Source organism: Pholcus phalangioides, unplaced genomic scaffold (genome assembly GCF_987345545.1).
Source record: "Pholcus phalangioides strain wild (caught in Gottingen) unplaced genomic scaffold, Ppha-v1.0 ptg000017l_1, whole genome shotgun sequence".
Classification (NCBI taxonomy): Eukaryota; Metazoa; Arthropoda; class Arachnida; order Araneae; family Pholcidae; genus Pholcus; species Pholcus phalangioides.
In genome coordinates this window covers 6,994,676-7,100,769 of record NW_028301610.1, presented here as the reverse complement: position 1 = coordinate 7,100,769, position 106,094 = coordinate 6,994,676, and the positions used below count along the sequence as shown (strand labels likewise).

The window sequence follows — 106,094 nt, the reverse complement described above, 5'->3', positions numbered from 1 at the left end:
AATTTAACATGACGGGGACGGGGTTTTTTCAGAAGGATTACAAAAATTGAACCCAACAGCAAAGAAACATTTTTTAATGAATTAATTATTCAAACTTTTGAATAAATCCAGTGAATTTAGGCAATACAAATACAAGGGCCACAACAGGCAATTGCCAAATGAATTAAATTGATATTTTTTCTGTCTTCACTACTTCTGAATGATGCTAGTGAGTGTGGATGTTTTCTTTCCTGAATAGCCTGGTATGATAGGCTGATAACTTTTTTTAATGAAACAGTCGAAAATGGACTGATAAGTAGCATTTTTTGTCTCCTTAGAAAAACTTTAGTAGGCCAGAGAATTCGACACATTTCTCACAAATATGAAAATTCTAGTTTCACACTCAGGAACCTCTTTTTTTCAATTAAAGTTCACATGGTATTGTCAATGTGTTGCAAAACGTTTTTCATCAGTGAGATCTGGTAAATTATGTCTGAGAATTTCTCTCAGATACATCAAATCCAAAGTATTTCATCATCAAAGGTTTCAACTATGTTATATATATATATATCTTCAATTTGCAAACCTATTTCCAGGATTAAAGTTAAGCTTCCAACCAAATTTCACAAGTTGGAATTCCTACTCCAACTTTTAACCTTTTACTGGCTGAATTGAGATTTGAATTGATTTTCTAAATTTTTTTTTCTGTTATTTCCTCTTCTGATCCTTTAGTTTAGAGATATCAACCATAAAAGTCATGAAAAAAATATTTTCTTGTATATTTTCTAGACTTGCTCATGCCCATAGAAACATTAAAATCAAAACTAAAAAAAATTGAATTTTATTCTTTAAAAATAGGTGATTTAAAAAAATTAAATTTATGGCATAAAAGTGCTGAAGTGTGAATGAAATTTTTATTTTGTAAATTAAGTTTGGAATCGCATGCATTTTCAGGAAAAAAAAATCAAGTGCTTCCATGTAAGAAAAATATTTTTTTTCTAATTAATAAAACAATGTTAAAAGACAGTTAAAAGGTTAAAAATTGTGTTATAGCAAAATCATGTTAAGTGAAAACATGTAAATTGAGGGATACTTGTACTGTATTTATTATCATTACTACTTGGCTGCTGAGTGGTAATTAGCACACAAATCTACGGTTCGACAAGTCTGGTTGGAAATCCAAATAAGAGGCACCAAAGCATTAGTGAAAACATGAAAAATTAAAATGTGTCCTTGACGTACAAATATGCTGAATGACTTCATAAAACATTTTTAGAATTTATCATACTGAAAATAAAATTGAGTGCTCATAAAATAGTTAAATTGTTTAGAATAATACAAATGTGACCCTAAGATCATTCTTAAGTAAGATGTTTGTGAAATCTATACATATAAATTGATTTTCTGTCTGTGTACGTATTTTCTCTGTACAAATCTGCAATTTTGGATATATCGTTGCCAAATTTTGTATATACACCAAACTGGGCCCGGATTGAATGATAGGCTACTTTAAAAGTTTCTCAGAGCTGGACAAATGCCCGAAATGGGTGAAAAACTGTCAGACAACAATGGTTCCTGGGCCTCAACAATCACTTTTGGAATGTTTATTTTGGTTACTGTGGTTCCCTAGCAATGTGTTTCAGACGTGCATATGCCTTTACAATGGTTCACTTTTTTAATGCTGCCAGTAATTGAAGAAAACCCGGGCAAACCGGGTATTATAGCTAGTACAAATATAAAATCAGAAGCCACAACGGGCAAATTGCCCAACAAGGTAGCTGAAAAAAGAGATGCCAATAAAAATATAGATATAACTGAGTTTCTTAAAATATGAATTTAACTGTGATTGTTTTAGAAGCAAGTTTCTGTGATATTCGTTAATTTTCAGTGATTACATAGATGCCGTAACCTGTGTGGACTCTGGCTATTTCAGCATCCCCAATATATTTTGTGACAGGATAAAGCCTTACCCCTGAAATTCATGATTATACAATGCATAACCCTCCTGTGTACACATGGGACAACTGGTAACTTTCAACCCCCCCCCCCCCATGCTTTTCCCTACGTATACATACATACAGTGTATAAAAAAGAATATAACTAATTGATATTCATTCTGAAAGCATGAACTAAATTTAGTATAAAATGTGTAGTTCATAACAAAAAATTAAATTGTGTGTGATGTTAAAGGCTCTGGTGAAAACCGATTCATCATGTTTGACTGAAAAGATGCAAAAGACATTTGCCTTTGATAGCAATTTTTCACATATTTAAAACATCGAGGACTTTATTTTATGAATTCACTAAAGGCAGGAAAATTTTACACCAAATGCAGCAAACAACATCAATACTTATTGGGGAAAAAGCTTCTACAAACAAGTTTCTTAAAAAATTCATAATAGCCATAACAGATTAATACATGTTTAGCTCACAATAAACTCAACAGGTTCACTATCTAAACACAAAAGCAAAAAAATGATAATTTAACAAAACATACAGATGATGAATTTGCACAAAAACCGGTTTTCGTGTTCTAATAAGGACATATCCAGAACACTTCATTTAATCATGATTTAACAAGTGGTCAAACTAGCCATCAAAAGTTCAAGCTTATTGACAAAGTTTCTTCCTTCCATTTTTTCCCAACAAACCTCTTTAAAATTTCCTGACAAGTTTTGCCACTTTCTGTCACGTACCAAGGTGCTCGGGTAACAATCTTGCTGTTGTGGAGAATATGAAACACTGACATGAACTCCACTCTTTGGACCACATCTCATGGATATGAGTCTGGAAAAAAAACGAAATGTGTGAAATATACATACATCCGGGCCTGGATTTAACAAAGTCGCATGGAAATATGAAAAACATTCATAATATCCAATATTTGTTATGACCGATACATGATAAATACTTGAGTTTAATGAGAGAAGTACATATGAAGCAGCGTTTCTTAACTGATAGTCCACTGACTAGAGGTGATTCTCAGATTTGTGAATTTAATTATAATCAAATTAAAATTATTCAAGTGTGCCATAAATATGAATGATATCCACATAGGTTTGAATAAATATTACACACATACACTGTAAGTCAGATGTTTTCAAAGTGTGCATCACAGCTCTTAGGAGCATCGCCAACCTATGTCAGATGCAAGCTGTTGATATTGGTGTGTGCCTGTTCAGTGCTTTGAAGTGATTCTTTATCAGACTATTAAGGGAGCCAAGAATAAACACTAACCAAAGCAAGAGAGCCATGGATGATAGAAACTTAAAGAACTACTGCTGTAAATGTAAATGGTCTGTCGAGCTGTTAGACATTTTAATGCTCCTGAGGTTTACAAAAACTGAGAAACTTTGAAATAAACAACTGTGGTTATGCTGATCCTTCTTTATTCTACCAATTCTGGGAATTAACAGAACCAGTGCTATCTGTAGCTAGAGACTTATCTAGCTATAAATGGCACTGACAGTACACCTGTAGGGTTTCTAGGAATAGTGTAGTGGTATTTTACACCACCAATTGTGGCTTGACTGCATATGAAATTTTAGGGGGGGGAGAAAAAAAAAAACACGCACATAAAGGAAAATATAGTCCAAAATCAAGTCTGCAAATATCTTTTACTACTGATCAAGAGTTCCTTAACCGTAAACACTAAGTATCCCAAAGTGGGCAATATCATCCCCTAGTGGGCGATGGAAAGGTCCAGGGGGCGCTAGAAGCTACGGATTTTTAACATAGGATCCTATGGGTTCACTTGAGTTGGGGGCAATGGGAGAAAAACAATTTTTGATGAAGGGGCAAGATGTGTGTGTGTGAAGCAGAAAGTCTGGGAAACTAGATCTAAAGTAAAGTAGATATGCCTAATCTATCAAAAATAACTGTAGTGCCCTTAGTGGAGAAATATGGAAGGTATCTAATGTAAAACTCATTAAAAAGGAAAAATGGGGGAAAAGTAAAATATCGCAGAGGCATCTCAGGGCCGTCATTTCAACTTTTTCCAGGGGTGGGCATGCACTCAATGTGTGTGTGTGTATATATATATATATATATCATTTTTAGTGTATTTTCAAAAGCCGGGGCAATGCCACCCCCCCCCCCCAAATGATGGGCCTGAGAGGCATATTGTTGAATTATGAGGAATTGACACCAAAAAGGCAAAGAAACATACCTAAAAGCTGCTAAATGTCAGTGGAAGTTGGATGTCTAACTATTCTATGGTGTAGTTTTTATTTTGCTTAATGAGTTAGATTCACTACCTTACTTATTTCTCCACTGTATTTTTTCCAATAGATTGGGCATGTCCACTTCACTACTGAACAACCAAATATAGACACTTCACCTTTAGCAATAAAAAGAGTGTATATAACTTTATAAATATTGAGTTTAATATGATTAGCATGGCTACAGAATACGTATACAAGGAAAGACATTACAACACAACCTTGATACAACCTCATCACTTTTTATTCGTTCTCGGGGAGACACGAACTGACCAAGGTCTACGATAATTTACATGCAAATAGCTTTTATAGTAAGTCAATAAATAAAAAATTACCTATCACCAACTGGGGAGGCCATAAGAACAGATGATGCATTTCCTATTGGTTCAACAGTACCAACACCGATGTGGCTTCCTGTTGATAAAACTTTCCATCCCATGATTTTTGCAAGGGCTTGTGCAGCATTTATTTGATGTTGAGATACCTGCATAAAGATATCTCAAAATTATTTTCAAGCATATTACATTCATTCATGTGGATGAAAACTACTTCTGTTTTTTTAAGAGAAAAAAAAAAATGAAATGAAACGAGAACATATATGGGCAGAGAGATACGGGGGGTGCCCATCATGCCCCCAATCCTGTATCCCCTACATCAGAGATACAGAGATTCAGTGTGAGTAACTGAAAAAATATATGTATATGTATTGACATCATGGTGTCTCTATCACACCTCCAAATCTATCTCGACTCATGGGCTAGAGTTTTACCAATATCCTGCTATAGCAAGGGTGCATAACCCTAAGCAAACAGGGTATTCCTAAAAAGCATCAATCAACAACACAACATGATAGGCATACTGGTTAATGGCCATCTTGCGTATCTGGCCTGTGAACTGAAAAAAGTTGTGCACCTTTCATTTTTTGATCCACAAGGTAACCATTGAATTTGCTAGAAAAACCTTGTTGCTGTTTCATGAACTTTCTGCCAAAAAAAATTGGAGAAGGAAATATATTTTTTGAAGTTGGTTTTTTTTTTGTAACTTTTATTTCTTATTAATATATTTTTGAAGGTTTTTAGCAGCTGTCTGATGTGAAGATATATTTAGGAAAGAGAAAAAATTCAACTGCCCTTGTGGGGAATCGAACCCACGTCCTTTCACTTTCTGGGTTACACTATACATCATAAGATAAAATCAGAAATTATTGTAATGTCGATGATATTGATCAAGAGGTTGTTTCAGTTGGGTATTTGTTGAGAAAAATATATTGAATTTAAAACATTCAATAGTATAGAAAAACGTGTCGATTTCAATAAAATATGAGAAGTGTCATTGTTAAGAAAGCCATGAAGGTTTTGAAAAGCAAGAAATATTCAGATAAATATATGAGTTGTGAAAGGTTTGATGTTTTAGTTTTGTAATGGAGACTGAGGAAGAACAGCAGTTTAAAATTAAGAGGGCAATTTTTTTTGTTTTGTATGGACTTCTAACACATCACCTGTATCAAATTTCACTGCAGCATTCTCTTGCATAGGCTTCCAAAAACTAATATTTGAATAAATAACAATAATTGTTTACATTAATACTATTGACATCATGGAGAGAATACATTATTATGGAAAAAAGAAAGGCTTATCTGTAACAAATCAACAGACCTGACACATTAGCAAATATCGCAATTCCTGAGCTTCATACGAAAGAGACATTGTTCTTCCATCTCTGCAAACTGCTTTTATGCTTTTCTCACCCACATGTATTGCCAAGGGTGTCCTTCAAAGAGAATAAAATTCTGAAAAACCATTGATTTTAGAATGAATTGAATCACAAAACAAATTAATATTTGCCTTCGCAAAATTAACTAAGCAGTTTTATTTATAAAACAATTGTAAGCCAGCCTCCCCTTTGAAAAGTTTTCTCCACAGAGAGCAGGCAGACCTGCAAAACACAAAAAATTATTATAATCTCTAAACTTCATATAGCTGCCACTTTCAGTTTGGAAGATAGGTGTTAGCACTTCAAACACGTAGCATATCCCTTAAATACTCATAAATATGTTAGAGACATACACATATATATAAATACACAGGGCTGGCTTTATGCATGGTGCACAGATAGCAATTGATATCAATCGTGTCAAACTTATAGGGGGTTTTAGTGGTGCATTCTTATCTATACTCTATATACTATATATCTATATCTCTCTTCACAGATGAGTCGAGATTCAGCCTGGACACTGATTCTTGACGTACACTCATCTGGAGAGAGCCTGATACCCGATACTATCCCTCCCACATCAGGGAAATGGACCACTATGGTGGTGGAGGTGTCATGGTCTGGGCAGGCATCATGTTGGATGGCTGCACACCTCTCCATGTGTTTGGCAGAAGGTCAGTGACTGCTAGGAGGTATAGAGAGGAGATCTTAGAGCCCTATGTTAGACTTTTCAGGGGCGCAGTTGGCCCTCGGTTCCTGTTCATGGACAACAGCGTTTGTCCACATCTGGCTCACCTGGACAACGATTATCTGGAAAGTGAGGATATTCTGCATATGGATTGGCCAGCCTGATCTCCTGACCTAAACCTTATAGAACATGTCTGGGACGCTCTTGGGAAGGGCAATTGCATCTCACCATCCCACTTAGAGAACCATCCCAGAACTGAAAACTGTGTTGCTGCAGGAGTGGGACCGATTGCCACAGGGACTCCTCAACTGCCTCGTTGAAATGAAGCACTTCTGCAAATCACAATGGATTACTATGTAATTCACAAAAAAAAAAAAAAATTCCCTAGTTTGACAAACATATGAGGTAAATATATTTGGGACTTTATATTATGTAAATCCTTGATTTCAGTAAAGAATAAAAACATGAAAAGTATTCAGAATTGTATAGGATCCCATGACCCAAAACGATACTGTACATTGGTAGCGTTATTCATGAGAACGCCAAAAAGGAAATATGAGATTTTTCCTCTAAATGATTTAAGCAGCCTGGATTAATTTCTTCAGGGGAAGGCACTTAAAATTTTTATGTATGAAACACCTGCCAATTTTGAAATGGATCTCGTTGCAAGAAATGTCTGTGCTGTTGCCTTAACACCTTTTAAATATTGGTGTTTTTGACTATGTCCACCGATCCATGGTTCATTGTATAATGTGTAATGGTGGAAACTTCTAACATCTCTTGTAACATTCTAAAATGGAATAATCTACTACGTCATTTGTAATATTTATGTACAATAAATGCTTTTTTGGCAATCTGTCTTGTGCCGTTTCATTTCTCGTACCTCTGCTACCACTTTCCCATGACATTTCCGGTCATGGGTTCTCATGAAATTCTCAATTATTTTGATGTTCTCTACTTCCCGTTAAAGTTTATACTTCTATTCATGAGACACCTTATACAAAGCTTTTTGGCACATGTGAGCTGTAGCAATATTCCATTTCTGACCCATGGACTGAAAAGGTTGTTCACCCCTGATCTAAGTTGCTGAAAACTAACATACAGAACTAAAATTACAAAAATAATTTAGTAACCAATTTATTTTGATAGAAAAATTAACATTTACATGAAAAACAACTTATGACTGAACTGGTATGAAATTAATGTATTTCAGTATGCATTTATGTTCTTAGCTTTTAGAGTCCAAAACTATCTGCTGCTAAAATATTTCTTTTCAATCCAGTTGAATTAGTCCTCTTTTATATAGTGAAGTAATAAGGTATAGTTTTACCTGCACATTGTTTCATATCCATCTGATAGGATATTTATTTTCACACTGCTGAGTGTTGGACTGGAAAGACACCCCCAGTGTGCTATTATGAGAGGATCTTTGATTTCACAAGCAAATGTGTCAATGATATACATAGTCCTATCAAGAAAGAAATGTGATATATGCATGTAAAAAATAGGAAAAACTTCAAAAATTCTCTTTCATGAGAATGTTTTTCAAATGGTTTTTCAAATTTTTGTAAATAATAATTTTACTGAGCAATAAATGTGACTAGCTGATAATGTGATATTATTAATTTCTGAAGTCACTTTCAAAGAAATTTGAAATTATAATTATAGTATATTTTTAACAAAAATTAATATCTAAAGTTATTACTTACTAATTCTCTCTGTTAATTTTTTTATTTATTGAAAACTTCAACAAGGCAATGTATAAATATAACTAATTAATGTGAATGCTAACCATTGAGATGTGGTTAGAATAAACATCTATAATTTTTTGGATAATTGAGTCCCAGTAAGAAAAACACAAAAAAAAATATTTTTGAGCTTAATGCAAACACTGCATCAGCATATACACCACCATTTTCCACAATGAATTACACATTCGTGTCATCATTTAATTTTTCATTGGATGTATAGTAAAACCTTAAGTAAGACTTAACATTATAAGAAATCTCCGAACAACAATTTCCAAACAACGGCCACTTGACATGGAGTCTGAAAAAAAATATGCATATCACAAATGGGGGAAAAAAAAAATTTCAAGCTGGTTTTTAAGGGAGTTTTCCCACTCCCTAAACTTTATGAGGGGAAAAAAAAGATTATGTATGCTTTCTTTTCCTGGGTACAAATGCTAGATGGGTATATTAAAGGCAGTGGAGTGGTAATCTGAACTAGAAACCCTTTGAATATCCACACTCCCTACCCCAAAGAATGGTTTCGTCCAAAAAGTGCTTGCAAATAGGTATAGAAATGTCCAGAGTACTAATTTTTTGAGAAGGATATGTAAATTTTTTCCCTTCATTTTCAACAGTATGTCAGCGCCTATGTCTTTAGCTATCAGACTGGACTTCGGAACACCCTGGAAAGAAGGTCTAGCTGAAGGTCCAGTGTGAACAAAGAATTATTTGGGGTTGCCGGTACACCGTCTTGGTCCATACCAGTTTTTCTCGCTAGTTGTGTTCTACTTGAGCACTGTAAGCCTGAATTTTAGGATGTCATAATAGTAGTGCAGATCAGATTAATCAATTATTATAATACAGGGTGTTTCAAAAAGAATCATCTGAATTAAAAAAATCATAACTATTCAGCTTTTAATCTGTTTTGATCGAATAATGTATAGGTAGAAAGAGTGAAATCTCGAGTTTTACGCAGTTGCCAACAGGTAGCACTAACGGTCTTTCTTTGGTCGCCACTTCAGTGTTTGTCAAGATGGCGACTGCATAACATAAATCGTTTTGTGTTCTAAGCTTCATGAAGTGCGAGTCCGTAACAACTGTTCATCGTGCTTTTTGTCGACAATACCCTGGTGTTGAATTTCCTACCGCTCAGAGCATTAGGCAATGGTATAAACAATTCCGAGACATGGGTTGTCTGTGTAAAGGGAAATCCCCTGGCCGTCCCAGCATGTCAGATGAAAATGTGGAGCGCATCCGACAGAGTTTTGCACGTGTAATCCACAGAAATCCACTTGCAGTGGATGCAAATATGCTTGCAACAGTTTGGGATGAATTTGACTACTGTATATAGACATATGCTGTGCATCCCAAGGTGGACATATTGAGCACCTTTAATTTGGTTTGTAAAAAACTATGATTAGCCATGTAATATAAAATTAATCTTAAGTGTCTATGTTCAATATTTTTCGTAATATACGAATTTCAAATTGGGTGATTCTTTTTGAAACACCCTCTATTACCAACATATAATCCTATATTTTAACCCTAGATAACTAAACTAAAATCAGTGTTACTCAGTAACTAATCATTTGACTCATAAACTACAAATTAAAAAACAAGTATATTTCTATATTTCCTTCATTTATTTTAAACAAATTAGCATAACTTATGAGAAGTATTATAATATTTGAATTTAAAATATATATATATTTAATAATAACTAGTTTTACCAGTTATAAAGGTACTGTAAGTGAGGTAGTACGAGCGCAATGAGAACATCTCCATTTGCAAAACTGGCAGGGGTCGGTCGTGTATTAGATGAATGTTTAGTTATCTAGGGTAAATATATAATCAATTATATAACTATCATAATTTGTTACAGAATGGATTGTCATTTCACATGCCATATACGTATATTGCAAATTTTAGTTTTTTTCCCAAAAATAAAACTCTCATTGCTAATAACAGCCACCTTTCAATTAGGGTACGCCTATTTAAATCTGCTTGATTTAAATCATGGTTTAAAAAAAATAAAAAATCATTGATTTAAATTTTGGTTTTTCTTTACATAACTTCAATGATATTGAAGTAAATGTAACCTAGTATGGTATGTATGTTGCTGATATGTGATAAAGTTTGTGATTAAAAGAAGTATAGAAGATCTTTTTTGCGGTACATATATAGACTTAATCCCTAGATGAAGTGCAGAAAGAAAGCTGCTCTATTTCTAGATTTTGTGCATGGAAAAATTGCAGGAAAATATAGGGAGTTGAACTTAGCTAAACTGTATCAAGTATTTTCAATGCATTACAATGTGGCATTAGGGTTTCCCCTGATTAAAAAACAGGAATAATTTTTTGTATAAAGACTTGAATTCTAGTCCTAATTGCTGATTCAAAATAATAAGAGATGTTGTACCAACATAAATATCATTGGCTTTCGACTTTACTTTATTTATAGAAATTTTGAGTTTTTGCTTGTTTTTTTACCAAAACTCATTAAATCTGTGAAAGAATAAAAATGTCATGCAAGTCGGAAACACATCCACAAATTTTGCAAGAAACAATGTTGTCAATAGAATTTGGTTTTTATTTAGTTGATGTTGAATGGCCCTTAGGTTGTACATCCAGTAAATTGAGATACCTGCACCATATGTGTGATACAGAGGTGCCACCACACATTCACTTTAATTGAGGAGGGGGGGGGGGGCTCACAAACAAAAACACTTTTCTCTACAAGAAAAATTTTAATCCATGAAGTTAATTTGGGCTCAACGACTTTTCATGTTACGTAAACACAGATTTTTTTTTGTTCAGATTTTTTGCTTGTAATTTATTCATTAATGCTTAATTAAATTTGAGGAATTAGGAAAAAAAAAGCAGTTAGGTGGTATGAAAAATATGCATTCTTAATGATTAACCAGATTTGTTTTAATTAATAAGCAGTCAGTTAATTGAAATAAAAAAATCTGATTTAAATAAAAAAAAAATCAATTTTTTTACTTTTTTTAAAAACCATGATTTTTTTCTCATACTCTGTTCCCGATAGCGGCAACATTTTTACATTAGTGGCCGTTATTGGGAGGTTTTACTGTATTCATTAAATGACTAGTATCAATTGTGCGTAAGTACTTGAAATAAAATTTGATAGATGGAGTTTCAAAACATAAAAAAAGTAATTAATATTAGGTTTTCTTTGTCAATATCCTTAAAACTACATCTTTCCGCAGAATAACTTTCTTCTCCAAGATAAAATTTATCATAAGCCATGGCGGCATGTAATCCATAGATGCAAATTTTAATAATTTGAGAAAAAAATGCCTTCGTATAATCTGCATATGCCAATCTCACTCACTAATAATGAAATTTTTAGAAAAAATATTTGGATGATCACATTTTTGTAGAAAAAATATCAGTTTTATACTACTTACATCTATAAATATTTAAAAGTAGTGTTTAGTAGTTAATGTTTATTTCATTTCCAACCTCTCAGGAAAAACAAAAGACAGAACAGTTTCAGTTAATATGCAGGGTGTATAATCAGTACTCAGAAAGTCCAAATTTGTTTTAAATGTATAATTCACAGAAATATGCAAGAAATTAGCTTACCTCAGTCTAAGCACAACATGTCTTGTTTGCTTGATGATCTGCTCTAGCAAGAATTCACTAGGGGAAAAATAAACAATATTTAACTAATGTTTCTGTCAAAAAAAAAAGACGATGAATATTATGAATTTAGATGCAGGTTTTTATTGATATTTATGATAGTTTTGAAAGAAATACTAAAAATATAATTGACTCAGAATAAGATGAAATCACAAAAAAAAAAAATCACATTTTTTTAAAAATAAAAGTTAAACAAGTCATATATCAATGGGACTTGTCTGTTACTATATCCATAAAAATGGTTTTGTGCAGTCTGGGCAGCAGCAAGGTGGTGTAAAACTAACACAATAAGATGCCGGAAGATTGTTACATTTATCAAGATCCAAGTAGGCAGCAATCCATTCAATAGCTGCTGGAAAGTGTGTGGCAGAAGATCTATAGATGAATGAATGAACAGAAGAATTGTTGGTTCAAATGTGTCATCTAAATCATCCCCTTTTAAAATCTGATGAATATCATTTTCTAACCTATGACAGTAACCACTGATACATTTTCAGAATGCTTGCATGTCATCTTATACTTATATTTGCATATACTTGTACAAATAAATACCTTGTTCAAAAAAAGTATAAATTACCTAGGACCAATTTCGAAACATTTATCGAAAATATAAATAGGTAACCATTCACAAGGCAAAATTTGAAATACCTTAAAAAAAATAAGAAGAAAATGAAATAAATCAGGGCGTGCTGTTTATTGCTGGTATTTTACTGCTGACTTTATTGTATACAGAATTTTTTTACACTCTAGGACAGACCAAGTGGGTCCCTAAGAGCAGCATAGTGTATGTATAGTTTTGTTTTTCATTTTTATTTGTATTTAATGGTGCGGTGTCCATGTTGTGTTGTTAAAATAAAATTAAAAAAAATAAATTTGCATCAATCTGGTTTGCGACTTATTGCATTACCTGCACACAAATTATGTCAAAAATAGGAGGTGGTCATAATAATGTGACTCAACTGAGTATATTCAAAGGATGCTTTACTCTATACAGGCACATCTTGTAGAGATCTTTTGTACATATAATGAGAGTTTTACTTACGTCTTTACAGATTCTGCTATTGTATATCTATCCAAAGCTTCGGGACCAGCTAATCGTCTTCGTTTACTGATACCTACAGCAGCTGTGATTGGATGAGGCATGGGATAATGGAGTGCATTATAGTGAACCTCCCTCAGAAGTTGGTGCAAGGAATGCTCAAGTACAGGCTTATGTTCATTATATTTTGCTGCAGGTAAAGGCTGATAAAAGAAAGAATACATATAAAGTGCAGAAGTAAAGTAAAATGCATCAGTTAAGTAAAATGCTTATTTTAATATTTATTTTCAAAAATTTGTTAATTTTCTTTAATTTTTCCAAATGAAGCCACGGCTTGCATGGTTTTGAAAATAAACAAACATTAAGCTGACACATTTCAGCGTCAGGAAATCAAAAAAATTCCTAAAAATGACAAAAAAATGCATCAGAATAACAATGCAAAGTTTTTGAAAACCAGTTATGTTCAAAAGTCTAAGGAAAATGTTTTAAGAAGAACAAAATCAGATTTTTTCTTTCGTTCCCCCCACTTCTCTCAATATTGCATTTCATCAAAAATTACCAGTGGAATTTTTCTAATAAAAAAATTTTAATTTGTGAATGAAGTATGTAATCTGAAGGCAAAAATATATACAAATATGTACCGTGAAAATATATTTATCCCCTTAATTAATAAAAAATAATATGTACATTCAAACTCCTCACCTTTTTAAGGGTTTAGATGTTATAGGGGCATATTAGAAAAAAACAAAACTGATTCACTCACAGTTAGTTTCCTATCAATCTCGAAATTTTCGGACTTTCCCATCAAGACAGCAGAAATTTTTCTGAGGGTAGTACGTCCACTGTTTTTTTTTTATCACTTTGTCGAATTTTACTATAACAGATGGGCTTACTTCGCCTTTGGCACACCTAAGAACGTCTCACTGACTTTATGCAGCAGAGAGCATCAATACGTTTGATGTCATCTTTCTGTAAGGACTGGATAGTGGAAACCCGAATACAAGTTTGATCTTATATACTCCAACTGTCCTTCAATATTCCCTTGGATAAACAAAGTTTGTGAAATTTTAATGCATGCAGCACTTCCTTATCGAATTCATTTAGTATGGATTTGTGACAATTTTATCTGGTTAAAATTTTAGACGGAGTAAGTATTCAAATTGGTAGGCAGGTATTCATGTGGAGGGGGGGGGGAGGAATTTAAAAAATTTGTTTTACCTAGGGCCCATGAGGCTGTTGAAACGGGTCTGGGCTTACTATGTGGAATTAGAGCAAAATCTCAATCCAAAAACTGAACATCAACTGGAGTTCTTGTTCGCAGTTAACTTATCACCCCCAGGCCTGCAACAAGAAACGAAGGTTTACTCTGTTACTTGGGAAATCTATCAATTTTGTCCCCCTCCCCATAAGTTTTTAACAGAAAAAGGGTAAACTTAGCGCCCTTCCTGGTTGAGCACGTGGGGAACCAGAGCTCCCTCCCTTAGTTGCAGCCATGGGCGGAGAGACCCAGCATCAAAGTTGAAGTTGACTGATCTAATGTATATATGCATATATGAATTGGCATCATCATTGTGCCCCCCCTAGACCTCCAAGTCAATCTCCGCCTATGGTTGCAGCCCTGGTGAACCTTTCAATATAGATCTTCAACTGTACAATCGAGTGTTTTTACAAATTTAGGATTTCTTATTGGATGGTTGATGCTGGAAAAAAATTACTATTTCGTCTTTTTTTGTGGTGCCTCTTTTCTCCCGATGCCCTAAGCACGTGCTTATTTTGCTTAATGGTTTATCCAGCCTTCTGTAAATTCCTAAAAACTTCACAGTTCTGCTCAAACAGCTCTCTTGAGTTTTTCTGTTCACAATCAATTTTTCCATTTTTTTAAAAATCTTCCATACATATGAATCTATTTCCAAAAAAAAAATTTTTGACTACATTTGTGACTGTTACATTTTTACGTATCATTTCTCAAAATAATTTTAATCTTTTTTTAATACTGATGTAATTTTCTAAATAATTAACATGTCAGAATCTGTTCCCGGCACATTGGGCTTAAAACACCAGCAAGGTAAGCCACTGAGAAGTGCAAAAAAGAGAATCATTTTGCAAGTTTTTGAAGAGATCTCAAAGAAAAATCCAACTTCATCTGTGAAAGACTTGAAGAATATGACAGCAGAACTAAAAGGTCTCGGAAGAACCAGTGTACAGAGAGTTCTAAAAGAGTTTCAGGACACCGAAACAGTTGTTACACCAGGAAAGAAAAGGAAAAAAGAAAAACCTGTGCTTTGCAAATGTGATGATTTTGTGCGAAGTGCAGTTTGGGTGATGATCCACAATTATTTAAGAAGAAATGAAATTCCAACTTTGAATAACATTCTAAAATACGTTAATGACGATCCAGGTTTGCAGAATTTGGGAAGAACGGCACTTTACAGATTAAGCGAGGAGCAAGACTCCATCAATTTAAAAGTTTCTTCAGTTCAAAAAAATTTTTTTTTTGTTAATTAAAATTTAATTTTGTCTATTTTTTTTGTATGGATATTTTTCTTCATTCCTGTATGTTTTGTAATGTTCCAGACTCTGCCACGAAGCTGGGCTGGAAGAGATCTTGGCAATGGGATAAGTCCAGTGGCAAAGTTCTGGCGTTCATTCATTCATTCCTTCCTATGTTTTGTAATAATGTATGAATATATTTGAATGCCAATTCCCTTTCCCACAGAATATATAAAATAAGGGCTGGAAGTCTGTCTACATCTGTCTATTTTAATTAGTGTTATCAACTGTTTTTATTTCAACAAAATTTAGAAAACAGTGAAAATTTTATTATCTCTGTAAAAGAATTTCCCTATCTCACATTTGAGGGAAAATCGCATGTGTTCCTTAACACGCAATGAAGGGGCTGGTAAAATTACAACCAATAGAGATAAAGTATGTGATGTGGAGTGATATCTAAAATTGGTACAGCGGTTTGTGTACATCTAGAACCAAGTTAGAAGGAACAAAGAATAAATTTGGTAGCAGCATACACATTTTTAAAAATGTATGTATGAATATTTCTTTAGAAAAAATATCTGATAACAAACCTTAGCCCTTTCTGAAGCTGTCAAGTGAACTAGACCAATAATCAGCTGGACACCAGGAAACAACTATAAATAGAAAAAAATACTTTTGACAAGTTATTTGAACATTCAATGTTTTTTTGGTCAAATACCAGAGAATAATGGTCAAATACCACATTTCAAAGATTGTACCAACATATTTAATATTGTTTATTATGCTATATTTATTATTGAAGCGAAATTTCTTTAAAAAAGTTCAAATTTTCAGGTCCACATTAGAAAAAGTGAAAAGGAGGAATAGAAATGGCATAAACCTTTCCCTTAAAAATGGTTCGGTAGACTGATTTACGTTGTTAGAAAGAATTCAAGGATTGTCTTGTGGTTGCCCAAACCATTTTGTGGTTTGTGTAGGACAAAGACAGTTTATTACTTTTCCCTACCCCTTTGATGATGCTGGAATCGTAGAATGTCCCCTGTAGAGATGGTAGGATAGGCGATGCACACAAGTTTGGAAGAAAAGAAAATTGTTTTGGTGGAGGGGGAAGGAGTGTGTGTGTGTTTGTATAGAATTATATCTTGCACTGCGAGCATGTGAGGTATTTTGTTATTTTTTTTCTCCTGCCATGAGGGCGCTGGTGTTCTCTATGTTACAGTATATACTCTCTATGTATTTTATATTTATATGTATGCAGTACAAGAAAATCCCTCATTATCGTATCCACTATATGAGTTGAAAATTTTATATGCATGTTTCACTTCTGCACTTCTGTTCATTTTTTTTTTATTATATATATTTTACACATATCTCAGCAACAAATTTTAGTATAGATGATTTCACAAATAATACTGGATTAATAAATCTTACTGAAGTAGTTATCTGATTTCCAACAACAAGGTTTGGAATATTTGATTGCAGCTGCACAGCTTCTTTAGCAAGCTGTAAGAGAAAAAGTGAAATTTTTTTTTGTAACAAACGAAAAACTTTTAATGTTCACACTAGCAAAAATTTGTGTTCTACTATTTACCTAAAAAAAACTACTCACAAAAATTAAGAAATCCAGGGATATTGTTAGAATTAGTTACAAACATACTTGTACCCAACAAGAATTTGAATTCAGACAAGCACAGTCAAAGAACAGCACACTAACCACTTTTTTCAATAAGATTTTCATTCAACAATATGTTTTATATTGAAAGTTTCTTTGACAATCGTAATGCTGGCACAATTTTATAGCTTGTTGAATATATATATTTTTTCCCTTGGAATGAAGGAAAAAATTTTTCAACAGCATGTTGCAATGACGAATCATCAATTAAACAAAAAACTAGTATTAATACAGTAGTATTTAAGCTAGTAGTAGTATTAAAACGAATATTAATAAAAACACAGATTTAAAAAACAAAATCTTAGAGGAAATCCAAAACTCTCTCTCAGCATACTATTTTTTTAGCATCAATTTATGCAAGATTCGAGTTTGTGATGTCTGAATATTTGTCAAATGATAACATTTACAATTTTTTTGTTTAACAACAATCATTTTATTTTCTACATAAAAAAGATCAACAAATAAATACAAAACTAAATAAATAAAAAACTTGTGTAAAATAAATACAAAACTAACTCACTTGTGAAAAAAGCTCTTTACAAAACAGAACATTTTGTGCTGCCTCCAGCTTTTGCTGCCAATGAGAATCTGGTGATGTCAATGATGTAGGTGAGAGAGGAGCCAAATCACAGCTCAAAATGGTTTCAGTGTCTAAGAACGACACATTTTTTCAAAAACAAAAGACTTGCAGACATTCACAGTCAAAGATTTATAGCAATAAAAGTTGATAAAATATAGTGCATGATAAAAAAACCCAATACAGTACACTCTCAGTAATCCAGCACACATCAGACCAGGAGTATGCTGGATTACCAAAAATACCAGATTACTGAAAGGGCTTCGAAAAAACAATGCACTTAAATTATTTAAACTACTCTGTATGCTAGATTTTCATTAAAGAAACACCATACAAAGCCAAAAATAAACTGAGCTTTAAATATGAGTTTAGGATATTATATACAAGGTGATTCTAAATTCATGGGACAAACTTTAGGATACCTAACATATAAGATGCCTAAACAAGCATTTTTGATCATAGAATGTGGGGTCGAATCACAATAGCAAAGGCATTAGAGGTGCTTTTAGAGAGTGCAAAATAGCACTTCACTAGTAACAAATACAATATTTTCCTGATGGATTTACAACGATATGTGTTATCAACTGTCCAACGGTGCATGTGGTAAAGAACCATAAAGAGACTTTTCACATTTTTGCCGAGAAACTCAAAACTACACAAAATTCAAAAACTAAATTTTTGCTCCAACAGATTGGATATGGCACACCTATTAAATAACACCCATATCTCACAAACTTTCTTCTTTTTCTCTCAATTTCTTTTTGTGAGTCCATCTTCTGGGCATCGTCTTCGCAACTCCTATTGAAACCTGTTGGGGGGGGGGGACCCATCGCAAAAATTAGTGTCATTAATGTGTCACCAATCTGTTTTATTACAGACTTTGCACCTCAACCTTTCATATTGAACAACACATTCCATGATGAAAAACGCTTGTTTAAGTGTGTTCTATTACCCCCTTAAAGTTTGTCTCATAAATTTAAAATCACCCTGTATTTTATAAATTTCCTCTGAAATGAGTTTGCATAATAAATTTGTGCATTTCTTTTCTGGAGGAAAAAAAAATTAATTATACTTTGTAACTGTATTATTTACACTAGAGTAAAAAAACTGGGGTTTCACAGGGAGCATATTTCTTGGCAAGGGCAACAAATTTCCAGATGTTTTTCAAGCTTTTTAATAATCTCATTTTTTTTGAACAAGAGTTAATGTTTCATGCTTTTGTTTCGATTGCAACAACATTTCACACACAAGAGAAACAACAAAGATGCAGACAAGATACTATCGCAAATGAAGGAGACTGAGAATCAAATCGAAGAAAAGACTGAACTGTAGAGACCCGATAGCTGGGTTAAAATACAGAATATTGTTTGGTATTGTTTTCCTCTAAGCAACAGACACATGTGGTGAAATTTCCTATTTCTCCACATCTGTAAAGAGCCAACACCCTCCTCATAGATAAAATCTTTATACAGGGTATATGGTATATAGTCCCTTGATGCCACGTACACAGCATATACTGTATATATTTTTTTTCATTTGTCTTCCTGTTTGTTTGTCTCTTCGTGTTTTTATCTTGCCTGCGTACTTGTGGAACATGTTTATGCGTATGATGTTTTCCTATAAAAAAGTGTTCCAGCAGGAGAACAAAAGAGGCAAGAAAATGCTGGATTACCAGATAGGCTGAATTAAGAATGAATGCACGGCCAGATTATCAAGAGTCTATTGTATTGAATTTTTTTTTGACAAAATGAGTATAACTTTTATGCCTAATTTAAACTTTTAGTGTTTTAATATCTTAAAATGGTACATTTTTCTGAATTTTTATATGGCAGAGGTTGGCACCTACACTTAACTGGTTAGCTACTCAATAACTTTTTGTTTATCAAAGATTGATGTGTAAAATGATTTCCTGTAATTTTATATTCCTATAGGCTACATTATGAAAGAGTCCACCCAATAACTACTCCAGGTTTTGTCTTTTATAAGATTGTGCCCATTTGACCACAATAAATTGTGAGTATAATTGCAAATATCTTCATGACTTATATTTTCATAAATATTTATTATAAGTATCTCTCTCTCAAAAAAAACCCCCTAAAAACACAGTCAATATGTGATAAGTCAAACTCTGATGAGTCGAATATCTGTTTGAGAGTCTGAGTTTTCATGTGGTGTAAGAACCCCCAATATTATTTTAGTTCTCTTGTAGAATATTAATTTTTTGCCTTAACTTGACATTTTCTTCCTTTCAGGCATGAGGTTTTGGGCATGAGATGAATTTTAAAAAACAGCATTTATGTTCCAGTGAATAGTTAAAGGTGTGGCGAACATAATTCCAGGAATTTCTTTCTTCTCCCCCTCAAACTTCTCCAGTTTTTTTAGATAAACATTAAGAATGACAATCAACTTGGTCACCCGTGCTTGCAAATCTTTTGTTTCACGGCTGGTCAAATCGACATCACCATTTTGCTTTTGCTCAGTTGCACGTGAATGTAAAGTTCAAAATGTCAGCACAAATCTTGATTTTGCATGATTTTTCAAACACGCTGAAGCAAAAGTTAAATGTTTTAGATTTTAGGTGAGAAATGAACACATTTTTTTAAATTGAAATGTGAACTTATCAAAATCTCCAGGGAAAAAGTTTGTAATGCCTAATATATCAATGATTAAAAACAAGGATATTACAGTAGAGCCTGAATAATTTGGGATGCAAAAGTTAGAGTTTCAATATAATCTGGGGTTGTGGAATTTTCAAAATTCCTTCTCAAAACCCTACTCTCCTTGTTTTTGCCTGGAACACAATTTGTTTCATTTTTCCCAGAAATGCCAGTAATTTTAGTTTGAAGAAGACTTTTCCTAGGACAAAGGGCATAGTGGGAAATGACTTAAGAAGCTGGGGGGGGGGCCACTTTGATAATGTTAATTCATATACAGTAGACTCTCCGTAGTCCAACCCAACCCATCCAGTAACCAGACACTTTTAGGCAGGTTTTTTTCGATCAAGAAGTGGAAAGGGAGCATGTGAAAAGTCCACTCTCATAGGTTTTCCAGCAGCTAAAGCAGTGGATAGGTGATGCAGTCTACTCAATTCCCTGATCAATCTAGTATTTAAAGGAGCCCTAGATTAGACTGTTGCACAGGTGTGGCACAAACTAGCAGCATTGCTAGTGAACATTTAGGAGATGAATTTTCAGTGTTGATAATGAAACCTTGGAGAGTTAACCTTTTATATTATGTTGATATGTGTGAAATAAATTACTTACAGCAGTTGCAGAAATGCTCTATTTTCATACCATTCATTTTTAATTACCCTTTATAATTATATTAGAATAATTCATCTGTATGCCAATTTCTTTATTTCCAGTAAAGTTTTGTACTAATACAGTATCCGTCAACAGCAGTTATTTTAATACCTATTTCCCCTCTTCTGAAATTAGAATTCTCGATTGTAGTCGAACTAATGATAACTCAATAAGTTTTTGGTCGGCCACTGCACATTCGACTAATCAACATTTGATTATAGTTTCATAATCAAAAGGTGGCTCACTGCTGCTATATGACATGGCTGTCAGTTGTAATTTCCAATAGATGAGGAAATGTACCTCATCATAAAGCTTCATTCATCTGATGTATAAAAATGTTTTTGTTTGAATATCAATGATTTCTAGCATCAATTCAACACATGAATTTTAAAAGTAAAAATTTAAATAATTTAAAAGAAATAATTTCAAACTTCCTAGCATAAAAAAATAGAATGTAAGTGAAGAGAATTATACCATTGGATTGAACACACATACATAAATACATTTTGGATACCATATTACATACCATTTTGAATTGAAACATGTATGTAACTTGTTCCTTCTAGTTCATTAGGCAGAATTACATTTGTGCCAGTAGTTCTCAGAAGCATGTGTGATGATGTAGAAGGGCCAGCTAGATTCAAATTGTTCTGCTGCTCATTTTTGACTACTTCAAAAGTACCAGGCTGGTTATACCGTGATCCAGCTATGAGGAAAAAAACAATAAAAATATTTTTATGACAGTTCCTTTGAAAGAATGAAACAAAACTTTTGAAATTAAACCACTTCTCGTACAAGGTTTTGGCAAGAAATTTGGAATATCTCTATTTGATGAATCAGCGATAAATCTGGGGTAACCTTAATTATAAGATGGATAATTATGAAATATTTGTAGAGAGTATTATCATTAATATGATAAGCTCTTCCATCATCATTTTGCGAGGATCTTGCTAATCCACATTTTAGAAAAAGAAAAAAAGGGGGAAAGAAAAAAATACATGAATAAAAAGTATAATAGATAAGGTAAATATCCTTTTTTCACCCTCACTTTACACGCTCTCTTAGTATAGAAAGAAAGAGCAACTTCTGTAAAGATAGGGTTACTATAAAACTTTGCGACGGTGAAGAGAGAGGAAAGAAAACACAGAGAACTTGTCTGAATTTATCTTACTGGTGTTTGTGGACATAATATTATACCTGTGATCGTGAAGGGGATAAAGCAAAAAATTTTGAATGTAACAACTATCATTACTTGTTCGATAGCTGAGATCTCCAACAATTGAATCCCCAACTTTTTTTAATCGCCATGCCTGCCTCATCTGTAACAAATCAATATGGTAGTCAGCAGCAGTTCTGGTTGGTGGTCTTTCTTCTTGAACTTGCCTAAGTCTTTCTGCACCTTTCAAAAGGATGTCCGCTGCCCCAGCTAAGGCCTATCAGAGTAATTATTTTATGAATGCCAGCACACCAACAAAAAGTTAATGATGAAAATAAATTAAATAGGAAACATTTCACTAAGGGAGGGCAAATACTGTAACATTAGCTGGGAAAAAAAAACTTGAGAGTGCTAAGTTTTTAAACAAATAACAAAATCTGAAGCCACAACCGGCTAATTGCCCAACAAGATGGCTGGTGAAAAAAGAAAAAAAAAAATGAAGAAAAAGATAAGAAAATATAAATATATACAGTCAAAATCCTCTATACAATGCTATTAATCTCTGGTTTTGATGCACTTTTCACACTGTTAATGTATCCTTCTATGTAATATATTCCATCTATAATAATAACTTCTTTGAAGTGATACAATTTTTCTGGTCCCTTGAGTAATGTTATATAGGTGCTTCACTGTATATATGTGTACATTAAAACTTACTTCGACAAACTTAGTACAACAATACTCGATATAATGATAAATCCTTCTACGTCAAGATTTTTTGAAGTCTTAATTGGAAATGGCTATAAGTCTAATATTAAACAATCGCCTCTCGATATAACGATAGTCTCTTTACAATGATATCAAGATTTTACTGTATATAATAAAGATATAATTATATATATATATAATTTATATATAGATATGATATTCGAGAAAAGCCTAGGAAAATATGATTGTCACAGCTTTAAAAAAAATCAATATCAGTATTACCTTTTTCTTTTGCAACATGGTAATATTTGGTTTGGGTTCTGGAATGGCTTGTGAAACACGATCCATAGCCAAATAGTGCTTTTCCTTAGCAATGTGTAAAACATCACTAAGTACGTCGATTTCAGTGAGCATAGTCCTGAAAATCAGTAACAATAGTTATCAAACCCTTGGTTCAAAACATATTTTTTCAGATAAATAATATTTTCATTTACTTAAAGTAAAAATTGTTTTTAAGTAGGGTTGGGAATCAATTAAAATTTTTATCTGGTTAATCAAACTTTTTTATGATTAATCGACTGATTAATAGCATTTTAATTAAAAGTTTTCAAATGCTAACCATTTACAACAAATGTGGTATTTATAACTATAATATTAATTGATGCTATAAAAATAGTTTTATTCATTTCTTGCACCTGTTTGCTAGACGTAAACAAATATAGGAATAAATTAAGAATTAAAGCTACCTGCACGAAGCAATTTATTATGTTGGAAAATATTTGTTAAATCCTGGAATTTCTTCATTTGGATCTTTGTCGTTTTTTACAAAATCAGCTATTTAGTTTGTCACTGCTTTCAAAAGTTTTTGCTCTTTATATTGTTACTTGTTTCCCTAGAAACTGCACCCACGTGCAAATAATGGTTTTATAGTGGGGAGGAGAAGGGAGCTGACATTCCCGAATATGAAAACTGCTATTCACAGTGGGGACAATAAGTTTTGGTCTTTTCTTCTAAAACTTCCATCAGACTCAATTTGAAAATAAAATCATCACCAGTTTTTGTTCTACATGTGTTTCCCCATATTAAAAAATTTCGTCAGAATATAAATGCAAATATTTTTAAACATTGTTACATATCTGAAATGTTATGTTATGAGCACATAATTCAATACATCTATGATCGGTTTCATCAAGTTAAATTATAAACTTTTAATAAAAATTTTGATCAGATTGAGTTAATCAACTCAATCATTCTGATTAAACTTATCTGAGATTGATAGATTAACTAACCCGATTAATTGGACCAGCCCAGTGTGATTTTATTTTTAAATACAGTAAATAAAAAAAACATCATCTGTTTTCCTGTAAATAATACATAAAAATAGAAGCAAATAATACAATAGAGAGTATTTCACTATCAAAAATATTAAACCGATACTAAATTGACTTTATGGTTTTTTGATGCCTTTGGGAGCAAATCATCTGTAATTTTATAGTTGAAAACAGACAGGAAAAAAAAAATAGACATCTGCCAAATTTCTTAGAAGCTAATCTTTTTCTTTGCGAAAAAAGTGAAAATTTTTTTTTCCTCTTTCCTGAGACTTGATAACCATTTTTCCTGTTAAATCAACATAAATTTAAAAAGAAAAAAATTTGTCCTCATGTACAAACTTAATTAACATACATAGTAAACTTTTTAGGCACCATTTCAAATTTTTTAGTTGCCATGAGGCCTGGGATTCATCAAGCTCTGGTTTAAATGTGCTTAAAGAAACACTTTCACCCAATACAGCATTATCAAATATAGAAAATATATCATGATCAACGACAATTATGAAAAAGCAATTTATACAGAGAAAAAAAACACTAATTTACTTCAGCTTGTTTCTCACTGAATCCCAGGGCCACAACGATGACTGAAATGTCACCAGTTCATCACTTGTGCTTTCTGTAACACTAGTTCCTTCCAAATTTCCAAAGTCAATTTTTTCAGCAAGTTTGGTTAAACTTTCCGACATTGATAGAGGTCTGAAATGAATGAATAAATAATGTTATTCATGGAAAAGGTGAAAATATATAGGATATGCTGTTTTATAATGTGAGGATATACACGATATAATGATGTGTAGAATTAACTCAATAAATGCCTCAAAAATCCTTAATGCCTCCATTACAACAAGAGATTGGCACATTAAATTTCCCTTCCAAACTGTATAATAGTACGGCAAAATAACCTTAGTATTTCAAGGAACAAATACCAAAGCTGTACGATTGAGAAGCTAGTATTCATCATTAAAAAAAAATCTAATTTTTTGGATAAATTTTTTGACTTTCCTTAACACCTTGACTATCGTGCAGCTTGCAAATTTTACAGATCATCACCTTTTCTATGAGGTGATGACATAAATGAAAACTATGCAAAAAAAAAAAAAAATCTAGGTCTGTCAGAAGGGTTATTTTTATGGTGACAGTAGAAGGGTTAATAAGTGGTTACTATTAATCATTACATTACATGTTAACCCTTCATAGTTTCTCACTTAGATATTCATTAGTTAATTTGTCATGATTTCTGTATGTAGTTTTTTAATTACCTAAACCACATGGCATGAATATAATACAACCAAAACATCATGGTTGACCAATTCCCCCTCTCAAAAACAAGACTTCCACCCAACTGCCTGAGTATTTTAATAGCATGCTGTTCAGCAATCCATTAAAAAATACCCCCATAGCCTTTATTTTTTAAATCAGTTTTTAACAAATTAAATCTCAATTTTGCAATTAACCTTTTCATAGCAAATCTTTCTAATTGGGAATATTGGTTTTGTTAATTAGAAAAAAATATTTTTCGTTCATGACACTATTTAATTTTGCTTTCCTGAAGGTGATATTTCAAATTTAATTTACAGAACAAAAATTTAATTCATTTTAGCACTTATGTCATAAATTTAAATTTTTTAAATCATCTGTTTTTAGGGAAGAATGAAATTTAATTTTTTTGTTTTCAATTTTAATGTTCTTTCTATGAATGTGTGAAAATCCATAAAACATACAGGAAAAAAAAAAAAAAATTAAGAAATATCAACCCAAATCTGAATTTGGCAGGTAAAAGGTTAATTAATATATTTTAATAAAACTTACAATATAAATGTAACCATAGATTGCGAAAGATAACAAGATTATGCTGAGGACTTGATGGGTCATTCTCACGAAATTGGCCTAAATTAGGTCCCTGGCAGTTTCAATTTAATATATTTAGAATAAGAATTTTTTTCCATCACTTTATATTCCTGTTTCTGAAAAATTGCCACTCTATTTATAATTTTTTCATCAATAGATTTTTTAAATTTGCTTATAATTTTTTATTTCTTAAGGAAATGTCTTTCTGGCTGTCCCCAGCCCATTTTTAAAATTTCGAAGTGATAACTTTCTATCTTAAAACTAAAATATACTCTTTTATCAATAATATATAATTTTTAGGATCGGTACACTTCAATATTTCATCTTTTTTATAATTTTAAATACATTTTTTTCAATAGTTTATAACCAAATGAAACATTTTTCCCAGCTTTTCTTTTTTCTATTTGTAACATTTGTAAAACATTGGGACAAGTCCTACAATACCAGTTACCACCTATGAAATTTTGTGTTGGAAAGGTTAAGAGTAAGAGAGAGAGAGAGAAGAATCAAGCCATCACTTGAACTTCCTTTTAAATAAATTAGAATCGCAAATTACTTCACAAATTCGATTTTTTCAGGAAAAAAAAAGGCACATAAGTGTCTGTTAAATGCCCTTCTCCTGGCTATTTTATTTATTTATTTTTTATTTTTTGTGAGAAATATATAACTGAAAGTTATTTTCAATTTACCTCATGTTAAATTTAGAGACTTCTATTATCTCTGAAGAGCACGTTTTCAACATGCATAGTTTATCATCAGTGTTGAAAAACAAGTAAATATGGTTTCTCCTGGCATTAGGTAACTAGAATGGAAGGTTTGATCATAAATTGGAGAGGGGGGGGGGCGCAAAAAAAAATTCAAATTTTTCGGTTGCAACATCAAGCTGCGGTAATACTTCATTTAAAGACTTTGCTTTGAAATGCAATTCATGCTCTAGCACAGCAGTTCTTAATCAGTGCTCCTGGAGCTCTAAGGGCTTTGTGTGAACTCCCGGGGGCTCTGCAGCTGCTTGATGAAAATTAAAAAAAACCAGTAAATTTCAAAAAAATAATTATTAATATTTTTGAACAATAAAAATAAGTCAGTAACTTTGGTGAATAAATAAAAATAGGCATATATGGGCTCCACCATAGAAATTACAGGAAAGGACTCTGTGGGGTCAAGAAAGGTTGAAAACTGCTGCTCTAGCAAAACAAAGACAAATTAAGGATCCGTCAATTTCCTATTGACAAAAAAGAACAAGAAACACAAAAAAAAAGAAATAAAAATGCAGTTGATAAAAAAACTGTTCAAAGTAGCAGTGTTTGTCCAAAATGAAAATATTCCACTTCCAGAAAAAGCCTTCTCCACTTGCTTTGAAAAGTAGATTAAATGATGGGACATTGTATATCATCTGAGAGAAGATACTTCGAAAAAGAATAAATCATTTTTCCTGTACCTAAATTTCTTGATTTTTTATGATTCTACTCCGTTCTTAATTATAAACACACCTTCACTTAAATAAAAAACTATCCTTCTCCACTATTGTTGGAAACACTTGTAAGATAAGACCTATACAAGGGCCATGTGAACAGCTTTGCTCATTTTATTCTGGAGGTGCTCAAACCCATTCTACAAAATTCTGTAGGTGCTCGAGCACCCACAGCTCCGATGCCATTGACAGACCATAAATATGATAGCACCATTTCAGCTAATAAACTATCTCTAATAACCCAATAAACACAACTAATTGATCTATTGCATTATTTCCATTAACTTAGGTGATTACAGACATATTCTTTCTGGTTAATCAAGGCTTTATTATTATTGCTATAGAATCATTTTTTAAATAAAAATCTGGATAAAACTTTTTCATAATAAAAAAAAAAGATTTTTAGTTAAATGACAACCTCAACAGTTTATATTTACCGGGATAAAAACACATTTATTGCAATCATTAGTGAAAAGACAATTATTTGTATATTTATAGTGAATCTTATTCATTGACTAAATTGTTTTCCTCTCATTTTTATTCTTTACCATTTATAAGATTTAACATTACGAATATTCAAAAATTACTAATTTATATTTTTTAAATTAGCCATGAAGTTAATGACACCCTAATATACTTACGGAATGAAAACTTCTTGTCCATCTGGACCAACCTCTTGCACTGAATATTCTTGGGTTGCTTCAACGCTCACATCTCCCGAATGTGCCATCTTTGATTAATTAATTTATCAATTAAAAATTCTGAATAGAATTTGACTCAAGAAATAATTTTTGAAGATGGATTTGTGTTCAGTTCTTGTTTTCTACACCGGACATTTTTTTGTCTCGTTATTTCAATTTGTGAATTAAAAGTCAATAGAAATGCTGAGAGGAAAATAATTCTTATGTGTGTCTCTACGGAACACAAAAATCAGTTTCGAATTCGATCGATCGCAACTTCTCTCTCTCAATTATATTATCGATCGGACCTTCTATACCGCCTCTATAGCATTGAATTGAGCGCATCACATCCCGCTATTTACCATCCGATCTGAAGCTGCCGCATCCGATCCCAGCATCACTTTATCTGCATTAAATGGAAGTGTTGCCAAACTGCAGTCTCGTAAAAATTTGACGAAATCACGCTGCTGCCATCTATCGCTCAAACTAAAAGTGATGATAGAGATATGTCCATGATATGTTCGCCATACAGTGCTTGTTATAACGATCTACCAATCGTTCCACGGAAAATGGGTGTCGCCAGCAGGGCCGTAACTAGGAGGGAGCAGGCGGGTCTGGTGCCCCGGGTTCTGGATCAGACTGGGCGCAAATTTCACCCTTTAAAATATCCTTCAACATTACAACGGAGCGCCAAAATGCGTGCTTGTGCACGGCCACCTTGATAACCTAGATGTGTAATTTAGGAGGTCATGGCTTGTGCCAGCGACCTTCGAGAGACTAAATCACGGCCTAGTTTTTATTTAGCCGTGATTCTTCCACAGTTTGTATTTAACTTTCGGATTATGCTTAAAGGTTATCTGAATATGAAGGAAACAAAGAAAGGTCATGAGTATAGCCCGGATTATATGCAAATGCATATGCACTGGCATATTTTCGCCTTTTTCAGCATTAATGCATATAAATGCATAAAATCGAAGAATTTTCAGAATAAGTGCATATTTTTGAAAGTTTATTTAAGCGTAATCATTTTTTTATAATCTTTCAAATAAATATTGCTAATAATACATTAAAACCTCTCTTTTGCGATCATCGAAGGGACAAAAAAATTCGTTCGTAAAAGAGGGGTAACCGTTAATCAGGGGTTTGAAATGCATACTTTTATTATACAAGGGGAAAATATTATTTGGCCGTAAAAGGGTGACTGCATCTGAGGGGTGTTCGTTAAAAGGGGGTTTCACTATATTTTTATAACATCGGTTTTTCTGACGGAGGGGGAATTTAATGAATTAATAGAGATGTTCGTATTTTCCAAATATCAACTGTTCTATTATTAAGGCTATTTCTAGAGATATATGAAAAGCGTTGAATTTTTTTAGAAATAGTGTCGAAATTCTTTTGTTATGGTATTTCGTTACTGAGCAGCTACAACAAACTAGAAATTAAAAATGCCTAAATAAAAAATATGTAGAAGTTTTTTCATATGCAGGTATACGCGGGGATATTTTTGTAAATGAATATGCACTAAGAAATAGAAAATATTCATTTTCAAAGCATATCTGATTTTTTTTCAGTGATTTTTTTTAAATGTATATTTTCTCATTTTTGATAATTTTTTACTTTTTCATGATTTTCTAGTGTATATTTTGGGTTTTAATGCATATTTCGGCATTTTTAAGTGCATATTTCTGCATTTTAAGTGCATATTTTGACATTTTAAGTGCATATTTTGACATTTTAAGTGCATATTTTGACATTTTTAAGTGCATTTTTGCATATTTTTAGAGCATATTTCGCCACTTTTTAGTGCATATAAACCGGGCTCTAGTAATGAGATTATGATTTTTTGATAAATTTAATCCAATGATGACTTTGCCTTTACTTTAATCCCCCTCTCTCTCTCTCTTCAGGATTCTTACGATTATTTGACAAATGACAAAAAAAGAAGAAAATTAAAAACAAATTTTTAAGATTTTCTGTGAACAATACTATTTATTGATGAAAATTCTGTGGTGTTTGGTGAGAACACGATATCTCAAAAAAATGGCTTTCTGATCTAAGTAAGATAAGTAAGATTTGATCTATAAAGTAAGCCTTACTAATTAATTAGAAGTGAGATAAATGCACAAATACGTGTATACGGCTGAACAACATGCTGATGTATGATATTTTCATTTGTATATATGCTTTATTTTTGATTTTTAAATGGCAATGAAAGTACTTATATCTCAAAAATGTGATTTGGAGTTATCATGTTTTGACCAAACACCACAGAATTGTTTGTTCGGGTTCGAAGACCGTCGTCCGTTTGAGTTTCTCAACGTTTCCTCAACACTAGTGGTTAACATCATCAGGAGAATTGATAAAACTTTATCAAAATTGGACTTTTGATCCACTTTTATAAATTCTCCTGATGATGCCAACCACTAGTGTTGGGGAAACGTTGAGAAGTAACTCAAATGGACGACGGTCTTCGAACCCGAACAAACAATTTTCATCAAATGATGGCCGCGAAAACCTATCAACCATTTAATACTGTTTATATTTACAGATTTATTTTTATTATATTTTTTTTTGGAACCGTTTCCAAAAGTAACTCGGCATATTTAATTTCTTCACAAGTTTCATTCTTTCATAGATCCAGATTTTTTTGTCGAAGTTTTCATTTTACGTTCAAGAGAGAAGGGGAGGGGGCTGTTCTTTTTTTAAGAAATTAAGAAAAGCTGATTCCCCGTAGCCAGCTTGCCAGCAAGACACAACCGAAGGAAATTCTACTGGAAATGAAAGAACGAACTCATATATTATACTTGTTTCTCACCAGCAGACCAGTTGCAAATGCTTCAGGAATAACACTGGGAAACGAAGCACCAACACAATGGAAAAAACTCGGAAGGAACATGTAGTATGCGAAGAAGAATTATGGTCTGTGCATCTAGTATAGTTGCCTTTCGACAAATGTAAACTATTTTATTTATGGCCCGCCGCGTTTCCGTATTTCTCAAAAACTTACAATAAACTATTTTAGAGCCCACTTTAAAGGGGTCATCAGCTTGCTGAATGATTATACATCCGTTTACAATCATACTAAAAATTATGGCTTTTCTGGCGATAATATTCGTAAAAATACTCATTTCAGTGACGTCTTTTGCTACCTACAAAAAAAAAATCCTATTGATAGAAATTAAATTTTTACCGAGTTTTGAGTTCCAGTTGAAATGAAAACGCAGTGTAATTGATGTGCGTCGAATAAATTAAATATTTTAACATTAATATGTATAGGAATAAACTGCGACCAAAGCCAAACGTGTATAATGAATGAGTAAATGAATAAAAGTCGTGTAAATGAGAATCGTATTAAGGAGTGTTAAACCACTGTATTGTGGTGTTATGAGTGTTTCTGTGTATACTGAACCCCACTATGTGAGTATACAATACTTGAAAAGTGATTCCGTCATTATTGAATCTCAAATGTTTGTAAAAATTAGAGAAGTGGGGGAAGGGAAGAACGGCATGGCGTCTGTCTTTGGGGATGTGTTGGTGACAGTATCTCTTTCTCTTTGTGATGAAGCTAGAAAATGGCCACTCTCAAGCGGGGCCCTGCAGTAATAACAAGCCATTAAAAAAATACTAATCAAGACCTGGGGTATCATATGTCAATGCCTTTTTAGGAGAAGCTGTATAACGTAAGATGACATTTGAGATGATTATAACAGGGAATTTCATGTTGAGAATTTATTCGCAGATGTGGACTTGTGTAAAATTACTTTCTGTTAAGATTTTTTTAAATTGAATATTTGTTTTTCATCTCTTGTTGTGTTCTTTTTGGATTATTTTCTTGTTATCGTTGAAAAAGGATCAACATCTACATTTTAACATCGGAAAAAGGTAGAATTTTTTCTTGTTTTTATTTTCCATTCTAAAGTTTTAGTGTTTGCATGTGTTTCTTTAGTGCCTGTTCACAAGCTAGAACAGTGTTGACAATTTAGTTATTTTTCAACTAGATCAAGCCTTTTTCTTGGCCATTTGGATGGAAAAAATACACATCTAGTTGCTAGTTGTTTGTCCTTTTAAAAAAATTTCCTGTGTACTGTTAGTCTATTATTAAATCACATGAAACTACAGGAATGTTCCGCGAAATACGAGACGTATGGTCATCCAAATAATGATTGAAATTAATTGTTGTTTAAGTCCAGTTTCTAGTTGTTTTCGATAAAGAGATGAATCTCTTTTTTGAAAAACGTTATACTTTTTCTGCATATGCTATAACAATGTCATCTTGCATCCTTTTGTACATGCAATAATTTTCTACCTCGCATATGTTTTTATATTGTTTTGAATCAATGCCAACACAATGTGTCATTATCCCCATAGTGCATAATTTTTGATTGCAGCTCGCTCTGTAAACTTCTGATAGATTCTTGCTATGCTTTTTTTCAAGTTTGTACATCGCCGCCCTCCCTGTTTTGCATGTTATGCATTAACAGAGAGAGAGAGAGAGAGAGAGTTATAATTAATTAATGAGTTTAATAATTTCATTAATTATCAATTTCATTAATTATTAATTTCATTAATTAATACTTTTATTGATTAATGATTAATTAATATTTTTATTAATTAACAGTTTTATTAAAATTTGAAATTTTCGCCTGCTATGTCATTTGTATGAACACACTAGAGCTTACTCTGCTTCGAGTGCCCTTTTTTTTCTAGTGCCCCACCAGATTAAATTTCTTATAAAATGGCTTGAGTTGCGGCCTGGTCACCAGTGCCGTCTAGTAACGCATGGACCCACCCTGGAGCCTCAAGAGAAGAGCGGGAGGGGGACTCACAAAAATTAGAATTGGTAAATTCTCAAGAATTTGTCAAGTAGGGCCTCAGAAAAATAACTTGGTCCGGAGCCTATGATGCTCTTAGGACGGCCCTGGGTGTCACCAGGGGCAGCATAAGCGAGGGTGCAAGGGATGCAGTGCACATGGGCGGCAGCGTAGATTTTCGACTCCGAAATTTAAAAAAAATTCCTATAAATTTACTATAGAGGGGTCTGAGGAAAATTCTGGCCTAGTAGTCTACCGAAGACCCCAATCTAGTTATCGTGACCCCTTCAAATTGAAACCACTCGAATTTGTTAAAAAAAGGAGACAAATTGATACAAAACTCGTCCTCATCGAAAAACAGCTTTGAGAGGAATTTCGAAAGTTCCATCACACCTCAGATTCTCTGGAATCTCGAACTTCCGAGACTCGAATTATCGAGACTACTGTACTTCGACCACGAAGTTGAAAAAAACTTGAGGGAACAGACAGAGGGCCTGAGACCGTAACACCAGAAATAAAAATGTTTATCAGGGGCGGCTCGAGACAAAATCTCTACCCGTTCGGCACTTATTTTTGGCTCCTCCTGCCTACCCGTTCCCTCACAATTTATCTCGAGAATTCCTATGAAAAAAAAAAATAAAACTCAAAAATATTTTTTCGCCCTTCCATCTGGGATTTAACGCTCCTCCGGAGAGAACAGAAATCATATTCTGTAACTGTCACCCATTCACCTTGGAATTAGCACCCCTCATGAGCGACGCCCGTGGACCACACGGGTCGCATGGACCAAGTGCCAACCCGTATTCTATCTCTAGGAGGTGCTGAGTAAACATGTACGCGGTGTATGCACCTTCCCTCAAAAAATTTGACTTGATAGTGAAGCAGAAAAAGTACCGTTTTGACAAGAAAGTGTTGATTTTGGGGAAAAAATTTTTTCCAATAGTTCTCGTTTGGCTAACGCTTTACAAATCTGGTGATAAATTTACCAATATGGAGGGCGAGATTATTACATAATAACACGGTTATAACATTACTAGGGCTAGGATTTTTATGCCCTAAAAACTTCTAAAAAATGCTCTATAAAAAATGCATTTATGCCCTTAAAAAACTAAATTCACTTTAAAGCGAAAAATATGTCCTAAACAATTTTTTTCATTCCCATCTCAGATGACATTAGTTTTAGCAAAATAATATGATAATGAGTAGAGCCCGGATTATATGCACTTAAAGAGTGGCAAAATATGCTCTAAAAATGTGCACTTAAAAAGGCTAAAATATGCCTTTAAAAATGCCAAAATATATACTATCTTTACAGTATATATATCATTTATGGGTATCTTTTTTTCTTCCACCTTGTTTGGCAATTTGCCTATTGTGCCCTTTGTGTTTGTATTTGAAAAATCCTGAAAAAAGTTAAAATTCGAAAATATGTACCAAAAATTAGAAAATATGCGCTAAAAAAATCGCTATGCAAAAAAAATAAGTGTTCATTTTACTAACCACTAGGAGTATTTTTCAGAGAATCAATCGCATAAAAAGGTTTGTTTTATATTTTTTAGCCATTTTTACAGCAAATTCAGAATAAACGTGCTGCCATCTCTCGGTAAAAATATCTAGCGAAGTACAGTTAACGCTCGATTTTATGAACTGCATGTTTATACGAACTAATTTTCTGGTGTGGTGTATTAAACAATATACCATTCCTTTAAACATCTTTCCCATTTATCAACTATTTTTCACGTCCGTACGGGTTCGTAAAAACAAGCCTCGACTGTAGTTAGGTTTAAGCATTGCACAAAGTTTTAAAAAAAAAATCAAATTTCAAATAATTGTTTTGTTTGATAAAACTTTCAAAATTTCCCACAAACTCTAAGAAATTTCCTACAAGGACCAATTTTAGCTAATTTTTCCCACGAATATTGAAAATGACCCAAGAAGGGCTAGGATTTTTATGCTCTAGGGCAGTGGTTCTCAACCTTTTTTTGTCCATGGCACCCTTTCAACCATTTCTCATTCCTGTGGCCCCCTTGCGAACATGAATAATTTTCCACTCCCCTTCCTTTCTCCCCCCCCCCCGTTTTCCCATTAAAAGATAATTATTCAAAAATTGTCTGAAGTGTAAATATTTTTGAATTTAGTTTGATTAATTTTTAATTTATGAAAATAACGAAAAAGCGAAATAAACATAATAGAATAAAGTAAAAATAGAATAAATCCCTTGGGGTCACAAAGTGTCTGTATCATCGTAATGTTACTTTTTGTGAAGTTCATTGTTTTGTGTTTTTCTCAGTTTGATTTACATGTTTTATGAGTAGTGTCAGTCCAATTGAAAAAAAAAAAATTTTTAATCAATGTAAACTCTGCGCTTGAAGACGGCACAATGTCATCAAGTTACAGTACTGGATGAAATTTTTATTATTTCCAGATTAATTTTTTCGTGTAAAAGATTATGGTTTCATTGAGAAATGTCAGTTGTAGCTTCCAAAATACGCATTCTTATAATGATAAAAATCGCAAAAAGTGGTAGCAAGCAGTTTTGTTAATTTTATTCTCTTCGTGCGGATAAAAGTAGTAATGAGGGAGTAGCCACACAAATGAATCACAATTGAAAAGTTCAACCTTTCACGTCATTTTTAACAATAATACATGTATCGAGGATATAGGTTCATGTTGTAGCCCTAGTATGAATTTAAAAAAATTAACTAAAATACGTGTGAAAATTTTTTAAATATTTGTTTGAACCATTCATTCCAGAGAAATCATGTACGCAGTGACAAAACTGAACATAATAATGATTCATTATCAGGATTTCAAGCCCATCGGAATATAAATAATCAGATTTTCAAATAAGAAAATTATCAGTTTGTTGACTTCAATTTTGATACGTGAAAATCTGATATTTCATTGGATGTGTGACAAGCTACCTTCAAGTGGCTTTTTGGTTCATAATGTGACCGCTCTCTCGCAGGCGAACGAAGCAACGTGCTAGTTGGCTTAAACACAGCACAATATTTCACATTACAGTCCGTACTATATTTAACATACAGGGCGCATAGGTAAAGGGGCATATGGCATTTTACTGGCGAACCATTGGTCCTAGAGGCATACTTCCAGTTGGAAAAAGTACCCGAATAATGTGTAGTACTCAGATATTTGATTCATGATGCCAGGGGTACATAGTTATTAAAATAAAAATGTTAACTTTTTATGCAGACACCCTGTGCCCCAAAACCCAATTGGAAAGTTGTTTTCCGGTCTCCCATAAAAAAATTTGACGTGTTTAAGTTCAAATTTTCACTGAGATATTCGAAGAAAGTTGAAAAAAAAACAGCATTAAATGAGGGGAAACCATTTTACCCGCATTTAATGCTGTTTTTTCCCAAATTTCCTCAATTTTTCGAATTCGCATATCTCGATGAATATAGAAACGTGAAATCATTTTAGTTGGCATCGGGAAAGACAGAGCAACAACTTCTTAATCGGGTTCTTTGGCACACTGGGACGGTATAAAAAGTTGTTTTTTTTTATTTTATAGCTATACAACCCCTTACAACATGAATGACATATCTGAGTTGGACACGTGATTTGGATACTTTTTCTAGTTGGGTATGTCTCTAAGACTAATGACTCACCAGTAAAGTGCCATACGCCCTGTTACCCATGCAGCCTCCAAATACACATAAGAAAATAGTTTGAGACGAAATACAGTCAACTCTCATTTTAACAAATACCATTATAACACAGGAAAAATATCGTTTTAACGAAAATCCCTCGGATAGGTTTACATAGGAACAATATAAAAATCTGAAATTCCTTTGTAACGAAATTTCGTTATTACAAAGTGATTTCTCGGGTCTCTTGGAGTTCCGGTCTAATGGGGTTTGACCAAAGCGTATTAATAAAGGGTCTTTAATACGCTTTGGGTTTGACTGTATTTCCCGCCAAAAAAAATCTGACATTTTTGCAGTAAAGTAATTGAACTTCGGCAATTTGATCTGAAAACAGTCCTTTTTATAATGATTATGTCCTTTTTACTTTTATAAATTTAGGAAGGAAACAAAAGGAAGAAGGGTGGGGAGAAAAAGAAAAATGGCCAAGACGGGCTCGGTTGTGCGTAAATGCCTCGAAATTCCACTTGTGCACAAGGGGATTCGTGCCTTTCTCTCAGTTTTATGACAAAATTTCACATTTATGAGACGTATGACTACGGGCACGATTAATCTCTATATATAGCTCTTTCAATATTAAAATATTTCATTTATACGAAGCACAATTTCAATTATTTGACATTTTCATTTTGATTCGAACTCCAAATCTTTGGCATTTAGACATTATTTCCAACTATCAAATCCAAGTAGCTTTTGCAGATTGTGAAAACGTGTCGCTGAATTGGTTTTGCATGCGTGTTATCAACACTAAAAACCATAAATTTTAGGTTGACAGATACAAAGAGACGCATTGAGCGGGTTATGGACATTTCAAAGTGAAGACTTACGTGAGAATTTATTGCACTTTTTTTAGAAATCAGCAGATGCAGTGTCTCTAATCAACGGATTTAAATTGCTTTAAATGTGGTCATACGCCTTTTTAGAATTTTTTTTCTAATGTCCACAACATTGTTCTTGCAGGATAGGAAAATTGCATTGAAATTATTTGGCATGCTGCAGGCCAGTAGTAGGGCAATTAAAAGAAAGTATTACAGTATCGATTAAAAAAACTTTAAAGATCTTGGAGGAAGTCCCAATACAGGAGCGGCTCGAGCTTATATGCCGCCCGGGTGCGAAGCCTCATGTACCGCCCCTACTGGCGACCCTGCCAGGAGGCTGATAGGGCTTCGGTGAAGGGCACCTGAGATAAACCTGATTTTTTTTCAGAAGAAAATCACACATCATTGTTTACAGTGCTAAAATGTGCGTGACCATACGTCCCGCTTTTGAAGTAGAAAATTTTTGTCTTTGTTTTTTGTGTTCTAGAATTATTTTACCATTCTTAATAAATGCCAGATAACTTAATCCTTGAAAAAGCACTTATTTTTGTGAGCCATCATCATGATGATATCAAGATGATATTTAACGGGGTAATTTTTATTAAGAACATTTTTTTCAAAGGTGTTTCTGGTATTCCAGGGGCCGGACAAGTGAAAAACCAAATTTTTCCCTGGCCTTCATTTGACTATTGTGGATCAAATTCTAAGTGAGGGTATGGTCCAGCCTGAAAAAGCCAAAAAATTATGAGAATTATCCCGGGCTCTTGTGGGGGCCATGGGGGAGGGAACCAAAATGCACACATGGTGCTTGTAATAGAGTACAGGGGGTGGCGCTTGGCCATGCGACCCATTGCGGCCGCACGGGGCACCGCTTAAGAGGATGCTAAATCCGGGGTGAATGGGTAAAAAAAAATCGTTGGCTCTGGAGGGGCGCAAAATCCGAAATGAAGGGCCGAAAAAATGTTTTGTTAGGAATTGTTTGGATAAATTGTGTGGGTGGGGCATGACCTTCTAAGGGTAGGGTTGACAGGGCTCCAGCTTGAGGCCCGGGATAAAATCCTTATAACTTTTCTTTTTTCACTCTATAAATTAACTGTAGAAGGGGCTTCGTGGAAAATCGGGCATGGGCCCCACGAAAGATTCCCTGAGGTAGAAGGCGCAAAAAATAAGTCCCACACTGGTACAGATTTTGTCTCGAGCCGCCCAGATAGCTTACATTCTTGTTTCTGGTATTACGATCAGATGCCTTGTCTATTTTCTCAACGTTTCCGTCTCAACGTTTCCGTTGTCGTATGACTCAAAAGCGTGATGTCGTGAATTTTTACTGTGTTAAATTTTGTTGTCTTAAGTAAAGTCTACGCTGCCGCCCCTTACAACCTGCTGCCCGGGTGTGCCGCACCCCTCGCACAAACTGCCCCTGTCCCAATACATTATCACAGCAATGTAGTTTTAAAAAATTAAATTTCACGGATATTTTTCCTCATGTATGATTTGGCCTCTTGGAGTTCGTTATAACTGAATTCGACTTTCTTTTCAGCAGAGGCAATGGATTGGCACCCCCTTTCAAAATTCATAAAAAATACCCCAGAGCAATCATTCGCTCAATTCAATTTTTATAAATATATTCCCCATCAGACCACTCAGTGCTGGCTGAAGATAGCTTTGTTCTAAACTAGATCGCTATCCGTCTGTAATTGCATGAAAACGATGGGGTTTTTTTACAATTTAGCTTTCATTTTTCACCCATCTACTTCTTGGATTACATTTACTACCAGCACTCAAAAGAATATCAATGAATGATCAATAAATCTTTGTCTGTTTTCTTTGTGGCAACCCTCTTTGAATGAAAAGTCTGAACACACAATTTTCTCTCTTTACAGTTACTCCATTTTGCTTAAACCTCTTCTATAGTTTGTGTCAGGGCCTACTATCACCCCCAAGTCGTAAAACCACCGAGATTACATGAACCACTTTTTTTTATTTCCTTCCTCATGTTAATGTTACTTGGATGGGTGAAAAGTTACGAAAAAGATATTCTATGCATTTTGTTTGAAATTAAATTTTTTTAGTCAGAGTGACTAAAAAAAATTTAATGTCACAAATTTCTTCGTGGCCCCCGTATCAGTAGCCATGGCTCCCCTTTTGCAAGATTTTCATCCGTGGCCCCCGGTTGAGAAACACTGCTCTAGGGCATGGCCCCCACAAGGGGTGGGCCGACAAGGCTCCAGCCCTGGGGCGCGGGACGATTTTCACCATTATAGCAATTTATAGCAATATTTAGCTCGAATCCTTTATCGAGATCTTAAACTAGAGATAAATTGTGATCTTCAGTTTTTTTTGTGGGATATAGCATTCTTGGGATCTTCAGTTAACGATTTTGCAGAGATTTTTAAAGTCTAAAATAGTTTATCTCGAGTTCTTAAACCTTTCATTTGCCTTTTAATTTTATCCTTAAGTATAATAATTAGGGCTCGGATTTTTCGACCTAAACATCTTGAAAATATGCAAGTATTTATGACTGGAAAAATGACCTTATAATTTTCCCGTTATTTCATCTCTTCTTTTTCAATTATTGTTTTTTATCTTATCAAATTGAGAAATAAGCAAACAAATTCATCAATTTACTTTTTTAATTAAAATTCTCTCACCAGATTCAAATGAAAACCATGCCTGCCTTATACTGAATAACTGTTCTTTGGTACGTTCTAGAATCACCCTGAATTTTATGAGATGCAGTTTCAAATGTTAAAAAAAACTGCTAGTGTTACTTAGAATAACTTTCTTATTGTTTAGTTTTTTGTCTTATTGTTATTTTCAAAGTATTTGAGGAAACTTGTATATATATATATATACTTTGCAAAGGTTTTCTTAAAAATCACCAGATGGAGCAATATGTGAAGAAGGCTTGTCATAAAGCAGACGTCTATTTTCTGCAATCTCGTTGATTGTTTCTCAAGCTGAATTGTAATGTTGCTGCATATCAAATCTGTTTCATGCTGGAACTTTAACATACAGTCGAATCCCGTTTTAACGAATACCGATATAACGAAAATCTCGTTTTAACGAATACCGATATAACGAAAATCTCGTTTTAACGAACACGTTTCTAATCGCCTAGTAAAGTTTACATAAGAACAATGCTAAAAAACTGTAATTCCTTTACAACGAAATTTCGTTATAACGAAGTGATTTCTACGGTCTCTTGGAGTTTGTTACAACGGGATTCACGCGACTGTATTTAACAAAATAAAATACAATGTAGTACCGTCGGTCCTTCTTTTAAACCGAGCACAACTGTGGCCTACCGTCATTTGGCACACTTTACTACAACTTTATCCGCTTTCATATGTACGTTGTGCCGAAAGTGTGTATATTTTCTGATACCTGTTATACCTAACCGTCTGAGTGCGAAACTAGTGTTGTGCGTGAGTTTGGGGGAAAAATTGGAAAAACGATTTTTATTTCAAAACATAACGCAAAAAACGTTTTTATAGAGCACTGGAGTTTTACAGTGATGGGGTGGGGGTCGCAAAATTGAATCTGCCCCTCCTGACAAAAATCCCTGTGTTTAGCCATGATGAAAATGCATCGAACGCAAAGATTTCAAACGTCCGAATGAATGACATCTTTCGCAAGTGCTTGGCGTGCTATTCAGAAACAGCAAAAGGATCCTCCGAGAGCAAAAAAATGGCTACTCGAAATGCAAGAGTTTTTCCCCCAAAAAAAGAAAAGAAAAGAATTCATTGAGTGCATAGTATATCTCTCTGAAAAATATGTCCACAGATGAAATTTTTCGGTATTAAAAAAATGAGCTATTGTTTAAAAATTCCTAAAATATGACCGATGGCTCGAAAATGCTTAAAATATGACCAATAGTTCGGAAATGCCCAAAATATGACTTGCCATAAAAAAATATGACATGTCATAAAAATTCGAGTCATAAGAATAATAATCACGTCTAATAGTTTGAAAAAAAAAACTACAACATCATATTCATATGACGATAGTTTCGTTTGCGTTTTAGATAATTAGAAATTATGGAGCCGCATTTCTAAGGAAAAGAATCAAGTAAGCTTTACATTTTTTTTACTCTCCCTATTTACTCTATCACTTAGCACAAACATGAACATAAAGTATCAATATGAAACCAAAATTCATTGAAGATCATCAAGAAGCATAAAACTTTTTATTCAGCAAAATTTTCACTAATATCCAACAAGATACACAGATGTTATATGTACAGTAAAATGAGCATAAAAAACGACAAATTGTTCGCATTACAGTCTTTATGTGGCAGCATTTTGCTTTTATCCGTTAGAAATAGTTGAACGGAAGCTTAGTATAAAATATATTTTACATTTATGTCTTATATTACCCTGAATTTTTCACGTTTTTTTTTTCTAAATTCTATCACAAATTTGAAATCGAAATTAATCTTGATCTGACGGGTAAGAGAAGCTCGGAATATATAATTTTTTTTAGGACTTTTACCAGTAAGAATTTATTTGTGAATAGTGCATGTGTAATAGTTAGTCCACACAATCTCTCGAAAAACAATATTTGGGCAATATTTTCCATTAAAATCTAATAATCTTTCGTACCGTAATGATGACAATTCTTTTTCAATGAGTAAAATTCTCGTTTATAAGCACCTCAAGTATCGTAGGTATACAAATCCTCGGCAGACAGATGTAATGCAATAGTATGTGTTCGAAACTAAAGCTATAAAAATTAGTTACATCCTAAAACAGGTTAAGAACAACTAATTTCATGAATCAAGAGGCTTAAAAATTATCCGAACTATATAACAACTCTCAAAATACAATAAAAACTCTCACGATCGAATATTTCGCACCTAAACTTAAACGGACCAATGTGTGTTAGTAAAAAAAAACACCACACGCAAAAGCAACTTATTTTGTTTGTTTTCTTTTGCAGAGTTTTAGTTTTAGAATATTTCGATTCTTCTTATACCTCACTAACCAAAAATTCTAAACACTGTATCATAATAGCGAAAAATGTATTAATTAAACGCGTGGCACTACCGAAGCTAAATAGAAAAGACGATGAGATTGTTAATTGAAGACATTGGCTTAAGAAATGGTCTTTTGTTGAGGTTTCATATGAGGAACACTTTTGTTAAATCCATAGGCAAACGGGGAATGACGTATTCCAAAAGTGAAGGCTGGCGTATGATTCATCACAACCTATTGAAAAAGATAAAATTCACGAAAACTTCAATACAAAAATGCAAATAACAAAACAACAATAGGTAAATTGCCCAAAAGAAAAAAATCCAAAAAGAAAATTTAGAAATGTTTTTGTTTCCACAAATAACAATCACTCCGAAACAAAATATTACCACATAGGCTAATTTTCAAAGAAAACGAATCGAAGTGAACTTACTCCAATGTCAAATCCCTGTCAGACCTGCAGAATTACAAGAAAATGAATACATTTGATTTTTTTTATAATAACCGAGCGGTCTGTCGAACCACTCGGTTGCCAGATAGCAAATGATCGACATATTTTACATGCAATGTCAACCGATGCATGCAGTTCACCACTTCATGCACACTCAGAATGAACAAGTGAAAACCTACGTATATGCTATAGCTAATAAAGGTATAAAAGAGGATATTAGTGTTAAATTTGATTGAAATGAACTAATGATCAAGTGTGATAAAATGGAAAGGTGATGAAAATTGCAATAGGAAAGAAAAAGAGAAAAACAATAGACACCAGGCATGGCATCACTCTATCGAAGAAACGAGTCCTTGATAAGAAGCAGTACGAGTAGCCAGGCCGTCTAGTAGTTCACTCGCGCAGCTTCAACTTGGCTATCATGAACCACTGCTGATTGAGTTCCTAGAACACGGAGCCAACGCCAAGAGTGAGGCGTACAGTAAGACATTGCAACATCTGCATTGTGCCATAAAGAACAAACAAATACAAATAAAAAATCAGAAGCCACAACAGGCAAATTGGAAAGTTCTGGAATGTTGAGTGCGGGTGTCGCATTTTTGTACGATGCACGCCCACTATGTGTCCGAGAAAACAACAAATCTTCTCGCAAAATTCCATTGCAAAGCCACGGAATATCCGCCCTACAGTCCGTACCCATTCCTTGTCTTCTTTTTCCCTCCTGGAAAAACAACCTGAAAGAACGAATTTTAGTCTCGGTCGCTGCGATGAAGGACATTGTGATTGTGAAGGATTAGTCGCTTTCACAGCGCAAGGCTTTCTTTAAAAAGCAATAGAATCCCTGCCTTAAGATCCTAGGGCAACTTGCTACAGGTAGAAGGTATATCTTATCGTCAGGACTTTCGTCAACTTTTCATGTCTTGCCAGGAGGACACTTTGAGCACATGCATTATAAGACGAAACTGTAAATCAATTATGTGACAATATGTAACTTGGAATGAGACAAAAAGTCGTTGTGGCCCGACGTTTATTCAATTCCAGGGGTTGGCTCATTCGAGGATGTTCATTTAGATGGTGGAAACAACTTTTTACCAGAACGACCTTTTCGCCCAGAAAACATTCCTTTGCCGGATGGTGGTCACAAAAGCCCGATTAGCTATGGAAATTTTGATTAACTAAAAAATAAACACCAATATAGTGGAACATCTCAATACTGGACACGCATGGGACCGAAAATTTTGTCTGTCCATAAATAGGTCTTGAAATATATTGATCACGAGATTTAAAAAAGGTCCGTTAACGAAAGTGTCTACTCACGGACAGTGGTCTCATGAGAGGTTCCACTGCACATTCATTTACTGACGTGTGGAAAAGCAGCGGGGAGGAGAATACCGTATTGTGCAATCATGCATAGGTCGTGCTGTATGTAAATTTTCTAGGCACAACATACCCACCCGTCCTTTTGGCGCAATAAGTGGAAGTTCTATGGGAGAAATGTATGGACTATGACGAATACCAAATGAGTAGCTAGGAGATGGAAACAGCTCCACCTGAAAACATCTTTTCATAAGCTGAGTTTATAACAAACACGTTAAATATCAGCTCAGTAGCTCGTGGCGAGAAAAGTGAAGATTTCATTCCGTGGCAATGTAGAATTCATTTTCATGCAAATTTTCTTCATTAAAAAAACCCATCCGAACAGCAATACTTCAATTTAACTGTGATAGAACCAACAATGGTTGCTATATGAAAGCACGTCACGGTCACCTGAGTGTCCACTCACGCATTAGTTTTCGTGTCAAAAAGTTTGGCTGGAATGTAATTTAAGTTTTTTACGTTCATGCATCAGCCGAAATCTCCACCCATTCGCTTGACGAGCTACTTCTATAACTGACACGTGAGAACGAAAACAAATGTCACGCAAATGTTCTTGAGTCATGACAAACAATACATCGAGTTAATTAATTCTCACCTTTTCCGGAGAATGAGCTCCTGGTCCCGGTTTTTGGGTTTTGTCTCCTATAATGGCAGTTCGAGGACTCATAGTGTAAGAAGGGGATTTCTGTTTGCTAATTTCCGATCCAGGTACATTGTAAGAGCCAGGACCAGGATTCTAAAACCGAAAAAAAGATAGTAAATTAGTTCAAATGACGTTAATTGAAGTGGGTCAAGAAAATTCAGGCTTGATGTAAAAAATAAGATGTACATTAAAGAATCAATACAAATACAACGCCACAACAGGCAAATTGCCCAACGATGTGGCTGACTTAAGAACATCATGGATCCCCGAGCCATTTTTTTGGAGGCCCTACCTACTACTGCAACACCACACATGCACCCCTCCCGCCCCCCGCGGAACCCCCAACGAATCGGTTAATATTGTATCAAAAGAATTGGAAATTTTGTTCTTGACTAACGGGAACTGTGGTTAATATTTAGCCACTACGGAATGAGGACACAAACTATCATTGAAAATAATTTTATTCTGACTGGAAATGAGCCACGTTCACAATTAATTATGCCAACCGTACTTTTTATGGTTGCCACACAATATCACTCTGTTCTAACATTATCTAGCCCGGGTAGTCTCATATCTCAGACTGATTTTCGCAAATGTGAATACGAATAGTACTCCAATATTTAGTTGAGAAGCACGCGTTTAGTCCACGAGGACGAGAAAAAACTTAGGTTAAAGCACCTTGAAAATAAGGTTATACCATATGTTCCATCTTTGAGCAATAGTGTGACGTCCGTATCATAACTATGGCCAGTGTATGTTCCCTGCCTGGCTTTTTTAAAGATTTCCGAGACAACACTCGGAGCGGCAGCACTTATTAGTGCAAAAGTGTTTGGGCGTGGTTGCCCAGGTCGATAAGATATTCGCCTAAATTACCAAAGGATTTTTAGAGGTGTCGCGGGTTTGATACCCGATTCGTCCTTGTCAGAAACTTTCCTGATGTGGAGGTACAACAGAAACAGCGACAGCATGACTACAGAAAAAGATTGTTACCGCAGGAAGACCCAGAGATCGAGGGGTTCGCACTAATCTCTCGGTGAGTAAAAAAAAAAAAAGCAAAAATCTCGATTGCTGCCGTTCGGAATCGGCAATGAAGGTCCCTGTCTATCTAATTGGCCCTCATATGCAGAAAATGACCGTGGGGCGACAAAAATGGTTGACAAGCGCACTCTGATTTATAGACGCCTTAACTTAGGTATATTACGTCACCTGACATCGGATGTGGTCCTATTCTTGTTTATTTTTTTTCACGTAACGTGGTCTTAAAACAGGTTTAGCAACCACACACCGAGTCTTCCTCTTTTGGCGTTTTCAACGGCGTTTTGGTTTCCTATGAAATTGACTTGTAACGCCAAGGCAAAACGACACGGCGGAAATAACTTGGGTGCTATACATATTGAAGCGATACGACAAGCAATACGACCGCAACATCGATACGGATTGGTTAAAAGACTCGGGTCTCATTTCAGGTCGATGTTACGGTCGTATCGCTTCAGCGTGCACCGCGCCTAAAGGCTGTAACACACTGCACTGGCGTGACGTGATTTCATTTCACGTCAGTGTAGTCTATTTCAGCCGTAGAGTCAATGAACGATTGGAACCAAGGCTAGCAACCTCAGAGAAAACTTCTCCATTTCTCCCTATAACAAAGCATACTCTCCTTCAAAAGGCTCTGAAACTATGTGGTTGCCGGAGAACTACATCTGTGCAAACATTCAAAGAGTTACAAACATTTGCATAATAGGAACATGGCCAGTGATTTGTTGTCGTATCTCGATGCATCTTACCTCTCCGTGGGTAGAACAGTAGCAACTTGCAATTAGTCTGTGTCTAAGCAAACTAAACATTTTTAAATTTATAACAATGCTGATCGAGTTTGAATTTAATTTAAAAATTACCTTGTTAGTGGCCCATAAATTTCCATCTTTATGGCCGATTGAGTAGCTTGGTGCATCTTTACTCATGCAGTCAGGTATGTTGTAAGAATTAGGAGCTGTGTTAAAAAAATAAAATGATATATATTATATACTTGTGATGCAATAACAAAAGAAAAATAACGTATTAAAACTTTTAATGTAATGAAGAATGAGTAAAAATTTTATTATATACGAAATTCTTTAAAACTACCGCACAGGTTTTGCTTACCAGGAACATCATCTGGTTTTGGATCTTTCGGTTTTCCACCAAAGGTATAACTAGGAGCCATGTTCAGAACTTTTTCACTTTTCTCTGGAGAATAGGCACCGGGAGCTAAAATAACAAAAGAAATTGTACTGTTCAGAATAATGAATTGTTCTCTGCTAAAAAATAGAATAAAATAATCGATAAAAATAAAAGTAGTGATTAGAAAGCTAGAAAAAAATGGAATAAGTACTCCAAGCTCTCTAATAATCAGCCAACACATGATATTCGTACCGCGTTTCATTTCACGTTACGGTACCGCATTACTTCGTACCACATACTAAAGCTTTTGGTATATATGAGTAATTCTCTTTCATATAACTCGATAAATACGAATTAAAGTGATAGAAATGTTATACAAAATTATGGCAAAATATTTTTAGTATTTTAAATGCTAAAAGAGAGTGACTAGAAAAAAAATTAATGTAGCATGTAATTACTATGTGATGTCCTTTGGAAGTCTGAAACTGAAAATCATCATATGAATATCCATGAAAAAACATTAATTAAATAATAGTTAAAAAGACTATAATTCATAGCTTTTTTAACTAGATTTAAATAACTCAGCTGTGCCGCATTCTACTGCAGAAAAAAAATATTTCGATAATATAAAAAGCAGGGCTAAGCTCTAAGGCTATCATTTTCAAACAATTGTTATTGTTACAATTCGCTATTGCTAAGGTTTTTGGCCGTGCAACTTGACTATAGCAGCAAGTGAGAATAAAATATGGGAAATCAACCTGGTACTTCTTCTATCTTAGCTTCCTTATGTTTGGTTCCAAAAGAATAACTTGGAGAATTATCAAAAACAGCTTTCGATCCTTTGTCTGTATCATAAGCTCCTGGAGCTGAACGGGTGAAATACATTTACACGTCATGAAAAATGCATAAAGTATTTAGCTTCAAGCAAATAGCAACACACAAACTTGATATATTTTTCGTCCGAGCAATAACTACCGAAAGCAAAGACACGAAGACATTTTTGGGTTTTGAAGGTGAGGTGGCCATTTTTTTCCAATTCGTCTGCAGCAGCTGCTGCAGAAATATCCAGTGACATCAATAAACAACAAGAGTGAATGAGAATATATTTCATCAATTTCTAAAAGAGAAAAAAAACTCCTAAAACGGTCTTCGTGTTGTCACAGTGAATCCAGCTGTGAAGATTTGCATTTGTCACTGAAACAAAGACTGTTTTATAACGGGAAAAACTCATGCGCAGATTTGTACAAATAACCAATTAGAGCTAATTTAAAACTTGACTTGTTTACTATATACAGTTGCAATATATAACCACGCAACTAAACAAATGTCACCTGTACGCAAGTGCGTTCATCCAAACATAACTTGTAAAAGCACCATATACAAAGTTGGTATTTGGCCAAAATGAGAAATAAGTAATGTGTGTTCGCTTAAATAACAAACGATTAATTTTTCTATACGACATTATAAAAACTCTCAACCTGGTATATCTTCAGGTTTTGGATCCTTTGGCTTCAGACCAAAAGTAAAACTTGGTGCCTGGTCTAAAACTGTCTTCTCACATTTTTCAGGATCGTAAGCTCCGGGTGCTGTTAAAAAGACATGAAGGGAAGAGTTTGATTACAGATAAATATGTTAAAAGGAAAGCACTTCATTCCCTAAAATCCAATGCAATATTTAAGCGAATTAATATTTTATACGCAAACGTGGATGTTAATTAGAGCATAAGCATTGGCGTAATTAGTGTGAATACACAAATTTATATCTGTTGTTTATACTGAGGTAGAAAGTTCGAAAGGGAAGAAAGAAAGTTATTGCAACAATAATTTTTCTCTAAGCAGCAGTATGCAACTGACAAGTTAAGGGTTAAACTGGCTCATTTGTTGGTGTAACTTGACAAATATTTCCTATAAAGAGCGTCATTTGTAGTTAGTTAGTTCGAGAAAAGTTATAAATATTTGTATCACAAGTTCATTTAACAGTTACGCTTGTCATGGTAGTGCAAAGATTGAAAATCTGAGGTAATAGATGATATGGAAATTCTGGAAAATATTTTTGCGATGCTTCAGAATGTTTTCCTGTTGGTAAGAAATCTGTTCAGCCCGCCTCTGTTTTTGTAATGGTGTTGAAATACAAAAAAATACCCAATAAACATTTTGACAAAATATTTTCAATTGAATAACTTCATCTGAATTAGTATGGCGGTACATATTCTCGTGTATCCGTTTTTTGTACTTTGAAAATAAGTGAAAGAAAATATGAAACACATGATTATTGAATAATTTTTATATTGAATGAACTAGAATAGCGACTTTAGGTACTATGGAGCTCATGACACTAAACAGTAGAGCTCGAATATAGGCTACTCAAGCGTAGCAGTTAAAAGAATAAAGCTGAGCTTTAAAGGTTTCTTGAATGTTTAAATGCCCAAGGTAGGATCTGAATCCCGATCGCGAGAGGTTGGTGCTTATTTAGTCTTTTTTTAAGTGCTCGGAAGGGTTCATAATTTGAATAATATGCAACAAGTTCTATTGCCTCGTTTAAAACAATCGTCAACATTTTCGCCGAGATGGTGCCACACAATGAAAGGTTTGTCCACAAGTTTTCTTAACTTTAACAAATATCTTTTATTAATTAAAATCCTTGGCAACACTGATGATGAAAAGTTTTTCCTTTTAAAATACATTTATATCAATTTATATCATGTCTCCTAGAGCTTAAAAAAGATTTCAGTTAAATAATTAACTAACTAAAAGCATGAAGATTTGAATCACAGCATGCATCCAGATGGTACTAACCTCAACTTTCATGATGTGATATGATTATACCAACCTGGAAATTCCTCTATTTTCGGAGACCTAGGCTTTAGACCAAATGAGTAACTCGGCATAGAATGCTGAAGAGCTTTTACACTTTTTTCTGGTTCGTACATGTCAGGAGCTGATTTTTGGCCACCAGAATTTCAGAATGAAATGAAATACGAAGAAAATAACAGTGGGAAAAATAAGAAAATGAAAACGGGGAAACCAATGGCAGATAGTATGTATAATATCAATTTTAAGAAGTTTCAGATAAAAGTAATTTGCTCAAAATAAAACACTGAATATACAAAAGCAAGTTTCAAGGCCTAACATGGCCTATCGTTGTATTGATTAATAAATTGCTGGTACCATTCGGAAAAGTTGCCGAACGTAACGATTGAAGACGTATCAATGAATCGGACAGCACGAATACGAACGTGAAATCTGAGAATGAGAGAGCTAAGAACTTGAGCTAAGAATGAGTTATGGGTTCAGAGTCTGCTTTTTTTCTACAGCTTTGACATATTTACCTCAGCTGAACACAGAAATTTATCATTTGATGAATAATATCGATGATTATCATCTTCATTGCATGCTTGATATGTCCCAAATTGAAGTCAAAATGTACATTTTAATAAGACAATTTGCGCGTTCCGATTATTGCACCAGAATTCGTGTCATACACAATGAATCATAATTAGAAAATTCCTAATGAGACAGTGTCGTAGGATTTATCTGACGAGAATCACGTGACCGTGTCATTCATACGATGGGCAAAATGTGCAGCTACGTAGCCTGCCAAACCTTGGTTAGTAAAGTGCCAGAAAGTCAGCTCATGCAGTTAGGAACATAGTTTTAAATACAATAAAACCTCGATATAACGATATTCTGTAGACCAGGAAAAATATCGTTGTAGAGGGATTATCGCGTTATATCGGGAGGCAACATTATCATCACGTGCCATCAAATTTATGGTACTGTTGACATTTTTTTCTAAATCGGCGTTGTTGGTACCACCAATGCGCTTTTGAGTATTTATTGACCATAAAAAAATTTTTAATTGATTGGTTGATAAACAAAATTCAGTTGGATATATTGCCCCTGTAAAGAAGCTTATCATGATACACTCTGGCATATCACACAAAAAGTAACGATACCAAAAACTAAATCAACTCTTTTAGGGATTAGGTGGTGCGAAATACCGATATTATTAGACGTCCTCGGAAGAACTAAAATATGTGGCGAATTTAAAATATATTGAAGGACATTTAGAGCGAAATATAAAAAAATATCGTTGTAGAGTGGTTTTAAAAACTCCTCAAAACTATCGTTATAGCGAGATTTATCGTAGTAAAGGATATCGGTGTATCGAGAGGTGTTTAACATTTAGACTATAGGTGATTCTTAACAAGTTTTGAAGAAATATCGTTGTGGCTAGATTTTACTATATAACCATTTGATTGGTATGCACAGAAGAATTAGAAAAGTTTGTAGACTAATTTCGATTTCGTTTTGGGGTAGCAATTATGCACACACGAAGGCAAATAGGAATCGCTTACAAAAGTCGATCCCTAAGATTGTTTGAATGTTTGTTTTGGTTTGAATGGTTGTTTATGCCCAAGCCGGGATTTAAACCTAGATCTATCGAACCAGATTTAATGTTAACAGGATGTACAGATTTCATAGGTAACAGGACGTGTGACATTTTACTGCCGAACCGTTGAATCTAGAGGCATACTTCCAATTAGAAAAAGTATTAAAGTAACGTGTAGTACTCGGATATGTCATTCATGTTGCAAGGGGTTGTATAGTTATTAAAATAAAAAAATTAGCTTTTCATACCGTCCCCGTGTGACCATAAACTCAATTAAAAAGTTTATGCCCTGTCTCTGCTGATTCCAACTAAAAAAACTACTAGTGCAAAATTTACTGAGATATTCGAACTCAAAAGACGTAGGAAAGTCGGGGAAAAAAACAGCGTTAAATATGGAAGAACCTTTTTCCCACATTTAGAGCTGTTTTTTTTCCCAACTTTCATCCGTTTTCGAATTCAAATATCTCAGTGAATATTGCACTTAGAAAAGTGGAATTTTTTTTGTTGGCATCACAGCAGAGACAGGGCAACAACTTTCTAACTGTGCTTATGGTCACACGAGGACGCTATGAAAAGCTAATTCTTTTTTATTTCAATAACTGTACAACCCCTTGCAACATTGGCATATCTGAGTACTACACGTTATTTAGAATCTTTTTCTAATTGGAAGTATGCCTCTGAGATCAACGGTTCGTTAGTAAAATGCTATAAGCCCTGTTACCTATGTGCCCTGTATATTCACTCTAGTTTTCTATTTCCTTAGTTTGAAAATCAATTCTTTTTTGATGTGACAAGGCCTGGGAAAACCCATGAAGCATATGCAGGTGCTAGACGGAGATTAACTAAAGGCAAAAATAATTTATGGATCCACCCCACAGCTGTTGACAGTCATTGCTTACCATTTACTAGATAACAACAGATTTATTTACCTGGTATATCGTCAGGTTTTGGATCTTTGGATTTTGACCCGAACGTGTAAGCAGGGGATGCATTTAGTACAGTCTTTTCACATTTTTCGGGCGTGTAATCACCAGGCGCTGGAGTTTTGTAAGGTTCGGGTTCCTTTGGGCGTCCAGATATTGTTGGAGCTGGTGCAGTTTCTTTACCTGTACGTCTTACTCCAGATACTTCATAGCTCCCTGGACCTGGAGTTAGGAATTTTAATTTCTCTTCGTGCCTAAAACATATAAGTATTAAGAACAACTATTAAGAAGGGTGAAACCAGAATGTGTGATTACTAGTTCATGGTACGAATTGGTGAATTTTTTTGTGCAAGACAAACTGGTTATAACTATTACTCACTTGCCGGCAAACGTGAAAGCGGGTGACTTGGATCTAGTACTGTCCTTCTGTTTTGGCCCTGTATATAGAAAAAAGTTTCCTAAGAGTTATCAGGTAACATAATTTTATAAAATTCGACAATATATTTGACTATTCAACTTTAAAAAAGAGGTTTTAAAGGTTTTCATTATCATCTCTACCGCTTTCAAACCCCTGCTGGATGTAATTTTTTTTTAAATTTTCCATTATCATCGGTCTGATGTTTTTGACACACTGTTAACTCCATCCAGCTATTTGGTTATCTTGTTCACGGAACACCTTCACAGATTCGATCCGAAATTTCGGGAATACTCAGACAAAGAGGCTGTTGAGCTTCTCTAGCAAAAATAAATTAAGATATAACAGAGATCGGATGATCGAGGAGGAGGGGGATTAGAAAGATGAGGAACCACCTCTCCCAATTCATGAGCTTTGAATTGCCTTAAAGTTTTATTTTCGATCATGGAGTCTATGACAAATGATTGTTTTGGCGTGTTCTACACTCCCGTTGAAGTTTGATCTTTTTTTTAAACATCCTGTGTATAATGGCATTTTTAAAGCTGAAATTTTCGTTATACTTTACTCTATATTGACGATTTCTCCATAAATAATTTTTCAATGTAAACTAGACTTGGTAATTTCAAGTATAAGAGACTCGGCTGGAATGTCATTGTCTTTACAATGTATAAATGATAAATATAGTATTGTCAAAATTATTATTTAATGCAGTTTAAAAACAATTACGATAGAGCAGGGCTTTTTAACATTTTTCGAGTCGCAAGTACTGTCCATGCCATCAGCAGCAGACAAGCGCCCATATGTTAGAAAGTTAACACGTAGCACAACTCAAATAAACACGATGCTAATCATTTTATGGATGGAAGGGGGGGGGGGGTGCCATCATGAAGTCCATAAATAACTCGTGAAGGCGAAACCAGACATAAGCATCAGGCAGTCTTGGATGCTTCAAAGAGCAGCAGGTTGAAGATACCTGCAATAGAGAGAGCTTCCAGTTTGCCCTGAAAAGCATCAAGTCAACTTCCATAGAAAAAATAAAAGTAACATCAAATTTTTTTATATGTTTGTGCTCACTATCAGCACCCTTCATGGTGTCACATGAAAAATTCTCTCTTTTAAATGATCTTTTTTTCCTTTCACATCATATGAAATTTCGATGCACGCCTGTGTTTTTCCCGACAGTATCGCATCATGTCAGCCATATAAATTTCAACACCCATTCCAACCCACCAGGCAAGTAAGTCATTCTCTTTCTCATCAAATAACTGTCTACACTAGTTATTTTATTAGGGCTTTTCCTGCCCTGAAACAGCTGATGACCTGTTGTTACCAGTTTGACCTTGCACACGCGAGACTTCTTTAGCCCCAAAAGAAAAGAAAACGAGTGGGTTTCAAGGTATATGACAAACGACCGGGTACCGAAAGGCGTGTCTCTTTGAACCAAATCACGCGTAGGTGAACGGATTCTCGAGCGAGTTTCACATCTATTCGTGGGTGGCACAAGATGTCAAGAAGCTCACGAACGCACATAGAAAAAACCTCTGGTGAATAATGTTGTGGGTCGAATGACGGTTGAGTCACTGAGTTATCTAACTCCTCCATACGGTATCAATTCTAATTCTTTTTTTTTATTTGGTTTTCTTTTATTGTTCTACACTGTCCTTCTTGGGAAATGTTTCACCAAGTCTTCAAACCATACTCATACACCGAATTTGCGCAAACATAGAACATAATACATTACATGTAAGAAATGCGCAAATATTTACTTACTTTGAGTGCCATCTCACACTTATAGGTGGCATAAAACTATTTTTAGATACCAGAAAATGAATTTTAAGTGTAGTTCGTAGCTTATTTCCACATCCTTGCTGTTTGACATTTGAAAAAATTGCTTGTCTAATATTTAAATGATTGAAATTTACATATAGAAATGTCCTCTCCACTTGTTAGTACAAGATTCATTGAAAGACTGGTTATTTGTGGAGTTGTGAAGATTATACAAGGAAGAAAATTCATTTAACAAGTAAAGAGGACATTTCTATATGCATATGGCCATTTGGTGGCTTAGGTCATTCACGAGCTATTAGTTGATTGCTGCCGCCGTCCATGTACGGAGCTTTTCAACATATATATACGCTCCAAGGTTGAAATATTCTATCTGCTTCCATAGCTTAGATGGTAGAGCACTCGTCCGGCAGGCGAGAGACCGGGGTTCTTGTAACCAGTCTTTCAATGAATCTTGTGATTCAAATTTAGTCTGCAGTCATTCGGAACCATATTCTCTCTGTGATGGCTACAGATGCCTAGAATTTGGTCCGAGACCGCATTGCGTTGGGTTACAAAAGTATTACTCGTTATGGCTTCGATCCATCTTGTCGAAGCAATTGGCGGCTTATTATTTCTGTGATGGTAGTAAAGTGTCACCGGGTGATAGACAGGAGCTATGGGTGGTTTAGAGGAAGTAAAAAAAAAGTGTCTCGAGGACTTAGTTCTTGTTTTTTTATGGCACCGTGTCATCTTTCATGGTTTCAAAACGTTGAGGCACAAATGTTAGCTGGCTTCCTAAACCCAGCATCGATAGTCTAACGACATTCCAAAACAGAAATATACAATAAAATCTCTCCAAGAGGGCCACCCTAGGTTCTTCGTGAAACTGGCCCTTCAAAGTGGACCTTGACATAGGTAACTAACTGAAAGTCTTAAAAAGCTCTTAATAGAGGTGAAAAACCAGCAAAAATGGCCATAAGGATGAGGACTTCTTTAAAATGGCGGCACTCCAGAGAAGTTTAATTCTGTATCCATTACTCACTTCTGATTTAGAAAACAGATGGCAGCAAATGCATGCATGCACAAAACACGTTTTCTAGCAACAGACACAACACTGGACTCACGTTGTGATTGGACCCGTTGGTATTTCGTTCAGAAATAGTTCTAACGATGTGGATCTCGATCTGAATCGGATCTCACGCGCATAAAACGATCGTAGTTATTTATCAAATCCAGAAAACGCTGCAACGAACGAGAGAATAGAGGGATACTACTACAGCGAAGTTTCGTTGTAGCATTAAGCCAAGATAGTTCCATGTTGAATTTATACATCGTTAATGAGGAACGCTATCCGGTTAGTTCTAATCCCTCGTAATCCGTGAAAGGCATTTCATACTGTTGCCAGTCGAACGCAAGCGTCTCGAATTTGCAGACATAGATGCTTAGTGTCCGAAACTCATCATTAATGAGAGTCAAAGTTTATTTCATGCTATGGTAGCAGAATTAGTGAGGCTTTTCTCTTGTTATGGCCGCAAGCTGAGGATTGAGTATAACTTGAAATTTAATTAAGTGATAATTAATAGGAGCTTTTGATTTGATAGATGTTACTACTTGGGCCGTGCAGAAAACCTTTTATCCAGTTGTAAATCTGAATGGTAATTCAAATATTTTCGTGGATATTCGGTATATTATCTGATAATACCGATATTCAAAGAAGCAGAAGAGAGTTTAACCGCAATGTAAACTAAACTGTAACAGACAAAGACGTTTTTTTGTGTGTCATTCAAATTGGAGTAGGAGTAGTGATTTGCGTTACAAAAGGAAACACAGGTCTTGTCGGTAGTCTATAGTTTGGTTCCTCCCAAGAATGCTCATGTTTTTTCCTTTTAATCGTCTTCAATTAAACGTCATGAGGTCAACTCACACGCAACCTTATACATGTAATTATGACAAAAGGAAAAGGAAGAAACATCAAATCTCTCGACACTAATTCTCAGATTGAGAAGAAAAATGGATGGAATACTAGCATTTTACCTTGTTTTTCGCCAAGAACTGTCACACGGAGAAACATTACTAACTGGGTATTGTAAAGAAAAGGAACCAATTTTTACAATGCAAATTCTCCTTTTGCTTCTGTATAAACATGCTAGGCACACATTTTTGGCGGGGACAACTGTCTCATTTCCAAACATTTTAATAAAATTCGTTTTAAGGTAATCCATGATTAATTTATTTATCCTGATAATAGTATTTTGGTGACCTTTGTCTTTGAAATTTTTGATATTATCCTCATTTCTGTTCGTCAAATGACGTCCAGGTCGTGGCAGATCTTCATTTTACATGTTGCGATTTCCGTAACGCCACTTCAAGCTCACTTGAAGCACCATCCTTAAAGGCTTGTTGTATCATATTAACGGTCTCAGCTGTGGTCTTTCCCGATAAAAAATAAAATTCCAGGTACGCTCTTTGTGATCACAGCATCTTACAAATTGCAGGATGCTATAACAAGCACAGCAGGCAAAGGAACATCAAGGACGAACCACCCATAGGCGGTGATAGACTTGGAAGTCTGGGGGGGGGGGAGGCATCGTCATTATTGCTGAAGGGGGCACGATGATGTTGATGTCAATTCATATATACACATTTGCATTAGATCAGTCGACTCCACCTTTGACGCTCCGGGGGCAATGCCCCTCCCCCCGTATCTTCGCCGCGCCCACGGAAACACACCACATAGGCTGACGACAGCTAATATATTATACAGTTGATATATACAGGGTGATATATCGACCGCCCAATAATTACATACGTGATTCCTTGTGAAAAACTGTAGTGAAAAAGTGTTTTTAGTTTTTGATTTGACCCATAATTAATGAACTCTAAAAATTGATGACGTCATTTCAAAATCCTGCCAAATTCACCGAACGTACACCAAACGTTATAACTTGAGATTTTTTTTTAAACTGAACTATAATATAACCCTAAAAAATAGAGAAAGCAAACCAGCTTTTTCCCGCTTTTGTTGTGCATGTGTGAGCACTTTTCAAATTTTTTACGAGGCTGTTAATTATTACGACTTTCTAGGATTGCAGTTTTTTTGAGTTCATCCGTGAGATTAAAAAAAACTATTTCCACGTCAAAAATTCTGAAATTTTGCAGAAATGTTTACTTGCCACGTGATAGTAAAATGAACCTTAGATATTTTTTTATAGAAATTAACAGATGGGAAGTATTTTTTTAAAAAATGTTGAATTCTCTCTCTCTAAGATTTTTGAAATTCAAAAACTTTTTTCAAACTTTTTAAAATTCAAAAACTTTTTTCAAACTTTTTAAAATTCAAAAAATTGTAACGAATTCAGATATTGAAGTTCGAAGTTACTGACAAATGTCGTATAAATATTTCTATAAAATTTCAGAATTTTCTCGGTGCAGTAGTTTTTTTTTCAATCTTACGGATGAGCTCAAAAACTGCAATTTGAGAAAATCGCGTTCGAAGTGCTTTTTCTTGTGTTCAGGTTTACACTATAATTCATTAATTTTTAATTTTATTTTGAAAACAAATTAATCCGATTGACACAAACTTTTTGAATTTGGTTTTCACAATTGAATGAAATATTTTTTAAAGTCATGTTTGAAAAATCTAATTCAGGGATAGTGACACCGCTTAAATGAATAAGTATCACAAATAATTTTGAAATGAGATTTTTTTCCAGTTTCAATTCAGAAGTTTTAGAAGATTTACATGTGGATGTAAGCTGGGAGCGGTAGCACAGGTTGATAAGATACTCGCCTAAAGTTCCAAAGGATGTTTAGAGGTGTCGCGAGTTCGATACCCGGTTCGTCCTTGTAAGAGACTTTCCTGGCACAGGGGTACAACAGAAACGGCGACATGAACACAGAAACAGATCACAAATGAAGGAAGTTCCACATCGAGGGGTTAGCGCACCAATCTCTCGGTGGGTATAACAAAAAAGGTGCCCCGTTCGGAACCGACAATAAGCTGTAGGTGCCGGTCTAATTAGCCCTCGTGTGCAGAAAATGACCGTGGTGTGACAAAAATGATCAAATGTGGATGTAAGCCGGATGACATGCATCATAGCTTTTGATTATAATTCTGTAACACAGTTAGTTTGATTAGCACAATAAGCATATTGAGTGAAATCGATCGCAATTGCAAATTGTCACGCGATGAAGTCTAACATTTACAGTTTAAAATTTTAACGACATCTCATTTATGTTATGAATGTGCGTATGAAATAATAGGAAATGTGACTATGAATAATCAATAGAAAAGAATAAAAAAAATCAGGAATCACTAATTATATATATTGAATATGTCAATTAATAAAATAATTAGTTTGATTAAAAGTTTCTGACTGTGAATCGTTATTATTTTTATCTTCTCACATGCCACTTTTGTCAAGCTACCATTTTTACATCCTTCATTGGAGCTTTTTACGCGTAACAGTTTCGATGAAATTTTAAAATGACTCAAAAAATGTTGCCGTTTTATTTAACAACATCAGATTTAATTCAGAAGCCAGGGTAAAAAAAAAAACAACTATCGCACAGTAAACATTATGAACTGTATGCACCTCCCCTCTAAAGTGTTTATTACACAGTGAAGGAGAGCAAATTGGCATATTTTATTAAAAAAGTGTTGATTCGGTTAAAAAAAATTTCAAATAGAGTGATAAATTTGTCAATATAGTGGACGAAGCTAACACGTCATTACACGTTATAACAAGGTTATAATATCACACTACATTGAGAAAAAAAGATTCAATAGTGAAAGAAAAAAAAAAGGCCAAACTTGGCTTTTATCGCGCGGGATTGAATATTTCAGTTCATTTTGAAGTGGCACCCCGCTGCTGACAGAACAATTTACTTTCGTTGGGTATTTGGCGCGCAACTGACCGTTAGAAAAATGACTGTCACAAAAATTGGAAACGTTATTACTCCTTTAATATTCGTCCGATAATCAAACGGAAAACATTTTCCTGCATTAGTTTTTCACAAGGAATCACGTGTGTAATTATTGGGCGGTCGATAGTTACGACCTTATATATATATATCTGATACTTAAAATCTAAAATACTCGCTAACTTAAATCCTAGGAAATGTCTTAACCGCATTTGCGCATTTGTATGAAAGTTTGACCTTAATAAAAAAAACACACACACATTATTAACGATGTTGTAGTCTTTGAGATTCACCCACCGATCTAGCTCATTTATATCCCCTGGGGGAAAAGAGCGGGGGTCACGATTGGTCTGGAGACCTATCTCATTTACATGAAGAATTTTGCCAACTTACCAAAAGTTGAAGGCAAATGAATATCAGCTGGTCCTGGTGTTTGGAATTCGGCTGCAATGGGTCCTCTCCTTTTAGTCGGGGTCCAGGGACGCTGTTGGATGCAAAAAGGTCCGTTTGTTGAGTAACCATTCTGAAAATAAGGAAACAACTGTTATAATCAAACACAATTAAACACGTTCGTTTTCAAGAAATTTCAATAATACTTTTTTAATCATTGCCAACCGCATGTAACCAGTCCACAGGGCAAAGCTTTCATCACGTTAATACATCGTTTGAACAAAAAGTTTCTGGATTCAATCATTAATAATTGAATCCAGGAACTTTTTGTTTTTTGCGCCATCTATCAAATATCCACGAAACTAAATACTACGTTATCTAATCTCCGTCTTAAATATTTGCATTCTGGGGTTCGCCTAAAGTTTCTTTCATTGCTTTTGATTTTTTTTTTGTCACCTTTTTATATATATGTGCCGAAAACTGCCATGGCATTGTGTTTCAAGAAGATAAATTTCGGATCTTATGAGTTCATCTACCATCAACTGATAAGTTTGTGATGCGAAAGTAATGACCCAGAGTTCCTTCTTTCTCTGAAATTTAAAACATTGAAAGACGAAGAACCCTCACCCAGATTCGAAATGCTATTTTGACTTTGATCGAAACGAAATAGAATGAATATTTCTTTTGGAATTCAAGAATGCAGAAATTTTCGTTTCAATTCAAAACTACGAAAAAAAAATGAAATTTCAATTGAATATTGCTTTGTTGTGAATGAAAAAATATCAAGACATGTTGCGAAATGGATCTTCAGTGAAGGATACATGAAATTTGTTTAGTCTGAATATTTTTAATTTATTGATTTTAGCACCAAAAAATAAGTAAAAGGACAAGAAAACGGTAAGTAATCCACCTGCTTGTATACAAGAAAGCCACCAAAGGAACTGGGTCAAGAGGCAAAAAGACACGTTTAATAATTTTTCTTGCAAAAGAAGATGAAACTTTTCGACGTTCCTTATATGGACACGCGGTTGCAGAGGCGTTTTGTTCGTTAGTTTGACCAACTTGACCTCGTCTATAACTACTTTTTCTCTTTTTCGCACATTATAGCAAAAAAGAAAGCGAAACAGAAACGAATTAATAAACGAGATCCGCTCACGCATTCGATTGACCACGTGATGTTCAAGAAACTGATTATTTCGAACTTTTCAAGTGGGTAGATATCTCTTTCTCTGTATGTTCACCCCTCATTATGATAACTACCATTAATTACTTTTAATGAATAGTTTCCTTCTCTTATAATAAGAGTACATCATATTTATATATATATATATCGAACTTGTTCGTATTTGTCGCTTCTAGTGCCAATGGCCGGAAAAAAAAATTGAAATCACCAAAAATTGACTTGGATTTTTGAAGGTTACTTTCAATGGTTGTGGTTTTCGAATGAACGTGTCAAGAATAAATTGATAAATTAGACGTATTCTATTATTAGTATGGATTGATAAGAAGCGATGCGTACGCATATATTAGAGATGAGATTTCCTTTCAAGTAAGTTTGATGCTTGACGTCATGCCAAATATATGCGCATATTAGTTATTAGTTATGCGCATATTAGACGTCATGCGCATATTAGTTCATCCCATAATTAATTTCGTTGCTTTTGCATGATTGGGAAATATGCACTATGTGACAAACTAACTACTCTAAGGTCACTTCATAGAATAGTCTACATATACGTACCTATGCGCGCAGTGATATTGGTCCGAAGCAAGTGTCTGAAGAATATGCACAATACTATTTTGTTTTACGAGTTCAAACAGTTACATTCAGTGACCGTAATGACACAAAACATTAGTGTTGCGTCATGAGACTTTTTATGTCCACAGATGTCGAATATGGTTCTTAAAATTATTATTTGGAAATACAGCTTGTAATGAAAAGCAAAAGTGCGTAGCAAAATATACGTAGATTGATAGGCAAGGGCGTACCCAGGATCTAAACTAAAGGGAGGGGGTTGGCAACTCACCGATACTAGATTGATACGTCTGTGCTGTGTGTCAATTACTACACCTTTAATTTCTCTTCTGCCCCTCGCTGGGTATGCCCATGTTAACAGGCCTGTCAAGCTAGGCATAGACGTTCTGAGTCAACTTTTGGAGATAATCCGCGTCATAGTGTTGAAGAATTGACAACAGTACTCTTTGTTCCGTCGAACCGTTCACCATTATCTTCAGGATCGCGGTGATGTGTGCATGCAAACTGGGGAAATAGGTAACCAATCATTTACCAACATAGCAGAATCAGCAGGATGTAAACGTTTAGAGTGTCCTAATAACCTGACAAGATTCAAGAACAAAATTATCCTCCCACTTTGGTAACAGGACCCTGCTCCTGCAGATTTCAGTCTGTTTCGCAGTCTCCTAAACCAGTATTTGGATAGTTGTGACCCTAACTTCATTTATTCCGGACCGCCCCGAGTGGTTCGCTGTTTCCTTTTTTTCCCATTCCTTTCATGTTAGTCGTGTGTATGACAGGGCCTTCCACTTACAAAAATTAATGAAACAGGGCTGTGGGCTTCCAAAGGATGAAAATCACCCTGAGCCTATCCTAAGCCAGTCTTAAACCATCCTTGACAAATTCAACAATCTTCTTATCGAGTCCGGTTTTCCTACTATGAGAATGATTAGCATACTCTTTTTGTCATGCCATGTCAAACTCATCAAATGAAACGTTAATGATGACATAAAATCCAAGCAGTATCATCAGTAAAAGTTTTGCTGATCTGTTTTGCTGTCATTTGCATAATGTGAGGCTTTTATACACAATATCCTGTACATTATGAAATGATGTATGATTTTTGATAATGTAAGGAATAAAAAGAGACGAAACTTTTTTTGCAACCTTTTTGGAACGTGTTTCTAAATATGAATAGCGAATTAATTCAGAATGAATTCCCAAATGAATTCAGAATTCTTACGACAAAAATAAATCTAAGATTTCACAAAATTTTTGAAATTTGCGGAAAATCATAGGTTAATAACACGCCCTAAGGTTGTGAATAAACTTGTTCCATGAAGTAGTGATGATAGTGCTTCAAGTTTTTTTTTTTGTTTCCTCTCGTGTTGCAAATACGAGTTTTAGTAGGCGTCGTTGAACGACCCACGCTAGCTAAGCTTGTTTTTTCTTAAAGCACCGTTTAGAAATCACAACAGGTGGCTAAATACCAAATTCTTCAACGTTAACCTAAGCCCCCCCCCCCCCCCCCCCCCCAGTTATGAAGATAACCATCGAAGACCAGTCGAGTATTGCGAACAATTCAGATTCCTTATTTTTAAATGCTTAAAATTTTTCGGAAGATTTACGATAGAAAGCAAATTCATTTTACCATTTCAAAACCCATAGATTGAATATTCAAATTTGGTCGTTTCAAAATCCAAACAGAGCAATTCGATAATCGAGACAACAGCCACGGGTGACTCAACATGGGAATTGCAACGGACGTTTCTTTGTAGAGGTTAAAAGATTATGACTGATAAGACATTCTAGTTTTACCGTTGGATAACGGCACCCACAAGTGCTGAAACTCCTTGGGTTACTTATTACTATGAAAATTTGTGAATACTGTTCTTAATTTAATTATTTAATATTTTTCATCATCTATGCACATATCAGCCAGTCCCCACTGGCTTGTTTTTTAATTGTAGCAATTTTACCCAATAGACAAACGTTTGTACCCAAATGGAAGAAAAAGTTTGTATAAACAGACTCTGTTTGGTGACACTGGTGAACAGACATTCGTTATTTGCTCTTTCATTCAATCGCCAAGTGAAACACTTCATCGTGATTTGGCACAATGGCGATGGGCAGCAGGAACTCTGGTACCGGGACAAATCGAAATTGACAAAGCGCTTCGACAGAATCTGTTCTCAACCATCTGTGTTTATCGTCGAGCTTTGGCAAAAAAGTTTCTAATAGTATGGTACTCATTCATAGCCAATTCCCGATTCAGTTGGTAGATGGCCGCAACTTAACATATACTACCCATGAAACTTGCGCAGTGGGTTCCACAAAAGAACTTTTCCGACAACCATCTCATTTGAAGCAATGCCTGTGCAGCGATAGCCCAAGTCTGTGTACGGCTCAAGAAAGGAAGTGAAGAAGTTCTGATTTGTACCGTAAATACACAAGATACAGAACAGACGTAGTAGTTAATTTATTGTTTACCTCTTATCAATTTCCAATTTAATAAAAGTCTCTTAAAAGCTGGTTTTCAAGCTATAAAGAATTGTATTTCTTTTAAATCAAGTTCATGGGTGGAACTCACGTAGATTCATGCGAGTAAAAAGCGGTAAATCGGGATACCCGCAACGCTACTGACCTCTTAGCTTCCTACCACAACAATATTTAGTAGTATAACGAATAATAAAATCTATCCTCTCGTTAAAACATTCAAAGATGGATGAATGATGGTGTTGCAACAGATGGAAGGAGTGGCTCAGCAACGAAATCATCCTTATTTAGTAAAGGGTGCCCAACTGAGAGAAGACGCTCTTTTTTCGCAAATGAATGTAATAAACTTCGCCGTAGACATCATTATTTGCTTCCTTAATCATGGACCTTTTTCTTTAATATCATTATTCTTCAAGCAACGTTAGGCCGAAAGAAAAAATAATCAAAGATTACAAATGAAGATAAAATGTTTTTTTTTGTCCTATGTTAATGATACTAAACTGATTATGTTATCGTCGAACCAAATCATAAATAATTCTTCAATTTTTTTTTTAACCATAAGATCTTCGCTCAAATTGAGCATTTTTGATGACGTCATTATACCTAAAAAACTAAATCAAGACCACTTTTGGAATCACCGAACAGTCGATCGTAAACTAAGCAAACAAACAGAAATCCTCAGAAGTACAAGAAAAATAGATGAATCATTGGTTACTTAATTACTCTGTTGATACCGCCGAAGCTCACAATTCACCACTTAGTAGCCGATGATTACAGCGCGGCTATCTTAGATTTAACAGGTCTGGATTGAAATCCTGATTGGGATAAATATATCTATTTAGTCAAATGGAATTAGCTCTAATCTTTTGCCGCTCATGACCACGGTCTTATGGCATTTAATATCAGATTGTATCAGCTTTGTATGTAGTCCGGCCTAATTAGCCCTCGAGTGTATAAAATAAATGTTGTGCAGTAAAACATGTGAGAGAGAGAGAAGCGATTTTAAGTTTAGAATGTTACACGTTTGATCCATTTGTTCGCATCTTTTTATACCTTATGAGTGAAACCATCTTAAAATTTTTATTGCTTCATTCTTCATAGTAATTTATTTATTTACACAAATACAAACACAAAGGTCACAACAGGCGAAATGCCCAACGAGGTGGCGGAAAAAAAGATTCCCATAAAAAAAAGGATGTAAAATATAACCAAAATACAGCAACCCAATATAAAAGCATATTTCACGAAAGAAAAAAAAATCAATATATATACAATCGATTTATAATACATTGCCCATAAAAAAAAGATTATTTGATACGGTTGTCTTAATCTAAGTATATGGATAGCTTCTCGATTCATCTCATGTTGATCGTCCTTCTTTTTAAACCTGTCAAGTATTAAACGACCCCCGGAGGTAATATATTCCATTTATGAACAACCCTTTGAAGCAGAGGATCTTAAACATTTTAGTTCCACGGTTCCCATCGCTGAAAACACTTTTAAACATACAGGGTGCGCAAAAAGTCCGTAGAAACTTTAAAAATGAATAAAAACCGAAATAAAAAACGGTTTGCAGGGTTAGCATCGCTAGGTCACGGGAATTTTTTAAGACGAGGGAAAAATAACTCAAAACAGCTGATAGGTGGCGCTGACGTACACAAGTCAAAGAAAAGATACGCAAATGACGAACAGAATGGCTCCAAATCGTTTACTACAGCGGTATGTGTTCCACATGACAGACCACCACAGGAGATAACACATTGCAGGCGAGTCACAAATCCAGCAACGACAGAGTGCAGCAGGTCCACATACACGGTTTACAACGGTGAACTGGTTGTGGATTAGGAGCGCAAGTTCTTATAACCGTCTCATTTGCATTTTTCCACCGAAGTCGCTCGCACCAGTGCCACCTATGGCTGTTTTGAGTTATTTTTCCCCCGAAAAAATTCCCGTGACCTAGCGATGCTAACCCTGCAAACCGTTTTTTATTTCGGTTATTTTTCCGGTTTTTATTCATTTTTAAAGTTTCTACGGACTTTTTGCCCACTCTGTATAAAATATAATAAAATGAAAACTACGAAACAGTCATGTAATCATTATATGTTTCTCCTCCGACACCTTTGAAATACACAGTAAAACTTGTTTAACCACTTTCCTGATTACCCGTGTCAGAAACGGGCATCGTAATCTTTGCCCCTAGAGGGCGCAAGTTTAGTTAGTTAGCAACATTTAACTAAATCTGCACAAACGCGATGTGGCTTCATGCAACAGCAATAAAATGATATCTAGATACAAAATCTAAGTACATAGTCACATAAACTAGTTTAGTTACATAATCTGACTAAAAAATAGATTAGTTATATTCCATACCAAAAAAACTCAAATAAGAGATTATGAAAAAAAATTTTGATTAAAAAAAAAGTAATAGTGAATCAAAATTTTCAGACTTTGAATTAAAAAATTAAGTAAAATTAAGTAACTCACATAGACATATGAATAGAATGAAAAAAAAAAAAACTGGTATTTTTTTTTTCTGTACGAAAAAAATTTGAAACCCATCAGGCAAGTTGCCTTAAAGCAGAATCGCAGGGGGACCGTTTACATTTTCAAACTTGGACATGTTCCCACATTATAAAAATTTACAATCAAAATCATATTATACTCGGTACATACATATTTATGAATGAAAATCTGTGGCAACGGTTCTTGGATTGAAATTCGTGACATCAGAAGATGTTTCCAGAAAAACAAAAAATGTGTGTGTGCGAATTTGTAATGTTCAATAAAATCGTTAATAAAACAGCGTTTGTATAACTTATGATAATTTTGAGTATAAATACAAATATTCATCTCACATTGTCAAGTTAAACTGTTTTTCCTCCATTTTTGAGCAATTTTAACTACAAATGGGGATTTTCCTAACTTATGACAACGTTTTTAAAGACAATTGGTGACGTCCCATATTTTACGGTAATCGGGTCATTTGAATGGTTTTTTTCCGTCAAAGTTTTGTTTACTGCGATTTGTAGCAATCTCTTTCATTTCCCCACCCTTCACCTCTTTTTTCCAGTATTTAGCAAATTTGTCGTAAACTGCATTTTTGGGCTGCAAATTAGTGATATCCCGCATTCAGGATCGCAATTTCCCGCATTTTCCTTATGAGGTATAATGAACCTAAGTATGAAGGTACAATTTTTATTTGTGAATTCATATAGATATTACTATAATATTAATTACAACAATTGAATAGTTTTCCATCCAGTTGGAATTGAATTATCAAGTCTGCTTGCGGACCACCTCTGGTTCGTGGATCATAGGTTGAGAAATGCTGATCTATTCGTTCTATATGTGGTTGCAAATGGAATCAAATGCTTCACTGTTGACTTTACAAGACGGGGGTACAATTGTCTTATGGTGCACTAGAACTCTGCAAGCCTTTTTGAATCGTATTCCAATCTTAGAAGAAGGTATTTGGCTCTGAGCTCGATAAGTTCCATCTTTTGACAAATCAGCATCTTCGATGCAGTTTATATCGGATAGGAAAGGATTACGAATCCATGTTTCTTCTTTAGAGCCATCAAGATGAAAATGATTTCCTAAAGAATTGTGTAGTATTTCTAAGTGTTTGCAAACATCTTTTTGAAAGCCGCTGAGAGAGGAATTTGCATCCCACACAACTCCATCTCGACATAACACTTCCTCCAACATAGGAAAGTTAGCAAAAATGTCAGCCTTTACTATATTTTTTCATGTCAACTTTTCCAAAAAAGCTTACAATATTTCAGTAGCGTCCATGATTGTAACTTCACGACCTTGAATGGAAATATTTATTTCATTCATATGGGAAAAAATATGGTAAGCCAAACCATGGATAAAATGCAGTGATTTTGAAGTAGGCCTACAAATTGATAAAGGTAAGGCTACAATTCTCATGATGTGAAACTTTATCATTCCAAGAACTTGTGATTACGCATGGACTAGTGTGATTGAACTTTTTACAAAAATATTATGAATACACTGAATTTCGCTTTCAGTGTACGAAAAAATGTATTTAGTTGAATTTTCTCTCAATCAAGTTCACGGACCCTCTGAAATGCATGGGTTTTTAAGCCACTGTTGAGAATCCATGTTCTAGAGAGAAACTCCTTACTTGTAATTGTCCCTTCCTAAACACTACTGGTGTCCCTTTGTCGAAGCAGTTGATTGACGGTGTATTCGTAAATAATTAATTTTAGTTTACATATTTTTAAAAATGCCAATACTATTTAACCAACAATAATTTTGTAGATAATTTCCTCGATAATAAGTCCCCGTAAAAATGAGAAGATCGTATCTCCTGGAGGATCCTAGGAATGAATTGGCGTTTCTTGACCACACATATCATGTGCAAGTATGTGCAAGACATTTTGGTCTGATAAACATGCTGACCAATCCAGCCATACAATTTTCTCCTGTTCGAGTTACTTTTTTTACAAAATTAACTTGATAGATGGAACATTATCATCATGTTGTTGAACAGCTCCACGTGAAAGTGTGTAAGAAACTGTCTATTCTCTGCCTGTAACCGAACGTATGTCAAAAACATAGTAATCTGAGACTGTTTAGGGCAAATCCATTCCATACAAACAAACTGTCGTGAAGTCATCACTAAACTATAGCTGTTGCCGACGGTTTCTAAATGCTATTAAGCTCATATAGCAGTCTTCAGATGTTATGGCTGATCTTGGAAGACCTTGACCACCTATCTTTCTGACGAACATCTGTTTCATAAAATAGTCTCTAGAGTCCAGAAAGAACATTTTGTGGAATTTTGAACTCCAGCTGATATCTTAATTGAAATTGTGAATATATATCTCTGGAAGAAAAAAGTTATATACTTCATCAATATTGAAATACGACCAGTCCAACGCTAAGAAAATTCTTTGACCTTTAGTCATTGAGTTTCGAATTTCCTCATCATTTCTTGCCTTGTCAGCTTTTATTCATTAAAAGTATCTGAAAATATAATAACACACTCTTTTTCTTTCAATGTTTTGATAGCCTTGATATGCGTATATGTAAATGATTCAGCTTTTTCAATGGTTGCATTCCATTCAAATATTTACGAATAAGTTCTTACTATATAATAATGAAAATGATTCATCGGTAAATGGCCTTGTCCTTGCTTCGACGATATTATAAGTAATCAAAAATTGATTTTTGCTTTTGAATCAAATTTTATGTGAGGCTGTAAGATATGCTGACCTTGATCTGATGTGTTTATCGATAATATGTATTACAAAGAACCAATTTACTATAATTGATATTTTCCATTCAGCGTACAAGAAGAGTACCTACGTCATACAAACCTGTGAAGTTCTTCTGTGTATATATTTACCTCTTACGTCATATCAACGGCATCAAATTGAATCGATGAAAGTAATTATAGACAAGATGTATTTGTGTTCTTCATTGCTTCCCGTTGCTTTGGAGTTATTAAGTCATGTTTTTATATCCATGAGATCAAGTTGTTGGAAGCATGGAACTGGAATTGTTTTCGATTGATGGATAAACTATATAGCAGCGTTTATAAACCGTTTTGTCCTTGCAGAAGCCTTGAAAAAGTTTAAATATTCTAGGGAACTCTTGAAACTCTATCCGTGTTCTAAGCAACACCTGAAACAATGTCAATGTTCTATGAAACCCAAGAATACACATGCACTCAAACCTTTGAATTGACAAATTGGAGAAGAGTTGGGAAAGAACAGCGTAAATGAGGGAAAGGAGTGTAGTTCGTTAGTTTATGTTGTTCTTTCCCAACTTTTCACCGATTTTTGAATTAAAATATATCAGCGGATTTGGAACTTTTTCTTGTTGGCCTGAGAAGAGCAAACTACTTCCTCTAATTGGACTTTTTTAGGACAGAGTGTCCGTACAAAAATTTAGATATTTTTATTTTAAGACATTGTATTTTCCCTCTCAAACCTGGTACAGGGTGATTTTTTAACACATTTTCAGCATTTTTTATTTTAATTTAAACTATTTCTGTACTACGAATGCTTGATGAGAAGGCCGAGTTAGGAATTACAACAAACCCTGTATATTGTTGCACCAACTGGAATAAATAAGTGAAGAATAATTCATTGAAACTTTTACAACATAATTACAAATTTACAAATTTTGAAAAATGTTAAAAGAGAAATAGTAACTTTTTTTAGTTTAGTTTTTGAATTTATTTTTTTAAAAAAGAAGCCGAAATGAAATAGTAACAGTAGCTGAAAAAAAGAATTTAATAATTAAAAGAGTTTATAACAATATTAATCAACATCGATAATTAAAAGAGTTTAAAATTTTTTTCACGTAGATAATTATAAGAGTTTATAAAAATTAATATGGATAATTAAAAGTTTATAAAAACTAATTAACATAGATAATTAAGTAATTGATTACAAAAAAAAGTGTAACGAAAATATGGAAAATTGATTATTAAAGGGGGCTCGGGAAGGACGCATTGAACGGGGGATGCGGGATGGAAAAAATTTTAAGAACCACTGGCTAGGAGGGTCCTTACTTTCCCTGATTTTTGATTAAGGGGTTCTCGGTAACGATTGAAAAGCACTGCTCTAGGAACCCTACAAACGACATCTACATTTTACAACACTGCTAAAGTTTTGCTATGCTACTCATCACTATTTCTCGCGGATCCCTTAGCAATGTCTCACTCAACCCAGGTACAGGAACGTTACTCTATAAAGAGCTCAGCACTCGACACTATCCTTATGATGATACTTTCGTTGGAATGGTAGAAACTCATACGGAATCGAGACTGAGAAATTACAGGGTGGTTATAAATAAACTGATACTACTGAGACGTATGTAGCGCCCATTCTGATGCAGGTATTTTGATGAAACTTGGTATATAGCATGCATGACCCATGGGGAAAAGAAAGATTCAATAAAAAAATTGTTCAATTTTTGACCACGAGGTGAAAAGTGACACCTTTTTTTTTTTATCGCAGTAATGTTTTTCCTATGGTCCAAATAACTTATATACCAAGTTTCAATGAAATACGTCCACCACAACGGGCGCTACATAGGTCGGAGTAGTGTCAGTATAACTAAAATTTTCCCTATTATTATTATTATTATTTTATTATCTATAATTATTTTCCCTAACGAACTCGAGGCGACCACCGATAGACAGCGCCTTCACTTCCAACCCATCTCACTAATGGCAGTAAATTGCAATATAGCGATATGGCCAGAGTTGGTGTTTGGTTCAGTAGTATAACTAAAATGACTCTACTCCGACCTATTTAGCACCCGTTGTGGTGGACGTATTTCATTGAAACTTGGTATATACGTTATCGGGACCATGGAAAAAGCATTACTGCGATAAAAACGCCACTTTTTACCCTGTTGGTCTAAAGTTGAACTATTTTTTTGGTATTAAATCTTTCTTTTTCCCCCCATGGTCCATATATCTTATATACCAAGTTTAATCAAAATACCTCCATCAGAATACTCCATCATAGTCACTTTATACGGTTGAGTAGTGTCAATTTATTTATAACCGCCCCGTATAACGAAATAATTTGTAAAACGGAGATAAAAAAAATGAGATCCAAAACCGACATTATATTCAAGGTTAAAAATATTGTATCGATTTTCATTTTAAAAGATAGTCTGAATATATTCCATATTTGGCGCTTTTCACCCCACCTGTCGACTCGTACAATTGATTCTCCTTTTGATCTGAACTTATATTCTTTATAAATTAGCTTTGTTGGAAACAGTGTTATGGGCCAATAAATATGCACACGCGATGCGTCAAATCTCTTTTTTTGTTTTATTAATCTATCCCAAAATAGTTTGAAACGTTCAATTCATTAGAGGCTATCACTGGTTATAAAAAGATTTTTGTGTTTGGAAACGGCTTGTTTGCTGACCATGTCTATCTGTCATAGAACAGCGTAAAATTGTTATGGTCGAGTTACGTTGAAACCAACACGATCCTTTTTGCCCACCTCCGCCATTTACCAAATTACATATTATCGATTTCTTACGCTCACTGTGAATAATTTTCACTCTGCAGCCAAATAGCCAGCCACGCATAGCCAAATTCAAAGACGTGGCCATGAAAACTTTCTGCTCACGCTATGTCTTTTTTTTGTGTGCATTAGGTAATCGTATAGTGAATTCACAAAACTAACCCATAAATTGCCGCATTGTATTCAAGTGGCTATTCATAAAATGATTTAGGGACAATCCCCACAATCAGTAAAATTTCTGGAAGCAGAACAAAACTCGTCATGTACTTCGCAGATTTTCGGATTTCAATTTGTTGCTAGTCCTTCAAAACATGTTAAAATTTCGTAGAGAAATATAAAAAAAAATCTTTTTCTTTATTTTAGCGTGTCTGGCATTATTATAATGGTTAAGCGATGGTGGTTTAGGCATCTAATGGTGTGTAGGATGTACGTGGGCGCAGAGTTCAATTGCACGAGGATTTTTCTGGACAATGCTTCTAGACAGAGGTGGGTTTAGGATAATTAACAGAAGGAATAAAATGAGGTGGAGTTTGCAATTTTTACTAATTAAGATGTGAACGTTGGAGTTTCTCGCATGAACTACGCGAATTTAATCAACTGCTGTATATAGCATGACAGATACTTCTATTTATAGCATATCCGGCCTTCTTTGTGAATTTATAACTAAACATCATGTCAAAAGGCATCATTGACATTGCCTTATAGAGTACTTAGGATTACAATAATTTCGTAACTATTTTGCTCAAAAATAAATACCTGGATGGTAAATACGTTTTACAAAAATTAATGTTAAATCTTTTTGTACTTGTGAAAATGACTAAATTTGATTTGAGAAACATACTTACTATTATTGAATCGCTTATAGTCAGGGATGTACTACTATAAATGAGAAGTGTGCGGGCGCAGAAAAAAAAAGATTTGTCTTACACTTTAATTAAACAAGCACGCACGCACGCGCACACACACAAATATCACAGAGAGCCACAAAGTTATTTTTCCCAAAAGGCCGCACAATGCCTCGGCCCGGCCTTCTCTGCTTACAGTTACAGATATAAAATATCTTTAAGTACCGTGATACAAGCAACCAATGAAATTATTGGTAACATTTGCACAAATGTTACCAATAATTTCATTGGGTGTATATGCTCAAAAGTGACATACTTTCGTGCTACTTAGTAGCATGTGTATCACGGGTCTAATGCTTTGACTATCACGTGGCTCGTATATAAGCCACATGGTTTCGTTCCACAGGCCACCGTCAAACATGTGGTATGAAGACGTGAATGAAAACTCCATAAAAAAAATGGGTTGATCTGTCGAGTTTTCGATCACAAAGTGTTTGAAGTTGAAACTTACGTGGAACAGCCTTTAGTGGTTTGCTGCATGTGTGACCATACAGGGACCCACTCTCGAAAAGTGGTGGCACTTCAACTATGAAATTGTCTATTAAAACTTAAATATAATAAAAAGAGTTTAGCAAAAGATATCCGTAAAGAGATTATTACCACACTGAGTCGCGTATCTAGTAAGGGTGGTCCTGCGTGGAGAATTTAATTATTTATACATTTTTTATTTCTTTCCAACCGTATACGGCGCAGGCTCTAGCGACAATTGTCAAAAAATTAAATCTCTTAAATGGGCAATCGAAAGTTTTTTAACCTCATCAATGTCTTGAATTATTAAAGCGAGGGTGATAGCAGAAATAAATAACAATATTAATAAAATCAACGAAATTAGTATGTCGTACAAATTCTACAAAAACAGTTTCGTTTTCCATCATGAAAGGCACGTTGACAGCTGAACATCATTACTATAGGGCTTTATACTGTTTACTAGGCTGCAGGCCCCTACAAGAACTCTGTACGTTGTAAGAGAATAAGATTATTCTTGTCCTAGAAAACAATTCAATTTACTGTCAAAAAAACGTGGCTCAATCGAGTTTTAAAGCTAAGAAATTTACTGTATTTCTAGCTTATATCTATCATCAAGAGAAATATTTGGTAAGGAAATCGGATAGAGTGACTTAACAAAAATAGATAAATAACTAATAAAATATTAGTTAACTTACCGTCGTTAACTTCATTGTTTCAAGAGAGACAGATAGCACGCGTTTCTTTGTTTTTAGGGGATGGGATACTCAACACCTACTCGACTCTCAACGTTTTTCCAACGAACTAAAACGGTTCACGCAAATGGAAGAATGATGCAAGAAGCATCAGCGGCAGCAGCGCTTTCTCTCGCTCGCTGATTGGCTAATTTTTTTTTGCTGTTTCGATGGATGATGGCCCTTATAGGTCAACGACGATATAACCAACCAAACAACAAAATAAAAACGCTCTCATTCAACTGCTGATGTATTTATTCATCGCTAAAGGGAATAAGAAATGAATTAAGCAGGAAATGCTCTCGACATCTTTGTTCTTCAAATAAGATTTTTTGCTCGCTTCTTATTCCCTTTCGATTATGCCCTTTTTAAGTAATAATGTGATGATGATCATTTGCAAAAGAGTACATGGACGTGGGCTTCGATCAAGTGGAGGTACTTGACCGCTGTAGAAACTCCACGAGGAGAAAATTCTAAAATAAGCAACTGTACGAGAGACCATGTGCGAATAATATACACATACCTCATTAAGTGTTTGACACACCTGTTGTTTGACTTGAGCAAGTTACAAATGTAATTTCTAAATATTTATTAACAGTCGTTACTTGTTAAAATAAAATGAAAATCGCTGAATTCAATAAATTAGCCATTGTCGAGTATACCTTATGTACTGTATGAATATGAAAATAAGAGTATTTTTACAAGACTATATATTGTATATATAATAATTTCTATGTACAGGGTAGTAAGGAAAGTCCCCAAGTCACATTTTACTAGTGAACCGTTGATCTAGAGACATACTTCCAACTACAAAAAAATATCCAAATAACGTGTAGAACTCAGATATGTCATTCATGTTACAAGGGGTTGTATAGGTATAAAAATACAATAAATTACCTTTTTATACAAGCACCCTGTCCTCAAACACCCGATTAGAAGGCTGTTTTCCTTCTTTCCTTGAGGAAAACAAAAAACATTCCACGTTTTTAAGTGCAATATTCGCAGAGATATTTTTTTGAACTCATAAATCGGAGGAAAGTTGGGAAGAGAAGCATAAATGAGGGAAAGAAGTTCATTAGTTTTGCTGTTCTATCCCATTTTTTCTCCAAAATGTTCGAATTCAAATATCCCAGTTAATATTGCACTTCGAAACGTGTAGCTTTTTTTGTTGGCCTCAGAAGGGACAAGGCAGAATTTTCTAATTGTGTATTTGAAGATACGGTGTCCGTATAAAAAGTTAGTTTTTGTATTTTAATAACTTTATAAACCCTTGCAATATGAATGACGTACATATCTGAGTTCTACACGTTATTTGAATACGTTTTTTAACTGGAAGTATGCTTCGAGAATCAACGGTTCGCCAGTAAAATGTGACCCAGTGACTTCCCTTTACTACCCCGCACATTACTTACTATCTTTTGTACTTTTAATTAAAGTGATTTTTACAGCACGTATTGAAAAACCGAAATGAATAAATGAAAAATATTGCAATCAAATATAAAAAGAATTAAGAATTAAAGAATTTTATTTATTTCGCTTGAAGGCGAAGCGCGTGAGCAATATAATAATATGAAAATTGTCATCACCACTTTAACGTTGGCTTTTTTTACATAAATTTGGAAAAATCGCCACAATTGGTTAATAACAATTTTTATATTTACTCTATGTATAGTTGTATTTAAATTTGAGCAAATAAGTGCTTTCTCTCAAACATTTTTGCTATAACACCGAATTTTCTTTAAATTTCTAACATCACAAAAACTTATTTCCGGAATGTTTCTATTGAATACTTTAATTTAATTGTTAAATAGAGTTTTATATATAATTTTTATTATTAAAAATCACTTATATAGATTATGTAGAATGTATTGCCAAGGAAATATTAATATTATCTATATTTAGAGCATGAATCTAATTATACTTAATGTTAGATACTAAAAAAAACAGGATGCATTTTTTTTTTTTATTTATTTTATTAAAATTTGCTCAAGTTTCCTTAAATTATTTTATTAAAATTAAAGTTGGAAAGATATTTTTGATAAATTCATCATGATAATTATAAACTATATTTTTGAAATTTGGAAAGAATCACTTAAGAACAAATATATAATTTAGCAATATATCAACCTTACAAACTGCATTTGGGAATTATGCATAATCGGTAAGAGTGATAAATGCAGTGAAAATTTTTAAATGTATTTAATTTTATTTTCCAAAATTTATCAAAAACTTATCGATCATCTCGGTAAGTGTGATAAATTTTGTTCATTATACCGTGAATTTATAGTGTTATTACATTTACCAGTGATTATGCATAATTGGCAGTTCGTGATGGTAAATATGAAAAATTGTATCGTACTGAATTAATCACATTTACTAGGAGTCTTGAATAATCGTCAGTCTCTGATGTTGGATTCGACAAATATAGGGGATTCCATATATTAAATATTTTTCTTGAAACGTTTTGTCCAAGGATCTGCGGGGGAGGTTGGTCAGTTCACGATACATGTCTCAGAGTCAGCGGTTCTCCAAGAGGTCAGATTTTACAGCCAAGGGTTTCATGAAGTTAATTAGAGTGATAAATCACAATGAAGGTGTGTCACCGAAGACCGTTTTTATGACTAGTCCTAGCGACGCCATTCCGACACCAAAAAAAATGGGTTATTTCAGAACATTATTTTTCTTTGATTTCGTTCCGAACACTTCTTACTCCAAGATATTTCTTTTGACGAGGGTCAATATAGACCGGTTTGAGCAAACATATAAAACTCATAACCAGCCAAATAACAAACACGATAAATTATAGAAGTGCAATCGTGGTAGTTAAGCAAAAATATGTGTCAACAAGTATGTCTTTATGCGTAAAGCCGCCGCAAGAACAGAAACGTATCATTCCCTACACATTTGTTTAAATAACCATTTTTTTAAAACCTTCTTAAAAAGAGTATATGAGTATATAAATACACAGTGTACACACATTAAATCTAACCAAATAGAAGAATAAGAACAGTAAGAATGAAGATATTTTATCGTTAAATCCGTAAATAAATATCTATATTGACTTAATACTAATACTACAGTGAAACCTCATCACAACGATACTCGATACAACGATAAACATCTCTACAATGATATTTTTTTCAAATCTTGTTTGGAATTGCCTATAGTCTAATGTTAATCTCCTCTCAATACAACGATGAATCCCACTATAACGATATTTTTAGAGGACGTTTTGAAACTGCTAAAGGACTAATTCTAAAATGATAATTTTTATATTTTCCTCAAAATCACCTTCAATATATTTTTAAATTTCTCACCACGACGGTGTCCGTTAGCATCGGTATTTTGCACTATCTACCCTTTGAAAGTGTTAATGAGGTTGCCGTGAGAGAAGCTACTTTCAGTGTAGTTCACCAAAGTATTCTGCGGCAAACTACTTTATAGGCTTAAATAACCAAGTGAATTTTATTTATCAACAAATCAATCACAATTTTTTGCTCAAATAAACACTAAAAAATGCATTGTGTAAATGCATTTACTCAAAAATGTATGTGGTGGTACTAACAACGCCAATTCAGATGAGATGCCAACAATAGCATAAATGTGGTGGCGCCTGATGATAATGCTACCTCTCGAAATAACGATAAAATCTCTACAACAATATATTTTTTTGTTGGTTCGCAGAGTATCAAGATTTCACAGTGATAATATTAATAATGACTAAAAATTAATAATTATTAATTATTGCATTTTTAATTTTTTTGCCGTAATTGTAAAATAATTTTATTATAATAATTTAAACACATACATTTTTATTGTAACGACCAGTACGAGACTTGAGTCCCTTTTGTTGTCTTGTTCTTGTATTTAAATTTTGTGTTTCTTTTGCAATAAACTGCCAGTTACTATTATTATCAATTAGGGATTTTAACCTGTGTACTTTATTTTCACATCGATGACTACAGACATTGATCTGATTAGCCGTCAAGTGCATGCAATGACCGTTTGATAACAAAAATGATCAAATGATCATATGACATGATTATTTTCAGAGAAAGTATGTACAACGCAATTATGAAATTTTGAAAAAAAGAGTCTTTGGTAATTATGCAGGGTGTCCTGTAAGTGCAAATGCAGCCATTATCTCGCCAACCGTCAGTCATAAAGGTGTGATTCCACTTTAAAAAATGCTCAAAAGGCGTTCCAAAATTACACTGAACGAGTTTAGAGAGTGAAAATACAGTGCGTCACAAAATAAAAAAAAATCTTAAATTTTTATACGGTCCCCTTGTCCTCTAACTTCCAATTAGAAAGTTGTTGCCTTGTATTACCCAATTCAAAAATCTGAGAAAAGAACAACAAAAACTAACCGGCACAACTCTGCTTTCCCTCATTTTTATGCTGTCCTTTCCCAACTTTTCTCCGATTTTGAATTCGAATATCTTAGCGAATATTGCACTCGGAAACTTGGAATTTTTTGGTTGGCTTCAGGAGAGACATGGCAATAACTTTCTCATTGGAAGTTAGAGTACGAGGGGACCGTATACAAATTTAGATTTTTTTTTATTTTGTGAGACTGTATTTTCACTGTCAAAACTCGTTCAGGGTAATTTTTGAACGCCTTTTGAGCATTTTTTACATTGGAATCATACTTCTAGGACAGACGCTTCCATGAGATAATGGCCGCATTAGCACTTACAGGACACCCCGTGTAATCGCACTGGTGTTTCGAAAATGGACGCAACTCAAAACAGTGTTTATTTAGTGATGTGATACTGTTTACATTTTTAACATGCGTCTCTGTTATCATCAAAAACGAAACTAGTTATGGTTGTTGTACATACAGCTTGTGTCAGAGCCGCCCTTATCAGACGCGGGGCCCGGTGCGAAAGCAATAGCGGAGCCTCCAGCTCCGATTTTGTATATTTTGTTGCGGAGGGGGAATCGACATCCGAAGATTCATTACAGATGTATAGGATTGCTAGGAAATATCCATACCAAAAAACTAAGTAAAAATACAGATACGATAAAATGTAAATCAACACAAAAATTAATGAAAATTTCAATTAGATGAACATTCAGAACTGAGGAAAATTTTAAATTGGTGAAAGAAATAATTCCAAAACCATTGCAAATTAGAACCTAACGAAAGAAATTATCACAACTAATTAAAATTTAGAATTAATGAATTAAAAATAAGAAAAATAGTTGAAATAAATGATTCCATCACCAATGAAATTCAGAATTAATGAAAGAAAAAATTCCAGAATTTTGATAAAAACAGAATTAATGAAAATAAATTCTAAAATTGTAAATAAAATTTAGAATTAATTACACAATTGATGAAAATTTAGAGACACAAAATTGCTAAAAATTCAGAATTAATGAATAAATTCCCAAATCGATAAAAATTCAGAATTAATGAAGGGATGAAAATTCAGACATTATGAAAGGTAATTCTAGAATTCCATAGTTGTGAAACTCAGATACCTTGTTTAATTTCAAAAAAATTTATTCGATAAATATAAATATATTATATATACAGTATATATATATATTTAATAATAAAAAAAATTTAATTTCTTTTACCGTAATAGCGAGGTCCTCAAAAACGCGGGGCCCAGTACCCCTAAGGGCGGCTGTAGCTTGTATCATTTTTGATTATAACAGTGATGTCCGTGTTGGAAACACATATTGTCTCAACAATATCATATTGCTCGAGGAATACAATTTTCAGTTGTGTCACTCCTGAAGCGAGGATGTGATATATATTCACGGTTCATTCATCGTTATTCCCTTAAATACCTTGAAGCAAAAAGTACTACCATCAAAGCCAAAACGTAAACTCTCAGTTATAGACGCCTCCTATATCCAACATTGTTATCGCGGAAATCCAAAACCCTAACAGAAATGATCAGCGCATTGCAGAAATGCCAATGAAATTCCCGAGAAGAGAACTACTTACCATTTTCTCTTATGTTTTCCACTTACACTGAGACTAACATCACTCAGTGCTTTTAACCCTGGAATAGCGAAGTCAGTTGTCATTGGTGCTACAAAAAAATAACGCATCATTTTTTCACGTAGTCGTCGTTCATTTTTGGCTTAGAAGCGCGTATGAAGCGCGAAGTCATACACAGTTACCTAACGGTATTTTATAGCGGTTGTAAAAATGATCGTGATAATGTCCAGAGCGTTGTCGTCTTTGAATCAATACAATCGGCGTGACTAGAAGTTATTAATGAAGAGAAGGACATTGATTTTTTTTTTCCGGTCTCGCGTATATGAGCACTAGCACTATTATGTTACCTTGACGTTTCACATGACACTCACTTAATAGTTTCGCTTCTCGAGCAGCGACGGGACGTTTAATTATAGATAAGGTGCATCGGAATCATGGTCACTCACATTCAATTCTACGAAATGATCGGAATTTCTATCTACTGGGGGACGGTGTGGCTTTCCCTGTCAATGTACAGACTGATCGCTAATTCTCTCGCGATTTCAGATTGGCTATAGGATAACGAAACAATTGTGGATAATCAGTTCAGAATATCGAGAATAGCTGATTAGAGTAGACTGCAGTACTGTAATTGTATAGAAATGTAACCTTAAATAAGCCTTTAAAGCCGTAAAGATACTTCGTTGCCAATAGTGAGATGAATATATTCCCTCACCTCACAGTTGCGGCTCGAGATAAAATTCCGACCCGTGCGAGACAATTCCTTCGGCACCCTCTTGTATATAAGCCGCACTTGTAAAATGACCTGGGGAAAACTCAGTTTTGTATACGAGGAATAAATTGATTTCAAGCTTTAGCTCTATGTACCTCACCGTAATATGAATTTTTGGCTTTATGTAACTAATATTAGAACCGCTTGCTCACCTTCACTTTTGTGGCCTTTGTGTTGTCACCATCAGACCACTTGTGCGTTTCTTTTTTGAACGTGACATGTCCACCACCGTTAGTCGAACCGGTGATCACTTTCTGCACGTAAGTAGTAGTGGTGTACGTCTTTTTCACCATGGTCACTGAAACAGCACGAAACTATCGGGGAATTCTTTGCGACAAAACTGAGAGAGAGAGAACAAGATGTTGTCTTAAAGCGAAGGTGGTTATACGGCGAGTGAAGGAACTCAAGATCATGAGAAACTTCAAGGCAAAATCGTCAATCATATGCAAGTAACACCTATCAGCGGAGGTGTTCTCATCAGCCAATCCCGACATCGTTATACACATATCTCTTTTTTTTTGTTACCCTTCTTTTTCTTTATCGTCTCACGTTAACAAATAACTAACTATAGGTGAACTAGTATCAGAAATATTAAGAAAAAAACCCGAACCAAACCGTCTGTGCTGATTTTAAATTCAGTTATCGTCGTTAGATATTCATGAATATTCAATAAGAAGCCCACACTAAACGTCCTAGTCACTGTGTTTAAAGATAGCATTGGTTTCCTTACCAGTAAATACAGTCATGTCTAAGAAACAATAAAACTGAAAACGATGCAAGATAAGGCCTTATTCGGATCAAAAAAAAGTTAGCATTATAGATTATGGTCTTGAAGATTTCTTCGTGAGTCATTCAATCTTTTATTTACAATAACCCTCTCTGCCACTCACGCAACTCTTGCCACTCACTTCGCCAATGCTCACTTTCGAACATGCTCCTTCGTGGAATTGACTACATAGACTGTTGTTATTACAGTATAATTGGAAGACATAAGAGAAGAGTATTTATCTAAAATAAGTGTCATTAGACCCCTGATTTCCAACGTGGGACCCACGTCCCACGGAGGGGAGCAATTTGATTCGTAATGGGAGAGAGAAAATCAGGATTTTTAAAAAAAAAATCATAGTTGATGATAAAAATAATTTCCGAATTAATAAAATTCATATCCAATGGAAAAATGATTCAAAAAACTAGTGAAAATTCATATTTAACAAAAAACTAATCTCAGACTTAATGAAAATTCATATTTAATGAAGTAATATTTTCTCGGAAAGTATAAATAAAATTCTCTAACAATGTAGGCAGGGCTTCCTATTTGACTCAGATCCCTGGGGCTCCGTTGGGTACAACTCCACGATGTGAATCCAGATATCACAGTATGACTTGTTGGCCATTGGGATTCATGAGATATTTTTTTGGCACCCTCACTGTTTCGAAGGTTGAAAACCTCTGCTTTAAACCGGGTAAATTATAGATATCCCTTAGACACAACGGAAGCGGACCATGCATCTATGCGTATATTTATGTTTGTATATGTCGTGTTATTACTTTCTATGTGTGTGTGTGTGTGTGTGTTATGTTAATAAATTTCAGTTTCAAATCATGCCAGGTAATCATGACCAGGTCTTTGGGATATAGTTATTATTCGAAAAGGGAACTCCTATGCCATGGAAAGGAGTACATGGACGTAAACAGGACCTACTTTTGTTGAGGGAGTACACAGGCTAATTTAAGATTTCAGAGGGATCTCTCAGAAAAGAATCACAAAAAATCTCTCCAAAGAAAAATTTTGAATTTTTAACCTTCAAAGAGCGTTTCCAAGTATTCACAGAAATTGATTGAAGCAGCATTCACATACAGGGTAGATAAAAAGTCCGTAGAAACTTTAAAAATGGATAAAAACCGGAAAAATAACCGAAATAAAAAACGGTTTGCAGGGTTAGCATCGCTAGGTTACGGGAATTTTTTTAAAACAGGAAAACCCCTAAAAACAGCCGATAGGCGGCGCTGACGTACACAAGTCAAAGAAAAGATACGCAAATAACGAACAGAATACCTCCAAATCGTTTATTACAGCTGTATGTGTTCCACATGACCACTACCACAGCGGATAACACATTGCAGATGAGTTACAAATCCATCAACGGCACAGTACAGCAGGTCCACATACACGGCTTACAACGGTGAACTGGTTGTGAATTAGGAGCGCAAGTTCTTATAACCGTCTAATTTGCATATTTCCACCGAAGTCGCTCGTACCAGCGGCACCTATCGGCTGTTTCTTGTGTTTCTTTTTTTTCTGTCTTAAAAAAATTCCCGTGATATAGCGATGCTAACCCTGCAAACCGTTTTTATTTCGGCTATTTTTCGGGTTTTTATTCATTTTTAATGTTTCTACGGACTTTTTGCCCACCCTGTATATAATTTTTTTCAATATTTCGAAGTTTTTACTATTTTTTTGAATTTTTGATCATAGGAGGGGGGGGGGGGGTCATCAGGATTTTACAACATGCTTTGGTGGGGCATGGTGGAAAAAAGAAAAAGGGTTGGGAACCATTGCGTTAGACAACGTTTTTTGAGGAATGAATATACTAACGAATTTCATTTCAAAGGTGACAATTTCTAACGGTAGAAGGAGAAATGGAATTATAGGCTCAAATCTGATCTGGGTCGAAGCCCGGGTAGACGCCAAGCCTTAACTTCAAAACCCTGTTGGTATTATGCCAGAAACAGCTAACCACGTGGTAAGGAATGAATACCGATGTTTTTCAGTTGGAAATTCCAAAGACGATAACTTTTCCAACGGTAGACGGAAATAAATCTTCTATCTCAGGCTCAACTTATACCGCCATCAAAGCCTGTGTAGGCATCTTGTCTTGTCTCACCCGGGATTGGTGAAATCCCTGTTAGCATAACGCCAGGAACAGTTAAATCGTGTGGTTAGGATTAAATATTGGTGATTTCAGTTGTAAGTTTTGAAGATGTCAATAATGAGCAACAATAGAAGGCAATAAAATCGCTATCGAGCCCAGCTTAGACCTCGACCTAAGCCTGTGTAGGGACAAGTGTAATATAACAGATGAGATGGCATGGCGGGGAGAAGGCTTCAATTGCTTTTAAAACATACCTCCATCCTAATATGTGTACATTCATCCGTCTTAACTAAACCCCGAAACTTTTCTCCAACTCCCAATCCCATCTCGTCTGTAATCACCACAAAATTTGTGAATCGCGGCAGTATCCAATTGTCCGGGAAAACATATGTCACATGTCATACAAAATAAAGTGTTTCAGACTCTGCCACGAAGCTGGGTTGGAAGAGATCTCTACAACGGGATAAGTCCAGTGGCAAAGTTCTGGCGTTCATTCATTCATTCAGCCTGCGTAGGGAATAATGAAAATCATGTTGACATAACGCCAGGAGCAGTTAAGTGGACTTAATACGTGTTTCCCCGAAAATAAGCCCTAGTTATAATCGTCAATCAGACGCATTTAGCATGTCGTTGCGACGCACAACGGGTGTAATGAACTATACAGATGACAGATTGTACTTTTAGTCCTAATTCGATCTTTATCTCATCAACCATTCGCCGTAGAAGTTAAAAAATGTTCAGAATGTGTTCAGAAATCACCCTGTAACAGTTTTGAGAATGAATACAGTGTGCCACAAAATAAAAAAAATCTAAATTTTTAATTTTTATATGGTCCCCATCCTCTTAATTCCAGTTAGAAAGTTGTTGCCCTGTCTCCTCCGCGCCAAACGAAAAAAATCCCATGTTTTCAACGGAAATATTCGCTAAGGTATTTGAATTCAAAAAACGGAAAAAGTTGAGGAAGGACAGCATAAACTTTTTTACCGACCACACTCTTTTCCCTTATTACGTATATATAATGCTGCGCTTTCCCAATTTTTCTTTGTTTTTGGAATTCAAATATATCAGCGAATATTTTAGTTAAAAACTGGAATTTTTTTTTCTTGGGCTCAGAAGAGACAGGACAACAACTTTCTAATTAGATGTTAGAGGACGGAGGACAGTATAAAAATGTAGATTTTTTTATTTAGCGACATATGGTATTTTCACTCTCAAAACTGGTACATATTAATATCTGAACACATTTTGAGCAATTTTTAAATTGGAATCATACCTCTAGTACCAACGGTTGATGAAATAGAGGCCAAAATAGGACTTACAGGAAACTCTGTATAAAATGTTAATGCGTTCATTATTATCTATTATCAAACAAAAATATAAATAAATGATATCATTGAAATTATAGTTGAAATAAATTATAATACAGGGTGTTTATAAATAAACTGACACTACTCATTCATATGTAGCGCCTATTCTGATGGAGGTATTTTGATGAAACTTGGTATATAGGATATACGGACCATGGGAAAAAGAAAGATTCAATAAAAGAAAAAGTTAAATATTTTACCACCAGGTGAAAAAGTGGCTCTGTTTCATGGCAGTTATTTTTTTCCAATCCAAATACAGTTGAATCCCGTTTTAATGAATACCGTTATAGCGAAAATCTCGCTTTAAGGAACACTTTCTAATCCCCAAATAAGTTTACATAGGAACGATGCTAGGTAACCTGTAATTCCTTTATAACGAAAATTCGTTTTAACGAAGTGATTTCTCCGGTCTCTTGGCGTTCGTTATAATGGGATTCGACTGTAACGTACATGCCAAGTTTCGATGAAATACGTCCATTACAACGGGCGCTACATAGGTCGAAGTAGTGTCAGTTCAATTATATATTGAGGCTATTTCGATCTATGTAGAGTCCGTTGTGGTAGATGTGTTTCTTTGAAACTTGGTATGTAAGTTATTTAGACCATGGGAAAAAGATAATTGCGATGAAACAGCGCCACTTTTTCACCTGGCGGTAAAAGATTTAACTTTTTTTTGAAATCTTTCTTTTCCCCATGGTCCATATATCCTATATATATACCAAGTTTCATCAAAATCCCTCCATCAGAATAGGCGCTACATATGTATGAGTAGCGTCAGTTTATTTATAACCACCCTGTATAAGCTACAATTACATTTTCATTAATACCGAACCAGCCATCCTCGGACGAGTAGTAAACGCCTACCTTAATAGGTGAATTTGAGACTGACTCTTACCAAAGCAAATGAATCGAATTATTGCTCATAGCGTTTTTGATGATAAATAAAAAAGCTACATATATGACTTATTTCGGCTACCCAATGAATACCATACCAGTATTTCCGGCCTGCATAGATAGATATATACATTACATCGCCTCGTTTGGTCCTGAAAACATGAACTGAATTTCTGGTTTACTTTAAACGACGACACATCGAAAGAAACGTTTTACGACGTTTAACGTTTGCAATTTTTTGTCGATTTTTGTGTAACCATCATTCAAAAATGTCTTTAAGAAGAAAGAGCTATTCTCTCCAAAAAAATATAAGCCTTAGCTTGATTTTTTCAGGATTCCCGTTATATAAGACCTACACCGAAATTAAACCGTAATGCATTTTTTTTTAAACAAAAATTAATATAAGACCGGGTCTTATTTATTTTCGAGGAAACACGGTACATTTAACACTGTGAGATATACTATGCTCTAATAGAAATATTATTAAAAATAGTATTAAACCATTTAGTTATTTGACATGTTTTTTATTGTCTGTGCTATCCTATGGCAGTATAAAGTTTACATATCTTGGATACTTAATTTCTTGTAAATTAAAAAAAAAACACATTAAAAACAGCTTGCGCAGGATAAAATACCACGACATCAATGTATAATTGAATAAAAATTTATTTAGAATAAAGGAAACTGTGTGTTTATATATAGTTCATGAAATGAAGCAAAAAGTTTGAAATTTCATTGACTCAATCTTATTTAAAATCAGATTTTAAAACTTAAATTTAAAATTTCAAAAATTTTTAAGTCTAAAATTCAATTTTAAATAAATCGGCGATTTCAGCAGTAAATTCTGAGAAAGATGACAATTTTGACCTCGATACAAGCCTACGCCTCGTCTTTACCAGATATAGTGAAAACCCTATTGGCATATTGCCAGGAACAGTTAAACCACGCGGTGAGGATGGAATATCGGTGTTTTCAGCAACAAATTTCAAAGAAGGTGCCAATATTTAATGGCAGAATAAAATCGAATCTCTATTGGGCTCGATTTCTATCCAAGGGTGGTTACTTTATTCCCCTTGCCCCGCATTTCACTGGCGAACCGTTGATCCTAGAGATACGCTTTCAGTTAGAAAAATTAACCAAATAGCGTGTAGAGCTCAGATACATCATTCATGTTGCAAAGGGTGGTATAGTTATAGGGAAAAAGTCACTTTTTATACGAACACCCTATCTTCAAAAACTCAGGATAGACAAGGCAAAACTTTCTAGTTGAGACCAGTGAAGAAAATTACACCTTTCTAAGTACAATATTCACTGAGATATTGGAATTCAAAAAACGGAGGAATGTTGGAAAAAAACAGGTTTAAATGCGGGTAAGCCGTTTTACCCGCATTTAACGCTGTTTCTTTCCTCAATTTTTTTCCATTTTTTGAATTCGAATGTCTCAGTGAATATTGGATTTAGAAACAGAATTTTTTGTTGGCCTCCGGAGAGACAGAGCAACTGCGTTTTAATTCAGTTTTTGATCACACGGGGACTATACATAAAAAGTTAATTTCTTCATTTTTTTATGTATACGACCCATCAAACAAATTTTGAGGTTTTAAGTAACTGCATGTCATTTGAAAACTTTCTGCAATTGAAAGTATATTTCGAAAGTCAACGGTTACAGAGATATCCGCTGTGAAAACAATTTGGGAGAACCTGTATAGCCATATAACCAGGCTTATATATGTTTCGTCGTAACCGGGATAGTGGAAACCATGGTAGTACAATACCATCAAGGCCGTAACTAGGATTTTTGCCGCCCGGGGCAAATATTATTTTTACGCCCCCACAACTTTAAAATTCGATAATTTTATAACGGTGCTCTTTGTTCCCTCCTAAAAGTGCCGCCTGGGGCAGTTGCCCTCCCTGCTCCCTCTAGTTACAGCCCTGAATACCATTAACAGTCAATCCATGTCGTAAGAAAGAAAAGTGAATTGAACGGAATATTGGGAGGGAGGGGGCTAAATTGTCATTGTTACATTTGAGAGCTGGATATACTTACAACAAAACTCCTTTTTTGCTAACGAAGATAATTCGTTCCAGAATTACGTTCGTTAAACGAAACGCGATTTCCTATAGGTTTCCATGGGAAATCGTTTAATTCGTTCCAGGTGCTGCTCAAAATTTGAAGGTATGTTTTTTCGAGACACCAAGGAGTGCTATAAAAAAAACAAAAGCTGACCAAAGGCTAAAATAAACAGTTTCGCAATTGAATAAATCAGATTATTTTACACTATGTATAAATCATCTTTGGTGTTGAAACAGTGTTGTTCAGCTGGTGTTGACACAACCCAGTCGAGTTCGTAGGTGTCCGCATCGATTTCTCCATTTTTTTCATGGAGATGGAAAAAATAAGCTCCTAAATAGAACGTCCAGGCTGTTCAGTTTGATGGGTAAGAAAGAGTCTTGCACTGAAAGAACGGGTGCTCTGAAAACATGGGCTAATTTTTTCCCCCCAATACATCTTTCATTTTACATGAAATGCTTAAAACAGTTTCAGATAGAGAAGTGGAGGTACACCTGGAAAAGGATTACGAGGTAGATATGAGTTAATCAGGTTCGAGTACCAGTAATTTTGATGTGAGGATTGGCTCAAAAATTCAGCTCACGACGATGCTGTTTTATGGTAGCGCGTGCATCCATATCAACGGAAGTATTCGTCAGCCGAATCCGTATTCGTTAGCCGAGGCGTTCGTTAGCGAAGAGAAAATTCAAATGACCTGAAGTGAATAGAGTCCAGACATATAAGAATCATATGGAGTTTGTCACTTGAATTTCTCGGCAAATACGGGTTTTCCGGCATGCTGGCTAATTAGAGTTGGCAAAATAAAAAAATTCTCGTCACAACTGCAAATTCCATAAGTTTTTATTCTTTTTAATAATTTTGAAGATACATGGCGGCATGCACATTAAAAAATAACAAGTGAAAGATTCAACACTTTTGGTGATCTTTCTGCATAGAGCGAAAACGTATTCTACCGACACCATCTATAGCAGCGGTTCTCAACCTTTTTTGACTCGCGGAGCCCTTTCAGTATATAATTTTTATGGCGGAGCCCTGTTTGACTCGAGGAGCCCTTTTTTGTACATAATTTTTATGGCAGAACCTTCTAGGCCTCTCTTATTTACTTATCTATCAAATTTACTGATTCATTTTATTTTCCTCGAGTCGCCGCGGAGCCCTTGGGGATCACCGGTTGAGAACCACTGATCTATAGAACAAGGCCTCCGCACGAAGCTTGTGACGTCAATGAAGAAGTTCATTTCTCCTATTGCCATTGGATATAAGACCGCAAAAAAGGTAAAGATATCGCATGCGTGGCCTGCTATATCCGTGGGCCCCACATCCTGGAGCAGGGCCCCAGGCTAGGACCTATATCGGGGGCCCCCAGATCAGACTTTCACGTTCCCCTTTATATTGAATTTGTGGTGTGAAGAAACAAAAAAATGATGAGAATCGTCCCGGCCCCAGGGCTAGAGCCCTGTCAGCCCCAACCTTGTGGGGGCCATGGCTATATCCATTGGAAATAGGTGAAATGGCCTTCTTCAGTGACGTCACGAGCTTCGTGCGGAGGCCTTGTTCTATAGGGGGTGTTGATTCTAGAAGTAGAGAGAGAAATGAAACAGATAATGAGTTAAAAAGTATGAAATCGGGATATGAATATGGGATTGAACTTGTATCCGGTCTATGGCTGGAGTTCACCCGATATTTGTCATCTAATCGCCATAAAACCTGTAGAAATATAAATGTTGAATTGGAGCCATCCCAATGTTTTTGATAGGCATAAAGCTACGAATATAAAATTTAGTTAATCTTCTGTTGTCTAAATCTTTGAGACTAAACAACAGAACTATTAAATCAAATTTATGAGAATTGGGCACATTATACCACTTTTTTAATCACAAAAGAATTTTTAAAGAAATTTTTTCAGTTATTTAAGCTTTATAAATTTCTTTTCTTGCCTTGAAAATGACATTAGATTCAGAAGTTTTCCTCTCACATCACGATTTCTTATTGTTTGCAGATATTTTTAAATCTTTCTTTCACATAAGAAAATCAGTGCTATATGGTGCATATTCATAAATGTGTATGATGTATTGTTTGAACATTATTTTAGATAGACGGTGGTTGAACAACACGAAACTCAATTATAGAAGAGTTCTTTTTCAGAAACAGAAACCAATATTATTTAATGGCGGCATAGAATTGAAATATTTAACGAAACATATAAGTTTTAATTCACCCAGACTTTAGAAATATTTATTTCCATTCCAATTCTAAATTTTCTCAAATTATTTTTAGCCCATACCCATATTATAAGAAGCAATTTTTTCAGCACCAATGAATCATGATAAACCTGGATAAGTTTTGAAATGAAAGTCATCATATATATCAGTAAAATGATTCGTTGATATGTGTTGAATGTTACGCCATCTCGTATCGAATGGATGTAAAACAAATTTTCGTTCTTTTTTTTACTGTCGACAGAGAGCAGCAGAGGTCTCACAGTCGTTAGCTGTTGATAGATAACAGGCTGAAAAAGAGAAGTGCGTGTGTGTGTTGTGTCATTATCCACTCAGTTAAACAGTGGCTCTATCATAGTGTTTTCTAATGCGAGGATTGTTTCTGAAAATATATACAGTAAACTGATATCCACTGATAGTCGCCTTGTGTCAACCCTTTTAAAAATGACACAACTCAAAATAATATTCTCATGGAATGATATTATATCGCCTATACAGTATAATGTGATATTGTTTATGTCTGTAAATCTGCGTTTGTTATCAAAAACGGCACTATATGTCATAGTGTCAACATAGTGTGAGACATGACTTTTAAAAATCGATTCATTGTATCATTACGAAATTTTAGTGATATTCTGCTGCTATATATTGTTGAGGATATGAACCAAAATCTCTTTTTAAGGTCCATTATATACATATTTGTCTAATTAGTGTTTTATGGACGATATGTGCAATGGAATGCGTTTGTTATCAAAAACGGCACTATATGTCATAGTGTCAACATAGTGTCAGACATGACTTTTAAAAATCGATTCATTGTATCATTACGAAATTTTAGTGATATTCTGCTGCTATATATTGTTGAGGATATGAACCAAAATCTCTTTTTAAGGTCCATTATATACATATTTGTCTAATTAGTGTTTTATGGACGATATGTGCAATGGAATGCGTTTGTTATCAAAAACGGCACTATATGTCATAGTGTCAACATAGTGTCAGACATGACTTTTAAAAATCGATTCATTGTATCATTACGAAATTTTAGTGATATTCTGCTGCTATATATTGTTGAGGATATGAACCAAAATCTCTTTTTAAGGTCCATTATATACATATTTGTCTAATTAGTGTTTTATGGACGATATGTGCAATGGAATTTCGAAAAAATTCACACGTAATGAGCATATCACATAATCCTTTAAATTTTGGTTCATAACCTGCACCATTACTGTTTAAATGTACTGTGAAAATAACAAAACATTCCATTCAAAAAAGTTTTTGGTAATCGTGTTTCGAATATTACATGAATTTTGCTTAACATTTGACATAAAAATGATTTTTTTCATAGAAAATGACATAGGCAGTCTCAAAATTTATTATTGTTTTCACCATTTTGAGACATCTATCAAAAACATGCTATTAAAGTTCCCTGGAATACCATTTTATACAGATATTAATAAAGCATTATGTACCAAAGCATTATTATACGCCATTATATAGAAGAAAAAAAGATATTTTACATCACATTGAGCTCGAACAAAACATGTCTACACATTTCCTTAATTTTTCAAACACGATTTCGTTCATTTTGTAAAGAGAAAGATGTCCAGAAGTTTTAAAAGGTAAAACACACACACACTGATCACAGAAAATTAACAAATCTCTGAACTTGACGGACAAAATTGGTGACTAATTTAAATTCATCTCGGAAAATGTCATTTGGCAGCTTCAATATTATGACTACAGATCGGAGCCACAAAAAATACAATCGTATTTATTTATTCTAGCTCCAATAGCATCTAGTATGGGAAAAATATAAATCTAATAAAAATACTTGTATACCTTGGCACGTTTGAATATTGGTTTGTTTCTGAGAGAGAATCGCCAAGTAGAAAATTCTGACCACATTTTATGCCCGGCACAGAAAAGCTTTTTTTGATTTTCTTCGTTCGATAACGGCACCCATGGTGGCCAAAACGATATAGTTAGGAAGTTATTTAACATTACTTTATACATTTCCTTGTCAACAATTTATCCTAAAAGACAAGAAAAAAGCCGGGTTGTTTGAAAAGAAACCATTGACTAACTTGGAAATCAAATTATCTTTTGAAGGGATGATTAGGACATAAAAACGCGGTTACTCTGCATAATATTTTTTCACTATGTTATATATAATTTGGAGCTTTGTTTCAACTAAAATAACTTTTACCGTCTTTTTTGTCAAAAACGGTTGATGCATATTTTCCAACAATAGCTGCCACGTGAGCTACTCTGGTGGCAAACTGTGCAACATTTAGTGACTTCACTTCCCGGTAGGACGAACATGATCACTTGGGTTTCGGTACCTAGTTTGCATGAAAATTCTACGGGGTGATTCTGAATTCATAGGGCAAACTTCAAGAGGTGATATAAGACTCCTAAACAAGCATTTTTGGTAATAGAATGTGTGACGTCGAATCGCAATAGCAAAATCGGTAGAGGGTGTTTTTAGAGAGTGCACAACAGTATTTCACCAAAAGCAAATACATTTTTCTGACGGATTTGTAAATAAGTGCAATCAACCATTCGATGGTGCAGGGTACTGTAATATAGTAGCCATTCTCATGGTGCAACTTGGGTAACGCAAATTCTACCACAAGTCATTCTACCACTTGATCATTGTTTGGCGCAGCATAACCTTGATGGTTCTTGCACCAATAAAAAACAAATTCCAATCCAATCTGAAGTGCATATGTACCTTTGAATGGTTAATAGCAAATCCGACGGAAAAATATGATATTTATTTTTCGGCAAGTGCAGTTGTGCACTCTCAAAAACAGCCTCTACCGTCTCTGCTATTACGATTTGACCGTACAATCTACCACCAAGAATGCTTGTTTGGGTGTCTTATATCACCTCTTAAAGTTTGTCCCATGAATTTAGAATCACCCTGTATATTTGGCCCGTTTTCACTATTTCTGACGAGAGGCTCATCGCCTCCGTCATAGCATGAAAAACGTGGCACAATTTGCTCTTATCCGAAGATAATGTCACTCTCCGTTATTCATACTGAGGTTTCAACAGCTTGTTGATCATGGGATACAGGGAAGCAGGGGGGCAGCTCCCCCCCATCGTCAATAGCGGAGGCGACTGATCTAATGTATATTCATATATATGAACTGACATCATCATCATCATCGAGCCCCCAAGACTTTCAAGTCTATGTGCCTGATGCGGAGATGAATTCAGGAAAGAAAATTCAACATGAGCAGTCTTTCAATCTGCTCATGGCTATTTCATTTCTGCGGTTCCCGCATTAAGGAGCATAAGCCCCTTTTTACTGATTAAATGAATTTATTGAGGTTTATTTCCTTTCATTTGGTTTTCCCATCGCCTACTTTGGATATCAGAGGACCACAAGGGTGACTATACAGGCCCAGGTATGTATGGCACATAAGTAAATTTTTAATATTGCACATATTTCTAGAAAACGCATAATTCCGGGTCTGGTTAAAACACTTTTGCCAACAGTGGCAAACATTTCCGTTCGTAACTCGAAAAGTCCTTCGGTCGAGGAGTGGCTGCACTAAGATAGTGTTGCAATCTTCTTGCGAACGTTAAAAACTCCATTCATTTTTCTTAGTTTGAGGCCATTCTGGCAAGGAAAGTTTACGGACAGTGACTTAAGTAAAGCCAAAACTGATTCAAATAAATAGAAATAAAGTTATAAGTGTAGCCCGGATTATATGCACTAAAAAAATGGCAAAATATGCTCTTATTAAAAATGCAAAAATAAGCACTTAAATTAAAAACGTGCACTTAAAATCCCAAAATGTGCACTGAAAATCACAAAATATGCACTAGAAATCTTGAAAAAGTTTGAAATATGTACAAAAAATGAGAAAATACCCATTACAAAAATCGCCATGCAAAAAAAAAATGCAGATGTGTTTTTAAAATGCATTTTTTCTATTTCTTTGTGCATATGCATTCATTTTTACAAAAAATATCCCCTCATATTCATATATTTTTTTTCTTTTTTTCACATTTATTGTTTATTGTTTTAATTTTTTACATAAATACAAGATGAAACAAAAAAATCAGCCAAGGGGTCTAGAGACCCATACTGGATGATACATTGCAAATTTATAATGAATAAGAAGGAACACAGTTGCTTACACACACAGTTTTACGAAAATGGGAAGGGGTTTCAAAAAAATAAATCAAATGTCAAAACAAAACTTTCGCATAATTTGTAGTATTTTTGGCAACAGCAAGAAGTGCAATTATATGAAATACACATTGCATGATTTTCAGATAAGTACAAATAACAAAAATCAATATAATGTTGCAATGCGCAAGATCAAATAGATTCATAATTTAACTGATTGAGGAGCATAAGGCAAATCAAAAGAAACTCTCCATGTCACTGATTGAAAAAAGATATTGCTTCATGTGTCTTTTGAAAGGTAATAAGTTAGTAATATTAATGATATCAGGTGGTAAAGAGTTGCGAAATTTTGGAATGAGGTAAGTAAAATGTTTCTTCAGAAGAGTTTTGTGGATACAAATACAAATACAAATACAACGCCACAACAGGCAAATTGCCCAACGAGGTGGCTGACTTAAGAACATCATGGATCCCCGAGCCCCTACTGCTACACCCCACATGCACCCCCCCCCGGAACCCCCCAACGAATCGGTACATGAATGTGCGTGTACGTGTAGTGCAACCTGACGTAAAGTTTGTTTCTGTGTAATGCTTGTTATGTGTAGTGCTGTCATCTGCCCCCAGTTTTACTAACTATGAGTGAAGTGTTATGCTTGAATGATTTATCGTTGTAGGACTGTTGCTCTCTGTGGCGAGACTTTTTAACGGGGAGATCGGCTCGCATTTGCGCCTAGAAGTTGGGAACCACAGAAAACCAACTTCAGCCGACCACCACTGTGGGGTTCGAACCCGGATCCTCGCATCACGAGTCCGGCACTATAACCACTCGACCACCACAGCGGCAAATAACACAGCGATAATATGGTTGTCATTCATTTAAGAAAGGATAGTTTTCCTCACTCAGAAAAATCGCCAACGAAAAAACCAAATGCAAGGAAAATACAAACTATAGGAGTTTTGTATTTTCCTTGTATTTCCTTTTTTCGTTGGTGATTTTTCTGAGTATTAATAAACAAAGTTTACCTACTGTTCCATAGTTTTTCTCAATTACATCTACCAAGCTCGCACAGTATCTCCTTTTTGATGGTGTGGGGGGAATGAAGTAATGAGTAATAAAGTGTTAACATGAACGAGTGATCTATATATGGTTTTAGGTAATAATAGTTTGTAAGTTATATAGCGAAGTTTACTTTGCAGATATTTTACATGAGTTTTCCATCTGAGGTTATGATCAATATGAATTCCTAGGTATTTAATCGTAGAAACCTGTTCGAGACTCTGGCAGTTACAAGTTGAAATATTTTGGCAATTATTATTGTGGAAATATCAGATTATGGTTGTAGTTTATATTAGCCATAAAACACAAGTACATAAACTTGGTTTTTGTTACATTTATTTGTAAGTCGTTACTGATTAACCAATTACGAATTATCAATAAATTGGTGTTTATCGAACTTGCTAGTGAATGGTCGCCATCAGTTGAATAAAGCAATACTGTGTCATCTGCAAATGTGATGATTTTGCCAGTTAATTCAATGTTACAAAGGTAATTTATGAATATATTAAATAATAATAGTCCCAGAACAGAGCCCTGTGGTACGCCTTTGATTGTTTCTAAGGGATTATTAAGATTTTCTAATATCCAACTTTAACTATGTGAGATGTATGACTAAGATAAGAAGCAATTAATTTATGTGCATTACCTCTGATACCGAAAATATGTAATTTATTGAGTAAGATATGACGGTCGACACTCTCAAATGCTTTTTTTATGTCCAGGAAAATGGCAATAGTCTTTTTAAATGTATCAATTTTTTCAACAATATACTTAGTGAATGTTAAAAGGGCAATCTCTGTGTCTCTGTTTGGAAGAAAACCATATTGATTAATAGAAAAAAAAATTTGCATGCAAGAGGAAAGAAAAACATTCTATTCTTAATGATAATTTCAAAAACTTTTGAAAGTGACGAAAAAAAATTGGGCACGACATTTTTAGGAAAATAAGAAGACAGTCAAACAATATTTTGCAGGAACGTAAAGAATGTTCGTGTCCCGTAAAAACGGGACGTACGATCTGAGTGTTGAAATTCGTAGAGTGGCACTCGCGAGGAAAATAATCTTGATTGTGGTATGGCTTGGAAAAAGGTTGGCCACCCCTGGATTATATCTTTCTTCTAATCGAAAGATTGTTTTAGCACAAATACAAATACAACGCCACAACAGACAAAATGCCCAACGAAGTGGCTGAGAATAAGATGCCCATAAAAATATGGATGTCATATATTTCAAAAATACAGCAACCCAATTCAAAATGCAATTAATAAAAATTATAAACAATATATACACGTGATAAAATATTATACAATGCCCATTAAGAATATTATGGTTGTCTTATTCTAAGTATGGATAGCTTCTCGATTTACCCGAACATGTTTATCGTATTCATTTTAAAACGTGTCAATTGTGTTACAATTTACTACCTCCGGGGGTAAGCTATTCCCGGAGGTAGTAGTCCAGCTTTTCGAGAAATGACTTGAAACTTTGATTTCAAGTCAAATAAACCCTGGCAGTGAAAGATGAATGTGGTATGTTAATCCATGCTTAGTTTAGCTCTTGAAGAGAGAAAAACTAGCGTTTTTGAGAATTTTTTTTTGACGTTATAGTGAACTTCCTAATTTTTTTAACTCACTATAAAAGTATATTTTTTGTACCTTTAACATATATTAGCTTTTCCGAAATCACTCGTGATAGCAATATTCTCGTTGTACTGTAGGCGCATCATTATACATGAAAAATATACAAGGCAATTCCATAATTCCCCTTGCCGTATTTTACTGGCGAACCGTTGATCCTAGAGGCATACTTCCAATTAGAAAAAGTATCCAAATAACGTGTAAAACTCGGGTAATTAATTAAAGTAAAAAACTAATTTTTTCACACGGACACCCTGTCCTGAAAACTCAATTAGAAAGTTGTTGTCCTGTTTCTCATTTGAGCCCAACAAAGAAAGTTCCACGTTTCTAAGGGCAATATTCGCGGGGATATTAGAATTCAAAAAGCGGAGGAAAATTGGGAAATAACAGCATTAATAAGGGGGATTGTCTGTTACTTTTTGCTGTATTTCCCAACTTTCCTCCGATTTTGAATCTCAGTGAATATTGCACTTGGTAACGTGGAAATTTTTTTGTTAGCCTCAGGTGAGACAGGGCAATAACTTTCTAATTAGATTTTCGAGGACAGGATGTCGTATGAAAAGTTAATTTTTATATTTCAATAACTATACAACCGTTTTAAACATGAATGACATATCGGAGTTTACACGTCAATTGGATACTTTTTCTAATTGGAAGTTTGCTTTTAGCATCAACGGTTCACCAGTAAAATGCGGCAAAGGTAATTATGGAATCGTCCTGTATAGCTATGAATATGTCTACAAAATACGCTCGGATATTTTTATTTTATCATTAATAAAGGCAATGAATTTTCAAAAAGAATTGTCTAAAAAATCCCAAGTTTCTAAGGAAAGTTTAACGTAGTGTAAGAGCAAATAAACTTCACACATAAACTACAGTATTTCGGATCGGATGCACAGCTGTAAACTGAGCTGACGTCATTTCTTTTCTAGTCCCACAATTTCTATCATACCGTATCTACCCCATTGTTTGTATTTTTGTATTCATACATATACAGTAGAGTAAATACAAATTCAGGCTTTTCTGAAACAAAACCCATTTAATGTTTCAATTTTTATGACTCTTTCCGTTGAAACGGTTTCAAAATAACATCGAGAGTCAGTCTCGCAAGCATCGGAAACCATTCATAAAATGACATTGGTATTATACGCGAAAAGTTCGTTATAACAACAGTTCACAATTACAAGGAAAACTGTCGCTATCACGCACATTTTGCTCTGTCAGGTTATAAAAATTGTAGAAAATAGGTGCTTTTTATCTGCATTAAAACGTCTTATACTTTATATCATTTCGTTCTAATACGAGGATGAGTCATTAAATAAGTCACAAATTGATATGATATATCTTAGAGTAGTAAGCCGATGCCACACAAGCGAATTATCCACGGACGGGAAGAATTCTCGCAACGCACAAGTAGTTTTGAGGCGTGGCCACGCGAGCGCGGTTCTTCGCGCAGGAACAAGTTTCAACTAGATCTTAATTATGGTAACCTCCTTGGATATGTTTTTGGCTACCATCTCTGTATCTGAATCTTTCAGCGATTTTTCGAATTCTGAGCTATTGTCAGGACACGGCTATTGTAAACGCATCTCATCATGGGTCCTACAGGTAAAATGATTTTCCCGAGGTCCCTCCTACCTGATTATATAAATGCGAGTCTTCCATTTTACATATGCTGACATTTATTTTTCTTTTTTTAACTTTTTTTCATACTAATTTCACCAGATTTCATTTTCATGAGGTTCCATGCACTAGAAGCCCCGGGCCGTACCTGTGTGAGCTCATGCGTAAAGACGGCATTGTCTTATGAAAACTGTTGTTAGTGATCCGGAATAAATATGAGCAGTTTTCGGAAAGAATATTTCAAGCTGGATGGTTTAGGATGCATATTATTTTAAAACGAAAAAGTTTTACTGTGGAGTTGGGGGAGGGGGGTCCATGAACTTCATGTCCTGAGGGGACAGCTGCAATATATATTTTTTAAATTTTATCGCTAACGTGTTTAATAAAGAAGTTTGGATGATTTTTAAATCATTTTAGTAAACGGTTATGCAAATTCTGTTTCCCGTAGAAAACACACAAGTTCGTTAAATTAAAATTCAAAAAATCCAATAAGTTTTCATCCAAAAATAAATAAATATGATTTTTCTTAAACTATGTAAATATATTATGCGATTTCAGTCGTGTAAACAGCAGGGTTTTCGTGATACATGTGGTTTTCTCAGTATTTTTGTTTTCCTCGCATACGTTGAGATCAGATAGACCTGAAGGCAGGGGCCGTAACTAGGATATATACATATATATATATGCCATTTTTTCCCGCCCACACACACACAAACCAATTTAAAATTCAATAACTTTATAATGATATGATATTCTTTGTTTACACCTAACATTTGCCACCCGGGGCAGTCGCCCCCTGCCCCCTTCTAGTTCCGGCAATGCCTGAAGGGATGAACACGATTTAGTACCCACATCCTGGGTTCGAGCCGGCGGGCCAGGATTATTCACTACCCCGTCTGTGATAAATTGATTGTAAAAAAAATTAAAATGGGTTTCACTTCGGACCATCCGCCTGAAGCTGTCGCAGTCCCCAACATGCAGAAGTGCACCATTTATAGTACTTAAGATCACATTTCTGGGAATTACATGAAATAGGCAAATATTAAATTTAACTATATACCGATATATTTTTCAGCAGTCATGTGGACTACGTTTCCTATATTTTTTTTCAACTGCCAGAGCTAATTTCTCTTTGCGCGGCAAGGCAACACCTTATATAGCAGAAAGCCTCCGCGCCAACCTCGTGACTTCAGTGAAGTCGTCCATTTCCCCCTATAGTCATTGAATATACTGCAAAAAAGGTAAAGATTTCGCATATGTCAGACTGCTATATCCAATGGCTACAGGTGAAATGGACGATTTCAGTGACGTCAAAGCTTCGCGCGGAGGCTTTCTACGATAGAAGGTGTTGGGCAAGGTGATTCGTCTTTACGGCAATGGTGAATTGCAGGATTTTGCGTGCGCTGGCGCACAACAACCAGTTTCTATAACAACGAAAATCTCTACGAAATTCCATTTCGTTAAATGGTACTTTTCAAACGGCTATGCTCTTTCATCCCCTCAATCACCTGTCACAGCTCCCTTTTCGATTTTTTTTATACATGGCCCAACCAGAATACCTCAGACCCACAAGGGGAGGGGATGCATGTGACCCCTAGTTGAGAGGTAATGATTTGAATAACTTGAATTTAATTTTTACATTAATATATTTTGTATAAATTCGAAAATTATGCCTATATCCGGCATACTTAACTGAATTAGCACTTTTAATATATTAAATGGCTATTTGTGGAACTGAACGGATTTTTAAAAAAGGACTGAGCTGAGTAAATATACTGTTTCTATACTGTATCTGTATGTTGGAATGGCTATTTTTGTCAATTTTGGAATAATGTTATTGATTAGTTTTACTTTAGATACACTACTCAGAGGTATGGGGCACCGAGTCTTATTTCACTAAGGCCGGTATTACACTCTATAAAAGTTTGATAAAATCCCTTTTATAAAACTTGAAAAATCTAACCAATAAGGTTATTGGTTATAAAGTTCTAGAAAATGTAACCGGTAACCTTATTGGCTGCATTTTTCAAATTTTATAAAAGGACTTTTACCAAACTTTTATAGTGTAATTTACCGGCCTTGATAACAGATATATTCGCATTATAAAACAAACAAGTTCCTTAGAAAGACATATTAAAAAAAGAACGAAACAGCTATAGTATAATCCGCCGCCAATTTCGGTGATTTTTTTTCTGCCAAATTTGACAATTTTTTTTCCGACGATACATCGCCAAGGCCGACATATTGGCATTAGGTGAAAATGATCGGGAAAAAATAAAAAATAAATACCATCTCTCTTCATATTCTTCCAGAATGTTCGTTGAGCGCGTTCTTAGAACCCCTTTATACACGGCGTATATGAAGGCGTCATAAAGCCGGGTTTTCCTAGGAGTAGAATTTTTGCGCCGTGTGCAACGTGAAAACGCTGATTGGTTAAAAACTTGAAATTCAGGTTTCTTTGACCAATCAGTTTTCACGCTTCACGCGCTGTAGAAACCTGCTTCTCTAGGGAAACCTGGCTTAAGCTAGAACTCCTTAATACACTAAAATTATATGAAGGCGTCTTAGCTAGGATTATAGCCACTACAATAGGGGCACCCTTATCAAGTCGCCTTAGCTAGGATATGCTTTTATTTTGTCGCAGCGTTTTGAAAAACCGTTGACCCCCCCTGTGAGATCCTCTTTTTTTCTTCCTTCCGTAAGTGTGGTACAGCTTGGCGACTTTTCGTTGGGCCTTTGAACGTGTTTGGCGTCGAAAAAAGTAGCCAAAATTGGCGGCGGATTGTAGTATAGCTGTTCCAAAAAAACACCTTTAAACTGCTTGCCTATAATTCCCCCTTGTGAAATGGCATACCTCTGGCATGCAGATATATAAGTTAGAAGTTGATAACACATAATAGCAAACACGGCCGTTTTTGCCAGACGCGGGCCATGGTGCGAAAATTATAGTGGGAGGCTAGATGCGTCTCCACAATTTCTGGGCAAATGTTAAGGACCCCGATTTTATATATTCAGTGAGAGGAGAATCGGGGTGGGGTATCTATTACTTTAGAATATACAGGATCGCTGAGAAAACTCCATACAAGAAATTTTAAGCACAAATTTTCAATAAGACAATAATTGATGAGCACTGAAGGTAATTTCAACCTAATAAGAGAAACAGTTTCTGAAAATAATGAAAATTTTAGAGTTGATGAACTAAAACTAATTGAAAAAATAATTACAGAATTAAGTATACTTAGAAGGCAAAAAAACACCTAGACAAAAAATATTGGATACATCCCTTAAATAGCGACTGATTACTCACCGGGAATTTTTATGTCAAACCTCCTCAGCTGCAGTAGTTCCTTGAAAAATTTTTCAACTACTATATGATGTAAAAATCATCATTTGAAGAATTACTTCAAAAAATCAAACCAAGACTCATTTGGCAAGACACTAATATGAGAATGTCAATCCCACTCGAAGACACTCGGCGTTAACGCTGAGGTGAGTAAAAACCAATCCTTCGAAATAATTTATTCTAGGGAATTATGATAACAAAGAAATTGTGGATTCACTTAAAAACACACACACAAGCAGGTGAATTGTAAAGCGACAGTAATAAATTATTTAATTTTAAAGTTAAAGAATCAAAATGACTTATCACATCTGAGATGACTTGCCAAATTTCGAAAAAAATCTTCAATTCTTCGCGTTTTGAGCGCTTGTGTGATCACCTCATGCATAAACAGCATCCGTCATTGCACAAATAACATGTTCCGTGAAAAAAAGACGAGCACCGGAACAAAAAAGCTTCCCGGGTCTCTTATAAACAAACCCTACATTCCTAGCTAAGTTATAGAAATTTAGCGCATCGTGATTGGCTGAAATGAGTGATGAACCATTACGTCACTCAGTGAAATGTTTGCTGGTGCCGTTTAACAATAGATATACTTAATTGTGCTGAAACTCAGCATATGCAGTTGGAGCAATGGTTAAAATGCGGGCCACACGTACCGAAGGCTATGTGTTCGATTTCCTCTTAAACCATTCGAGGTTTTTCCCCATCCTTCAATCTTTTTGCTGTCATTTATTGATTCACTAAAAAATGCTTTCATTTTTTTCTGATTTATCAAATGTGGTCCAGGTTATCAAGATGCAATAATAACGGCTCGCAAAGCGAGCGCCTAGCGAAGCTGGGCTCTGCTATCATTTATTAATAGCAGGGCCAATTGTTCACTAAACAATTATTATTCACTAAACATTGCTTTCATTTTTCGTTAATGAACTTCGAAATTCAATTTCGCCAAAAACTCCGCCCCTCGTGACTTTTTAGCCTCGTTTACATGGGAAATTGAAAAAGCGGGTTTAAAACCCACTTCAAGAATTTTCACCAATGACTGCTCTCCATTTCTTTCCTTACAAAGGAAAGAAGCCGTCAAGTGAGTGCTACGACTCCCAATGGTACCCTACCGCAATATTGCTCATGTAAACGGGGCTAGTGTTATCTTTCTTGCTCGTAGTAACCAATCACCTGCGTGCCTCCTGCGTTAATGCCTCTTGTGGTACTAAGAATGTAGGGATTGTAATTACGCGTTCGGAGCATTGCTGCGCACTTTCTTCGTCCGTTTCGACTGGCCGCGCCAGCTCATTCTTCATCCCCCAAAACGTGCGCAAAAATTCACGTTCGAAAGGAAACGCTCGCGGGCATCAGCCTAACAAATACTTTCAAAGAATGTTAATAGATGATCAGCTTTATATGATATTCATTTCATATCAATTTGCAGCTTCCGCACGCATGCGTAATTCCATTTCAAAATGGCGATGGTGCTCATTGTTTGTACATTAGAGGAGGATTTTTGAGGGCAAAAGGACTAGACATAAAAATATTCGCAAAATGTTTCTTGTTTATGGAGAGAAGTGTTTATTGCTTGAAGCAGTGCCCAATTGGGTCGAGAAATTTGCTCAAGGCCACTCAAACATTCGTGACAATGATCGAAGCGGGCGTCCCATTTTGACTGAGACAGAACCAACAGTGCAGCAGGTGGAGGAATAGGTTCGGGCAGATCGTACAACTTGCCTAACACAGGAGACAATTCAAAAATTTGGTTGGAAATATCTTCAACATTCATCTTGCAGCCCCGACTTAGCTCAAAGCGATTTTCATCTGTTTAGTCCACTAAAAAACCATCTTTGAGGATTTTTTGCAGCAGAGGATTTGAGCACTTTGGAGGCATACACTTTGCCGATGATGAAGAGGTTAAAGATGAAGTTCAAATATGGCTGTGACAGCAACCCAAATAATTTTATGCAGCTGGTATTGGGGCACTGATAAAACGATGGGATGGGTGCATAAATATTGGGGGAGAACAGAACTCTCTGGCAGGGCCGTAACTAGGATTTTTGCTGATCGGGACAAACATGATTTTGCCGCTCCCACACCTTTAAAATTCGACAATTTTATGATGGTGTTCTTTATTTCCACTTAAATATTGCCACCCCACTAAATTTTGCCATCCGGGGCAGTCACCCCCCCCCCCGCTCCCCTCTAGTTCTGGCCCTGCTCTCTGCTCGCGAATTTAATTTTTGGTCTTACAACTGTTGATTCTTTTTACTACATAGAATTTCCTATTATCAAAGCAATTCAATCGACCAACCGAACAATTGAAATTTTCAAATAATTACATCACATCTCATTTTCATAGCTTCATGAACTCATAAGCATTTTTTCGCTCTTCAATTTTTTTAGGCCGGTATTATACTTTAAAAATTTTATAGAATTTCTTTTATAAAACTTGAAAAATGCATACAATAAGCTTATCGGTTACATTCGAGCAGTGTTCGCCAATGCGCATCTAGATGAGCGATTCACTCATAAAAATTCAATTTTACTTCTCCACACTTCGTTGAGGAGTAATATTTTTTTAATTTTAGGTAACTTTTTTTAATACTTATTTTTTACTGATTAAAAAAAAAAACTCTTTTTACAAAAAATACCCCTTAAAGTTTTGGAGAGCAGTGAAATTACTCTTCCGAATTATAGTTTCGGATAACACAGCATTCGAGCAAATGAAACAAATAAGATTATTCGTTGCATTTGTCATAAGAAAATTGAAAAAAAATTGAAATTTATAAAACTTGAAAAATATAACCAATAAGCGTATCGGTTACATTCGAGCGAATGCGACCAATAGGCTTATTGGTTATTTCAAGTTTTTTAAAGTCCTTTATCAGACTTTTATAGTGTAATCCCGTGCTTAGCATGGCTTTTTCAGTCGTTTGGAAACGACTTTCAGGTCACTATAAAAGTTTTAAAAGTTTATAAAGTTACACTAAAAAAGTTTTGTGAACGCTTCTCTACGATCACGGGCGTAATATTACGTCTAAACTCCAATGGATTTTTTTCCCACGCATAAAATGCATCATTATACTATATACATGTATAAGCGAAAGCGAAAACGTAGGGTGAGGGTGAAAAGAGGACTCTAGAAAAAACCTTTCTATTTCCATCTCTTATATATTATAGTTTTTCCTTTTGTATTCCCCCTTGTTCTTTTTTTAACGTGCTGTTACGTTAGGACAATGTTACCATGTTTATCGGTGATCCGTTAAATAGTGATAATCCAGGTTTCTTGCCAAACGCTTGTACGTGAAGTGGCTAACGAGTTTAGAGGGTAAAGAAACAAAAAAAAAAATTGTTCCTGGCTGGAGTCCTGTCAGCCCGACCCTTGCGTCGGCCCATGATTGTAGAACCGTGGTTCTCAACCACCAAGTACCCGGGACTACACTTTCAATTTTTCTCTCTGGGTGCTGGGTACTATTGCCCAAATTTATCGCTCGAATGTCTTTTTGTTACCATAATCTTAGTAGTACCTACTGTAGTTTGATAGTGGTTTTCGGGTGCTAGTGTAAATCTGTCGGGTTGCCAGAGGACACTGGAGGATCGGGAAAAGTCATTTTAGAGGTCCGTAAAGCAGTTCTTGCACCGGATCGCAAAATACTTAAGCCCGTCCCTGGATGTATGGCTCCAGTATCAACGGTTCGCGAGTAAGAGGTGGCAAGGGGAATTATGGAATCACCCTGTATGCACTTGTGATAGTCAAAGCGATATTTTCTCAATCTTTGTGAACAAAACAATTT

General features: G+C 34.8%; 2 protein-coding genes across 12 annotated transcripts; both read right to left on the bottom strand.

Moving 5' to 3' along the window:
* Positions 1 to 2,237: 2,237 nt before the first annotated feature.
* Positions 2,238 to 28,679, bottom strand: LOC149072168 (mediator of RNA polymerase II transcription subunit 17-like). Its single transcript, XM_089246107.1, has 14 exons — positions 28,231 to 28,679; positions 24,814 to 24,966; positions 23,222 to 23,357; positions 22,328 to 22,508; positions 21,602 to 21,781; positions 17,717 to 17,847; positions 16,956 to 17,027; positions 16,115 to 16,177; positions 13,038 to 13,237; positions 11,939 to 11,995; positions 7,931 to 8,068; positions 5,855 to 5,969; positions 4,535 to 4,683; positions 2,238 to 2,766 (listed from the first exon to the last, which is right to left on the bottom strand). Exons 1-14 carry the CDS (start codon positions 28,317 to 28,319, stop codon positions 2,553 to 2,555), a joined length of 1,878 nt encoding a protein of 625 aa, XP_089102233.1. The 5' UTR covers positions 28,320 to 28,679; the 3' UTR covers positions 2,238 to 2,552.
* A 13,054-nt stretch (positions 28,680 to 41,733) lies between these two features.
* On the bottom strand, positions 41,734 to 81,481 carry LOC149072167 (uncharacterized). Of its 11 annotated transcripts, none has more exons than XM_089247398.1 (11): positions 81,232 to 81,481; positions 59,984 to 60,113; positions 52,865 to 52,922; positions 52,492 to 52,739; positions 50,000 to 50,107; positions 48,649 to 48,756; positions 47,929 to 48,036; positions 47,153 to 47,257; positions 46,906 to 47,000; positions 44,963 to 45,103; positions 41,734 to 42,773 (listed from the first exon to the last, which is right to left on the bottom strand). In XM_089247398.1, the coding sequence occupies exons 1-11, from the start codon at positions 81,370 to 81,372 to the stop codon at positions 42,660 to 42,662; spliced, it is 1,356 nt and encodes a 451-aa protein (XP_089103524.1). In that variant the 5' UTR covers positions 81,373 to 81,481; the 3' UTR covers positions 41,734 to 42,659. The 11 variants fall into 11 exon arrangements, with proteins under 11 accessions (XP_089103524.1, XP_089103529.1, XP_089103525.1 ...); XM_089247403.1 differs by lacking the exon at positions 81,232 to 81,481 and adding an exon at positions 74,310 to 74,554; XM_089247399.1 differs by lacking the exon at positions 47,929 to 48,036.
* Positions 81,482 to 106,094: the final 24,613 nt, after the last annotated feature.

Bases quoted from the DNA above. Each gene is read 5' to 3' on its own strand.
- LOC149072168 (XM_089246107.1), bottom strand. From the start codon at position 28,319: ATGGCACATTCGGGAGATGTGAGCGTTGAAGCAACCCAAGAATATTCA. The intron at 16,178-16,955 runs GTAAGATTTATT...TTCTATTTATAG, and splicing joins GAAATCAGATAACTACTTCA to TTGTTTCCTGGTGTCCAGCT. The intron at 5,970-7,930 runs GTAAAACTATAC...TTCTCTTTGAAG, and splicing joins GGATATGAAACAATGTGCAG to GACACCCTTGGCAATACATG.
- LOC149072167 (XM_089247398.1), bottom strand. From the start codon at position 81,372: ATGGTGAAAAAGACGTACACCACTACTACTTACGTGCAGAAAGTGATC. The intron at 60,114-81,231 runs GTGAGCAAGCGG...CCTTATTTTCAG, and splicing joins CAAAGGCCACAAAAGTGAAG to AATGGTTACTCAACAAACGG. The intron at 45,104-46,905 runs GTAATTTTTAAA...TTTCGGTTTTAG, and splicing joins ATTTATGGGCCACTAACAAG to AATCCTGGTCCTGGCTCTTA.